We start from the raw sequence: 137,989 nt of genomic DNA on the forward strand, positions 1-137,989 counted from the left end.
CGAACGCGGGCTTGGGCCAGCTCCGGGACCGAACGCGGGTTGGGGCCAGCCCCGGGACCGAACGCGGGTTTGGGGCAGCAATGGGACCGAACGCGGGTTTGGGGCAGCAGTGGGACCGAAGGCGGGTTTGGGGCAGCAATGGGACTGAAGGCGGGTTTGGGGCAGCTCCGGGACCGGAGCCGGGACGGCCCGGGCCCAGCGCAGAACCCCGCAGGCGGTGCTGCCCTCCTGTGGACAAGCTCGGTACTGCAGCCCCAGGGGCCGGGACCCCCGAGGCTCCACGGGGCGATCCCTCGGGATCCCACATGGAATTGTGCTGCTCACGGTGTAGAGGCGGCTGCCCTTTGGATACGTTTTAAAGTAGCATCCTACAGCATTTTGGAGGCTGTTTCCAGAATTCCATTTGCAGCTAGATCTCGCTCCAAGCGCAGCTGTTCAAGTGAGGGTTCTGACCTCTCAACTTGTGCTCACCTTGGTACAGCCTGGGGCTGGCTCAGGTTTCCCAGGAAAGTGGAGATCACCGAGGACTGGTGCTCTGTGCAGCAGGGGCTGGTTTCGCAAAGCTGAGATGAACTTTGTAAGGAACCGGGAGTGGGTTTGGGCCTGCAATGGGACCGAACGCGGGTCACGGCCGGGACCGGAGCCGGGACAGCGCTGAGCGGTGCTGCCCTCCTGTGGACAGGCCCGGTACTGCAGCCCCGGGGGGACCGGGACGCTCGAGACTTTGCCCTGTGATCCCTCGGGATCACACACGGAATTGTGCTGCTCAGGGCTGAGGAACTGCTGCCCTTCGGACACATTTTAAAGTAGTATCCTGTAACATTTTGGAGGCTGTTTCCAGAATTCCATTTGTAGCTGGATCTCACTCCAAGTGCAGCAGTGCAGGTGAGGGTTCTGACCTGTCCATCGCAATGCCTGGCTGAGCTTTCGCTGGCTCAGGTTTTCCAGGGAACTGGATGTCACTGCGGACTGGTGCTCTGTGCAGCAGGGACTGGTTTTCGCAAAGCTGAGATGAACTTTGTAAGGAACCGGGAGGGGGTTTGGGCCAGCACGGGGACCGAAGGCGGTCACAGCCGGGACCGGCTCTCCGCAGGCGGTGCTGCCGTCCTGTGGACATGCCCGGTACTGCAGTCCTGGCGGGGCCGGGACCGCCGAGGCTCTGCCGTGCGATCCCTCGGGATCCCACATGGAATTGTGCTGTTCAGGGGACAGCAGCATTTTGAACACATTTTAAAGTAGCATCCTACAGCATTTTGGAGGCTGTTTCCAGAATTCCATTTGCAGCTGGATCTCACTCCAAGTGCAGCAGTGCAGGTGAGGGTTCTGACCTCTCAGCTTGTGCTCAACAGGCTGTGGCTGGCACAGGTTTTCCAGGGAAGTGCATATCACCGGGGACTGGTGCTCTGTGCAGCAGGGGCTGGTGTTTGCAAAGTCGAGATGAACTTTGTAAGGAACCGGGAGCGGGTTTGGGCCAGCAATGGGACCGAACGCGGTCACAGCCGGGACCGGAGCCGGGACGGCAGCGGGCACAGCGCTGAACACGGCAGGCGGTGCTGCCCTCCCGTGGACACGCGCGGTACTGCAGCTCCGGGGGCCGGGACCCTCGGGCCGATCCCGTCACGGACAGCGTGCTGTGGGGCCAGGCCCGGGGACTCGGGGCTCCTCATTCCTGTCTGCTGGAGTTAACTCCCTGGAAATGCCGTTTCTAGCAGCCTGGCATGCTCCCTTCTGTACTGCTTCTCCCGGCACAGCCTCCCATTATCCCTTAGTGGCACTTGCAGCAAACCACCCCTGTGGGGTCTGATGGCAGCAGGGTCAGGGTTTCCTCCCCGTTTTAGGGCATTCTCTCAGCCCTGGAGTGCCATTGGAAAACATACAGGTTATCTGACCTCTCCCTGTGCTGTCAGGGCTCAGCTTCAGCAGGGACAGATTCTGGGATTGGGAAAATAAAGCTCTGAGGCTGGCGGGCAGGGTCTGGGCCGCGGTGCCTCCCTGCATCCCCCCAAATCCTCCCTTGGCTCCTCAGGGCTGCTGCAGCTGCAGGGTGGGAGCTGGAGAGCAGAGACCACCAATTCAGCTGGACCCGATCCAGACCTCAGGGCTGTTATTTTAGGGTGCTCCTGTGTCTTAGGGTTCCCAGCATTTGGAAGAACTTGTGCACAGTCCCAGTGCTGGCTCCAAAGCCATTTATTGGGGGGATAGGGGAGGGGCAGAGGGGGAGGTCCCTAGGGTTGGAGGACGCTTCTCAGCAGTTTCTTCACCTCGGGGCTGAGCCTCTTGGGGAACAGGATGTCGAAGTAGATGTAGAGGTCGCCCTTGCGCTGCGGGTCCTGCGCCAGCGGCATCCCCTCCCCCGGCACCTTCTTGTAGTACTTGGGGCTGCCGGGCCAAGGGAGGGGCTGAGGGGAGCTGCGGGGTGATCCCGACACACAGCCACGATCCCCAGAGCCCCGGGTGGGTTTCACAGGGTATTTGCTCCTCCGGCTCCACCAGGGCCTGTTCTCTTCAGCATCTACCCTCATCCAGCCCTCCCCTTGCCTCTGCTCCCAGCAGTGTGACCCCAGAGCCACCCACTCTCCCCCTCCTGCAGCCCCAAACCTGCTGGAAAAGGCTTTGGAGCCCCCTGAGCTCCTCCCAGGTGCCCCCTCACCCCCATTTTCCCCAGCACTTACTCCACGATGTCGTTGATGGGGATGTTGAGCAGCCTCCCATCCAGTGTCCACACGTCCAGGGTGCAGCCAGTCAGTGCCTGCCGGGCGTGCAGGGCCACCAGGAGCTGCTGCTGCAGCCCCAGGGCCCAGAGGTGACCCTCTGTCCCCTCTCTGTCCCCCTTACCTTGGCCAGGGAGATGCTGGCCACGTACAGGAGGTTGTTCTCGATCCGTTTGAACCTTGGGTGAATCTTGTCTTGCACAACAAAGGTGATGTCAGCTGGAATGATGTTTGGGCCCTGATTGAGGGGGAAAAGGTCACACAGTCATGGAATGCCAGGATGGGACATGAAAATTCACTCAGTTCCACCCCCTGCCATGGGCAGGGACACCTTCCACTAGCCCAGGCTGCCCCAAGCCACATCCAACCTGTCCTTGGAAACCTCAAAATGATTTTACACAGGGAAAACTGACACAAACTCCTGCTCCTCTTTGGTTGCTGTTTTCAGCTGGCTAGAGAGAAGGGAAAGGAATTTTCTTCCCTTAAGACAAAAAGGAATCTGTAATCGAAGACGACCATCCAGAACTGTGTTTCTGCCAGGAAGAAAACCAGCCCTTTCAATATTTGTTCTTTAACCTGTTCTGAGGAAAATCCAGGCTCCTCAGAGTGCTTCTGTTGGCCATGCTGCCCTCAGCAGTGGGAAACCAGAAGTTCTTCATGGAAGAGCCTTTCCCATGGAGTGGGCATAGCTGCTCAGGATGGGCACGGAGTCTCCTCTCTGGAGAGGTCCCAAACCCCCCTGGATGGGTTCCTGCCTGGGCAGGGGTGTTGGATGAGCTGATCTGCAGGGGTGCCTGGTTATTGTGTGGTTCTGTGCTCACCTGGTCTCCTTCCTTCTCAAAGGTGACCCTGGTGCCACGCTGCCAGCCCGGCTGCACGTCGATGGTCAGGATCTTGTCCCTGATGGTGCTGGTCTGGCCATCCTCGTTCATCACCTGGGCACAGCAGCAAAGGGCAAGCCTGGCTTGAACGGCAGAGCCTGGCAGATCATGAACCAGATCCATGGAATTATCCCATCCATGGAACCGTGGGGTCATTTAGGTCAGAAAAGCCCTCCAAGACCATGGAGTCCGATGTTCCCCCAGCACTAACCCATATCCCCAAGTGCCACAAGCACACAGCTTTATGAGGAATGGGGACTCCACTCCAGCCTATTCCAATGCCTGACCATGCTGTCAATACAGGAATTGTCCCCAATGTCCAACTAAGCCTCCCCTGGCACAGCTTGGGGCTGTTCCCTCATGTCCTAGAGCAGGAGAGGCCCAGGGCTGGGCCCAGGAGGCTGGGCCAGCAAGGAGGGGGACAGCAATCACCAAGGGCACAAAAAGGAGACACGAAGCAGCGTGAAAATGGAGCTGTGGGAGCCCAGCACACCCTGAGCTCCTGCCCCCGTGCTGAATGCCCTTTGCCAAGCCGGGGGGTGACCGCCGGTTCGGCTCCTCCCGGCTTTGGTGCCACCCCCTCGCCGCCACACGCTCCGGGGCAGGCCCACCCCGAGCCCTAGCGCCCCCAGCGCCGGCCGTACCCGGCGGGAGATCTTGATCTTCTTGGTGCAGCCGTGGAACAGGTCCTCCAGGGACACGTAGAGGTCCCGCACGATGGGGGGGTCCCTGCGCAGGGCCCCCCGGCCGCGGGGCCCCCCGAAGGGCAGCAGCACCTCCGAGCCATCCTCGGCAAAGAACTCTGGGGGAGGGAGCGGGGGCACCGCCCTCAGCGGGCTGCGGGCCCTTCACCTCGCACCCGGAGGGTTTTCTGCCCGGGAGTGTTCATGGCAGCCAGGATCCCCCCTCCGAGCACCACGGGGGTCTGAGGGCAGCAGGGCAGGGCAGCAGCCGTGGAAGGGTGGCAGAGCCCCAACGTGTCCCAGCCTACCTGCAAAGGGGTTGTCCCCTCCAAAGAACTCCCTGAAGACTCTCTCGGGGTTGTTGTGGAACACGTAGCCCACGCTCCAGGGGTTGTCACTGGCGTACTCCAAGGGGATGCCGCCTTTGAGCCCTTCTTCCCCAAATTTGTCGTAGATGCCTTTCTTCATAGCTTAGGGGACAAGGAGGTGTTGGGGGAGAGCCCCAGCCTGGGATTCAGGCTTTGTTGGGGGGCAGAACAGAGAGAAGAGGGGTCCCAGCAGGTGTGTGCCGGTTCCCAGCTGGGCTGGGGGTCACAAAGGAGCTGGTCCTGCAGGGAGCAGGACGCCCCAGGAGGGGGGCACAGTCCCACTTACGGTCGCTGAGCACATCGTAGGCCTCTGCCAGCTGGTGGAACCTCTTGGGGCCCCAGGGCTCCTTGCATTTCAGCGGGTGGTACTTCAGAGCCAACGTGCGATAGCTGAGGGGCACAGGAGGGCTTGGGTTTGGGGGATTGTACAGCATCTCATTCCCAGCCCCTGCCATGGGCAGGGACACCTTCCACTAGCCCAGGCTGGAGAGGGCTTGGAGCAACCTCCAGGGATCCAGGGGCAGCCACAGCTGCTACGGGGAACCTGTACCAGGGCCTGCCCACCCCCAGTATCCCATCCATCCCTGCCCTCTGGCAGTGGGAGCCATTCCCTGTCCCCAGTCCCTCTCCAGCTCTCCTGGAGCACCTGCCAGGGCTCTGAGCTCTCCCTGGACCCTTCTCCTCTCCAGGGGAGCTCTCCCAGAGCAGAACAGAGGAGCTCCAGCCCTCGGAGCACCCCACGGCCCCTCCGTTCCCCCATCGGCCCGGGCTGCCCGCACGGCCCCAGACCCTTCCCCGCTGTCCAAGGCCCAGCACGGCCACTCCCGGCTGCCTCCCGGCCCCGGGGGTCGCTCTGGCGCCGAGGGTCCCCTCACGCCTTCTTGATGTCGTCGGCGGTGGCGCCGCGGTCCAGCTCCAGCACAGCGTAGTAGTCCAGCCCCATGGCGTCCCGTTGCTATAGCGACGAGACTTCCGGTCCGCGCCGCGCGGGGCACCACGGGAAATGTAGTGCTCCCGCTCACTTCCGCACTCTGCCGGGCCCACTCAGTCCTCACCCCGCACCTCTTTTCTTAAAAAAAAATCCCCAAGTTCCCATGGAAACACATGTATTAGCATATAACACGTGTATTAACATATAGCACTTGTTATGTATTAAAAGGAATGCTGATAACAGGTGTTATCAAAGCAGTGGTTTATTTCCCTCCATACTGTGACAGTCACTTGCACTGCACCCCCTCTTCTCCCCCTTTATTTATTTGTTTAATCCCCCCCACTACAAACAGTGTATTTTTAGCACTGGAAATGCAACCACAACATCACTGCAACACAAGATCCTCTCTAAATTAAAAACTGATCCCAGTTGTGTAGTAGGAAAAACATATGACCTGTTACAAAAACACTGTGTATGGAGCCTGGTCATGACAACAGCCTCAAAGCTGTACACACACATCCCAGGAAAATCAGCTTGGAAGAGCCTTTCCCACGTGTTTCTCCTTTTTTGGCCCCTCCAAACACCTAAAGGTCAGAAAGTTGGTATCTCCTCACTGTCCCATCCCTGCAGCACGTGTAGATTTCCTTCTCCCAGGAAGCCACCTGAAAAGGGGGGAAAAAAAAGGGAACAAGATGGGTTAGGCAGAACACATTGCTTTTACCCTCAGGATTCTCCCAGCACCCTTTATCCACACTTTTTATAGCAACAGAGCTGCTTCATCAACTCCACCACTCTAGCCAGGTCCTGCACAACAGAGATAAAGCCAGGGAATTCTGCAGAGGATTGCTTTATGCAAAACATCAGGATTATTCAGGTAGCAAGGACAAAGATAAGCTCAGAAGTGAACTGTGTGAAGGAATGTGCTGAGGAGAAAAGCCTGAGGTGAAGGCAGTGCCTCCTGCCTGGCATCAGCTTGCCCTGGCCACCCTCTCCTCAGGGACATTCCCCACCTTGTACACGGGGTCACAGTCAGCCTCAGTGAGATCCAGCACATAATCCAGGTCCTGCTGAACAATGAAGCACGTGCCATCCCCTGCAAGCAAGGCACAGCAATTAGTGAAACGAGCCACACTCAATTACAGACAGAAATTGCAGAGGGAAAAGGCTTCAGGGGGTGAGACATTCCTGGGAGGGGTTTTGGAGGGGTATGAGGGATGTGGAGGGTGGAAATCCCAAAGCAAAGGGGCAAGAGCACAATGCCCAAGAAGCACAAGGCTCCTTGACTTGATTCCAGGATTGCTAGGGGCACAAAAGAGCCCTGGAATTACCTTGGCTGGCAATGAATCCATCTCTGTACGGGAGCAGGGACAGCACTGGTGCTCCTGACCTGTGGATCACCTGGATTGGAGCACTGGGAAAAGGAGCAGAACCAAGGGATGAGGATTGCTGTCCAGAGCAGCTGTGCCTGCCCCTGGATCCCTGGCAGTGCCCAAAGCCAGGCTGGATGGGGCTTGGAGCAGCCTGGCACAGTGGAAGGTGTCCCTGCCCATGGGAAGGGGTGGGAGTGGATGAGCTTTGAGGGCCCTTCCATCCCAAATTATTCCAGGATTCTTTCCTATGGACTGAGCTAGCAGGGAACAGCAATAAAACTCCACAGCTCAGTTCCAGTCCTGTGCTGCAATCAGGATCATGGTAAATATCAGGATAAATACGATATCAGGATCCACATGAGGGAAAAGAAGTGGGCAGTGTGAGACTGGGGAATATTGATGATAAGAAGTTTTCTGCCCAATTCATCTACGTGCATGTGCACACAGATTATATAAATATAAAATCATATCAGTGTTTTCATAAAAATAGAGCACATCAACATAATGCAAGAGGCTCGGGATGCAATGGGAGGCACCCCTTGCAAGTGGCACTGCCTGGCAGCACCCTCTGCCTCACTCACTTTTCGAACCAAACACTGCTTGTTTGCCCCAGGCACTCCCTGACTCACTCACTTGGTGTTTCTCACATCCAGCTGGTAGATGTTCCCATCCTGGGTCCCTGCCAGGATGTAGGTGCTTGACAGGAACGTGCAGCAGTTGAAGGCATCAGATCCCATGAAGAGGAACACCTGAGGATTTGGGAACAAACCAAGTGTCAGGCACGTGGGACACCCACGAGAGGAAAGCAGTCATTTATTTAGACAGTACAGCTGCCACTGTTTAATTTTAAACACTGTTTTCCCTGTTCCCAAGTCAAATCCTGAGCAATTCCTACTCCTCACACAAAAATCTGTCCAGGAGGAAGGAGGGAGAGTATGCTTTATTGCACCAGGCTTTAGCCTCTCCTCCAGTTTGGGTTTAACCTGGCTAAATTCCCCATCCCAGTGCCCTGCCATTCCCAGATCCTTACTGGCTGCCTGCTCTGCAGTCCCACTCCTTGAAGCTTCTTGTCCTCTCGAGCCAGCAGCAGCATTTTCCCTTCTGTGCCCACCTCACGCTCACCTGGCAGAAGGAAGGACAACGGGTAAGAACACAACAAACCCTGGTGGGACCAGGGCACGGAGAGCACTCCCAGCCCTTGGGATGCCTGGGGCCAAGGCCAGGCAGCCTGGGCCAGGGAGATGAGGGGTTCAGGGCCAGGCCTTACTGGGAGGGCTCTCAGGGGAGCCCAGGTTGAGGGAGCTGTCAGCAGCGCCCACGGCGATGCCGTTGACGGGCGAGCCGCAGTCGGCGACGGTGCCCAGGCAGGAGGACTGGCCGCAGTCCCAGAGACGGGCAGTGCCATCCCTGGAGCAGGACAGCACGTTCCTGCCCCGATCCACCACGGCAGTGTCCAGGATACCTGTGGGACAGCAAGCACTCTGCTCACACTGACACAAACACAGCCATTTCCCCAGCCCACCTCCAGGCCGCCGTCCCCAGCGACAGCAGAGTGACAGTGACAAGCTGTGCTCCCAGGAAAGGGTGCCTGCCCCAGGGACAGCAGTCACACACAGACAAGCTGTGCTCCCAGGAAAAGGTGCCTGCCCCAGTGACAGTGACAAGCTGTGCTCCCAGGAAAAGGTGCCTGCCCCAGGGACAGCAGTCACACACAGACAAGCTGTGCTCCCAGGAAAAGGTGCCTGCCCCAGGGACAGCAGAGTGACAGTGACAAGCTGTGCTCCCAGGACAAGGTGCCTGCCCTGTCGCAGACATTTCTCCACAGAAATCCTTTCTTTCGGATTTCTGCGTCTTCTGGAGGCCTCAAAAGACAAGGTAAACAATTATTATCAGATGCTGTGGAATGCAACAGGAACACCTTGATTGGCTCATTTCCTATGTTTATAATTAAGAGCCAATCACCAGTGCAAGATAGGGGACTGAGTCCTTGAACACAACTTTGTTGTAGATTCTTTCGATCTATTCTTAGCCTAGCCTAGCTGCTCTGCAAACCTCTCTCTATATTCTATTTAGTATAGTCATAATGTATTATATATAATATCTTAATAAATCAGCCTTCTGATTCAAGAAACAAGATTCACCGTCTCTCTCTCACCAGCTGCGACCCACTCAGGTGCGGTAATACTGGCCCAGGGACAGCAGTCACACACAGACAAGCTGTGCTCCCAGGAAAGGGTGCCTGCCCCAGGGACAGCAGTCACACACAGACAAGCTGTGCTCCCAGGAAAAGGTGCCTGCCCTAGGGACAGCAGTCACACACAGACAAGCTGTGCTCCCAGGAAAAGGTGCCTGCCCTAGGGACAGCAGTCACACACAGACAAGCTGTGCTCCCAGGAAAAGGTGCCTGTGGAAGGCAGCAGCTCCCAGAAAACCCCACAGAGTGGAGCCACCATCTGGCACAAAGAGATATTACAGATATTACCAATCGCATGATCAGCAACACCTGACCTCAGCCCGAGCTGGTGCTGCATAAAATTAACCTCTAATCTGGGCAGAAAAGAGCCTGGCACTTTGAAACATTCTCATTTCCACCCCTGCTGTCCAGCTACAGCAACATCCAAAGGGCAGTGTCTGCTGGCACTAAGATCCCTTAACCACTTTATTTTGCTGGCACATTTGGAGCTGAAAAATGGCAGTGGTTTCCTCAGCAGAGAACAGACAGGTGGTCAGAAGATTTAACTGGCACTTTCCCTACAGAAGCTCAAGGGACAGGATGAGCCAAGCAAACAGACTGCAGCAGTTTGGGCTGGAGCAATGACAGTGGCTAAACTGACCTCAAGAGTGACTGGCAGTGTCACTGTGACCAAGGTTCTGCCACACCATCTGGTTTGGTTAGGGGACATGGCTGCAAAAGCATTTTTAATGCCCACAAACAGATTATAGAATGGCTTGGGTGTGGAGAGTTTAGTTCAAGCATGGCTTAAAGAAAAAGGCCATGAAGCCACACAATTGAGAGAAAAGTAAAAGGTAGTTGTGAAGCAGTTCCAAAAGCAGTTCGCAGCCTGATTTCTATAAACAATTAGACTCTCTCAGACATCACTTTATAAACAATAAGGTTCTCAGACAGTCTTCCCATAACAAGCAAAACACCCTCTCTGGGAAAAGATGGCACCCTGGGAACAGATATGGAAGTTTTGGGAACCTTTCATATCACAGTGGCAACACTGGTTTTGTTTGGTGTAAACAATCAACGGTATTGTAAAACAAAAGGAGTGGTTAGAGTTTTCTCTGTTAGCCTGCATGAACCTGGATTTTGGAATATGCATGAAGTTCGTTAACACTATTAAAGTGACTGATTGATCAATAAACTCGAGTTCCATGCATGAAAGGATGGTCATTCTCCCCTCACGTCAACACTTGGGAGGGAAGGGACCTTGAACAACAAGTTCCAACCCCCAAATCATGTAAGAACAACGGCAGGTTCAGCACAAGATGGGTTTTTGGGTTAATCAAGTTTAGGGCAGCCAGACACAGGGTTTATAAACCTCTCAATGAAGCTCAGCACCTCATGAGACAGGGAAAACCAGAGCCTGGACACAGCAATTGGCAGCTCAGGAAGAGAGAATTTGGGGTAGAGTTTGGGGCATTTGATGCCACATTCCAGACATGAAACACAGAGTGCAGCAGGCTGCAGACTGGACATCAGCCAAGTACACACACAGCACAGGAAGCATTTCAAGGGCTCTGTACCTCCTTTGTGACCTTTAAATGTTACTACACAGCTGGCATCTTCTGCTGACCAGATCTTTAGCTGGGCATCCATTCCCCCGCTGAGAACCACAAGGCCCGATGGGAAAAACCTGCAACAATTCACATCATACACATGGCCTTCCAGAAGTCTCTGGAAAAACAAAGAACTACATGCTAGTTCCATTGTCATCATCCTTGTGCCCAGCAGTTGCTGAGTTATACCCTGGAAAACTTGGCATTCAGGATTAACCCCAAATCCTCTGGCTCTGCATTGCTGCAAGGGCCTGCTCTGAATTTGGGGCAATCAAAGAGGTGACTTTGGGGCTCCCTCTGCCATTTGAGCAGCTAATTACACAGACAAAGGTACTACATTTGCTTCTAAATACAAGGTTAAATGTCCTTATCCTCTGCCAAAAATCCTCCACAAGAAGGAGCTTTTCCCTGGGAAGGCCACAAGCCAGGATGTGGCTAATCCAGCACCAAAATCCTTCTCCCCAGCACCCAAATCTTTCTTCCCATGCAGGATAGGGGCTGTCAATGACCTGTTTACTCCTGAGTACCTCTCTGAGCAACACCCTCTTGGGAGAAGCCAACTTTTCCAACAGATTTGACTTAAAGCCTCCAAGATTCAATTTCAATTAGCTTTTCATTAAAAAGCCAGATTCTTCACAGGGTGTGCACAGCCTGACCAAAGTCATGGCCTTCAGGAATGTCACAGACAACCCAAAAACATCCAAGCCACATGTTCTTACTCTTATTTCTCCATTTGCAGCCTGCCATATTTTCATGGTCCCATCCGTGCTGGTAGACACTCCGAGTCCTCCACCACTGGAAATATCAAGGCAGGTAATCTGCAGGAAGGGAAAAGCACCAAGAATTAGCTTTACATAATTCTGTATAGAAATACTTCTGCTCAAGAGCCTAGTTCTGTACAGGGGGTGACCTGCTAAGTACATTCTCTGCCTATGGCTCTGCAAAGCAAGGAGAAAAAGGAATGCTGTGGCAGAAGCCTGCACAAGCAGCAGGGAGCATGTCCAGGGAAGGTGAACAGAGAGAGAATTCTCTCCCCCAGGTTTTTTCCTAGAGAAGCCCAGAGAGAAGAAGAGAAAACAATTCTTGGCTCTACTTGCTGCTCCTGTTTGCACAGGTGAAATGCATTAGGAAGATTGGCTAAAGAGAGTTGCTAATTGGATTCAGGTGATAGTTGTTAGCCTGTTGAGTCAAAGCTGTGTCCCAGCTAGCTCAAGACAATCATGGGTTTTTCTTTTGTATTCTTTGTACTATAATATAATATAGTTTTAATAAAACAATTGCTCAGCATTCTAAATCGATAGAATTGATTGGACAGCTTGGACTCTGTGATCTCCAAAGTCTTCTCTGACATTAGGAATTCTGTGGTTCTGTGAGCTGCCCTTGCATTGCTTTTTTAAAATCAAAATTCCAGGCTGTGGGTGGGGACAAAAAACCCACCAGAGCGGTAAAACCCACGGACAGGAGTAAGAACGCAGAGAGGCTCTAGGCAGGACAGGGTTAAGCTCACAGCAGCAGGAGGGGCAGGGCCGGCAGGAGGACGTTCCTGCTCCCACCTCTCGGTGCGGCGGCGGGAAAACGTCCCGCATTTCCCGCTTCGCTTCTCTCCGGCCGGGTCCCCGCGCTCCGTCCCTGCCCCACCGCCGCTCCCGTGAGCCGCTGCCTCCGTGCTCCGCTTCCCCGCTGCAGCCTCCCGCCGAGCCCAGCGAGGGAGCGCTAAATTCGGGAATACCAGCCCCAAAGCGGCCATCGTGCGGCACCAGGGGTGAGAGAAGGACAGCTCTGCCCGCAGCCGGTTGGGAACAAGCTTGAGCTGAGTGTTTGGGGTGTTCGGTACCGTCGCTGGTCACCATGTGGCTTGGTCAGCTCTTCGTGGAGTGGTACCTGTGCAGGTTTATATTTTCCTGTGTGGTCCTGATAATGCACTTTAACAGCTTAGAGAGATGGTTCAAGATTCTTTTGTCCGTGGACTTTGTGCTATTAACCTGTGAGGTTATACACCACCTCCAGGAGACCATTAATAGTGGCTCCCAGTCCGTGGGGGGAGCAGGGGACGAATACTTTCACAACCTTTTCACCTCCTTTAACTCCTTTAAGCCTCTTAAAGCACCTTTTGAGCTGCCTCTGAAAACTGAAGAAAGTACATTGTCATTCTGTCTGCTGTGTCTCCCTCTGGTCTACATCACCCTGATGATCTACTTCATCTTCAGAGTTACAAAAAACATTTCTGGGAAGATCTTTCAGAGACTGGATCATGATGAGTGGCACGGAAGGTGGGAGAAAATTGGCCAGGTTCTGAAGGAGTATTCAGCTCCAGTGGTTTGGAAGTTCACTCCTCAACAAATACGGGACCCTGTTAAAGCGGCAGAACACCTGAAAGAGAAACGCTGCCGTGGTTCCAGGGAGGAGCAACTTACTGCACTCTGCTGGGCCCTGGCGACTCTGTATCGGGCACTGCTGGATACCAGCCAGCCCCCTGGGGAGGAAGAGGGGGAGGAGAATGGACCGACAAGCAGCGAGGCCACTCAAACTGCAGCTGCGCCAGAGGAACAACCCATGCTGGGAGCAGTCGCTCCCGAACAGAACACATCCAACACTGAATTAGTTTCCTTAGCGAGGCACAGAGATGACGAAGAGGAGGCAGAGTCCTCAGAAGAAGAGGCAATGAGCGAATCCGACCGTAAGCTGTGGTCGGTGTGCGAGCGCTTCAGGCGCCGTGCGGAGCAGCCCCTGCTGCTGTGGCTGTACGAGTGCTGGTGCGCAGGGGCCCACGTGCACGTGTGGCTGGACAGCTCTGAGGCCCGGCGGCTGGGCGGCCTGTCCCAGGACGCTGCCATCGACAGGGGGCTCGGCAGCAGGCCGGGCAGGCACAGCCTGTGGACGCGCCTGGCGGGCAGCGTGAGGGCGGCCTACAGCGCCCAGGAGCTGCTGCTGCGGAGGGACAGCTGGAGCAGCAGGCTGGAAGGGGTGGAGTACCTGACAGAGCTGTCCATGGCCGACATACTCTTTGGGAAGGCACGCAACAGTCGGTGCCTGGATGATCCGGACAGCGCCTGCTGCACGTGGGACATGTGGCAGGCGCTGAGGAGGAGCGCGCCGCCGCTCTACGCCGAGGCGCTGTCATCCATCTCCTGGAGCAGGAACCTGAGGGTGCTCAGGCTAAAGGTCTTCATCTGGGACTACAGAGCGAAACCCCGTTCCTACGTGGAAACACAGCCCAGGGAAGAGGCAGCCTGCGGTGATGATCCCTGCTCCATATGCCACGAGGAGCTGGGCAGGAGCGCGTGCGAGCTGGGGTGCGGCCATGAATTCCACAGGGAGTGCATCAGGACGTGGCTCCTGGAACATTCCAGCACCTGCCCCATCTGCCGTCAGCCCGCTGTCCTGCCTGCTGTCCAGCCTTACAAAGCCAGGCCTTGCCAAAGATCAGGCATTTAAAGGAGCTCCCAAGGAAAACGCTGAACACACCAAGGTCTTAAAGGATTGATTTCATAAGGCTCAAAGTACAAGTGAAAAAATGGCAGGAGAAGAAAAATCAGAATAACTTAAAAGTCAGGTAAAAAAGCCCCTGGATACCAATGAGAGAGATTGGAAGTCCACTGGTGACAAGGAAAAGCAGTATAATGGATATAAATACACATCCTGAGACATTTAGGAGGGACAGCCTTTGATGAAGGGAATGATTCCTGTGCTTTTGTGTGTATAGATATGGTTGGGTGGCGTGGGATGTGGGCATGAGTAGATGGGATAGAATGGTGGGCGGGGAATGTCCTAGTTCTGGCCAGGACAGGGTTAATTTTTACACCAGCAGGGAGGAGCACATTTGGGATATTTGGTTGTACATGTTCCTTGTGCTGAGCAGTTCTCTTCCCTGTCCTGTGCATTTGATTAATTAATCCTGTTGCTACTGTTTTTATTCCATTGCTCTTCTCAATAAATTGTTTTATCTCAACCCCTGAACTCTGTCTTTTGTGCCTCCAATCCCCACTTGCTGCAGGGGAAGTGGGGAAGGAGTGAGTGGCTTGTGGTCCAGGGTGTTTCAGTGGGAACACCATCCCTAAACCACAAGTTCCATCTCCACTGCAACCCCTCACACCCAGATGCACACTCCAGGCCACCCGTCACCACAAGGACACCACAGACAGGGATGTGAGAGTTGCCAGCCACACCCACAGATTGCCACCCCACAGAGCTACTCACACTTTTCTGATGGATCCTGCAAAAACTTGTGTATGGAGCCAGGAACTTTGTGGACACATTTTCATGAGGACAAGAAATGAGGATGCTTTTCTAGGGGAGGAAACAAGGAAAAAAGGGAATTAGAAGTGCTGTTAGTCCTGAAACAGAGGTTGCCAAGGCAGAACTGTGGACTGGACCCAGCTGTGGGATTCCAGAGTTTGAAAACTCATGGGAGGGTCAGTGTGGGGCTCATGTCCTCAGGATGCAGGTGGGACGGCAGGGACCAGCTCCAGGGCCCTGCACAGCAGGACAGGACTGTGCAGGGCAGGGTGACAGCTTAGGCTGTCAGAGCAGCCCCTTTAGGTACAGGCAATGTCCCCAACCCCTCTCCCCCCAGCCCTGGCACCTTGGTGACTTCCCCGACCACGAATCCCTCGGAGGCCACGATGTCTGGGACGCCGTCGGAGCTGAGCCCGCGCCGGGTGACGCTGCCGTACAGGGTGGCCTTCCCTGGGGGACAGCAGCCGTCAGCCCCAGCACCCACAGGGACCCCAAACATCCCCTCCCAACTCAGAGGGACCCCAACCTCCTCACCCGCATCCTCATCCGCAAGGAACTCAGACACCCCCATCCCCTTCTAACCCCCTCAAGATCCCTAAATGACCCCGCAACCTTTAAAATCATAGGGATCCCCTAACCAGCACAGTCCCTTTAAACTAAGGGACAGCAGGACACCCCAGCAGCCCCATTCCCTGCTAACACATCCCACCCCTATTCCAAAGGGTCCCCCTATCACCCCCATCCGTTTCTGCTCTTTGAACATCCCTCTCGATCCTCCCCGATCCCGTCTCACCCTCACGCCTCCCTCGAGGCCTCTTCAGGCTACTCACCGGGGCTGCGGCAGCTCAGCCACGCCTCGCCCTCGTCCCTGCTGCAGAGAGAAGAAGGGGCGGTGAGCGGGGCAGGGAGCAGGACAAGGACAGGGACAAAGAAAGGGACCGTTCCCACCTCAGCGCCCGGCTCCAGTCGCTCTGGATCCGCAGCGTCGCCGCCATCTTTGCCGAGGTAACCGCACACACATCCGCCTCCTTGCTTCCCGTCGGCCCCCGCGGGAGCGGAAGGGGGAGACACCAGCCAATCAGCGAGCGCCGCAGCGGCCGTGCCACAGCCCGGAAGCGCCGTGCCGAGCTCCCGCCTTAAAGGGACCGCGCTGAGCTGGTACGGGGGCTAAGGCATGGATGGGGAGGGAGGGGATCGTGGAGGGGGCTGGAAATTCCTGGGAATGGGGACCCTCGGGAGGAGGGGCCGGAGATCCCTGGGAATGGGGACCCCCGGGAGGGGAGGAGGGCGCTGGGCCCCCGAAGGACACGGCCGCCTGTCCCGCCCGCAGCGCCCCATGGCGAGGCCCGGGCACGGCTGGAGCGGCGCGGCGGCGGCAAAGCGGGGCTCGGCGGAGGAAGAGGAGGGCGAGGACCCGCTGGACGCCAGGATCGCGCGGAGCGGCTGCCTGGAGCAGCACCGGCAGCTGCAGGAGTGCATGGCCGAGCGGCGGGACTGGCGGCACTGCCAGGAGCAGGTCCGCGCCTTCGGAGCCTGCATGGCCCGGCGGCAGCAGCAGCGGCAGCGCGGCACGGGCCCGGCCCAGCCCCCGGACTGACACCCCCGGACGGACAGACCCCTCCTCTCCGGCTTGCTTTTTATCCCACTCCTTAGAAAGCCAGGTGGAATTGCTGGGAAATAAACCTGGAGTTCGGCAGCCCTCGGCTTGGTGTGTGCCAGTGGGAGAGGGGGGCTGGTTCGGAGCGTACAGCATCGAGGTGTGCCATGGTACATTCAGGTGGGACATCAGCAGGAATTCCCTCATGGACAGGGTTTTCAACATTTGTAGGGACTGCCCAGAGAGGTTTGGAGTACCCAACAATGACTGGACACAGCACTCGGCCCTCTAGGCTGGTGACAAGGTGGGGACTGGGCATAGCTTGGATTCTATGATTCCAGAGGTCTTTGCCAACCAAAATTATTCTGTGGTTGTGGATTTCCAGCCCAAAATGTCCCAATCCAGGAGCATTCACAGCACTCAGGCTGGAACAGCCTTGCCATGTATTTTTACTCCATGTCCTCTGTGCCATCTTAAGGCTTTTCCCAGCAGTGATAACCTCACATCCCACAGGATGGGGCTTATCTCCTGGGAAGCCACAGAAAAATCAGGAATGGGAGGAATAGGGATGCTCATCTGACCACCACCTGCTGGCCAATAAGCCATGAGAAAGGAAATAAAATTGCTTTTTGCATGGCTTTTGTCAGAAGGAAGGTTCCAGGCCATTTCCTAGGGATGTGGGTGCTGGGAATACCAAGAGCTGGGCATGGAAGCACAAGCAACACCTGGACAGCCCCAATTTGGGGGAAAAGGGTAAAAAAATGAATTACTTTCCCTCTTTTCCACAAGCTGGTCTTTAGAAAGGGATAAAAAAAGCCTCCAAACAAACCAACCAGTTTCTGGAACAGTTTCTCTTGGCATCCATCAAATTTGGCTATAAATTTGTTGCAGCACAGCAATATTCATGCACAGAGATTTCTGCAGAAATTCCCACCTACCAAAAGCAAAATAGCCAGGAAATAAAAAATAAATAAAAAAAGGAAGGAAAGCAAACCCACTTTCCATTGTGCCACATTTTCTCCCAGTACAAACCAGTGAGATACAAACACATTGTTTATTTTTACTGAGACAAGGTGGTTGCCAACAGTGGGAATTCCTCCTGATTCACAGAGTTACCAGGACAGAGCTCATGGAGGCACCCTCTGGAGGCTGGAACAGCCAGGGATGGCAGCACATTGCTCCTCACCTCAGGACATCTCTGCCAGCAGCTCCTCCAGCTCTGGTCGAGCCTTCAGCCGGCTCTTGAAATCGGCTTCCGTGTGCTGTGGAGGGAGGGAAAGGAAAAGAGCACCAATCAGGATCACACCAACCCCTCCCTGCTCCCCAAGGGGAAGCACTGGGAAGTGCAGCCATACCTGTTTCATCAGCAGGTGCACCCCCTCAGGCTGGCTGCTCTGGATGACCTCCAGCAGGATGGGAGCAAACGTGGAGCTCAAACCGCGGATCTGAAAGCAGAAGTGACAGAGCTGCAGGAGAACCATCCCAGGGGACTTTGGCTTGGAACAGACATTAAAGATTACCCAGTGCCATCCCTGCCACGGGCAGGGACCCTTTCCACTGTCCCAGGTTGTTCCAGCCTGCCCTTGAACACCCCCAGGGATGGAGCAGCCCCAGCTTCTCTGGGCACCCCGTGCCAGGGCCTCCCCACCCTTCACATATTCCTTTCCAATATCCCATCCATCCCTGGGAGTTTCTGCCCTCACCCATCTCCAAACATGACTCTTCTACCCCTCATATCAATCATTCAGCAGAAAATAGATAACACATCTTCTGCCTGAAACACAGAGCCAGGAAATCCTCCTGGGCTTCTAGTTTAGGAGCAACACTCAGCAGAAAACATAACCAGACTTCTTGCTTCCATTTCTGCCCCAATCTGAGGGGTTTGTGGAGGCTGTGATGGGATCCCAGCTCCTACCTGGACAACCCTCTGGTGGGTGGTAAGGACTGCATCCAGCTGCATTTTGGATCCCCTCTCCTCCAGGAGCAGCACCTCGTTGGTTCTGGTGGGCATGGCGTAGCTGCAGGAGCAGAGGGCAGGGCTTAGCACAGGCAGGACATTTGCAGGGATCAATCCTGTAAATATCCACCCTCCCCAGCACAGAGTGGGCAAGCAGATTAATTCTGCAGGGGAAATTAATTATGCAAAGGATGTATCTTGCAAACCAGCTGCTGGCAGAGGCTGGGTGTTTTGCTGGGAGGAGATAAGGAGGAAGCTCTGCCAGCAAAAACCTGGATTAGCACAAAAACCAGCCTGAGAACTTTTACCTTCTTCACAGCTCAAGAAAAGAAACAGTTGTGACTTATTTTGTCTTTTGGGACACAGTAAAATCTGCTGCTGCAATGCACCATTTAAAATATGTTTGCACCTCAGATTTGATGGGAATGTGACTGGGAGTGGAGCAGACTCTGCTCAATGCTCAGAGACCTCAGTTTCCCCATCCCCACATCCAAGCTCCATCCTACCACCCACCTTTTCCCCTCAATTCCCTGTCTGAAGGGCAAATCCTTTCTTTCTCTGCACACTGAGGTACCCCAGAGGGTACAAGGGAAAAGCACACACACTTTAGAGAGTCCCCACTGGTTTTATTCCAGAATAAATGAATGCCCTGACATTCCTCAGGCATTACAGCCACAGGGGTGGCTGCTGGACTTCTCCTGCTCATTCCAGTTCCAGGCATGCACAGCCCGGATCACAAACCATGAAGGAAAAGCAGCAGCAAATGGCAGCAAATCCCAGCTCTGCACCCACAGGCTTAAAGCCTTTTCCTCAGAGCAAGGAGATGTGACAGCCATTTTTTCCTTGGAATCTGCTCAAGTCAGTGCCTGAAAAATTCAGTGCTTCTAAATAAAGCACCCAAAATAGTACAGGTACACAAAAGAAGAGCACAGGGCAGGTGAGAGGTTTGGATTGACACCCAGATGGGAATCCCTCAGGGAGACTGGAGTGTGCCCTGATGTGCAGGGCCCTGTTCCAGGGGGACAGGGGGACACATCTCCCCTACCTCTCGTTGACCCGGATGCAGAGGCGGTTGCAGAGCCTGTGCACATACTGAGCAAAGTGCTCCACCAGGCACAGGTCATGGGAAGTCATCTGGATGTTGATGTCTCCATACTGGTACTCAGTGCCAGCACTGATCTCCTTCATCTGCACCTTCTCCTTTCTCCTCTTTGGAACCTGTTTTAAAAAGAAAATACAGCAGGATAAAATCAAGAGTATTTTATTGGTTGGAGCAATGCTGGGAATAAAGGCTCAGCTCTTGGGTGGCCTCACACACACTCGTGCTTTGATTAATTTCTCCCAGGGGAAGAAAGAAAGGAGTAAAACCAGTAGAAATAAACCTGCTGTTAATTTCTGCCTAAAAGGCAGCTGACTTCTTATTGCTTCCTCCTGCCACAGAAATTGATGTCTTTCCAAATCTCAGGGAGTGTGAAAAGGTTCCACACAAGTGAGAACTGCTCACCATATTCAGGTGTGAAACTGAATTATTAACTAACCTTAAATTGAATTAATTAATTAACATCAGGAGGAGGTTCCTCCCTTCCAAAGCTGGAATGTGCTGGACAAAAGGAAGCATTTCTGCAGTGTGCTGAGTGGCTATTTCATAGAATCATGAGTTAGGATTGGAATGAATCTTCAATCTCATCCCATTTCAGCCCCCTTCCATGGGCAGGCACACCTTGCACTATCCCAAATTTCTCCAAACCCCATCCAGCCTGGCCCTCTGAGATGAGGCACCCAAATGCTTCAGGATGACCTTGGGAAGTGCCTCTGCCTACCTCCTTTGGGAGCAGGTACTTAAACCTCCCAATGCCATGGGTGGGTCGGGACCTGTAGGATCTGTGGGGAGCCAGGAGTGCATCACCTGAAAAGGAAAGCAGAGCAAACTGTTTCCAGCTGCAATCAAATAGCTACAGGTGCTCTGAGAGCCCCAAATTATGGTCACTTAACAGCACCTGCTTAGCCACAAACAGGACAAAAAAAAGAGAAAATTTTGGGAAAAAACACATATGGATGTGGCAGATCACCTGCTCTGGTTAATTACCCAATCCAAAATTGGCTAAAAAAAACAACCCCAAAACTCCAATATTTAATATCTATTTGAGGGAAGTGAATTTTGGCCTCAAAACTAGATTGACAACAGACCTTACCTGCAGCACACAGAAGGTTTTCTCTGGCTGTTGCTGCTCTGTAGAAAATAAAATAACAATTAAAAAATCTGTAGGAAACAAGGCAATAATTGATAACTCTGACTTCCCTCACTTATAGGAAACATGTGGCCAAATGTCCTTTTGCAAAGGCACAGCCTGATCCTATTAGCAGATTCCCCCTTTTCCCCATCCCTTTCAGCTCCCAGCTCAAAGTCTTACCTCCACTATTAGAAGATATGGCAACAAAAAAAAAAAAAAAAAAAAAAATTAAAAAAAAAAAAAAAAAAAAAAAGGAAAAAACTGCAATTTTCTGGTCATGTATGTTTTCTCACCTGCTGAGGGCCAACACCTGCCTGAGCAACACTCCCTTCTCCAAGCACAGCACCTGCAGAAGTTAAAACACGTCAGGGTGGCAGATCTGCCGGGAATTTTACCCAGGTTACTGCACCTCTAGGACAGGACCCAGGCAAGGGCTGGAGCTGTGTCTGGAGGGATTTAGGTGGAAACTACCAACACAGATCCCGGGCACGATCTCAAGGTCTGGACCCCCTCAGGATTACCCCCACACTTCCCTCCGAAACCAAACCAGGGTCGGATCAGGGCCTCCAGCAGCAGTCCTAGGGCCTCCTCAGCTGTCCCAGAGAGGCTACTCCTCCGTTCCCGTTCCTGCCCTCTCCTCTGTCCCCGCGTCCTTCCCCGTTCCCGCTCCCATTCCGCGTGCCCATCCCCGGTACCTTCGGCACCGCCGCCATCTTTCGGCGCCGCGGTCCGTCGGTTAAAGCGTTCCCCCTCAGTGCCTCGGTACACCCCCATTCAGCTCCCCCAGTCCAGTGGCTCGCTCCCCGCGTTCCGCCCACCGAGGCCTCCCGGGAATTTTCATTTTCGGACAGTTCCCCGCTCCGCCCATCGAGAATTCCCGTAGGCAACAGGCAACAACTTTTGGACAATCCGCGGTACTGGCGGGGCCCTGGTGTCCTGAAGGACGCCGTGGGAAGGACGCGGGGGAGCGGGCAGTAATGGCGGACACCTCGTTCCTGTCTGCCAAAAGGCGGTGGGCAGCGCCGCCACGTGGCAGCGGCTGCACAGTGCACCCTGCCCTGCGCCTATCACCGAGCGTCTCGCCCGTCACGGCCCGCCCCCCACCCGTCCTCGCACACTGATTGGTTCTCAGCCACGTCCATCAGGGCGCAGCGGCCATGTTGAGTGTGGCATGGCCACGTTGCAGGGCTGAGGGCGGTGGCCGGCCCCGCCCCAGTGTGGTGCGGCGGCCATCTTGAGTGTGGCGGCCCGGCGGCCATTAGGCTTTTGGTATCGCTTAAAAAAATAAAATTTTTATAATCACGAAATTCTAAGCGTAGGAAGACTGGGCTGGCAGGGACCTCCACTCTGATTTCCCAGTGGGAGAGCAGGTGGGCAGGGGATCTGCCTGGGAGGAGATGGGCTTGTAGTTTTCTGCCCACCGGGCCTGACCATCTGGAGTTGGCTCAGGGAAACACATCCTGTGTCTCACTGCCTCTTCCACACAAACTTTAATTTCCCACAGGTTCTTTCCCCTCCTCCTGGCTCCCTTGTCTCCAGTGTGGCTCCAGTTCCCCCTTCTTCCATAGCAGGTGCTCACTCTGGAGCCCACACCCCTGAGCCCCCTTCTTGGAGCTGTTCCCTGCCTGCAAGCCGGATTTTGAGTCAGGATTTCCCTCCCTGCTGACTGCTCCAACTGCTCTCAGAGCTGCTCGTGGACTTTTCCCCTCGGCTCATCCACGTGGCAGGTTCACGTCCTGTTCTGTGACCCAGCCCTGTCCTGCATTTCTCAGTGCCTGGAGCTCCGAACACACACTGGACACCCCTGAGGTCCATCTCCTCTGTGCTAGAGGGGACAGAAGGAACGTGAAGGGACAAGCTTTGTGTCTGCACCTGCCCAGCAAATGGAAAGCGCAGAGGACTCCGTGGCACCTTTGCTCTTTGCTCCACAGTGCAAGGACATGTGTTCCCAGCTCCGAGCTGCGTTTTCCTGGCGCTCCCAGGACGTGACAGAACTGCCCACGTGGAAGCTTCCCTGCCCTTTGATCCCACCTGGCCTTAAGCACCACAATTAATGAAAGTGACTCCCAATGCCCTGCCCTCCAGTCCTGTGTGCCCCTGGAGTGGGACTGCACCCCTTAATTCCCTCTGCCCCTCCTGGGGACTCACCTTTGTTCCACCCCCAAAACGTGGCTGAGTGTAGGGCAGGGCAGGAACAGATTGCAGGGATTGCTGCTGTCCTCTGTGTCTCCATGAGAAACAAGTCCACCTCTCCTGCAGGGAGGAATGTCTCTGCCATCCATCATAGGTGGATACATTTTAAGGCTAAAAGGGACTGTTAAATCAGGGAATTCACTCTCCTGCAAGTCATACTCGATGGGTTTCCAGTGACTTATGGCTCTATGGAATGGATCACTCCTCTCCCTGTGAAAGCATCTTTCTCACAAGGGCTCCTCTCCATTTTCCCTGGACACAAAGATAGTGCTGCCCTTGGCAGCTTGTTCTGGTGGCTGAGCATCCTCTCTGTTAGGACACAGTCCTTATTTCCAACTGCAATGTGCCTTTCTTTGCCTTTTGCATCATTTCACATCCCTGTTGCAGGAGCACAACTTCCAAACCTGTTGTTATCAAAATCCTAGAGACCTTTACCTTCTGCCTCCACAGCTCTCAGGCTGCATATGTCCATCACATCAGGGGCACAGACTTCTGCTTGTTGCTGCCTCTCAACCAGGGCTCCTTCCAGGCTGTCCCTGCCTGGCCAAGCCCACCCCCTTTTATCCCAGTTACCTTCACTGGCCACAGCTGCAGCCCAGTGAAGGACATCACAGCTGCAGCCCATCAGGAACAACTGGGGCTTATCAGGGCAAGGCCTATATACAGATATTATACAGATATTCAAATACAATACAGATATTTTACTGGGACTCCTACTATGCAAACCTTTTTGTGACACTTACATGGAGAAGTTGAGGGGACTCGATGACTTCCTTTTCCTGCACCACACTAAATACTCCAGGAAGCTCTTTCTCCTTTCTAAGGCTTCTCATGCCTTGCCTCCACTTCTTTTCAGACTCATCCAATGATGAAAACAATCAAGAAGTGTTCAAACAGACCTCAGAAGAAAACCTGTGTTTCACGTGTCTCCTCCTCTGCCTTCAGCTGTTGTTTTCCCTGGGACTCATGGGAAAGATCCTGGAATGAACCCTGACACAAAAACAAGGACAATGTCTGTATTTAAAATTTGACATCATGTCAGGCCAGGCTGGATTCCCTTTTTCAGCCACACAACCAGCGTGGAAGCACTCCCAGGTGCCAAGTGCAGAGCTGGATGGGAGATTCTGCTCATATCTATTAAAACTTGCTTAAATTTAATCACCTGATTAAAGACACATCTTCCTCTTTTAGTTCTCTGGTACTCCAAGGCCTGGGTGAAAAAAGCCCAGCCCTTGGTGAAGCAGTTCATGACATTGAGGGAATATAAATTAAATGATCAAAAATAGAAAGGCTTTCAAAACTAAACACGTAGCAGATGCCTTTTCCCTGGCTATCAGAGCAGAGATGCTCTGGAACAATCTCCCAGCCAAGGTTTAAACAGGAGGGGTGAGGATGCGCCTGGAAACCTCCTAAAACATCGAACTTTGAGGGCAGAGTGGAGGAAAATGGGCAAAAACTAGTGAAAGGCAAAGCGGGCGCTTCCAGCAAAAGGTGGAGGGCCCGGAGCCACTGTCAGAGGATGACAGTGGGGATCACTGGGAAATATCGCCTTGCTCTGAGGGACCTGCTCCCCAGAGATCTCCTCTGAAAGGAGAATCTGTGCCAGGGTAGGATTTTAAGCCTTTGCTTTTAAGGACTTTGCTGGTTGTCCCCTCACGCCCGCGCGGGCCGGGTACACCCTGCAGCCCTTACCCGGGCGCTGAGGACGTGAGGGCGGCGAGGCCCTGGCACTGCCCAGAGCAGCCCCTGGACCCCGGGCAGTGCCCCAGCACAGGGCTTGCAGCAGCCTGTGCCGGAGGAAAGTGTCCCTGCCCCCGGCAGGGGTGGCACCGGCTGATTCTCCCCGTCCCTCCCAGCCCGAACCATTCCCGGCCCGTAGCCGAGGGAAGCGCCCACAGCGCCTGCGCGGGGCGGGCGGAGCGCCGGCTCCGGGAGCGCGGGGGGGCGAGCGGCGGCACCGACACCGGCACCGACACCGATCACCGGCACCTCACCGGGGCTCGCAGCCTCCGCCGGGCAGGAGCAGGACGAGGAGAAGCGGCAGGAGGAGGCGGAGGCGGAGAGAAGCGGTCGCGGTCGCGGGTGCCGCCGCGGGGAGCGGAGCGAGCGCGGGGCGGCGGCGGCGGCTCCTCCATCATGTCGTCGGGCGGGGACTTCGGGAACCCGCTGCGGAAATTCAAGCTGGTGTTCCTGGGCGAGCAGAGCGGTGAGTCACCGCCCGCCGAGGGCCGGGACCCCAGAACGACACTGGCTGCCCTCGGGGGGGCACGAAGGGACCCCCTCCTCATCCTCCCCGACATCCTCAGGAGCGGCTCTGACACCCGCCCTCCCTCATGGGGTCTGGTGGGATCCCCGTCCTCACCCTTCCTGACACCCAGCCTCCCTCATGGGGTCCGGTGGGATCCCCTTCCTCACCCTTCCTGACACCCGCCCTCCCTCATGGGGTCTGGTGGGATCCCCCTCCTCACCCTTCCTGACACCCAGCCTCCCTCATGGGGTCTGGTGGGATCCCCCTCCTCACCCTTCCTGACACCCAGCCTCCCTCATGGGGTCTGGTGGGATCCCCCTCCTCACCCTTCCTGACACCCGCCCTCCCTCATGGGGTCCGGTGGGATCCCCTTCCTCACCCTTCCTGACACCCAGCCTCCCTCATGGGGTGTGATGGGACCCCCTCCTCACCCTTCCTGACACCCAGCCTCCCTCATGGGGTGTGATGGGACCCCCTCCTCCTTGTCGCCTACACCCATCCACCCTCGTGGGGTCTGATGGGATCCCGTTCCTCACCCTTATGGGGTGTGATGGGATCCCCCTCCTCATTCTCCCTGACACCCACCCACCCACCTTCATGGGGTTTGATGGGATCCCCCTCGTCACCCTTCCCGACACCCACCCAGCCTTTTGGGGTCTGACGGGATCCCCCTGTTCAGGACACCCATCCCCTGTCATGAGATCCCTGACACCCACCCACCCTGGTGGGGCTCCGTGGGGTTCAGCTCCGCTGTAACCCCCCCAGCCAGCAAAGCCCGTCTGCAGGAGCAGTTGCTGATTCATCGGGTCCCGCTCCTCTGGTTTTTGGGGGGCAGGAGTCTCAATCCGCAGCGTTTGCTGTGGAAATCCAGCGTTTTTCCATAATGGAGTTATGTCTTGGCAGAGCGACGCTCTGAATATTTAATTCAGTCAATGAGGTTTTCTTCCCTCTCTTTGGAACGAAAAAAAAAAAAAAAAAAAAAGCCCAACCTAAACAATGTCTCCTCCTTCCTCAGCGGAAGGCCTCAATACTGCATTCCAAATTTTTCCCTTGGAAGAGTTTTGTGAAAAAAAAAAGCAAAAAAATAGCTCCTTTATGAGATGCTTTGTGCAATTCTGGGTAGATACTGTGAGATCTATGACATAATGAATAGGTGCAAAATATTTTCTGTCTTGGGGTGGGGTATTTGCTCCCTCAGCCACCTTTGGTCTGTGTGGTAGGAGATGATGAAATACTGGTTGGTTTAATTTTTTGGCTAAATTAGTTGTATCTTGGTGTTTCCTCACTCAGACGGTGATAAGGCTGCGGTTGAAATTATTTACCTGTGTGTTGGCAATTTCCTTTAGTCTGTTCCTTGAATCATTCCCTTTTTATTTTGTGTTTTTGGGGTTGAAACAGCTCTTCTCATATCGGGATTTGGGGAGCACGAGTGCAACTTGATTATTTATTATTTTTTGGGTAAGTCACCTGATCTGCTTGGTAAGGTGTTATTTGGCCAGCCATTTTATGAGGATTTTGGATGAGGGTCATGTGTAGAAAATGCTGGTTTTTTTTTTTTTTTTTTTTTTTGGTATTTTTCCCAGGTATTTGATAACAGGAATCTGAAATATTTACAAAGGGCTGTGATGATTTCTGAGCTTCAGTATCACGAGGCTTTTCAAATCCATCCTTGGAAGGTTGTGGCACCCGGTGCAGACCTTAAACCTCAGCAGCTCTTCCTTCACACGTGGATTTCTTGTCTGCTCTAGCAGACATAATGTCAGATACCTGCTTCCTCTAGGAATTTTTTCTTTTCCCTCTCAGCTAATCGTGTGTTTTTATACTGGAAGGTTTTAAATAATTCCCAGTCACAGCACCAAGTGCAGGGAGGAGAGGAGGGATTCTGTGGGTACAGCCCAGCGCAATCCTCCTGGCCGAGCGCTGCCAGCCCTGCCTGTGCTGCCGGGGCTGGGGGCTGCCTGGGAGCTGCCTGGGGTGCAGGCAGGGCTGGCAGCTGCGGGGTGGGCTCCAGCCCTGCCCCTGCCTTTGTCTGGGCTGACTCGGTGCCAGCTCGCTCCGTGGCCGCGCATCCCGCGGGTGCTGCAGCGTGGGCATGCTCCAGCACGGCTCCCTGAGCCTGCCTCCCTGAGACACGGCCCTTCCTCCCGGAGTGGAGCTCTTCACATGTCTCTGTCATGATGTCATTCCCTGTCATTTTTTATTTTTTTATTCCTTTAACTGCCCGGAGGATGCGGAGCTGTCCTGGAGGAACAGACGCCCTCGTGATGTTTGGAGAAAGCTGCGGGGGAATCTGGTGTTGCAGGAAGGGAGCTGGGGTGGGCTGTGCTCACACCTTGCTGTTCTTTGTCTGGAGGGCTAAGGGGGATGCAGAAATAAAAGTTTTTTAGCATAGCAGCTTTGCTAACCCAGGAGATCTTTGTACGGCTGTTGCGCTGGATTGCACCATTTGCTTCCTGTTCAGATGAAAGGTTCTGTGCCCTGTTGGAAGGCCATAATTAGAGATATGCTCTGGCTGCTGGTGGCAGGCTGAGTGCTCTGCCTCCACTTACATGCAGGGCCTTCAGGATGACAAATGAAATGGTACAAAGGGCTGTGATGGCCATTAGCTGCCTCAGCATCCAGAGCTGTGCTGGCTGTACACGGCCTTGCCAATAGACGTGTGTCTCGTGGCTGAGGAAATCTGAGCTGCAGCTCCTTGCTGGGCAGCCTCTGCAGCCCTTCCATGGCAGATCTAGAAGCATCCCTGGGTGTTTTATTTCCGTGTGAGGGTGGGATTGCCCGTGGATGCGGTGTGAGGTTTGCTCTGCTCTCCTCAGCCATGTTGTGGGAGTTCGGTGCCGTATCCTCAGCGTTCGCACGGACTGCAGTGCCTCTGCCTCGTGCCCTTCAGCACCACTGCAGATGCTCTTTCCCCTGCTAAGATGCTGATTTTCCCTGCTCCTCAGTCCCCCAGATCTCCTCGTCCCTGGGGCTTGTGTCCCCCACGCCCCTCCCAGGCCCAGCTGGGGACGTGCTGCGTGTGCTGGGGGTGCATCACGAGCCTGCAGCATCATCCCTGCCCAGCCAGAAGAATCCTCTCCTCCCTTCCCATCCCTGTTTTTATTAACTTCCACAGGGACACGGCATTGGCTGGCTAGGAGAAGGCAACTTCACCAGTACTCTCCTTAATTGAATTACTTTTCTCAATGATTGAAGATTATACAGAGTTTAGCAGTTTTAAATATGCTAATCTTTGCTAAAAAGGCAGGGAGAGCTCTCAGTGCTGAGGGATTAGATAGAGCTATTGTGTGTGAGGAAGTATGTTTCTTACTGCCTTTGATCTGGTTTTATCAGGTGGTTTTCATCAGTCCTAATACCTCAAGTTTAAGGAATTCTGATTTCTGGGTCACGTCAGGGAGTGGACGCTTCACCTACATTGGGGTGGCTCGCAATAAATATGACACATATTCAAATATTAATAACCTCTTTGGTTCTGCTCTGCATAGGAACACCTCTACTTGTTAATAAATGGATTTTTTTTTGATTGAGTGGGCAGAAGTGAATGCTGGGGCACTGCAACAGAAATATTTGTTTGTCACGTGAGTTTCTGCTGCAGCTTTCATTGGCAAGCAGGTCTGAAGGGCACCAACGTGTGCAGAAAGCACAAGAACTCCCAGCTGTCTCTCTGTGCCAGCATTTCTGCAGAAGATCTTGAAGGAAATTAGAACCAGTTGCATTTGGGTTTTTTTTTAATCAGGAGCTGAGATTTTCAATATTGAAACCCAGTGATAAGAGCAGTGTAATAACTTTGGAGATATAACAGTTTGGAAAGCACTAATGAGCTGTTCTGTTGCATAACGCTGTTGGTACAGGCCCTGCTGAGCAGTGTGATGTGGCTCATTAGGTAACTGGGGAGCTGCAGGTGCTCTGTGTGTGACACGGGGCTGCTGTGGCACTGCTCACAGCAGGCACACGCTCCTCCCTGTGCTGCCTAAAACTCCCTTGTTTTGAGGGATTCTCAGTTTCAGGAGCTCCAGAGGGCTGTTACCTTGTTGCACTGGTGGTTTAAGGGCTTTTCCCCTCCCCTCCCGGTAATTTCCCAACCCTGTGGTTTTCCTGTGGCTGGGCCTTCAGATATTTGGGGTTCTCTTTGAACTGTCTGAATTTTCCATGAGTGTCTAAACTTGGGCTTCACGTCTGGAAGTGGAACATCAGCAGTGCATCCCGAGAAAGGGGGAGTCGGGCAGGAACACCAGGAGGGCTGCATGGATGAACAAGGAACTCCTGGACAAGCTCACACCCAGAATGGAAGCCTGGGAGGGTGGAAATGGGGGCAGGTTGCACAGAAATTGTCTGAGCAGCCAGAGATCAGGTTAGGAAACCCAAAGCCCTGATAGAACTAAACCTGGCCAGTCATCAGGGGCAGCAAGAAAAGCTTCTGTGGCAATAAAGGAAAAGTGTGGGGTCTCTCCAGAAGGGAACAGGAGACCTGGTTACCCCAGGAGAAGGCTGAGGCGCTCAGTGACTTCCTTGGCCTCAATTTTCACCTGTGTTCCTCAGGGCTCAGCTATGGGATCAGCCCTGTTGAACATCTGCACTGGTGACAGGTCCCTTCCCACCCAAACTGTTCTGGGATTCTTTCACAGTGCAGTGTGCTTGGTGTCTGATCCTTCAAGATCTTGAGCTCCACCATTTCTCTTCTTCTCCATCACTGAAAATTCCCTCCCTGCAGCAACGTGGGGAAGGAGCACAGAGAAAAAGACATCAGTGTTTTGTGGTGCCTGTTCTCACGGTGCCTTTTGATCCCTGGCTATTTGTGGAAGCCTCTGAAGGAGCTGTGTCTGTTCTTGAAAGGAGGAGTAGCTGTGCCTTGCTGAACTCTGCTGTGCTTTTCTCTCTCTGCATCTCAGAAATAATCTGTGAGCTGGAAGGAAAATGATCATCTTTTCCCTTGATGTGCCATAATGGATTTTCTATCTGCAGCTCTTGGGGTGCTGCTGGTACCTGGCACGGGACCCAGGCTCTGCAGAGCACATGCCTCAAAGCTTTTGCTGGAGCTGGAAGTGGGACTAATGGAGAAACAAAGGCAGGGAAGCTCATCTGAGCCCACCTTAGCAGATGATGTGGCATTTGGGAATTACCAGAGCCCACAGCCGTTTTTCTCAGCTTCAGTGATGGTTAAAAACCTGTCTTCTGCAATCAGTCTGTGAGGAAAGAGCTGCCTTTTAGTTACCTGCTAATTTAGTCCAGATGTTTAAAGGCATTTCATTGTGCTCATGCGTGCACAAGTACCTGTTGTGCACACTAATGCTTATAAAACCCCAAGCCAAACAAGCCAGCTAAACCCTTCAGTGCTTTGAAACGTGGCTCAGGAAAACCCACACATTGCTGCCTCAACATGAACACCATCAGACTTTTCAAGTCAGCCTCCAGAATTTACCTGTGAGGCCTGTAAGCACAGTAACCTTGTGATACACGGGTGTTTCTGAACAGGTGTGGAAATGCTGATCCATCTCTGCCAGTTTGGAGCAGGGAAAAGACCTCTGAGATCATGGGGTGATCAAGGACTTGATGATCTTGGAGGTCTTTTCCAACCTACATGCACTGCTTTGAAAATTAACAGATGTCATCAAAATGGTGATGGCTTTGACACGTTCATATAAATTATTTATGGAAGCAGTTTAAATGAAAAATGTGCGTCTTGGCAAACAAACAGCAGCAAAATGTGGACTTGCAGTGAAAGTCAAATTTTTCAGGTCTCTTTGCTTGATTTATTTACTGAGCTCACAGAAGTTGACGAGCTAAATGAATGCTTTGCTTTCCCCTCAGCATAAACCGAACTCTTCTGGCTCTTAATATTATGAAAGGCCCAGGGACAGTGAACAATTCCATCAATTATTTTATGTCAGACATTTTCCTCTTATGTTCAAAGCATGTTCTGGAATATTTGAGTGATATTAACCAGAAAAAAGACTTTTTTGTGTGTTTCAGTACAATTTAACTCTTACCCAAATGAAGCCTAGTGCATCACAAAAAAAGACAATCTGGGAAGCAAATATTGTGTGAAACTGAATGTAAATAAATTCGGGGTGAGCTCTGAGTTGTCAAGCCCCTTGCTTGCTTCTGGCTGCCTCCTGTTGGGTCTGGCAAAGAGGAGTTTTGGGAAGGAAATTCTTATTCAGCTGTCCAGCACAATGCTGCATTTCATTCATTTGACTTCTTAGAGTCAGGGTGTGACTTGCCTGGTTTTTATCCTGGTTTGCATTTCCATTCTGCTGGACCTCTACACCAGGATGGACATGTGCTGATGTCACCATGGCAGCTGCTGCTGTTGGAACAAGGAGCAGGGATTTTGGGGTACCCTTGGAGCACTATCCCTGCCTGTCCCCCATGGAGCAGGGATTTTGGGGTACCCTTGGAGCAGTGTCTGTGCCTGTCCCCCATGGAGCAGGGATTTTGGGGCTCACTTGGAGCAGTCTCTGTGCCTGTCCCCCATGGAGCAGGGATTTTGGGGCTCATTGGAGCAGTCTCTGTGCCTGTCCCCCATGGAGCAGGGATTTTGGGGTACCCTTGGAGCAGTGTCCGTGCCTGTCCCCCATGGAGCAGGGATTTTGGGGTACCCTTGGAGCAGTCTCTGTGCCTGTCCCCCATGGAGCAGGGATTTTGGGGCTCATTGGAGCAGTCTCTGTGCCTGTCCCCCATGGAGCAGGGATTTTGGGGTACCCTTGGAGCAGTGTCTGTGCCTGTCCCCCATGGAGCAGGGATTTTGGGGTACCCTTGGAGCAGTCTCTGTGCCTGTCCCCCATGGAGCAGGGATTTTGGGGCTCATTGGAGCAGTCTCTGTGCCTGTCCCCCATGGAGCAGGGATTTTGGGGTACCCTTGGAGCAGTGTCTGTGTCTGTCCCCCATGGAGCAGGGATTTTGGGGTACCCTTGGGAGGGTCTCTGTGCCTGTCCCCCATGGAGCAGGGATTTTGGGGCTCCCTTGGAGCAGTGTCCCTGCCTGTCCCCCATGGAGCAGGGATTTTGGGGTACCCTTGGAGCAGTGTCTGTGTCTGTCCCCCATGGAGCAGGGATTTTGGGGTACCCTTGGAGCAGTCTCTGTGCCTGTCCCCCATGGAGCAGGGATTTTGGGGTACCCTTGGAGCAGTGTCTGTGTCTGTCCCCCATGGAGCAGGGATTTTGGGGTACCCTTGGGAGGGTCTCTGTGCCTGTCCCCCATGGAGCAGGGATTTTGGGGTACCCTTGGAGCACTGTCCCTGCCTGTCCCCCATGGAGCAGGGATTTTGGGGTACCCTTGGAGCAGTGTCTGTGCCTGTCCCCCATGGAGCAGGGATTTTCGGGCTCCCTTGGAGCAGTCTCTGTGCCTGTCCCCCATGGAGCAGGGATTTTGGGGCTCCCTTGGAGCAGTCTCTGTGCCTGTCCCCCATGGAGCAGGGATTTTGGGGCTCCCTTGGAGCACTGTCCCTGCCTGTCCCCCATGGAGCAGGGATTTTGGGGCTCACTTGGAGCAGTCTCTGTGCCTGTCCCCCATGGAGCAGGGATTTTGGGGCTCACTTGGAGCAGTCTCTGTGCCTGTCCCCCATGCAGCAGGGATTTTGGGGTACCCTTGGAGCAGTCTCTGTGCCTGTCCCCCATGGAGCAGGGATTTTGGGGCTCCCTTGGAGCAGTGTCTGTGTCTGTCCCCCATGGAGCAGGGATTTTGGGGTACCCTTGGAGCAGTCTCTGTGCCTGTCCCCCATGCAGCAGGGATTTTGGGGTACCCTTGGAGCAGTGTCTGTGCCTGTCCCCCATGGAGCAGGGATTTGGGGGCTCACTTGGGAGAGTCTCTGTGCCTGTCCCCCATGGAGCAGGGATTTTGGGGCTCACTTGGAGCAGTGTCCGTGCCTGTCCCCCAGGGAGCAGGGATTTTGGGGTACCCTTGGAGCAGTGTCTGTGCCTCTCCCCCATGGAGCAGGGATTTTGGGGTACCCTTGGAGCAGTGTCTGTGCCTGTCCCCCATGGAGCAGGGATTTTGGGGTACCCTTGGAGCAGTGTCTGTGCCTGTCCCCCATGGAGCAGGGATTTTGGGGTACCCTTGGAGCAGTCTCTGTGTCTGTCCCCCATGGAGCAGGGATTTTGGGGTACCTTGGAGCAGTCTCTGTGCCTGTCCCCCATGGAGCAGGGATTTTGGGGTACCCTTGGAGCACTGTCCGTGCCTGTCCCCCATGGAGCAGGGATTTTGGGGCTCCCTTGGAGCAGTCTCTGTGCCTGTCCCCCATGGAGCAGGGATTTTGGGGTACCCTTGGAGCAGTCTCTGTGCCTGTCCCCCATGCAGCAGGGATTTTGGGGCTCACTTGGAGCAGTCCCTGTGCCTGTCCCCCATGGAGCAGGGATTTTGGGGCTCACTTGGGAGGGTCTCTGTGCCTGTCCCCCTTGCAGCAGGGATTTTGGGGTACCCTTGGGAGAGTCTCCATGCCCTGAGCAGCTGTCAGTATCCCCTGGAGATGGCAGCCAGCTATTCTGAGATTCTCAGGCTCGTGGTGTTCTCTCATCCAGACATGTGTAGGTGTTACCAACACACAGAATTAAGGCTTTGCCTTAACTCTGAAGCATATTTGCCCAGAATTGAAAGAGTTATGGAGCAATATTGATGAGCAGTATTTTGTCTTCAGGCAGAAGCAGGAAGGGGCAGCTAAACCTGCTAATGAGAAAATGTCTTAACTTTGAGTTGGTCTTTTCTCTGTCTTGAATTGTGACCCTTTAAACCTCTGTACTATTAACATTTGCACCATACAGAGGAGTGCCATTTATCCTGCTAAGTGACTTTCCTTTAATGGTTTGCTTCTTCAGGAGCAATCAGCAATTGCTGCAGAAAAAACTGACCCACTCCAGCATTTCTGTAATTAATGCAGGGGCCAGTTTATTCCATTCCACTAAATGCTTCCTGCTGTGCTTCCTGCCCATGCCCCTGTCTAGGTTTGAGTTACAGCAAGTTCATTTTCATCATGTTCTTGATATCTGCAACACAAAGAGAAGGGGGATTAAAACTGGACAGGAGAGGGGCCCATGGAGGGTGCAGCATCCCTGGCAAAGCTCCAAGCAGTGCCTGATGCAGGATTGGTGAGATCCCTGTCAGTGTGGGCTTTAGGTAGCTGCTGCTGGAGTTGGGAAAAGAGAGTTCCTGTTAACAGCTTGGGACTCTATAGTAGGAGTCCCAGTAAAATATCTGTATTGTGTTTGAATATCTGTATTGTATTTGAATATCTGTATTGTGTTTGAATATCTGTGCTGTATTTGAATATCTGTATTGTGTTTGAATATCTGTATAATATCTGTGTCTAGGCCTTGCCCTGATGAGCCCCGGTTGCTCTTGATGGGCTGCAGCTGTGATGTCCTTCACTGGGCTGCAGCTGTGGCCAGTGAAGGTAACTGGGATAAAAGGGGCTGGGCTGGGCCAGGCAGGGACAGCCTGGGAGGGGCATTCACTGAGAAGCAGCAACAGGCAGAGGAAGAAGGAGTCTGTGCTGTGGGGAACTGCCCCCAAGAAATATCACTGACAAGGGATGGGACTCTAGAAATATGATTGTGACAGTATGGGATGCTAGAAATATGAAATACAACAAGGTAACAACTGGGCTCCAGTGCTGCAGAGGCTCTGGAGCCCCACAGGAGTGGGCAGGCAGCATTGGGTTAATGGGAGTGCAGCAGTGTTTCTCTGTAGCTTCCTTTTTTTAATGGAGATGTTGCCTTTTCTGGAAGTTGAAAATACTCATTCCTGTCCTCCTCTGCTGGTACAGCATTGGCTGTGAGAAGCCCTGGTGTCAGTGACTGGAGGGTTTTTTTGAATGGCCTGATGGAAGGAAGGCTTGGTAGAGAAATCTGAACTGGCTGGGTGATGGAGTCATGCAGTGGGTGTCTGAGTGGTGGAGGAGATGGAGAAGGAAGTTCTGGCTCCTTTCTGACTTTCCTCACAACAGTAGGCAAGTATTCCTGCAAGAGACTTGCTCCCTTCTTTGTCTTGTCTCTAGCACCTCATTATGTTTTTCCCCTTCCCCTTACTTGATTCTGGAGCAGCTTTTGGGTGTTTTGTCCTTGGCTCACTCAAAATGGCTGCCAAGTCACTTGTGTCCCCATCAAACCCAGGATGGCTGTCCTCAAGCTGAGCTGGTACCACTGACTGGGGTAAAGCCAGAGGTGAATCCTTCAGCAGCAGCTGGACACAGCTGGAAGAGGGGCTGGTGGCTGAAGACAGCTGGAGTGTCATCACAAGGAAATCCCAACCTTTTTTGTTTGTTTCCTTTTTTTCCCTGACCTTGGAATGCTTTACCAAGAGGTTTTCACAGGGTTGTGTATTCCAGTCTCTCACTGCTGGGCTTACTCACCACTTCTTGTAATTTCTTCTCAGCTTTTCCAGCTGCCCCTTAATATTAAATATTTATGTATTCAAATCATAATTATGTTCCTACTCTTTCTGTTCTTCCAGCTTCCCATTTGTCTGCCCTAGCTGAATTATCTTTGCTCTTTTTTTCACTGGGCAGTCATCAGTTTTCTCCACCACTGTACAATCATGACCATAATTCTCTTCCACTTTTTTTGTTTTTATTTCTGGTTGCTCTTAAACCACAATGTGACTTGAAGAAGAGGATGGTGTTTATTTTTTTTCCCCCTGACACTGCATAAACAGTAGGCAGATCAAACACTTGTGTCCCATAAAATTGACCTCTTTATTTGGATGCTGTTGTGCAACAGCAGACTTGAAAAGAGCTTTTCCCAGTGAAGAAAGCTTTTCCAATCTTGATGTTAAAATATTTCCCCCTCTCTGGTGAAATGCAAAGGGTCCATAGGTTGCCTCTGTTTCTAGGCTTGGTGGACTCTGTACTGCCACAGTGAGTAATTCACAGTTACAAATAAATTCCTTGGGTTTAGGAATTCTACGTTTTTGCTTAAAAATGCAAGAGAGATTTAGGAAACTCAAAAGGAGCCTTGTGTGAATGACTACACTTTGCCTCCAGTAAATCCTGCCATCTAGAGAAAAATGTCCCTGGGGGATTGTGTGGCTGATAGTTTAAATTTGGTTGTTTGGTCTGTGCAAGCCTTGCATGGCAGAGGCAGAGATGTGAGATCTGGGTTTGCCTGCCTGCTTCCAGATCCCAGGAAGAGCAAAGGCTTTTTTAGCTTTGCCTCTTGCAAGCTGGAGGGGGGCAAGAAGTGTCCTACATGAGATGTTTTTAAGAGCAGCTCTGTGCTTTTCCCTGGATTTGGTGCTTCTCAGCTGCTTGCCTAAGGACTTGAGTTTAGAGCTAACCCTTAAAAGCTGGTTTTGGGTAGCCTGAAGACCCCAAAGTATTTTCTGTGCACCTTTATACAAGGAATTGCTCAAGTCAGAAACAATTCTTAGAGAATCAATATTACAATTAAATAGGAACTCAACTATTATGTGTCCTTAATATGAAGGAATTGTTCTTCTGGAAAATACTGCTGGAGGAGAGTATTTATTTCAAGATACTGTATCCCAGGTGGAGTGTAGATAATTCTTGTCTGAAGGATCTTCTGCTCCAAACCCAGTTTCTCATATAAACACTTCCTTTTTTTCTGTAGTTGAATCCTACAATTCCTTCTGGAATATCCATTCATCTAGAAGAGATCAGAATAAAACACAAGCAGAACTTGTTCCCTTTACTACTTGCGACCAAATTTCTGCCTTTTGAAGACTAGCTATTTTTAATTTTAGATGGATATAGTACTTGAATATCTGTAAGTAAAAGAAAAGGGGGAAATATTGTGCTTGAATATCTGTGTCTAGGCCTTGCCCTGATGAGCCCCGGTTGTCCTTGATGGGCTGCAGCTGTGATGTCCTTCACTGGGCTGCAGCTGTGGCCAGTGAAGGTAACTGGGATAAAAGGGGCTGGGCTGGGCCAGGCAGGGACAGCCTGCAAGGAGCCCTGACCAACAAGCCGAGGAAGAAGAAGGAGTCTGTGCTGTGAAGAACTGCCCCCAAGAAATATCCCTGGGAAGGTACGGGACTTTGGAAATATGATAACAACAGATGAATATCAGACATTGGGTTTGCAGAGCCTTCAGGCTCTGGGGCTCTTCCCAAGGCATTTGTGAAGCACAGCTGGGAAGGAACAAGTTCAGTGTCAGCTCCATATGGAGAGGTCTCAGTTTGGAGTAAGTTAGAGGAAGAGGGGAAGATTTTGGAGGAAGAGTTTCCCATTGGAGAGTTGGGAGTTGATGTAATGGTTTAACATCCTTGAACTTGGAGTTGTTAACTTGCAGTGCAGGCAGCAGGAGCATGGAATGCCTGCTGGCCTCCCTCCTGCCCCAGTTCCCAGGAGAGGAGCTGGGGCAGCTCAGGATCAGGAGGTGTGAAGGAGAAAGGGACAGTGTGGTGTCAGGATATCCTTCCCTGAACCCTTAATGCCAGGGATTGTAGGATTGTGCTGCTGGCCCCATACAGGTGTCTGAGCAGCCCAGAGCCCACAGCTCACTCCTTCAGCTGTGCTGCTCTCAGTTCTACACCCTTTGGGTTTCTGTTGCTAAAACCAAATTGTGGTTGGGGTGTTTTTGGTCCCAAAGCCCGGGGTTCTGTGCTGCCCTGCCCACTCTGTGGTGTCCCTGAGCTGTGTTTGACCCCAGCTGTTTTCCCTCTGCCTGCCAGGGCAGTTCCATCACATGCACAGACCCGTGTGTGTCCCTGGTTATTGTCACAGCAGTCCCCAGGTGTTCTCCACAGCCATCCCTGTCAGCTCACATCAGCAGATGCCTGCAGGAGAGCTGTGCTTACTGAGGCTGCTCCAGGCACTCCTTTCCTTGCCAGCTGCCTCTTCATAAGCCAGCTGCATTCACCTTAGATCAGGACTATTTTAGCATCTTGTCCAAAGTCGCTGCTGAAGAAACCCTTGCCTGTGTGTCTGCCTGAGGAATGAGTTTGAGGAGCTCCTGTGGAAGCTGTTCTGCACCTCCTGTGTGGAAAGAGCAGAGAGCAGCTCCTAATCCTTGGGTGGTTGGTTGTGGGAATCAGGTGGAATCACTCAGGAGATTGCTGTATGCAGCTCTCATCCCCTTCTGTTCTTTTCCTTCTTCTTTTCTCCTTCCCCCAGCAGGAAAATTGTCACACAGCGTGAGAGCAGAAATTTCTTTGTGGCAGTGTAGGGAGTCAGCAGAGGAAGCATTTGCTTGTTTTGCCACTGGGATAATGGTGCTGGGGAAACATTAGGCAAAATTTAACTGAGTTAAAGGATGGAGGGAAGGGAAGGGGATGGTAATCCCTTGCATTTTAATAGGTCTCCTGAAACTTCTCTAATTCCTCGCTGGAAATGGCTGACTTAGCAGTGCTTGTGGTGCTTTCAAGGGCAAAAGATCTTTGGGGAGGGAGCTGGAGCTTGTTCCAAGGGCTCCATTTGGCCAGGGAAGCAGTGCCTGGATTTCCTCAGCTGGATGCTGGCACCTGCTGGTGTAGCCTGCATGGGGATGATGCTCAGAGCAGGGAATGCTTCCCTTCAGAAATGCATCCTCAGGTGGCTGCTCCCTGCTGCCTCAGGAATAGAACTCTGAGGAATCAGGAGTGTTTCCATATTGGATGAAGCATTAGCCTATCATTTGCAGTTTATTTAACAGAAGTTACTTTTGGGAAGTGTTCTGTTTGAGGATTTTTATGCAGATTTCTGTCTAAACTGCCTGTGAATATTGTTTGTTATGGGAACAAATTCTGTGTTAAAGGTATCTAAACCAGAATTTCGTAATTGTTTTCACTGTCTGCTGCTGCTTTCAAAAATGGCTTGGTAGCATTTAGTCTCTGACTTAAATTGAGGACTTAAAGTGGCTGTAAATTTGGAAATCAGTTCAAGGGACCCATCCTGCTTCAGGTGATGGAAGAGCTCTTGGCTCCTTCCCCTTTTGCCCATGTGATTTGTGCTTTCCAGAGCCACTCCCCACCCCTCCAAGGTAATGTCTGTCCAGAGTGCCTTAATTACTTTTGTTGCTTCTCCATATGTAGCATTTTATTTCGTTCAGGCCTTTTACGAGCAGATAATTAGGTATTTAAAAATAAAATACGGGGATGTAAAAATTGGATCTTACAAATGTTTAATTACAGAAAGTCTCCTGGTGGGTTTTTGCTCAGTCCTGCACTGGTTTTTAATGGAAAGTTGGAATGATAGAACCTGGATGCAGCTTCAAAAAGTGATTTCATCCCCATGGGCTTTAACTGCCATCATATATCAAGAGTATTGAGCAGTCTTTGCATGACAGTAATAAACTTGATAGGTGAAATTTTTGTGTGAGAAGTGAATGGAATAGAACAGAATTTTTGGATGTGTCTCTAAAATAATTTAATTTGTCTCATTGCGCTCCAAGCAAAACTTGAATGACCTGGGATAAAGTTGAGTTGTTCTGAAATTTCAACCCAAACACTGCAATCCAGCATCCATGCCTTGTCCAGAAATTGAGTTGCTGAGCTGGTGCTGAGTTTATCTGGAGTGGTGCTGTTGGGATTATTGGAGCAATAATGAGCAGGCTGTTTTGGGAAGAAGGAAACGTCACCTGCCAGGGTGTCACTAGCCAGGATCTGTCACTGTTCCTCCTTCCTTTCCCCAGTCATCCCCCAAGTCCTCTGCCTCACAAATATGCTATTAAATGTGCTTCTTTTCTCACAGAAATGTACTTAGAAATATCATCTGACTAAATGCTGGGGATAGGATCCAGTCCAGGTTTGTAATTTGTCTTCCCAGGGTGAAACCCATGTTTACAACCAGAGTGAGGAGTCCAAAAGAGGTGACTTAGCAAGAACTGCTGCTGTTCATCATCTTTGGAAAAATAATTTCTGAGGTGCAGGAGTAGCTTCCCAGTGACATCTCCTGCATGGAATGTCCTCCTCTTTGCAGTTTGTGCTGCACTTGCCAGCTGAGCTGTTGGTCAGGTCCCCCTGGAATCCCTCCACTCACTGTGCCTTGCTCCTGAACAATTCTGGGTAGGCTGTGGTCACATGGACTTGTGGGCTACTCAATCTTCCATCTTCCTCAGCTCCACAGTCATCCTCACCTGGTCAGAAGATCCCTGGCATGTGCTTTACAATATTTCCAAGTGCTGCCTTGTGTTACCAAGCTGAGGGTCCTGAGGCTTTTTGTGAGCAGCAAAGATAAAATCCTTTGGAGACTATTTGAAGCCTCATTGGAAGCTATTTTAAAAACCTTAGCTATGTAAGATAAGAAGGAAAGCCGAGTCCTCAGGCTGTGGTGAAAAAAAAAATCCTTGTGAGTCTGTAAATTTTGAAGTTTTTGTGCATTCCTGGCAAATGAGAGACTGCAGAGAAGTCTTTGAAATGTAAAGGTGGCCTGTGAGTACCCTTTAGTTAATGAGCCAAGTGATATCCATGAGAACATGAGTGTATCCCCCACAATTCCTGTTCTCTGCTTGGTGTCAAACTCGTCCCCATGGAAGTGAGAGGCATCCTAGTGTGGATTTCCCTCCCAGCCACTGTAGTGTAAATTTTATCCATCCACTCCAAGGGGCCAAGATTTGTGCCCTGATGCTGTGACATAGCATGGGACACAGCTGGAGATGTCTCTTGCCTTTTCCATGCTTTTGTCACACTTGTCCTGCACCCCTTAGGAGTGAGAATTGTTGGGACCTTTCCTTTAGGTGCTTTGTCTCATCCTCTACAGCTTGGGCAAAATTCTGGTGTCTCCCTGTTCTTTTGTTTTCCTTATCAGCACCGCTTCTCCAAATCTTGATCTTGTGGTTGCTTTATCTTGGGCTGTTCTCTCTAATTTGAATGAAGCCACGTTTACCACACAGTGCAGCAATTGGCACTGTGGGATTCCATTCCTGCTTTTCCTTGTGGTTCCAGGTGTTCATGTTTCATTTCCCCCATGGCAGCATTTGGCTTTCAGCTCTTCCAGGATTCCAAGGCTCCTCCTCCCAGCCAAAACTCTTGCTTTACCTGGCCATTGGAAGTTGAAGATGGTTTCTGGTTTCCACACCAGTTTAACCTAAACTAAATGTAGAAAACCCACCAAGCATTTCAGAAATGGGCAGGACTTGACTTCAGCCATATTTAATCAGAATATTTGCCCCTTCTGTGTGAAACGATGGGAGGCTCAGCACTCAGAACTTGAGAGATGGCAGCTGTTCCTGCAGCAGCAAACTGGGAGTCTGGCTCCTCCCTGGCATTGTGTCGCTTATCCTGGGGGAGGAGAGCTGGGATTGCCTGGAGCTCTTCCACTTATGCCACTCCTTTTGGCTGGGTTGCTTTCAGAAACCTTTCAGACTGTGAAAATAGCACTGGTTATGTTACAGGCCTGGCTTGGAGTTCCTCTGCAGCAAAGCAAACAAGAGGTTTCATCTCTAGAACATAAGGTGTAGGTTTTAAAATGAATTTTTGTAGCTGTGCTTAGGAGGTAGCGTTTCCATATTTTACTCTACTGACAGAGTAATTGAATTGTTATATTTAATACAGCTATTCCAACCCTGTTCAGGGTTGACTCTTGTTTATCCTTTTCTACAGTGGGATGGTAAAAAACACCCCCACTTTTATATGAAAACTTTTCATTGTTTAAAAGAACTCCAGGGTGTGATTTTGAGTCAGAACCAGAGGCTGACCCCTTTTTACTGTTTCATTTCTTTGTGGCTGTGACTGAGCAAACAGAACAAGATTTGTTTGCATTGTGCTCTTTCATTTATTTCCCATTTTGGGAGGAAGAGTCAAGCTAATTACTGACAAAACCCACAAGAATTAATGAAGCTATTTATCACTGGGTATTTTTGTCCCTGTCACAAGGCTTGGTGCAGATCCCAAAGGAAATCTTGCCTGTGCATTAATAATCAGGGATATTGTTCTACTTTTATCAACTCTGCCAGTGCTGATTAGGATTTGCTTAGCGGGAAGGAGTTCTCAGTTTGTCATTAAACTTGTAATGAGTCTCCACACATTTTTATTGATCTGTGTGATCCTTTCACATCCCAAAATGCAAAGAGGAACCTTTCCCAGTTTTATGTGTCCAGGCTGTGCCTTCTGCCTTGGGACAGTGATGATCAGTCTTAACTTGTGCCTCAGTTTATTTCTGAGAAATACAGATACCAGCTAAAACTGACTGGCATCTCCCTCAAGGAAAAAGTGTACTGCTAAATAAAATAGGATTCTAAATTGCCTACACACAGCTAACAGGCTGGTGTTGCCTCAGAAAAAGATGGATAATACAAAATACTCTCTTCTGCCTCTTCCTTTTCCCTTTAGCTACTGCTGAGCTTTAAACACAAGTGACAATTCTTTGCCTCTCTGGCTGGTTTTAAAATGCCTGAGGACTGCATAAAATGCATCCATATGGCACTGAATGCTTGGATCAGGGGCAGGGCAGGCTTTTTTCTGCTTGTCCTTCAATGGGGAGCTGCCAGCTGTAAAACCCTCCTGGGTTTTTACATGGTGGGAATGGCTGTGTAACAGGAAGGATCCTGCTCACATCTCTTGCAGTGGCAGAGGTGCTCTTGGGGTTCCCTTGAGGAAGGGAAGTTCCACCTGAGCTGGTTGGAATGAAGATGCCACCAGGGAGCTTGGACAGGATGACCTTTAAAGGTCTTTTCCAACCCATCCCATTCTGTGGGAACTCTTTGGCCAAATCTTTAAAGCAAACTGCAGCAGTGTACAGCAGGAATTATGCGTGTATGCTGCAGGATTAGGAATAAAATGAAAGTGTTCTCATTTAAGGGAAAAGAGAGCTGGTTTTTAGTAACTTTAACTAGCTCTGCAGTTATTAGTTACAGAGAGATGTTCAGCTAGATTTAATCCCAAGTGTTTGTCTCTATCCAGATGTATATCTAATCTAAAGCAAGGCTGAGGGCTTCAAATGTGAGACATAAACCAGCCTTGAACTGGTAGATTCTGAAAAGCATCTCTTGGGAAGAAAGAAAATAAATAAATCCTTGATTTCTGCCTTGGATTGAATTTGACTGAAAAGTTGGGGAGTGGGGTTACAGGTCCTGCTGGGCACTGCTGTCAGCAACACCCTGGGAAAAAAACACTTTCTAGGGCAGAGAAGTGCATCAGCCTCCATTTCCTTCTGTCTGTGATGAATTGTTGTGGACAAGAACCCAGTGAGTGTGCTCTGAGGTGCCCAAAGAGAAGAATGAATGAGAATTAATGAGCTTTTCAGGCTAACACATATTTTCATAGGCATCTTTTTTATAAGGCAGTTACTGAAGTGTTAATCATTTGATTACTGGTTGTTGTAGATCAGGGAGTAATTGGTCCCTTTTTGTACATGATGGAAATGCCTGACAGGCAGGGGCAGGCATGAAAACTCTTGTTTCCATGGATTATTGCCCAGAGAGATTGACTGGAACTGAAACCCCTTTGCTCTGATGGCAACTGGGTGGCAACAAAATTCTGTGTCATATTTCCTTCTCAGCAGCAAGGGCAGGTCTTTAAACACGATCCCAAATGTGTGTGACACTTCATTTTTGGCATGGCTTGAAATGAGTATTATGAATTTCTTGTAGAGGTCATTGCAAATGAGCCTTTGGTGGTGGCCAGGGACAAGGGCTGGGTCAGTGTCCCTGTGCTGGGTGACAAACAGGGCTGGGTCTGTGTGTCCCTGTGCTGGGTGACAAACAGGGCTGGGTGTCAGTGTCCCTGTCCTGGGTGACAAACAGGGCTGGGTGTCAGTGTCCCTGTCCTGGGTGACAAACAGGGCTGGGTCTGTGTGTCCCTGTCCTGGGTGACAAACAGGGCTGGGTCTGTGTGTCCCTGTCCTGGGTGACAAACAGGGCTGGGTGTCAGTGTCCCTGTGCTGGGTGACAAACAGGGCTGGGTCTGTGTGTCCCTGTGCTGGGTGACAAACAGGGCTGGGTCTCACTGTCCCTCTCCTGGGTCACAGACAGCGCTGGGTCTCAGTGTCCCTGTCCTGGGTCTCACTGTCCCTCTCCTGGGTGACAAACAGCTCTGCTGCTGTTTGAGGACGTTGCCCTGAGCCTTGAGGAGCTGCCCTTCCCTGTTTTCCTGGGGCTGTAATGAAAACAGCAGATGATTTTGCTGAGAGTTACTCCAAAAGCTAAGTTCTACCCTCTGCCTGGGAATGAGAAATAAGAGAAATGCAGGATGAGGCAGCTTTTTTCACACGCCCAGAGTTTCAAATGGCAATGCTCCTGTGCAAAGGACCTGGCTCCTTCCTTTGTATCCAGTCCTGCAGCACGTGGGGCCGAGCTGCAGGTGATCCCAGCCGTGCCCAGAGCAGCTCTGTGTGTTCATCTGCCGGGTAGGTGCCATTCCTTGTTATTCCCTGTTACATCCAGCCCGTTCACTCCCCTGCGTGCTTCCCTTCCCGCTGCTCTGCACCAGACACTCATGAATATTCATCAGCGCCTCCCACCATCCATTTAGGCTCCTCTCCCTGGCTCGGGGTCTGTTCCAGTTTGCTAAGTGCAGCTTTTTTTACCCGTGCTGGGGAAGGCTGATGTCACACATCCTCCTTTAGGAACTTGCTGGGATGTTGAGCCTTTAAAAGGTTGAGCTCAGAAATTCTCCCCTCACAAAGAGCAGACTGAAGTTCAAGGCACCTGATTGTCACAGGGTGAAAGGAAAATGGAAGTTTCCTCAGCAACAGCAAAATTCTGGCTGTGGGTTTTTGGTTTTTTTTTTTTACTTCATTAAATGAGTAAAACCCATCTCTCCACCTTCAGCTGTGATAAAGCTGTCTCATCTTGCCTTGAAAAGTCCAGTCCAGATAGAATCTTTGTAAGGACCAGGGGAATTGAATTTACAATGAGCAAATAATCAACTTTTTGTTCAGGATCTCTCAATACTTAAAAATACTCAGGGCTATGTACAGAGGGCAGAGGAAAGAGGCCACTTTATTATGTATTATATTTATGAAATACTATATAATATTATCTATTATAACTAGTGCTATTCCACTGGTTCATTGAGCACATGTTGGATCTCATTAAATCCATCCCCATTTTGTGTGGAGCACTGGGACAGGGCTATTAGTGATCATCTGGAAAGGGGTTAAAATCTAGGTTTTAAAAAACCAATTTAATTTTAAGAGGCTCAGCACTCTCCCATGAATCACAGAATCCTGGAATGGTTTGGGTTGATAGAGACCTTAAAGATGATCCAGTGCCATGTCGGGGACACCTTCCAGTATCCCAGGTTGCTCCAAGCCCTGTCCAGCCTGGCCTTGGACACTTCCAGGGCATCCAAATGCTTCAGGATTACCTGGAGCTTCTAGAAGCCTCCCTTGTTCTCTGGTTGGTTTCTATAGAGCTTTTAATTGTGATTGTTTCTTCTGTAAATAGTCTTTGAATAACTGTGGTGATGGCTGACAGGAGTCACTTCTTATGGCTCTGTCAAGTGCTGGCTAAGAGATAGAAATGGAAAACAGGGCAAGGCCAAGTGCAGCTTTCCCTGGAGCTCAGCAGGGCTGAACAGGCTGCCCTGGGAATGGAACTGGGTGTGGGAATGCTCCACTGCCAGTCCCTGTGTTTCTGTGTGTGTTCTCCTCTGCTCTGTGGGTACAGGCCAGCCATGCTCAAATTGAGAGCTCCAGGCTGCCAGCAATGCCTGAAGCCAAAGTTATTGATCCAGGACTGTATCAAACAGTTTTCAATGGTGCTTTTAATTAAAAGGCAAAATAAAGGCCTTGTTGTGGTGGTGACCTGAAAAGAGATGGACTGGCAGGGATTCATTGGTCTGAAAAGGCCAGCTGCAGTTGTTTGACATTGTTATTGATTGTGTCTGCCTTTCTAGAGTTCCTTTCCGAGGTAGGATGCCATAAAACCTCCAGAAGTAAAGTGCCAAAACCCCTTTGGAGGTGGCTGCTCTGCTGCTGCCTGTCCTCCTTTCCCCTGCAGGCACGGACAAGCTGCTGCCAGCAGCATCCTTGGGGCTGTTTGTCATTGCAGGAGGCTCAGAGCAGGTTCTGCAGCCTGTGTGTAAGTTCTTGACTTATTTTGGGGCTGAGGTTTGCCATGTGGGTGTTGTTTGTAGCCCTGTGAGAGCTGCTGGATCCCCATTGCTGGAGGGATTTAAAGCCCTGGGGATGCAGCACTTGGGGCCATGGGTTAGTGATGTTCTTGGCAGTGCTGGAGGAATGGTTGGCCTCCATAATCTTGGAGGGCTTTCCCAACCAAAATGGTTCTGTGATTTATTTCCTTGCACTTTGGAAGTGTCCTTGTGGGTACTACAAAACATGTCCTGAGCTGCCAAAGAAACACCTGAACACCAATATTTGGCACCAGCACGTTGTGTGCAGGCTCCTCACTGCTTCTGTGGGAGGCAATGCAGCTGCAGATGTCCTTTGGCAGACAATAAATATTGCTGCTGGTAAAAGAGAAGGGCTGGAGCTGCTGGAGTTTGAGGGGCTTTGTGCTCAGGGGTGCTCCCTGTCCCTGCTTTCATTTCCCTTCCTCATCTCCCTGTTTGATCTGTGCCACCAGCTCCAGGCCATTGTTTGTTCCTCTTGCAGTGAGTACCAAACCCAGAATCAGCCAGAATCAAGGTGAGTTGTTCTCTGGGAGGAATGAAATGAAATATATTTAAGGTAGAAAGTGATGGAGCATCTCTCAAATTCAAAAAGCAATATACAGCAAACCTAAGTTGTCCCTGTTTTTCTGGGTCTTGTTTCCCTGTAACTCTCTGGATATTCTACATTAATTTCCTGAACAGAATTTTAAATAATGAAGCACATCTCCACAGTATAATTTATAACCTAGATCTTTACTAGGCTGGGAATAAATTATTTTAAAAGGAGCTGTTTGAACCATTTTCTTTATACTACTTAGAGGGGTCCATGCATGGATTTAAAGAAGGTTTGTATTTTGCAGGCTTTCTGCTAATTTTAGTTTTTCTTGATCTTTCAAAAAAATATTGAGGCCTTAAATCTGTAAGGAATTGGCTCAGGTGGTCCTTTGGTCTGATCTCATCTCCCATCAGGAAAGAAATGGCAGAATAAAATAGGTTTGACAATAGAGCAGGAGTGAAATCAATAGGGAAAAAAATCAGGGTAAAAAAACCTTTAATTAGAGCGAGGAGATGAGACCTCCCCACCTGTGGCTGTTGCCTCTGCTCCCTGGGACCAGGCTGGGTTCCACCCTCCAGGTTCCTCATGGCGCTGAGACACATTTCACCTGCCTGAGAATCCCTTGGGTGAGTGCAGTCTGCTGGCTCTGCCAGTGCCTTGGGGAGTGAATGAGTTTGGTGTCTTGCTTTCAGGGAACCAGGTGAAATTTCCATGGCTTGACAGCAAACAGCAGGGGAGGATGGGGGGTGTTTTTAAATTTTTTTAAAGAAGCTGCTTTAATCCCTTTAATACAGCATTTCTGTTTGCAGTGCTGGGAATGACGTACCTAAAAATATTTTTACTGGCTCACACAGATCAGTAAAAGTCAACTCTGTGCATCTTCCTTTTGGGGCTGCCTTTTAAACACAAATCTAAAAATGGTTTTGAGGCATTCATAATTCAGTATATTGTTTTTAGCAATGCTTTTCCTTTTGGTGCCTTGGGTGTTTTTTTTTTCCACAGCAAAATAATTCCAGTGAAGATTTTGAGGTGAGCTTAGGTATGAAAGTTGTAGTGTCACTGGGGTTTATCCTTCAATTAGATCTGAAAGGAGTCATGCAAAGGGCAAGTGACATTTGGGGATTACACAGTGAGGAGAAGGCTTTGCTCTTCTTCCTCCCTTTAGCTCTGGCTTTCAGCAGGTTGGATCTCTTGGCCAAGGCTGCTCCTGAGAGCTGGGAGAGGCCAGGGACAGCTTTCCACTTGAACAGTCTGGACGTGTTGATTACTTTTAAGGTTATTTTGCTTTCAAGGTAATTCTTGGGGTTTTTTCCTGATTGCTGATGCTTTGAAAGTTCTAAACAACCACTAGGGTGAAGTCAGTGATTTAAGTGTGGCTTCTCCAGAAGAATCCTTGGCGAGGTTGTGAGTATGATGTGCCTAAAATGAGGGGGGGATGTCAGTCTGCTCCTTGTGCATCACCCAGTCCAAGTGGCACAGTCCCAATTACTTTTCCTTGCAGGTCACTCCTGGCTGGTGCCTGAGCCCTTTGCAGGTTCTGCCAACAAAGGACTTTGTAATGCCGTGCTGGTGCTGGCAGGGAGGGGATTTGTGCTACCTCAGGGCTCTGGGCCCTCCTCCCCAGAGCCACCGTGGGTCTGTGGCACTCTGGGGCTGCTGCTGGGCACACAGATGTCCCCAGGAGCAGGACAGAGGCAGCCTGCAGCAATCAGATGCAGTGACCTTGGAGTGTCTCCAGGGCTGCTGTGGGATCAGAGGGGCTGGAAGCACGAGATCAGCATATTGATTCCATCCTGCAGCTGAGCTCTCTGTGAAATCCCTGCCAGGCAGTGGCTGCAGGCTCCCAGACAGAGGGCATCGATCAGGGGCCCTCCAGGAGCTGGAGCCTTGGAATTCAGCCCCTCCTGCTTCAGCTTCATGGCAGTGCCACTGATGGGATCTTCACTGCTTCCCCTCAGTCGTCTTTGGGCACTTGGCTCTTTGCTGCCACAGTTCAGGTGCTGATTCAGGAGGGTGTTGGTGTTGGGGCATCTGCTGGTTTCTGTGCTGAACCAATGATCAAACCTTTCCTTTTAGCAGTTTCCTAATTTTATGTATCAGAACAGCCAGCTTCTTCTTGTCCCAGAACACAGGGGAACACTGCAGCCTTGCAGAATTCATGGCCATGGGGTGAGCAGCCAGTTCATGATGGGAGCCACCAGGTCCAGATTGTTCCAGAGCTGATCCAGCTGAAGAAAACCATCTCAGCAAGTCAGATCTGAGCTTAAAACTTCCTGTTGGAACTGGATCCCTTCAGAAGTGAACATTGGTAGATGAGAGCAGGTGCTCTGGGGACTGGAGCCAGGATGGGAGACCTGGTTGTTCACTTGGAGAAGTCTCCAGGGAGAGCTGAAAGCTCCCTAAAGGGGCTCCAGAAGAGTTGGAGACGCTCTTGGGACAAGGGATGGAGGGACAGGACACAGGGAATGGCTTTCCACTGCCAGAGGGCAGGGCTGGATGGGATATTGGGAATTAGAAATTGTTTTCTGGGAGGGTGCTGAGGCCCTGGCACTGCCCAGAGAAGCTGTGGCTGCCCCTGGATCCCTGGAAATGTCCAAGGCCTGCATGGATGGAGCTTGGAGCACCCTGGGACAGAGGAAGGTGTCCCTGTTGGGGACAAGGAGTTGGGATGAGCTGGTGTTCAAGGTCCCTTCCAACCCAAAACCTTCTAAGAATTTATCACAGCAATCACTCAAGCAATGGTGTGGGAGGCACAAGTGTGTGATCAGGAGCTGTTTGATGTGGATTTTGTTGGATGGAAAGCTGGAAGGAGTCAAGAGCTCATCTGGTGAAGCCATTGTTCAGCCTCTTAATGACAGAAAAATGTCCAGAATGTCAGGCTTGGTGTTGAACCAACGGTTTCTGTGGTTAATTACTTAGGGATGTAAATTCCTAGAGTGGAATGGCATTGACAACTCTGCATGCCAGGGGAGGGAGGAGAATCCAGTGCCCAGCTGAATAAGTGATGTTGAAGTTCAGTTGCCTCAGTTTCCCAGTTCTGTGCCCTTCATGCTTGGGTTGTGGCTGGACTCAGTTTTTGGCTGTTAGAGCTTAATCTGCAGAGGGAAAAGTGGCTGCAGACAGCTTTCCCTGAGCAGCAGGTCACTCCTGCCCCTGCCCTCTCAGCTGCTTGCTGCGAGCTCTGCAGGCTGCCTGGATTTTGGCCACAAAGTTCCTTCTCAGCTCCTGAGTTGTTTGAGATTTCCCCTCGCTTCCTGTAGCTGTCAGTGTGTCCAGTCAAAGCAATTCCCATTCCCAGCATTTCCTCCCCACCTCTGTCCCTCAAGGATGTCATATTGACCTTTTCCTTGGGTTTGTTCCAGCAGCATACCAGGAATATTTTGCCCTACAGGATATTTATTGCGTTTCTGACTAATGCTGCCCTGGACGTGCTTGTGTGTGGAAATTTTTCCAAGAGATTAAATTAACTCACTAGGTTAAAAACAACCCCAAACCAACATCTTAATGAAACAGAGCTGAAGTCTTGAGTGTCTTATCTGTTCCTTGGGCTGTGACCCCTGGATTACTTATCCAGTTGTTTCCCATCTGGATTTTAAGCAGCTGCTTGTTCTTGTCTCTGTGTATTCCCGTGTTCTGCTTCTCCCTGCTGGGCTTCACTGCCTCCTGAGGCTGTTTTGGCATTTTCCAAGATGAATTTGAGTTCTGAATCTGTCCCCTCCCTTGCTTGCAGTCACTCCCAAATTATTGCCTTCTGGGAATTTGAGGAACATACAGCCAGCAAGGCAGAGCAGAAATTAGGGGTACAGTGGGAACTGTGGGCTTTCATTCCTGCCCGCATTTCTAAAAGGAGTCACTGTGGGTTTTTTAAAAGGAGGAATGGCAATGCCTCAGTGTTCATGGAATTAAAACTGTGAGCAGTTGGTGTTAATGCCATCTTGATCTGCTGCCTGTCAACATAAACCTGGGTCTGTTCAGAGAAGAGATGTCTTGGAACTCAGTCCATTAGGATGCTCTCTCCAAATGTTGGTTGAAGCAGATACTGAAATATAAACAAGCCAAGCAGTACATTATTTCTCCCCTCTTTTTGTGAAATGAGTGAAGATAGTGTAGGGAGGCTCCAGGAATAAACAGAATGTTTTTATATTTCATGATTTGTGGACAGATCCCCTCCAAGATATGTCACTCAGAAGGGAAGAATTTTCTGGAACACTTGATTGTCCTTCAGGGGTTGTGAGTTAGCAGAGCTAATTTCCTGGGTGAGACTGGGCCTGTGAGGGGTTAAATGTGGCTCTTTGCATCAGTGGCCACGTGAGGAAAACCAGCAGCTTGTTTGTGATGCTGCAGATCAATTCCTGGGATTCGGCCTGTGCTGCAGCAGGAGGGGATTGCCTTTGCTTGCCTGTGTCTCCTGAGGGCCTGGAATGAATCCCTCCTCCCTCACAGCACATCCATGGGACAAATCTGAGTGAGGGATTCAGGAATCGTTCCCATCTGGGATGTGCTGCTTCTGAAAACCTACTCAGTGCAGGGAGTGTTTGCTCTGCCTTTGTGAAGGAGCTTTTTAACTTGCTGGGAAACAGGATTGTGCCTCCAGAGCAGAATATGTTAGAAATTCATGTGGGAATTCAGATTTTGGCTTGGGAGAATCTCATCTCTCTGAGACTGTCTGCTGGGTTCCTGTTTGTTTAGCCCTTTTTCAGAGTTAACTGAAAATGAAAATGCTGCTTAATTTGGGTGCTGGAGATTTTGGTGACATACCTATGGTAATATCTAAAACAAACAAACAAAACCCTCCAAAACTCACCCAGAAATCACAGAATGGTTTGGGTTGGAAGGGACCTTAATCTTGCCTTCAATCCCCGTGTTCACTGGATGTCCACCCTGGCAAAGAACTGAAATCCTTGGGATATTGCTTGGAGAGCTCTGCCTTGAGCACTCCTTTTTATCTTTTATTTGCACATGCAGTGTTTGTGTCCAACTCAAGGCACACAGCTCCTCTCCTCTGCCTATGGGAGATGGCAAATTCCAGCTGCAAGGAGGGTGGGAAAAACTCTGGGATGCACCCCTGAGTTGCTTCCTGAATAACTGGCCTACAATTAAGAGGATTTCTGCACATTATAATGAGGCAGCTGGGGATGTTCCAGTTCCTGGGGATCTTGCTGATCCCTCCAGGTGAAGATGCAGGAGGAGGAAAAAGCCTTTAAAGTATGAGTTAGGCTGTGGTGTTTGTCTTAGAGGAGTAGAAAATAAGTGTTGTGAGGATGATGGGGTCTGAAAGGGAGTAAATCCCATGTTTTATGAGTGAGAAGAGCTTTTTGTTGCTCATAATTTGTCACGGGGGCTGTTAAGGTCATTCAGTGCAACCAAAATTACACAGAGCACTGAAACTAGTTTTCATCTCAAATCACAAATATTTAAGAGCAAATCTGATGGTTGGGAATGATACAGGGGGAAAGAAAAGTGACTTTACAGTTGTAAAGTCAATAACTGCTCTTGTTCTTGCAGGAAGTTTAAGTGCACACAATGCATCTGTTGGACACAGTAAACCATTTTTAAATCACTTGCTTAAACCTTGCTCTGAAATTGGTCTTTGAATCCATGGTTTTTTCTCTTCTTTTAGTGGGGAAGACTTCCTTGATCACCAGGTTCATGTATGACAGCTTTGACAACACCTACCAGGTAAGTGAATCCATATTTTTGTCATGTATAAGACTCCTCTGCTGCCGTGTCTTCCATTGCAGGAAAAGTCATTCCAGACAAGTTGGGGCACCGACCATGGAATTGCCAACTGTAAATTCTTAATTTCAATCACCAGCTAGAGTGACACTTCTGGGTTGGATTCTGCTCCAGGAGTTTACAGGATGAGCTGTGGAATGTTCTAAAGGAATATCCAAGGCACATCCAGGGAACAGCAGTTGTTAAATCTGCCAGGGTTTGTTTTTTCTCCCCACCATTTTCTATCAGACAATCACAAATCTAATCCCTGTGTGTGAATAACATAACAGGTACCCAGGTCTTTTAAACAAGTTGACACAAGCTAGAAAACAGTATATTTTTTAAAAAATTAAGATGCTTAGAAAACAATTTTACAAATGAGCACAGTGCAGCCCAGGAGAACAGTCAGCGTTGCCCACTCCCAGAATTCAGCATGAGCTGAAAATGTGGTGAGATACAAAAGTATTTGTTTCCTGAAGTGTCTCCTCCAAGCAGAACATGTTTCATGACTTGGTTGCAGTTGGTGATGTTCTGGATACACGAAACTGAGAAACATCTGTTCCCTGGTGCCTGGGAAGGTTTTTTAGGGGGTTGGGAGGAGGAGGTAACAGGAAAAAAAAAAAAAGGAAAACGTGATTCTCCTGTTCCTCAGTGTCTAGCCAAGGATCTCATTGAACTGAGAGATTCCCCTGCTGCCTCCTTCAGTTATTCCTCCTTGCTGCTGCTAGGAAAAATGGGGTGGGGAGTTGTCCCTGAGCTGTGGGAAGAGCCACGTTTCCATAGTGTGGGAGGGCTGGAGCACACATCACTGCTTCCTCCCATGTTCCTCCCACTGTAATTACATGGACATTGAAGGCAGTTCTTTTATTTAAGCTGGGATTTCATCCCTTCCCCAGTATTTTTGTTTTAGGAGAGCTCCTTTTCCTTACTGAGTTTGTGTCCCAGTTCTTCTTGAGGGGGTTTCACCCTGTGTGCTTTAGGGTGCCACCATGGAAAGGTGGTCTGATGTAATACATGAAGTGATTGTAAAACCAGTGAGTGGCATTTACAACAGTGAGAAATCCTAAGGGCTTCCAAGACAACTTGGATTTAGGCATCAGTGCTGCCTGCCCAGAGTGGGTGTTATGGACTTGGGTCAGAGCCATTCATCCAAACCCCTAGGTTTTCCTGGAGTTGTGCCTGAGGTGGGGCCATACCTCCTAGTGGGTGCTGTGGCTGGAAGAAGGAACCAGTCACAAAAGCTCCAGGAATTTGGCCAAAATCACACTGCCTGTTGGTGTCAACCCAAACCAGACATTTTTGTATTCCTGGGATTGGCTAGAGACCCTGAGACCTCAGTATTAATGCACCTGATCATGGGTAGCTGGAGCAGGAGGTGAGTTCAGGGATGATCTGCTTGTTCTGGATGTTTCTGGCACATTTTGAATGCCTGTTTTTCTGAAACCTATCATTTGAACATGGGCTCTTTATGTTCAGCTGTTAAAAATAGAAAGCTGCCATTTAGAAAAATCCGTGCTGTGCATTGGATTCCTTCTGCTCGCTGCTGGATGAGAGCACTTCAGCTGTGTCCCTCTGTCTTGTCAGTAAGAACTTGCTGTGCTGTGCCAGAAACCCAGACACCTGGAATAAAACCATGTGATTGGAGGGGTTTCTTTTACCAGGAGTCATTCCCCTCCTCCATGGACGTGCTGGGAATGGTTTCCTTTGTGCTGGCCCCACATCTCTTTTAGTAAAAGTCTGGTGTATTGGGCATGCTAGGATCAACTCCTTGATAATGCTGCTTCCCTGTTGTGGTAGGACAGGCTGGGAGAGGAGAAGGCTCCAGGGAGAGCTCAGGGCCTGAAGGGGCTCGAGGAGAGCTGGAGAGGGACTGGGGACAAGGGATGGAGGGACAGGACACTGGGAATGGCTCCCACTGCCATTTAGATGTTCTCCACTGGTGTTGGGAAGTTTGGGTGCAGCTTTGCTGCTTTACGATGAACCAAGCTTTAGTTAGGGATCATGTAGGTGTCTGCCTTGATCTGCTTGGAAGAGTGAAGATCCATGGAAATACGTGGCACTTGGGTAGAAGGCAGTGTGCCCACCAATCTTGGTTTAGCTGGGGGACACCAGTTTGTCACATGCATTGAAATCCCTGCTGCTACCCAAATAAATGTGTGATTAAACTGTCAATATGCCCCAAGTCAAGCTTAAAACCTTTTGTGCTTTAAGGAATTGTTCTGGTGGTGAATATATTAAACAAATTGCTTATTGAATTAAGCTATATCTTAAAAACAAGAAACCAAACCTGTTTTCTTGCAGCTTCTGCTGCTCTCCTGAAAATCACTGCAGGTGTTCTGACATTTTTTTACAAGCTCTTGGTTTTGTCATCTCTTTCCAGGCAACAATTGGCATTGACTTCTTATCGAAAACCATGTACTTGGAGGATCGAACAGTGAGTAAGATTTTGTTGCTTTTCTCTATGAACAGTAGAAATGAGGACCAGCATCTGGTTTTGTGCAGCCCACACTTGTGAGATCACTGGGAAGCACAGGCTGAGCCTTCATCTCCCAGCTGCTTCCAGGCTGACAAGTGCTGTGGAGACACAGCAGTGGGGATGGGAAATGTGGTGTCATCCTCTGTGAAGAAAGAGATAATTTGAGGGGTGAATGATGGTGGGAGTCTGGAGAAAGGGGAACCATGCTTAACCCCTTCAGCTTTTGATGCCACAAGACAGAAAGGTAAAATGCAGATTGTCAAATGTGGCCAGTTAATAGCTGGTTCCACACTCTTAATACTCCTTGTTTAAAAAGAAGGTGGCTTCTGATGAGTGCACTAATGAGACTTGTTTCCTTGCTTGGTGCAGTTTTAACTCATCAAGTGAAATCACTCCTCTGTGCAAACAAAGCTGTGGTTTAAAATGAGCTCAGATTCTTAATTAAGAAATTCAGCCTCAGTTGAGCTATTTGCAGAAACAAAACTGCAGTGCTGCAGAAGCTTGTGATGAACACCCAATAAATGGGATTGGATAAACCCCCAGTAAATGGAATTGCATGGAGAGGGCTTGAGGGATGAGATGTGCTTTCCTTGGCCCAACTGGCTCTTGCACACCTTGCCATACACCTTGCTTGTAGTGTGCCTTGCCTTTTCTTCCAGAGCCTTGCTGGTAAGAGCCATTGAGCCTGTCTGTGAGTGTTATTTTGCAGTTTAGAGTTACAACAAGCATTTTATCCCCAAAAACCAGACATGAGGAGCTTTTCCACCAGCAACCGTCCTTCATGCTGCTGGAGGTTGCCTGTGTGAGTCCTGAGCAAGGAGAGCAGAGCATGAATTTCTCCTGTAGGGAGAAGGGCAGGTGAACATTTCACAGAAGCACTGAGGCTGGGAAAGTCCTCCGAGATCAAGTCCCGGCATCCCCAGCACTGCTAAGGCCACCACTAACCCACGTCCCCAAGTGCCACATCCACACCCTTCTGAGCACTTCTAGGGATGGTGATTCCACCACTTCAGCTGTAGCTTGCTTGTTGGCGCTCTGTTTGGAAGCTGAGCCATTCCACTCCCCCATTTTGGAAGGGAAGCGTTTTTTGGGAAGCTGCACCCCCCAGTTTGGCTGCTCTTACCCCTTGGGAGAGATTGCTGTAGGGAGACAGTGTCCTGCTGCTCCCAGTCCCCAGGCAGCTCCTGCATGAGTTTCTCCTTTTTATTTAGATATTTTTTGGAAGAAAAAAAAAAAAAAAGTGCAACATTTCTTGACTCTTTTACTTTTAGTGGCAGTTTGGCTTTTTTAATTTTCTCCCGCCCACAGATCAGGTTGCAGCTGTGGGATACTGCGGGTCAGGAACGTTTCCGTAGCCTCATTCCCAGTTACATCCGTGACTCTGCTGCTGCTGTAGTAGTGTACGATATCACAAGTAGGTATTTGCACTGCCTTTGACCTTTGTCTCATTTCTCTTGCTTGTTTGACTGATTTTGTTAGGTACGGTTGCAATTATGGGACACAGCAGGTCAAGAGCGGTTCAGGAGCTTGATTCCTAGCTACATTCGTGACTCCACTGTTGCAGTTGTTGTTTATGATATCACAAGTGAGTGGGGGGAATTCTGCATTTCTAATACTCTGCCCTTTTCATCCTCTAGCTTAGCTTTGCATGTCCTCTCACGTCATCTGCTTGGGCTTCGTGCTGGCATGACAAACCGTGGTTTCTCTGCTTGTTTCACACAAGCCCCGTGGTTGCTGCTGTTGCAATGTATGAAGTGTCTCACAGAGGCCATTTTAACCCTTCCCCACCCCATTTTCTTCAGTCCCCCAGTCCTGCCTGCTCTCATTGCACTCCTCCATCTGCCTTTGGTCATAACATCACCTGTGCCTTTTGGTCTTTGTGTCCATGGGTATCTGAATTCTCAAACTGGAGACTTCTGTAGCTTGCTCCACCTCATTCACCCTCCCCCTCAAACGAACTCTGGGCACGGGCTGGCGGGGAGAAGGCATTAACATCACATTTTCCTTGGAATCAGCCACTCTCACATGCTGCAAGATGCAAAACTTACTACTAAGCTCTTACCCTTTAACAATTGATCTTTCATTCCTTACTAAGGTATGTACATTTTTGTCAACTAAAATAGTAGTGCTTCTTCAGCCCTGCTCCTTCTGTCCCTCCCCTCAGTCCAGACACCCCTTAACTTACCAGTTCCTCACTGACAAAGAGCAGAAATTCTGTTGTAGGGGAGCTAAACCTTCAGACAGTATCAGTTTTAAACCAGAATTGACTGAGAACAATGGCCTAATTCTGCACAAATGCATAAGTTCTTGTCCTTTGATTTATAAATACTAGAAGATTACAGCCAGGAATAGGGGCTTTACCTAGAAAAGGTCTAATTGTTAAAAATGGCACTTTCCTTTGAGCTAAAATTACAGGTTAGCTGTGAACTCTGAATTTTTTCCTGACCCAGCAAATTCAATATTGCAGTAAAGGGAATTAAGACACTGGCAAGTGATCAAGTCTTGGCTGTCTAGCATGCAATATATTACTTTGCAGTAGAAGCCATTAAAAAAAAATCAATACTTTTCAAGAACTGCTGCAGAGCCCCCCCCCTTTCCTAAGCACTGAAACTACTTTGGCTGCTCACATGCTCTTTGTGTCACTAACTGGCGAATGCTGAGCTCTGTGGCAGCTTCCCTCCAACTCCCTTTTCCCTGTGGGATGCAGCCATTCAAGCACCACAGAGTCTGGAATTCTTACCTTGCAGCTTTAAGGGTTGTACATGACGTGCCTGTGAAGAGGTTAAATTTCTGCTTTTGGTTTTATGCAAAGATTGAGGAGTTTTTGTTTTGAAGGCAAGCGTTCAGTGCACGGGAGTTGCTGCTGTGTTATATAACCCTGGGATTCCCTAAGGAAAATAAAAATTTATTCAAGTGTACAAGATGCAAGGCTGGAATTGAGGATTTTTGGAAAGCAGGGGAACTGTAGGAACCTCTGTAGGTGCACCAGCTATGAGTAGCAGAGTGCAAAAACTAATCCCAGCTCCCAACAGAGAATACTTCATGTAAAAATGAACTGAAACACAGTGATAAGACTTTTCATTTTAGGTGCTGTCAAAACCAAATTATAGATGGACTCAGCTCCCTCTGGGGCTTTGAGCACACCTGTCAAGAGGCACTTTTCCATCTGAAACCAATGCCAGAGCTCTGTGTCCTTTAGTGGGGAGACTCAGGGTTCCACTCGCTGATTCTCCATCACCCTCCTCCGTGACTGCACAGAAATTGAAGCTTTTCTTTCCAAGTGCAGATGTGTGTCCTGGTGAGCTGTGAGGGACAGCTGCAGTGCTAACCCTCTCCACTGTTCTCTGATAGATGTAAACTCCTTCCAGCAAACCACAAAGTGGATCGACGACGTGAGAACGGAACGGGGCAGCGATGTCATCATCATGCTGGTGGGGAATAAAACAGATCTAGCAGATAAGAGGTATGGGCCAATCACCCAGCTTTCAAATCCTGCTTTTCTTACTCTGCTGTTTGCTCCTGTTTTAAGGAGTGTGTTGTAATGTATTTGTTTTTTCTGGAGATGGCTGTGACTAGAGAAATCTCAATTTTAAATCCTCTTTCTTTTGACTAAGCCAAATTTCCATCACAGGGCTGAAAAACCATCACCAGCTTGTACAGATGTCAGGGGAGAAGGGATTGGTAACTAGAGCCCACACCAGTGAATGAATAAACTGGTTACAAATACTTGTTCTTAATAATGTTCTGCTTAATGGGTGGAACACATATCCAGGGAAGAACAGGACAAAATGCCTCCCAAATGAGGTGGTTACACTTGGACTTTTGTGGAAATACTTTGGTTTTGATTATTATTTTGGGACTGTGATTGCTAATTGTTCAGACATAAAAGCAGAGCTTTCTGGGCAGGGAGTTGTGGGTGAGCACTTGGCTTTTCTGCTGGAATGCTGAGTTCTGCTTGGGTGTGCCATGGAAGTGAAGTGGTGGTACCTGTCAGCAGCTGTGCATTCCATGCAGGCAAAAAAAAAACAAACCCTTTAGGTGCTTTCAGATAAAGCACTTAAAGGTTTTTTTAAAGTGTAATAAATCTTAATTATTGAGGCATTTGTCCAGGTTTGGGGTTTATGAGGTTTTATTCCCCTAACTCTGTGTTTTCTTCCCCAGACAAGTGTCCATTGAGGAAGGAGAAAGGAAAGCCAAAGAGTTGAATGTAATGTTCATTGAAACTAGTGCAAAAGCAGGATACAATGTAAAACAGGTGAGTGGCTGCAGGTAGCACACCCTCGTTGTGGGAGCAGCACTTCCCTGGATCTTGGGAAGCCTTGGCACAGGGGGCAGTGGGAATTGTTGCCCACACACAGCAAGCAACACCTCAGAGCTCAATTGTTGGCTGAGGTTCTGAAGGACCTCTGGCCTTGCTTCACATGATTTGGGACTTCCTTCCCCTTAAATAACAGGGGAGTTATGGAAGAAGCTTTGTGAGTACAGAATCACACCTTGCTGGGCTTTGGATAATCCAGATTTGCTGTTTGGACTGAGAGTGAGACACAAAGCTGGGGAAGCACAGGTCTGAGGACTGTTTGTGTTGTGTTTCAGTGAATGAAACAAACCAGGGAAGGAGGAGCATGATGGCTTAAAATGCTCCCAGTGCCCAGGGAGACAGAGCAACTGCTGTTCCCACTCTACTGGAAGGCACTGCAAGTGCCAGCAAATGTTTCTGGACAGCCAGAGCTATTTATTTCCAGAAGATGATGAATTGCTTTTGAATTGGGGAAAGCAGTGAAAGGTCTTTTGAACTGATGGGAGTGCAGAAAAACGAGGGTTTATGTTTATTTCAAATTGACAGAGTAGGTTTAGATTTGGTATTGGAAAGGAACTCCTCCCTGTGAGGGTGGGCAGGCCCTGGCACACAGAAGCTGTGGCTGCCCCTGGATCCCTGGCAGTGCCCAAGGCCAGGCTGGACAGGGCTTGGAGCAGCCTGGGACAGTGGGAAGTGTCCCTGCCATGGCAGGGGTGGCACTGGGTGATCTTTAGGTCCCTTTCCACCCAAACCATCAGGGATTCTGTGTGTATGGGTCACATTCCACATATATCTTGTATATGTAGTTACACAAATGGTTTCTGTGCAGAAGGGTACCAGGAGTAATAAAATGGGATTATAAACTGCTTCATGTTCTAGACAGGACTAAAGAGTCTGTTATTAAAATGTCCCTTGACTTTGCCTCTAAGTAGCAAAATGATTCCCTGTCTAATGGGATAATTATAGCAGTGTTAACTCAGAGCTGTTTCACTGCATCACCCACCATGGATGTGTTGGCTTCCAGGGTCCCCCAATTATCCTGCCACAACAGATAATTAGGGTTTGGATCCTGTGCTGCAATCCTTAATGAGTGCTTAGGCCTGGGGGTGTGTCCTGAGAGCAGTTGCCTCACTGAGAGGAGTGATGATGATGATGATGAAGGAGCTCTACCCTCCCTCTTTCCTTCAGGGAGTTTCTGTGCCCTGCCACATTTCCACAGGTTCTGTAGCTGAGCCTGTGAGGGAGTTGTGGCTTTCAGGGCCAGCTGGAACCCTGGGGATGTGATAGTGTGCACACACATGAGTAGATATTCAAAAAGAATTAAAAATGGATTTTTCTTACGAGTGTTGATCCGTGTGTTGCAGGTATGGACTGGGATTCTCAAGGATTTCAAAACTGCTCTATATTCTAGAGTATTTGTAACTCATTTTTTATTAGTTTAATAAGCAGTTGTTTAAGCAGTTATCAAAGGATAAGACCTTCAATACCACCACTTAGACAGCTCCCTGTTTCCTTGCAGCTTCTCTGCTAAATGGTGTGAATTTATTTCGGAACTTAGCAATAAATTCTCTCCCAGTGAAATGGGAAAGTACAAGTGCAGAATGGGTCCCCTTCCCATAACCTATGTGAGATCCTTAATAAGCTGAATGCAAATTTGACCTTCCCATAACTGATAACTTCTCTCCACAATATATTCTGATCCTGCAGAACAATCACGGTCTCAGTTCATCTTCACACAGAATTTTCATCCAGAAACAGCTGAATTTCTTGTCCTGCTCGGGGAGGGAATGGCTGTGACTCCACAGTGGGAATGCAGGGGCCTTTTGTCCTTTGGTGCTGCTTTTAGCTTCTGGTTCGTGCTTTTCTGGAAGAGATAAGAGGGAAGGGCACTGCCTGCAGCTCCCTGCAGCTGTGCTGCAGATGCACAGGGCCTGCCTTTGTGCTAGGTGAGATGCTCTGTACTTCCAGCAGCAGCTATTCCAGTGCCAGGGTTTTCTGGAGCTATTCCAGTGCCAGCATCTTCTCCCAGCAGAGGCAGAGGGGATGGTGCTGCTGCCAGGCTTTTCCTGCCATTCCCTGAGTCGGGAAAGGGGAGAGCTCTGAGGATGGCACCTCACTGCTGCCTGCTGTTGCACCTGTGACTGCAGAGCTGTTTGCAGTCCTCAAAGCTGTTCACACTTACTGTTCCTCCTCACCTTTGGGCAGGGGGTGCTGAAGGAAAAATGAGTGCATATTAGGGAATAAAAGCATTGGTGGTGTTATTGTAGGGTTAAAGCAGTGCAGCAGAGGGGAAAAGACTGGCTTTGGGATCCTGCAAAGCCTGATTGCCAGGGGAGCCTTAAGCTGGGAAGAGAAGCAGATAAGTTGCTCCTTTTAATGCAGAGAGCTGTAGTCTGTGGTTCATTCTGTCAGCCCTGACTGAGCTTTCAGAGACTTTGCGATTCTGCTCTGTCTCGGCGCTCTGTAGTTCAGGGAATCTTATTGTTAGTCCCTGGATTTCATGCCCAGAATATGTCAGGGTTCATTTTGCTGTCTTGTAGAAAGAGAGGGGAGGGAGGGCCCTGGAATTGCTGCCTCCAGCAGTACCTGGCACGCTCCACGCTGGCCCTGCAAGAGCCAGGGATGAATGTGGGCCTTGGCAGAAGAACTTTCTCACGGCAGCAGCTCTCTGAGCACAGCCCCTCTGTGACCCTGTTCTCACAGAGCTGGCCTTTCTCCTGTCTTCTGATTCTTACCCATCTGATGGGCAGGAATTACCCTCAGAGTTGCAGAGAATGAGAATTAGGGAGAGATTTTTGTTTGCCTTGCGTTGGGGAGCAGGGTTCTTGCCCAGCTTTTCCATCTGGACAGCGATCCTCCTGTCCTTTCCATATTGCTGAAAACTGGTTTGTGCCTGCAGTCCTTTGTGACCCTGATCTGTTGGGATTTATTGGCTGGAGTAGCAGGCAAGGCACAGTTTGGCAAATGACTTGAAACTGATGGTGAGAGATGAGGCTTCTTTCCAGAGTTTATATCAGCAAGCAGATTGCAGAGTTGAGCGCTGAAAGAGAGTTTGTGTGGCTTTTAGTCTTTCAGCTGCTGCATTTAACTCCTGCCTTGGAAAAAAAGTCCTGGATGCTCATCAATACTTGTGTTTTTATACCCACACAAACATTGAAACATGTACATGTGTGTACAGACACACACTGGCTCGGGGCTGACAGTACCAGGAAGCTCAGAGGGCCCTGTGGGAAGGCTGCTTTCCAACCATCAGGAAGTTTCCCTAATTGGATTTATTCACATATGCTGGGGCTGATAAGCAGAAGGTTAATAAGAAATAAAGTTGATTTTTCTTAGTTGCCAAATTCCTATTTTTAGTCTGATAATTTAGGGGAGAAATGCTGCTAAAAGCATCATTTTATTCCTGGTCTTAATGTAAAGAAAGGATTACTGCATTTTAAATAGCCTTTCTGTCAGCACTGTTGTTTAAATGCAGGAATTCCAGTCGGTTCCATCAGCTGAGGATTTTTTAAAGACTCCTCACCCTTCCTGCATGTGGGCATTCCTGCTGTTGCTTTAGGTAGAGTTTAACATCTGGAGTTTTGTTGCTTCCTGGTTGGCCTGTGAGGATTTCCCTGAGGTTTCCAGGGAGGCTGGAAGGTCCAGGTTAATGGCAGAGGTCCACAGAAATACAGAGGGAGGCGTACTGGGCTTTTTTACTTCGGAACTGTTGGCTGAAATGAGGGAATTACATAGAGTCCCGACTTCTCAGACCCATCCTTGGCTCAGATTGCAGTGTGTGCCAGATTGCTGCCAAGAAGGATCCCAGACAGACCTGGGGGCTTGCTTGTGGTGAGCTTGGAAGGGGCTGTAAAGCCAACAGAGTGACCTCAGGAGGGTGGGAGCATCACTGGGACACTGGGAGAGCCCAAATGGGGAAAGCCCTCGGGCAGGGACCCCCAGGGCTGCTCGGGTACCCACAGCCCTGATGTAAACAGGCTGGCAGTGCCCTGGCTGGGTTTTCTGTGCAAAGTGGGTCACTGGGAATAAGTGGTTTAGCTTTGTGTCATTTGAGGAGAGGCAGGACAGCAGAGGAACACGCCAGGCCTGACGTCAGAGCCGCAGGATCCAGGGATGCACAGGGAACACGTGATGGAGGGACAGTATCCTGGGCAGGGGGACAGGCAGCTGGACCCAGGGCACTTCTCCTGCATTGTCCACAGGGTCCTCACCCAGAGGGCCCAGGAGAAGCTGTGTGGTGGCAATTACCAGCCTGAACCTCAGGGGCAGAGGTAGGAAATGCAGGAGAGGGAATTGGTCCTGTTCCATTTCGCCTCCTTCAAGTGGAATAAAACCTTGAGGAGAGATTGGAACTCAGACCTTGCTGGGAAACTGGAGGTGGTGTCCAAGTGAGAGGCTTTGGATGCCTTTGTTCTGTGCTTTTTGCCCTGAATGTGGGCATAGGAAATCCATGGAGTGGGCACCAAATGATGAGGATTAGGTTTGGCTGCGTTCCTTTTTCTGTTCCATAGGAACGTGAGCCACAGATAGGTGAGGCTTGGGAGAAATCCTTTCCATACATCCCATTTTAGACACTCTTCCATGTGTGTCAGCAGGGCTGATGTGGTGACAGCCTCCTGGATGGTGTGTTTGCCTTCATCAGCTTGTCCATGCTCCTGTGAAATCCTCTGGGGAAGTGTGGAAATCTAATTCCCACCTGCCCTGGGGAGGCTGTTGGGTCTGTGGACATGCATGGCTGCATGGCAGGTGTGGGGTGAAATGCTGGATCCCTCCCATCTTGTTTGCAGGGAAGGTGCAGGAGGTTTGCTGCACACAGCTCCCTGATCTCCACTGACAAGAGCTGTGCTCTGCCCTTTTCTGGGAGGAAAGGTGATATTTGGTGTTGGGATTTTGGGGCTGAGCAGTGCAAATAATGCTGGGGATGTGTTGGATCATTGTTTGAGCTGCCTCAGCTGGGGGGAGCCGTTGTTTTCATCTGTTCCCTCTGTGGTTCTTTGCAGCTTTTCCGACGTGTGGCAGCTGCCTTGCCCGGGATGGAAAGCACACAAGACAAAAGTAGAGAAGACAGTATCCTTTCTGTGCCTGTGCCAGGCATTACCCTGCACCAGGAGAATCCTCTGCAGCCCTCACTCAGCTCCTGGACATCCCAGAGAGAGGGGGAACGGGGGCAAGTAACCTGCGAGCTGAGCAAGGAGGATGGGTGGGTTGGAAGGCTGAGGGTGGAGAGGGAAGCAAGGGAGGAATGGTGATCCAAAAGGATTCTTTGCTTGGTGTTTGAGTGTGTGAAAGGTGGGAGGAAACAGCTGCCAAGAGGTCTGAACAAAAACCCCTGTGGTTCTTGCAGACCTGACTGACCGAATCCAAACCAAGCTGTCCTGGAAGGGACCTCTGAAGGCCCCTTCTCTGATCCTCCTGCTCAAAGCGAGGCTGACTCCCAAACTGAGCCAGTTTCTCCAGGTCACATTCAGGGAAACTTGGGAAATCTCCAAGGATGGGGATCCCATAAACTCCCAGGGCAGCCTGGGACCCCAGGCAGCATCTCAGACTCAACTGATGGGGTCTGTCTCAGCCAGGGGAAAGCAGGGGTGGAAAAGGCTTGAAAAGCAGTATGGCTACACTGGAATCACCAAGCTGGCCAGGTGGGTGTGCTTGGAATAGCAGCTTTACCAGGATTGCTGGTTTTATTTGCAGCGGGGATCGGGGAGCTGGTAAATAGAGGAGAAATTGTGCCTTGGCTGAAGGAGGTCTCAGGAACTGTGGGACCTAGCATTGAAATTCCATCAGAGCATCTGATTCATGGGGAAAAGGAGGTTTGGGAAGCTGGGGATTGCAGCTGCACAAGCTTTGTGTGGTAAGGACTTGAGTGATCAGAAATATTTTGTTATGCAGGTCCCCAAAAGGTTAATGAGCAACAATCTTTATTAATGAGGGGGTAGAGTGTACAGACAGGGAGTTTGATCAGCAGTCCCTAATGGGAGTGCATTTAGGGCTCTGGGAATTGGGCTGCCTGCAGATGGCAGGGATGGATGGAATCCTCTCTCCCAGGCTGCTGCATTAGGATTAACAGGGGCACTTCTGCAAAACATGGGGGGTTCAAGGATCTTGACCCATTCGTGCTCTGAGACGAAGCTGGCAAGGCTCATGTCAAGATCTCCAACTTAAACACACTTTAAGCTTTAAATCAGCCAAGTGGACCAAACACAGGAGATGAATTGCCTGTCTTCTGTTCCAATTTCCATGTTTATTTTCTCCAAACCTCTTTAAAAAGCAGCTTCAACCCCCTGAAGAAATCAGTTGGAAGCACCAGCTGTGTGATCTCCGTGCCTCTGTGTTCTGTGATAAGGGCAAGGCTGGAGCCTTGTGGTGAGCAGCTCTGAGCTGGGGATTAGCATTCAAAGCTCCTCCTGGGGAGGGCTCTGGGAGGCTGTAGCTGCAGGGCATCCGCTGGGAATTGAGCCCTGCTGCAGAGGGAGTCACTTGTCACAGGCAGGCTGTGAGCAGCCAGCTCTGCAGTGACCTTGTGGGACATCAGCTGTCCCTGCAGGGGGGAGTGCAGGCTGGTGGCAGGGCTGTGCTGCCTGCTGGGGAGCAGAGAGGTTTGGTGAGGAGGTTGGGGTGGCACGGTGTGCAGTGGTGCCCAGGGAGCCATGGAGCCCCATTCCCAGAGGGATCTGAAGCCCTGTGCATGTGGCACTGGGGGACATGAGATGCTGGTGGCCTTGGCAGTGCTGGGGGAGCAGGTGGACTTGGAGATGTCAGCAGGCTCTTCCAGCCTGAGTGATTCTGTGGTTCTGCAGAAGCAGTGATTGGACCTTTCAGTGGATCCATGCATCTTGAATTCCCACAGCAAGAGAGCAGACTGGTTATACACAAACATTGGGGTCTGACATTGTTTCTGCTGCAAGTTTCATGTGCCAGTGCCAGGGCAGGAGGGGCAGGTGAGAAACCTTTGCTTTGGAGCTGGTCTTTGCCAGTGTTTCAGCAGGAAGCACTGAGAATGCCATTCCAAATCCCGCTCTTGGTAGGGAAACAGAGTTGGAGATCTGTTTGCCTTAACTTCCTCCTTCCAGTGATTGACATAAAACTGGAAAAGCCTCAAGAGCAGCCTGTCAGTGAAGGAGGCTGTTCCTGCTAATACCATGTGGCTTCCACCTTTCTCCAGAACATCACTGCTTTCCCTCCCTGTCCTCTTCATTGACTGCAGTGTGAATATTGGCTTGAACCTTCCCCTTTCCGTAATAACGTATCGCAGTTCATCATCGCTGGCTGTCTCGTGGAGATGATCTTTAGCTTCACAAGCACACCCCACACACACACCAAAAAAATGTCAGTGTCTTCATTATTTATAAGAAAAGAAAAAAAAAAAGCCAAAATATTCCACCGTATTCTAGGTATAACTTTAAAAAAAAACAAAAGCAAAAAAAAAAAAAAAAAAAGAAGAAGAAGAAAATCCAAACAAAAAAATAGGTACAATTTCTTAATATTTGTTCCTTTTTTAATATGTTATGATATTGCACTTTGAAATGATGGCAACTGAGTAAGTTTGGAATTGGACCTAGATGAGATGTATGTGCAGAAGAAGGCTTGCAAATCTGACCCATTGGAATTTCTCTCAGAAACTGGGAATGTGTAGACAGCAGGCGCAATCACGGGGGGAGGCAGCAGATGCCGAGGGTTGAAGGCTTATAATAATTAAACACAAATTAACCCCAAGCTCTTAATTGCAAGTCTGCCTGGTGTCCAGAGCCAGCCTGGCCTTAGCAGGGGTTGGACACTGCTGGCTCTGGAGCTGGGAATTGTCGCCGAGGCAGCGGGGACACGTTTCCAAGGAAGCATTACTGGGAATACGGACGGGCTCTTTGGGATGAGTGGCTTCTGGAGGATTTGGGGGGGAAGGAAAGGGTGGATGTGCATTAGCAAAACACTTGCAGGAAACAGGGAAATAATGTTTCGAGTGCAAAATGAGTTTTCAGAGCATTTTTTTTTTTTTAGTCCTTTTTAAGTAGAACACCAATGAAGTGAATTATTACTGCCCAAGAGATGGGAACATAACAGTTCAGCTGTTTGGAAGAGAAAGCATTTTGCTTCTTTGCTTTTTTAGGGGAAGTATTGAAATCAGGACTGGCACTAAAACCTGCCAGAGCCGACTGAAACCTTGGAAATTTGGGAGAAAGAGGGAAGAGCAGCTGGCTGCCCCAGCAGAGGGGGAATGGCACCCGCTCTTCCAGAGCGTGGCCATAGGTCCGTGGGGAAGGGGTGTTTACTTTGAGCCTGCAGAATCCTAGTTGAGGCATCTTAGATGGAAAGGGAGGGACTTGAGTAGGATGGAAACCAACTCCTGATTATGCAGATTTATGCCTTTATTTTTTAGCTCTTTTCTTTTTTTTATTATGTTCAGTCTTCCAAGTTGGTTTAGTTGGGTTCTCTAGAGCTGTATAGTTTGGTGAAATAGTTAGTAATTTAGTTTTCTATGGAATTAGGCTCACAATTAACCCTTTTTATTTTCTTTGGTATTTATTTCTCGGCTTTAATTTTTTTTTTACTCTTTCCAATGCTGATTTTGTTGTTTTTCCTTTGGCTGAGGAATCTGTGTAGAGCTTTGCTGATGTTGCGAGATGTAGCTACCCGAGAAACACGGAATGAAACACACTAGAAGTGCACCCTTTTAATCTTTACTAGTCATTGTGAAGTTGCTGTGTAAGTTAATAAACACAATTGTAAATACATTGTTTGCTGGGCGACTCTGGCCGAGTTACAGTGCAGGAAGGAATTCTCGAGTCTGTGTTGCGATTGTGGATTAAATGGACAATTGCAAGGGAATATTCAGGCTCCTCCTTGGTTCTCTTCTGCCCCTCTCTCTACCATCTAAAATAACCACCTGGGGGAGAGGAAGGGAATCGTCCTCACCACCACTTTCCCCAGGAAGCGGGCATAAAAGAGTTGGAGTTGTTCATTCCTGAGGTGAATGCCAGGCTCATGCCCTGCCCTGGGTTTCTAGCAACTCTGCACAACAATAACTTAAAGGCAGAACGAGATGTAAAAGTGCTTTTCTAATGCAATATTAAAGGCGAATTTTTTTGACGTGGCATGTCTTGAAATAAACATCAATGATATGTGACAAAGGATCATTCTTTATTTAAAAGAAACTCTCTGGGGGAAGGAAACCTGGCTGCTTTTCCTTTGTTGTACCGTTCTTAACCGTGCTGAAATGCTTCATCCTGCTGCTTCTTCCTTTGCTTTGGTTTGCTTTTTTCTCCTTTGGTTCTCCGTGCAGCTTCTGTTGGTCCTCATTTGGCTGTTGCCCACGAGCACATTCTTTTTTTTTTCCTTGCTTCTGATAGCCCCCTCTGCTTCCCACAGTCCCAAGCTTTAAGCCCTGGATTTAAGGAGCTGGCTTAGCCCATTGGGGCTGTGATGGACCAGCAGCCTGGACGCTTTTCCTGGGAGACCTGAGAGCAGGTTTGTGCAGAACTCGCTGGAAACAAAGGTGTGGAGAGCAGCATTGCCACAGCTCCGTGTTCAGCACGGCCAGGGGGCTGCAGGAGCACGGCCAGGTACGTTCAGTGCACGTCCTTGCTGGTACCTGTGCTGCCTAACAGGGCTCACCCCAGCTCTCCAGAGCAAGCACACTGCCAAGGTGAGCACAGCAGCAGCATGGCCTTTAGATTCATTGTTTGGTTTGGGTTTTTTTGCACCATCCGTCTGTCAGGTTTTAGGTTTTGGTTTTCTTTCACTCTGTGGGTGTGGCCAGCGGAGCCATGGGAACAGATGTTCTTAATGCTGATTTTTGTGCCATTTTCTGAGCGAAGGTCTCGGCTCTGTTTCTTTTCTCCTCCCTGCTCTGGCTTGCTCGTTGTACAGTCCATCATGCAGCTATTCCATGCCTCACGTTTTGTCTTGGTAAAAGTAGTTGAAGAAATTGTGTAAGGGGGGAAAAAAAAAGGTTGCTTTTCTTCATGTTGGAATGTCACTGGTACCTCAGCTCTGTTTGATAATATGAACCAACAACGACAAGAGAACAAATCCTTAGTGCTTGAACTAAATAAATACCTGTCTCATTGGAAAGCTCTGCCTCTCTTCTCTCAGCATGTGCAGCGCAGCGCGGGCAGGAGGAGCAGCTCCTCAGGGGAGCTCTTGTGGGGCAGGAGCAGTTTTGGGGGGCTCTGTGGCAGGCAAGGCGTGCGGGGGTGCTGCAGGAGGAGTTTTGGGGGGCTCTGTGGCAGGGAAGGCGTGCGGGGGTGCTGCAGGGCTGTGTTTTGGGGGGCTCTGTGGCAGGGGTGCTGCAGGGCTGTGTTTTGGGGGGCTCTGTAGCACAGGAAGGCGTGCAGGGGTGCTGCAGGAGGAGTTTTGGGGGGCTCTGTGGCAGGGGTGCTGCAGGAGGAGTTTTGGGGGGCTCTGTGGCAGGCAGGGCGTGCAGGGGTGCTGCAGGGCTGTGTTTTGGGGGGCTCTGTAGCACAGGAAGGCGTGCAGGGGTGCTGCAGGGCTGTGTTTTGGGGGGCTCTGTGGCAGGGGTGCTGCAGGGCTGTGTTTTGGGGGGCTCTGTGGCAGGCAAGGCGTGCAGGGGTGCTGCAGGGCTGTGTTTTGGGGGGCTCTGTAGCACAGGAAGGCATGCAGGGGTGCTGCAGGGCTGTGTTTTGGGGGCTCTGTAGCACAGGAAGGCATGCAGGGGTGCTGCAGGGCTGTGTTTGCTGTTGCTGCGCTGTCTCTGCCATTGTTTGCAGCGCCCCAGGGACGGAGCCCGGCCCGTGCCGGCTGAGCTGTGCCTTCCTGCTCCCCTCCTGCTCCGTGCATCCAGCCGCTGCCTCCGCTCCCCTTGTGCGGCCCCAGCCCCGCCTCGGCTCCCTGGCACACGGTGCAGCCAGCCCAGCTTCCCTGGGGAGGATCCTCCTCCTGCTGGAGATGCAGCCGGCTCTGTGGGGCCGGGAGGTGAGTGACACACGGGTGAGTTACCCTCTGCTTTCCTGAGGGACAGAGAGCATCCTGCAATACAGCTTGGGTGGGTGGAAGGGACCTTAAAGAGCATCCAAGGGCGGGGACACCTTCCCCTAGCCCAGGCTGCTCCAAGCCCCATCCGGTAGGGAAGGGGAATTACCTGGGTTCGATGTGTGCCCAAACCTCGGTCTCTTGGTCAAGTTCTTCACTGTTAAAAGGACCATGAATAAATGGGTTGTGAAACTGGAAGGTAGTGCTGGAATTAGGGATATGGGAACAGTTGTGTTGTGGAGATGAGTTCCTGGAAGTTTTTGTCACTGGGGGAACTTCTGTTCCCTGTAGCCAGCACCTCCAGCTGCTGCCCTGGCTGGGAGCCTCTGCAAACACCACCTTCACCTCCTCAATTCCCGTGGCTGCTGCTGTGGGTAGCCCTGGGACTCTCACCTCACACTGGTGTCCCGATTCCCAGCTTCCCTCTGGTGGAGGGCTCTGGATTGAGCTGCTGTGGAGCGGGGAACGGGTGGGGAGCACCCACCAGCTCTGAGGGCGCTCCTGGCCGCTCGCTCATGGCTGCGCTGGGTCAAGCTCCCTCTCCAGCCCGGCTCCAAAATCCAGGAGGGATTGTCTGATTTAGATTGGAAGGCGCTGCTGGCTCCTTTGCTGGCTGGTGGGATCAGCCCTGATTTTCCCAGGCCGGAGGAGCCTCAGCACCCACCCGGCAGCGTCTGCAGAGCTGCTGCAGCAGCCGAGCCGAGCATCCCCTGGCTGCGGTTGTGCTTCCAGCTCCCCAGTCCCGGCAGTCCAAAGTGCGAGGGCTCTCCCTGGCTGCTGCGGCCGCCCCTTTGCCATGCTGGGCATGTCCCAGCCCCGAGGAGGATGAATGGGGCGGGCGGGCTGCCGGCAGTCACGGAGGCAGCTGCACACAGCCTCTCCTCCCATCTGCGCTGCCTCCTCCTCTGCTGCTCTCCCTCTGCCTTTCCAGGCCTGCTGGGCTTGGGCTTTCACCAGTGCAATTGTTGTTTCATCAGTTTAAGGGATTTTTTCTTTTAAGGGGTTTTTTCATCAATTGGCAAAAATACTGATTTTATTTCCCCCCCCCCCCTTCTTTAACCATTTTCCCCTTCCCCACCCTGGTCTGAGTGTGTGGTGAAGTCAAACGTGGATTTTTATAAAATATTCAGGATCCTCTTATAGGAGCAGGATGGAGCTGACTGCCCAGATGGACGCTGGAGAGCCTGGGCTGCCATTGATGTTGGGAATGGAACTCCTGTGGAATTGCAGCTCTGCCCTTCCCGAGAGGATGAGGGGTAGGGAAGGGCTGCAGGTGATGATGCTCCTGCTGCCCCACAGCCCTGCCCTGCTGCTGCTGTTTCCAAATGGAATTTTCCAGACTTGCCACCTGTTTCTGAGGGTTTGGGTATAAATTAGAGCCATTGTGAGTGCTGGCTGTGGGCCACCCGGAGAGCACGTCTGCTATGAGGATGTTATTAAAGGCTTGATTAAAGGTACTGCTAATTAAAGCGCTGAAGTGTCTCTCCCACAGCCAGTGGCTCCTCGGGTACAGGCAGGGAAGGGAGGAAATGGGATTTATCCATGCTCCCAGCACTGGTGGTTTGGCACTGTGTTTATCCCAGTTTGGGAAGGGGGGCTGTGTGGAAACTGGAGGTTTGATCCTGACATTTCCTGAGCTGCTCCATTTCCAGACAAGTGGGTTTGGAGCCCGGTGCGGCCCCCAGCTGACTCCTGTGCCATGGGAAATTGTGGGATTCATTTTCCAGGCACTTTGTGGCCATGCTGGGCTCTAAAGGCTCGTGCCTGCTCCTTGCTGCGGGTCCCGTGTCTCCGAGGGGCTCTGGAGCTTCAGCAGCTCTCCCTGCTGGGAGAGAGGAGTGCTGCGAGCTGGGCATGGAGCAGGTCAGCCCTGATCCCTGTCCCTCGGCACTCCTGGTCCCTCTGCTCCTACCCAGTGCCACTCTCGGGCACCACGAGCTCCTGGGAAGCCCCTGCTGAGGCTTTTGTGGGCTGTGGATCAATTGTTTGTGCTTCCAAAATTATTTGTATTTAATTGCTGCTTCATTTAGCTCCCTAGTGCAGGGCCTGCATGAAGACCCCGGGAATTGCTGCTGGAGGCTGCTCCAGCCTGAATTGCTCCATGTCCCTGGATCTCTGGGAGAGCAGCACAGCAGGAGAGAAGCAGGAACACTGTCCAGGATGTCCAGGTACTGCAGGGATGAGGAGCTTGGGGTCTGAGCTTAAAGGTCTCTTCCAACCTAGAAATTCTGTGAGCTTGGGAAAAGGAGCTTTACAGGTCAGCAGCTGGACATGGCATGGGAAGGACAGACAGTTTCTAGGTTGTGTTGTTATTGGTAACAAGTTTCCAGATCTTTCCATCTCCCAGTGTGTCTCTCCTTGGCCCATGAACCATAAAATGGATATTGGATTGGTAAATAGAGTAAAATTCTTCTCTGTGAGGGTGGTGAGGCCGTGGCACAGGTTGACCAGAAAAGCTTCCCAATCTCCCATCCATCCCTGCCCTCTGGCAGTGGGAGCCATTCCCCGTGTTCTGTCCCTCCATCCTTGTCCCCAGTCCCTCTGCAGCTCTCCTGGAGCCCCTTCAGGCCCTGCCAGGGCTCTGAGCTCTCCCTGGAGCTTCTCCTCTCCAGGTGAGCACCCCCAGCTCTGCCAGCCTGGCTCCAGCCCTGCAGCAGCTCTGGGGCCTCCTCTGGGCTCTCTGCTGTTCCTGCTGTGTCCCCTGCTGCAGGTGGGCTCAGGGACAGAATCCCCCTGTCCTGCTGGAAAGGCAGGGAGGACAAGAGGAGCTGGTGACAGCCCTGGGCAGCGCTGCAGGGGGACACAATCCTTCCCACCCCCAGAGCGTTCCCTCCTCATCCTCACTCACCCTCAGGCCAGGGCTGGTTTTTCAGTGCCTTTATTAGAATTCAAAGAGGTTTTTTTGTATTTTTCCCCTTTCCGGGAGCGGGTGCGCAGCAGCAGGGAGGCAGGGAATGCAGGAGAGGATGAGGATGGTGTGTGGGATATCCCAGTCCCCTGATGGGCACAGGAACTGACCTAAAGGCAGGAGCAGGCTGGGGTGCTGGTGTCACTGGTGGTTTCCCATCCAGCTGTGGGGCTGTAATTCCTAAACTCAATGTCAGTTGTGGTTCCAGGGTCCCATCCTGGCTCTAGGAGTGACACTGGGCAGCTGTTCCTCACCTCTTCCATTGCCCAACCAAAACCCTGAGTGCTGCTTGTCCCCTGGCCTGACCAGGTCCCTGCTGTGTCCCCTCAATCCCAAATCCCTGCTGTGAAGATCCTGGCTTGGCTGCCAGAAAGGCTCCCTGGTCCCCATGGAGAGCTGCCCTTCTGCCCATCCCGAAAATCAGGGTGAAACTGAGGATGCTGGGTGTCCCTCCCACTTGGCTGGAGAGGTTGGGATATTCCCTGGGCTCTTCTCAGCCTCATTCCCAAGGTTTAAACTCCAGTTCCTGAGGGTTTTGCACCATTTCTCCAACTTGGCCAGGCCCAGGGGACCGGTGCACGTTGGAAAGGGGTAGAAATCCTGCAAAGGGTTTCATCCTCCTTAATCTTTCATCCACCTCTTGAGCATCCCTGTGGTGCCCTCTGCTGCCAAAAATTCCCTTAAAAGCCTCTGCATTGTGGGGTTCACCCAGCCAAAAAAGATCCAGCCACTTCCCCCCAAATTAAATTAAAAGAATTAAACTTTCCCCTTCTCCCAAACCCGGAATTTCTGCAGCCGGCTCCCTGTGGAGATTTGGGATGGGGAAGCTCTTCTAACGGCCCAGGGAACCTTTGCTGATGGGAATTGGGTGCTGTGGGGTTCTGGAGAGGGTTTTGGGAGGCTCTGAAGCACGTGGGGGATGTTTAATGCAGAAGCTGGGGCCGGGAGCAGGGCACGTGTGGGAGTCTGTCCCTGTGGGGAGGCTGAGGGCGCTCAGGGCAGGGTCCAGGACAGGGCTGGGGAGCGAAGGGAGGCCGTGGCTCAGTCGGGCAGCCACTAAAACCAGCAGGGCATCCACATGAAGGAGCCCAGGGCGGCGCCAGTGGCGGCCCCGGCCAGCAGCCCCAGCGCCATCTGGTCCCCGGAGACGCGGTAGGGATCCTCGCGCACGATGACGTGGGTCACCCCGGGAGCTGCGGGCAAAGGGGTGTCAGCAGGGGAACATGGCCTCAGCCACCCCTCCCCAGGGCCAGCGGGGCACCCACCTCCGTACTGGGGGCCGTAGTGGCCGGAGCTGATGTAGGCGGCCTGGTGCGAGTCCAGGGGCACCGTCTGGTAGTAGTCGTCGTCGTAGGGGTCGTACACGTGCACCTGCGGCAGCGGGTGGGCACTGTGGGCTCAGCTCCCGGGGGGACGGGGTGCTGGGGCTCAGGGGTGGGGAATGCCAGCGGCCCCAAGGGTGGGCACAGCCTGTGCTCGGGCCGCCCTGACTCTGCCCCGTCCTTGTCACCTTAACAGTGTCCCTGTCACCTTAACAGTGTCCCCGTCGCCTTAACGGTGTCCCCGTCACCTTAACAGTGTCAGTGTCACCTTAACAGTGTCCCCGTCACCTTAATGGTGTCCCCGTCACCTTAACAGTGTCAGTGTCACCTTAACGGTGTCCATGCCACCTTAACGGTGTCCATGCCACCTTAACGGTGTCCCCGTCACCTTAACGGTGTCCCCATCACCTTAACGGTGTCCATGCCACCTTAATGGTGTCCCCGTCGCCTTAACAGTGTCTGTGTCACCTTAACGGTGGCCCTGTCACCTTAACGGTGTCCCCATCACCTTAACGGTGTCCCTGTCACCTTAACGGTGTCCCTGTCACCTTAATGGTGTCCCCGTCGCCTTAACAGTGTCCCCGTTGCCTTAATAGTGTCCCTGACACCTTAACTCTGCTCCCATCCCCTTCACCTGTCCCTGTCACCTTAACCATGCCCATGTCACCTTAACAGTGTCCCCATTCCCCTTAACTGTGTCCTTATAACCATAACGTCGTCCCTGTCATCTTAGCTGTGTCCCTGTCACCTCAACTCTGCTCCTGTTGCCTCTAACTGTCCCCGTCACCTTAACTGTGTGCCCTTGTCACCTTGCCTGTGTTCCACCACATCAACTCTGCCCCTTAATGGTGTCCCTGTCACCTTAACAATGTCCTGACCTGTGTCCCCATAACCCTGTGTCCCTGTCACCCTAACCCTCCTCCCGTCACGCTCCACAAGTGCACAGGGTCACCATGGCTCTGTCACCTGCCATCAGTGGTGGCATCCAACCCCTCCCCTCCTTCTTCCCTGTGCCCTGAGGCTGCACTGTGGGTGCTGGGGAGCCCCCCAAGCTCAGGGTTGGGGTAACCTCTTCCTGCCCAAATGCAGAATCCCAAATCCCGTGCCAGGACGGTGTCCCTGCTCAGGGGACAAAGCCTCACCGGGGTGGATTTAGCCTCCAGCACAGCCATCTTCCAAGCACTGCAAATAAAACAGAGTTACTGATTTTTGGTGGGTGCTGGAGGGGTGGGAATTGTCCCCTTCCTCCCCACAGGGACCTGAATGTGGCACTGTTCTTTAATTCCCTGTTAAATGAGTGCTGGGCCAACAGCTGGGATTGGGAATGTGCCGGGAGTACCTGACACCGCAGGGATGGGCACAGGGTGCCACCACAGGGTGGCCCTGGCTAAAATAAGGGCAGGCAGGAAAATGACACCTAAATTTGGGGGGAAGAACACATAATGGATGAATTTCCACTCAGCTGAGATAAAGCTTAGTTGATGAAGTTCTGTTGGGCATGTATCCCTCCATCCAAGTTCAGCTGAATGTTTGCCACTGCTAACTTTTAAAATTCTTTTTTTAAAAAAAACTCAAATCTTATAATTTATTTTAAATTTAATTTATAATTTTTTAAAGAAATAAATAGAAGTGGAACAGTGCTAAAAAGAGCAATTTGCCTCTAGCCAGTGAGGGCTTCACATTCAGACTTTTTATTTCCAAATAATGATGAAACCCTTCTCCTCAGTCAGCCCAAGAGGGGATTTCTCATCCACGAGGAGACTCCCCGATCAGGAGATGGACTGCTCAAAACCAGCTGCTTTTGGCTGTGGGTTATTCAGCGAGAGCCCCAAATCTCCTCCTGCACCTTCTGCCCTGCAAGTGTGTTTGAGAACAGGGGCTGGGGGCCGGTTTAGCCAAGGGGAGCGGGCCAGGGCTCTCCTGCAGCCCGGGTCCCTTCCAGGCTGGGATAATGGGGCTGGCAAAGTCGCTTACACGGCGTCGTCCTCGCTCTCGGCGCACAGCGTGGTCTTGGAGCCGTCCCGCAGCACCACGGTCAGCAGGCACTCGCGGCTCCTCCCCTCGGGCGGCTGCACGTCTGCAGGGGAAGGGATGAAGGGATGGGTGGCATCCACCTGGGCCGGGAGGTGTCCCACAGAGCTTCCCGGGCTCCACATCCCTCCTGGCGCAAGAGCAATGTGCCATTCCCTGCCTGGATGGAAATTAGCCCTGGGATTCGTTTTGGCTCCGTCGCCTGGTGGAGGATGCAGTCAGGCTCTCACAGGGTGAAAGCCAGCACAAGGAATGAGCTGATGGGCAGAAACCTCCGCCCCCGTGGCAGAAGGGACATGGAAGGGCAGCAAAATGCCAAAATTCTGCTCGGGGCCACGAGGCTGAGCTGCCTTTGCTTTGAACTTGGCGGAGCGCTCCCAAATTTTGTAGGAATGGGAGATGCTCATTGCTGGAGCGGGATCATGAGCTCCAGCAAGGGCAGAATCTTCAGTCCCTGAGGTTTGTGTGTGTTCCCCCTCTGAGGCTCGGCAGGAGCATGTGGAGAGCACGGAGCTGTGGGATTGTGCTCCCACGGCCGCTCCCAGCCCCTGAAAGGCGCTTTGTGCGGCGGCGTGGGCTGCGGGGCCCGCCGAGCTGCTGCTTTGTTCCCTTGTTTGTGCGAGACACGAGCGATGAGTCAGGGCCGTGGGATCCTGTTTGTTACAAGCACTACCCAGGAGGAGAGTTCCTCCTCCCTTCCTTCCTTCCTTCCTTGCTCCTTCCTTCCCTCCTTCCCCCAGGAAAAGCAATGGCAGAGACCATCCAGGGTCTCCCAGCTGGGAGCAAGGAGGGGCGCACGGGGCAGCCTGGGGTGATTAATGGGTTATTTTGGGGGTCTGCTGGAGGTGCAGAGCCGGAGCCTTGTTTAAGAGGGGGGCAGCCACACACGGGATGGGGTTGGGAAGGCAGGGGCTCGGCTCACCTTTGCACTCGCGGCCGATCCGCACGTCCCGGCAGCTGTACTTGATGTGGATCCGGCCGTCCATGTCCCGCTGTGTCTCATCGTGGTAGTAAACCAGGCTGCCATCCAGGTAGAGCACGAACCAGTTCCTCTTCCAGCGGCGCAGGATGGAGCCTGGTGGGACAGGGAGCAGCTGCAGGAGCCCAGCGGGGCCAGTGGGATGCAGCCAGCACGCTCACAAGACCCCATCTCATTCCCCAAACTTGGATCCCTCCTGGGACACCTGTGCCTGGCACGAGCAGCCAGGGCAGCGTGAGCAGGTGGCTGTAAGTGGAAGGGCTGCCAAAAAAGCCATCAGGGCGCTGGGTGCTGCCCTGCCGAGGCACGGGAGCGGATCCAGCCCCGGGCACGGAGCCGTGTGTGCCCTCGTGGCAGGCAGCCCCTCTCTCTCCGCGCTGACGCAAATCCGCGAGCGGCCGCGCCACAATCTCCCTGTGGATTACCCGCCCGGCTCGGGGCTCCTGGTGTCCCCCACACCCCACCTCTTCCCAGCAAGCCTCCCCAGGTGTTTCTGGGGAGCTCCCAACCCGGAAAGCTCGAGGGTGGCACTTACTCTGGCGCCAAAGCCAACCGCTCTTCACCAGCGCCATGGCTGCCGCGGGCTTCGCTGGATCTGCTGGGATGGGAACAACAACGGGGGTGAAACAGCAGCTCCTGCCTCGCCCCCGCCTCTGGCCATGGCTCCCACCTCCCCACAGCCTCCGGGGCTGGGATTCACCCTTGCTGCTCCCGGTGTTTCTGGGGGATGAGCTCAGCGCCCGGGTTAATCGGGGTCGGGCAGACGCGGGGTTTCGTCATGTGGGAACGTGGTAGGGAAGCGCTGCGGCCACCTTGCCTCCTGCCTTAATCTCATTGGGATTTAGGGATTAGCGGCCTGGAGGTAAGGGCAGAAATCTGGGCTGGCCGTGAAAGCAGGCAGTGCCTCCCCACAGCCCCAGTAACTTTCCATGCTGAACGACACCTCCACTTGTTTATTTTCCCTGCCTGGATGGAAATTGGTCCTTAATAAGGCCATGAAGTCATCGCTCCCCAGGTCCCTGAGCAGGGCCAACACCCCAGGGGCAGGCAGGAGCAATTCCCTGGCCATGGCTCCTGTATCCCCCGTATCCACTGGGAATCCCAGCTCCCGGTGATGCGAGCTTGGCACCCTGGCATGGTCTCCGGGACCTCCCACCAGCTCCGGAGGCACGGCAAGGCACAAACACCCCCCAGCAATCTGTGCCTGCCTTACAGAGTGCCTGAACCCCTGAGCATCCAGCTCCCCGTGGAGTTTGCAGCCCTGCTGCCATCACCCGTACCGCCACGTCCCCGGGAAATCCCAGCCCACGGATGCCCCCATCCCTTGGCACACCCCTCTGCACTCACCCTCATCCCACTGTGCTCACAGCCCTCGGTACCCGCATCTGCTGCCCTCATCCCGCATCCCTGACATCTTCCCCCCTCCATACCCAAATTTCGTGGCCAAATTTCGTGGCACCGTTCCTCCCCCCTCAGCACCCTGAGCTCCGAGCCCCGTCCCCGCGGCCGCGTCCCCTCCCCGCTCCCCGTGCCGGTGCCCCCGCGCATCCCTCACCGGGCGGAGGCGGCGGTGCCGCTGCGGGATGCGCTGCGCTCCGCTCCCGCCGCCGGGCTCCGGCTCTGCCCGCCCGCCCGCGCGGCTCGCCGGGAGCTGTAGTCCGGCACGGCCGTCCCCGGCGCTGCCCGCCGCCGAAAACCCGCCTGGCACAGGTTTAGCCCCGCTTGGCACACATCTAGCCCCGCTTTGCACACATCTAGCCCCGCTTTGCGCACATCTAGCCCCGCTTGGCACAGATCTAGCCCCGCTTGGCACACATCTAGCCCCTCTTTCCCCAGATTTAGCCCCAAAAAGCCGCTGCCCGCCGGGGATGTCCATGCCTCATCCAGCCGCTCCCATCCATCGCTCTGTCTCCCCTCAAATCCCCCCTTTTCCCCCTTTCCATCCAGCAGTGCGGGTGCCCAGCCCGAATTTGGGAATCCGTGGCGGAGCTGTTGCCCCGCACCGAGCTGGGCACAGGGAGCGATGCCCAAAATTCTCAGTTTTTTCCTGAGAATGGCTCTGAGGAGGTGTTTCATGGCGAAATAAACCAGGAAAAGTTTCAAGCATCGAAGTGCTCATCTGAAATAAATTTCCGAGTGGAGTGAGGAATCCTCTGGGTCAAAATCAAAGCTTGTCCTGTCTCCTGCTGGAATTAGAACTCTCCTGGGCTGTGGGACATGAGGTTGGATTATTTGGGGAAGTCAAGACACAAATCAGGTGGCAGCTGTAAATAAAAGATGTTTATTGAGCACACTGAACACTTTATTCATTTATATATATGTATATATAAATGTTTTCTATTCCAGCATGTTTTTCAGTGTGAAGCCCTTTCCCCTCCTCTCCCTCCATTGCTGGCTTTACTTCCTTTTTTAGAAGGAATTAAATTAATCCAGCAGCCTGCTGGATGATCCCAAAGCAGTTAAAAGGGAATCACCTCCTCAGCCAGCCCACACTCACAGCCTTGTGCGTGGCTGTGGGGCTGCCAAACATCCTGGTGCTGCAGAATATTCCCAGAATCAGGGAAATTGTTTGAAAATCCTGCTGTGACAGAGATTTTGTCCTGCCACAAGTCCAGAAAAAAGTTCCCTGAGGATTTGGGCTGAAATCTGCATTTATCCACTGGCTTGGGCTGCCTCTCTATACAGACATTAATTGTAATTAATTGTTGCCAAAACTTTCCCATTGTGGTTTTCCTCTTGGGAAGGAAACAGTGCTGTTTTGAGATTTTGAGGGGGACTTTGTCTATTATTTTTTGCCAACTAGGGTGTGATTTTTTTTTAAATGTTAAGTAGGATAAAGTATTTGGGTGGAAATGGTGACCCAAAGAGCCAGGAAATGTTTTCCAGCCAGCGAAAGGAGAGGATTCCACGTGGGAATACACTCTCAGAAGAGCCAGATCCTGGATTTCCCCCCATTTTCCATAGCAACTGGGGGTTGTTTAATAAAATCAATGGACTTCGGTGCCTCTGGTTTGTTTTTCCTCCAGCTCTGCCTGCTGGGGATCTCCTCCGTTTTAGGAATTTCCCAAACTCTTCCCACATCTCAGGAATCCCTGTCTTCCACAGGGGGTCTCCCCAGGTTCCAGGGAGCTGTGCAGACGGGAGCTCAGGGGGTTCAGAGCTGAACGTGGCGACAGAATTTGCTGTTCCTGTCATCCCCACCATGGGGACAGGTGGGCACCTGGTCAAACACCCCAAAATCCCTGCGGAGGCTCCTTTTCCTGTAGCTGAGCGTGTCCCTTTGGAATGCTGCAGGAGAAAGGCACAAGGACAGACGTTCCCTCCGGCATGTTCCTCCCGACCCAGGGCAGGGATCGGACCCTGGGTATCCCGGTCCCCATTCCCCGGTTCCCGGGGGCGGCGTTCCACACCCACAGCTCACGTCGCCCCCAAAACTAGCAGCGAAACACACGGAACCGCTGTTGTGAGGGATCTGGGGAGTGGCAGTCCCTGAGTGAGACCCACGGGGTTCTCCATCCCTTCCCAAACACTCCTGTCCTGCCCTGAGCAGCGTGAGGGGCGGCTGCGGCTGTGAGGGCAGGGGGGCAGCGCTCCGTGAGGGCGGCGGGCACGGCCGGGCCCCGCCGCTCCGCGCTCCCCTCCCGCTCCCGGCCCGAGGCCCTGCGCTCTCCAGGCGACCCGGGAAGGGTGTCCCGGAGCCGGGATAAGCTCGCGGATGGCCGTGGAGCCCCGCCCGGCGCATCCCGGTGGGATTCCCGTCGCGGCCTTCTGCCTCCCATCAGCCTTCGCGCACTACAGCTCCCGTCATGCATCGCTGAACTACAACTCCCGCCATGCCCGGTGGCTCTACCCCTGTCGTACTACACCTCCCAGCACGCCCCGCGCCCGTCCGGGCCCTGTCGCCTTATGTCCTTCCCCCGCCGGCCGCATGGACTACACTACCCGTGACCCCTCGCGCGGAGCGGCCAGCGGCAGGCCGCGGCGGCGGGGCGCGGAGCATGCCGGGAGCTGTAGTCCCCGCAGCGCCGGCGGCTGTAACGGTCCCGCTGGTGGTACTGCCCCCCCTACCCCCCCCATTCCCGGCTGGCGGCTGCGGGAGCAGCGGGAAGAGGAGGAGGAGGAGAGGGAGAGGGAGAGCTGCTGCACCGGCACAGGGGCCGCCGCCGCCCGAGCAGCCGCAGGTAAGGCGAGGGGAAGGCGAGGGGGGACAGCGGCGGGTGACAGCGGCGGGAACGGGGTGGCGGCGTGCGGGCACGGCGGGGATGGAGGGGGCTGCGCAGGGAGGGGGCGGCGGGGCGGCATCCCGCAGCCGCGGGCGGGGGCAGCGCGGAGCGGAGCCCGGGCCGGGGGGAGCCCCTGATCCCCGAGTCCCCCGGGGCTGCCGCTGCCGCCGTGTCCCTGCGGAGCCCCATCTCCCCGGGGCTCTGCCGGGCGTCCCCAGTCCTATCCCCGGACCGCGCCGTGTGCCCCCGTCCATGCCCCAGCGGCGGTGCCCCCAGCGCAGCCTGTTGCCCCCGCACCCGCTGTGCCCGATCCCCGTCCCCCGTTCCGGGGCTGTGCCCCTCTCCAGGCTCGGCCCGTCCCCCGGAGCCCCGGACGGGGTGCCCGCGCTGGGGGTGCCCCCGGGACGGGCGAGCCCCCCGGAACGTGCCCGGGGCACGTGGGGCCGGGAGCTGCGGGGACATCGCCGGCAACTCCGGGCCGAGCCCGTCCCGCAGCCCCGCCGGGGGAACGGGGACAAAACGGGGATAAAACGGGATAAAAGCGGATGAAACGGGGATAAAATGGTTAAAGGCTGCGCGGAGCGGGGGGATGCCGGCGCAGCATCCACAGGAATGAAAGCAGGGACGTCCAGGTTGGGAAATGCAAGGCGGCGGTGAGATTCTCTGCCTGGATAAAATGCCTGTTCCGGTCGGTTTTTTATGTGAAAATGTGGATTGTTCCCCCCCTTCCCCTTTATTTAATAACGATTGCTCGCACGCTCTGTTGTTGGCATTGTGGCGTTCAGGGCAGCGAAGTCCGTCGCTATATTGTGGGGGAATAACGCCAAAAAGGAGCTCGGTTCCTGTCCTTTATAGAAAGCAGGGGAGCCTGGAAGTATGGAAATGAAATAAATATTCATTAGCGGAAAGAGGTTTGCACCGGGTTGGGTTTTTGGGGGCGTTTTTACCCCCTCACTGCACACGGTGATGGGATTTTGGGTTATGGTTTGTATTTCCATAGGCTGGATTTTATTTATTTGGTGCTCATTATTGTCAAGTGCAGAAAAATGAGCAGGTTGAGGGTATTTTTTTCCCCCTCTCCTGGACAAAGACATGTTGTGCTAAGCAGAAAGAAACCCCAGAAAGATTCTATTTCTGTTTTAATCAGAATATGATTTAAGATGCAGTGGTGTGTTTATTTTTGCTGCTAAATAGTGATGGAGGAAGTCAGAGCCTTTTTTTTGTGTGTGTGTGTGTTTTTTTTTAAAGGAATGTGAATGATGGAAACATCTTTAGGGAAACATTTTGCTGGACTTGATTGCATCAACTGCATTATTTCATAAAATGTGAGCTGTGAAGTGGTTGTTGATTAGAACTCAAATTGAGGAGCGATGTTGAGCAATGTAAAGAAAAAGGAAATTAGTATGAAGAGGCCAAATGCTTATTTTCTTTTTTTTTCCTCCAGTTCTTTCTGGTTCTGAATTTTAACTGTTTCGTGGATTCTCCTGACCCTTATGGTTGAGTCTGTTTGAAAAAAAACAACCCAAACAACAACTATGATGTGTATATTTATTCTTGTTATACATACATAGTTATTAAAAGGACTGATATCGGCCAGCATTGTGTATTTTGCATTAAATTTGTGTTAAATCTGATTAACTTTTGTCCTCTAAGTTGCAAATACCAACTTGCCCTGCTGTGTATCCCAACTTTTTATTTACCAAAGCAAATGTTGACGGTTTTTAGAAGGATTTTTTCCATCCCAAACCCTGTGCTTTACTTTAGGGAAGGTGGGATAAGTATTACAGATGTTATTGTCCAGTTCTGGGGGGTTTGGGGTATATTCTTCAGCTGATTAAAATTCCTGTCTGTCACAAAGGGAATACACTCTCAGGTATTAGGATAGGTGGATTTATATGCTCTGGAACAAAAGGACCGGGAGCAAAATGTGTTTGGAGTTTGTTCAGAAAATATTCCTTGGAGCGATAAACCTGAATTGCAGAAAAATGTACACGGAATAACCTGGATACAGTGGTTTAGGGAGAAATCTGTGGAGCTGCTTTGGTTGGTGCTCACCTGTCAAACTCCGTGCTGAGCCCGCACTGCAGCAGGGAACAGCCCAGGGGGTGAAAATGTGCTGGATCGAGTGAAGTTTCCCCGGTCCCCATGATCCAGGGGATAAGGGAACAGGGCAGAGAGGTGCTGAAAGCATTTCTGAGCACAGTGAGGATGCTCTGGAGCAGCAGCCCAGTGGAAGGGCTGCAGTACCTGCACTGGAGGCACAATTGGGATGATAACTGAGCTGGGTGAATTGGATCCTGTGCTGTGCCCAGCCCGGAGGTGCGTGTGGCATCCAGGGCACTGCCTGCCCGTGGGAGCTTGGCAGGGAAGTGGGACACCGGGGTGCCACCTGCCATGCCCAGAGTCCCCTCTGGCTCTGGCTCCAGGTGTGCTGGCACTGCACACCCCGCTCCTCAGGTGCTCCTCAGGAACACCGAGCGCATTCCCAGCTCTGCAGGGCGCCTGTTGGGCTGCCAGGAGGGCAGCACAGCTTTGGTTCCTCCCTCTGAGGGCCCTCTGCTCCCTCAGCAGGGTCAGGAGCTCCGTCTGTGCCCCAGCCCTGCCTTTGGGGCTGATGGCATCTGCAGAGGCCCCGCTTTCCCTTTCCGCTCCGTGAACTTTGTGTTTCCTCTGCGCTTCCAGAGCCTCTCCCCGTGCTCTGCCTGCTCCTGCTCCCTCCTCCCTCATCCTCCTCATCTGCTGGGCTCAGTCCTGCTGCTCAAAACCCACCTCTGCTCACCTGCAGTCCCTAGGAATATTCAGCCAAAATTCAGTCCACAGGAATATTTGCTGCTCAAAACCCACCTCTGCTCACCTGCAGTCCCTAGGAATATTCAGTGTGGAATGACTGACTGGGAAACAGCTCCTGGCATGCTCTGTGGTATTTTCTTCCTGCTGCTTCCAAATTCCAACCCCTTGGTCCTTCTGGGTGCTGCTGGATTCTCGTGCCGTGCAGATGAAGATTTCTGTTTCAGTGACCACAAATAAAATCCACCTGTCTGCTTTTTTACCTGTTGGTGGTCTTTTAAATCTCTGAATTAAAAAAAAAAAAATACTGATTCTTGATCTGTCACTGTTTAAAAGTGGGGATGAATTTTTAGGAATTATTTCCATGGGACTCAAATGCCAGCTGGACAGGCAGAGTTCTCCAGAGCTGTTTATATTGTGTCACTTTCTTTTTCCTTCCACTCAGCTGAATCACTTTGTTCCTGCTTTTGTGTCACAAACACTGAAATCCCTAAATGTCAGTGGCAGGGCTGTGTTTATTTATGGAAATTCACGGAATCCCAGGAGGATTTGGGTTGGGAGGGACCTTAAAGCCCATTCAGCATCACCCTTACAATGGCAGGGACACCTTCCACTGCCCCAGGCTGCTCCCAGCCCCATCCAAGCTGCCCTTGGACATGCCAGGGATCCAGGGGCAGCCACAGCTGCTCTGGGCACCTGTGCCAGCTCCTTCCCACCCTCACATGGGGAACTTTTTAATGGTAAAATTTGTGTAAACCTGATTTTAGGAGAAAGTCAGGATGTGATTGCACTTGCTACCTGCCCACCTGGGCAGAGAGACAGTAAAATCAGTGTAAAATCAATGTACAAACATGCCTATGGTCTATATTCCATGTTATGCTCTGCTTTAACAGTGCGTTGTTGGGTGGGTAATCTTGAGGTGGGGTTTTCTGTTTGTTTTGGGAAGCAACAGTTGGGAATTTCTGGGATTTTCTTTTGCTGAGGACAGGTGTGCCATGGGCGTGTGAGGCAGCAGTCCCAGACCTGCAATTGGCATCCCAGGCAGCAAAGATGCAGCTTTTGCATCTTTTTGGCAATTCCATGAAGGCAGATCTGAAATTTGTGGGAGCTCTTTATTTTTAAGACCCACGTAGGGAAGGAGCTTCTGTTGATGATGACGGAGACTCACAGATTTTTTGCAGCGTGAGTGGGACTCGGATTCGTTTTCCAGAGCTCCTCTGGGTTTTGTTTACTATGGATGTGCAGAAAACCCTGAGCACTGCACAGGAATTTCAAGTGACTGTGCTTTCTGGGAGGAAAGAGTAATAAAATGTGGGCCTGCTGACGCTCCCCAGCAAACCATTCAGGAGATTACAGTCATAGGATTTATAAAAGCTGAATAAAACACACCCCATTCCCCTCTTCTAGTTTGTATTTGTGCTTCACCCTGTCTCCTCTTCCTTTCCTTGTCCTGTGGAAAACTGGAGAGTGGAAAAATGAGGATTTAGAGCAGGAAACTGGGGTTGGTGCAATAATTTCTCAATAGGAAGGCAGAAGCTGAAGTGTGTTTGTAGGCTGATGGGTTTTGCCTTCCTTGTCTCAGCAAGGGTTAGAGATTTGGGAGGATTATTGGAGACAAGCTTAGAGTATTTTATGAGAGGAAAAGTACTAAACTGGCAAAAAAAAAAAAAAAGAAAAAAAAAAGAATAGATGGCATCATGCCTGCTAGGCATGTCTAATTCTTTGATAGAATGGATAAAGATTGCAGACTGCAGCAGAAGTTAAAATAGACCATAACATCTCGGGGTCCGCAGGGTTTTTCCTTCTAATTTGCTGTAGAGCTTAATAAAAAAGATTTGCCTCTTTTATGGCATCAGGCTCTTTATCTGCCACAAATTAAAGCCCAGTGCTCGAGCTGCTGCTTTCTCTGCCCTTAGACAGCAGCTCCCTAAATTTGATAACGAGTGGGTTTTACCATCCTGAGTTTGCAAAACACATCCTGAGGACTGGGGACAAGTTTTGAGCATGGCCTTCTTTTTCTTAATTTTCCTTTCAGTTCTGTATACCTGGATTTCTAGCCAATAATAACTCGCTTTTTAATGGACAAGGGGATTTTTGGGGTTATTTTAAACAAGGTTCTAAGAGTCCTCGGACAGACAGGTTCTAGAGGCTTTTCCCTGCTGAAAAGCATTTTGTGTGAAGCTCACGAGCATTTAAAATGCAATTACTTTGGAATAGGTCCCTGTGTAAACATTTGGATCTGTAGCAGTTTATTCTACAAATCATTTTCTTCAGCTTTCTGTGTATGGTGTCACTTAATGAGACTTTTAATGGCTTTTACAAAATTATGGCTTTCCACATATTTTCCAGTTTGCTCTTGTATTGCCTTGCATTCGCAGCACAAGTTTTCAAGCCTTACAATGCAGTGCCATAAATTGGAGAGCTGGGTTCTTTTTCTCTACCAAATCCCAGCTGTTGAACTTTCTGGGATAGCTGAGTCTTTTAGTATGGATCTGGGAGCTCAAGGAAATATTCCTTTGTATAAGAAGTGTTTAAAATTGGATCCCTTGGCAAAGCAAACACGATGGAGCAGCATCCAGCCCGCGTGGTTCTGCTTTCCAGGGAAGCTGTGCTGCTGCTGCTGCTGCTGGAGCAGGTGCCAGGGACAGGGTGGGTTCCTGGGGGGTTCCTGAAGGGTGGCACACCTGCAGCAAGCGTGGCAGAACTGGGCATGGGGAGAAGGACAAAACAAGGGAAAGTTTATGGGTGTAAATGCTGGCACGGCCGATTGCCCAGGGAGGTGGTGGCTGCCTCATCCCTCACCCTGCCCATGGTGGCACTTCAATTAATGTCTAACTATTGCTTCCAAAGGCCAGTTGTTGTCTAAATGCAGGTCCTTTGGTAGCAAATAACCTTTCCCTTTTGGGGGAACTCTTAATTCCACTGTCGAGTGCTCTTTGGTTGTGGTGCACTCAAACTGGGGGCGCTGCCTGGGAGCGCTGGGCAGGTTCTGTCTGAGGGGCTCTGGCCTTCCCACCTTGTTCCCTGCATTCCAGGGGATCTGGGATGGTTCTGGGCTCCGAGGGGCCCAGCAGAGCCCCGCTGCAGCTCCCTTGGCCGGGGATTTTCCACCAGTGCTGCTGTTGCTCCTCTGTCCCTGGGCCAGCCCTGAGCCTGCTCACTGCTGTGCTGACACACACAGTGGTCATTTTTTAGCGGGGATGTCGTCTCAAAAGATTGCCTGTCACCCTGCAGCACTCACCTTTAGCACCACGGATCTCCTCAGCTTTGCTTGACAATCCCTATTTTCCATAACATTGGCTTGGCTCTCGCTGATTTCACTCCTGTTCTTTAAAGCCCAGACCCAGCCTGATTCAGTTTGCCCTTGTTTTTGTTTTGTCCAGAGCTCGTGTCTGGCAAACAGGGTGGTGTTTACTTGAGTCATTTTGCCCTCTCCTGATGCAGTTGTGTTAGAAATGTTTGACTTCCAGATTTTCTCCTGTGTTCAGAAAAATACTGCAAGTGAGCCCGTGTGGTCTCTGGAATAGTGGAGGACTCCATGGTTGAACATCCTGGGCTTTGGGGCATCATTCCACAGTGGAAAGCAGAGCTGGTGGAGACCTCGGGATACCTTCCAGTCCATTCACTCCTCCAGGCAAGCTCAAGTGTCCCTAGAGCATCCTTAACAAATGCATTTCTAATTTTCCCTTAAAGTCTCCCAGTCTCAGAGGTGCCAGCCGGCTCGGGAAGCTGGCAGCGAACCCTTAACAATTTGGTTAAAAGCTTTCCCAGTATCCTAGATCTTTTAGGAAGCAATTCTTGGCTGCCAGGGTGGGCAGCCCTGGCACAGGTGCCCAGAGCAGCTGTGGCTGTCCCTGCACCCCTGGAATTTTTCCAGGCCAGGCTGGACAGGGCTTGGAGCAGCCTGGGATGGTGGAAGGTGTCCCTGCCCATGGCAGGTGTGGAATTGGGTGATCTTTCAGGTCCCTTCCAGCCCAAGCCATCCTGGGATGCTGAGATCTCTGGGAAATGAAGATGCTTTGCTTTTTATTCATTTATTTGCTATTTAATTTATTTATTTATAAGCCATCCCCTTGTTTCTGCTGTCCCTGATGGGAGCGTGTCACATCCTCCTCCAGTTTGTGTTCCTGGGCTGGCACAGCCCTTTACTGTGTTCTTATGGATCAGTTTGTATCCAAATCCCTTCATTATTCCCTCAGCTTTCCTCTGTACTCTGGTGTGTTTACTTCTCTCTCTCCTCAGACTTGGCACTGCGTGGCCTTGTCAGCATTGTATAAAACAAAATAATGCTGCTTTCCACATGGCACTCTTAAAACAATCTGAACTGCCTTTTTTTTTAATTTTTCTTTTTTTTTTTGGCAATTCCACTGTATTGTTAACATTTTCCTTGTGATCCAATATCCCCTCAGGGTTGTTTTCTCCTGTCCATCAGCCCAGTTGGGACCTCTCCACTTGCACAATGTACCCTGCCCTTACATTTGTCATTATTGGGTTTCACCAGGCTCTTTTGGTTTGGCACAGTTTGGTCCTGACTCACGCATGTGGTTTCATTTTGGCTGTGTCCTGTAATTACTTTTATGTAAATTGTTAAATCATCTTTCTGGTGTCCTCCCATTGATGGTGAGGGGAGTTCAATCTCTGATTTGCCCCAGAAGCTTTTCCAAACTTCACTCTGGAGCTGTTTCCTTTCTGATCCCAAAAGCACTTTGAAACTCAGTGAGTGGATCATCTATATGCAAATTCCCTCATTTTCCCTCTGCTGTGTTGCATTTGTGGAAAATCAGGTGATGCCAGTTTTCATTGCAGTTGGACTCACAATATCTTAAAGGTCTTTTCCAACCCAGATGATTCTGTGAGCCTGTGATTATGTTGATATTTTGTTAAGATGATAACTGAAAAGCACAAATGTCATACAGGTTGAAATCAATTATTGAAATCAAGAACATTTTGCAATCCTGATTGAATTACTAAACTGAGACACATTTAAATACAAGTCTGTTCTTTTCCTGCTCTGTCAAGGCTTCCAGTCCGGTGATTCCTGCAGCTTTATTGCTTGTAACAAGGCCCAAATCAGTTACTTGGTGTTACAAATTGTCACCCATCATTTAGGGAAGCTAATCTCTTGTAATTACTTGCTGCATGAGAGTTTCTGTATCCCTCCTGCCCCCTCCCAAACGCCGCATGGGTTTTTTCCCCAGTATGAACTCACCTGTCTTGGTGGTTCCCAGAGCTTCACCCATTGAAACACAGCAAGTTTCTGCCCTGGAAATGCAGTTTTCCTGCAGTGTTGATAGCTGTCAGAGAGGTGAGCCTTCCCACCTTTTTCCAGGGATGCATTGCAGCCATCTCTTCCTTTCACATCTGAACAGGCACTAATCATTTTCAAGTCCAGTCACATGCTCATTTTTTTCTTTCCTGCTGGCCAGGATTTCATTTGTTCCTGCTTGTTATCCAGACTCCCTACATCCATATATAGCAACAGAAATTTCAGAAAATTCTTTTTTTTTTTTTTTTTTTTTTTTTTTTGTCTGACCTTGTGCCTCATTTCCTCCTCTAAGTGTCCTTCTCCTGTGTTCAGCTGTGCCTTTCCTGGATGCATCAGCAGTTTCATCTGGGAAGGTGTCTTATTAGTTGGGAAGGTGCTGGCTCTGCAATTTGTGCTCTCTCCCTTCCCTCCAGTATTGTTCCATCACTCCAACCCAAGCATTCTCTCATCCCTCGTGCATCCCTGTTCAGTTCCAGGATTTTTTGGGGCTTTCCCTTGCGTCCTTTAGCTCGGGGATCCAGGTGCAAGGAGCCCGTGGGTGCAGCATGGGGCAGGCAGCATTGCATCTGGAGGCGCTGGCCTGCAAGAGGAACTTGCAGCTGGCAGTTCCTGCCTCTCCCTGAGCTCCAGGCTCGGCACCAGCCTCTGTCCTGCTTGGGAGCAGGTTCCTGCTGCTCTGGGAGGCAGCTCCTGGCATGGCACAGTGTGGAGATTGCCAAACCTTGGCTTGGGCTTTCCCTGGAGCTCTCTGCTCACCTGCCTGGCTCCTTCTCCTGGCCACAGTGATCAGCCAGCGTTGAAGAGGAAACCCATGGCAGGCAGAATTCCTTGGAGGCCACGGTGCTGATCCACAAAGCAGGTTTGCAGAGGCTGGATTTCTGAGCACAGCCTGGAGAAAGCAGCAGGAAACCATTTTTCTCCCTAATCCAAGCTCGTTTTTCCCTGCCAGCACTGAATCCACACGTGGAGTTTGGTGTGACTTTCACCATGGGTGTTTCCCTGGATGTCCTTGACTTTCTCCTGTTTCCCTGATGCTCTTCACTGACGTTCCTGGCACTTGACTCAAGTGTTCCATCCTGTTCCCTGCAGCTTGTGTATTTTCCCCTTCTCCCGACACAAAGCCCCATGTTTGTCTTTTTCCCCTCTGTTTGTGGCCAGAGTTTCAGGCTCTAACCAAATTCCACATAACAGAATTGTCTTCAGTGAGGATTTTTTTGGGATGAAATTTCAGCCCCAGGCTCGACTTCTTAATTCAGGGGAGATCTCCCTGCCAGAAAACCCAAATTTCCAACTTTTTGTATTGTGGCTCATAATTTGCTGGGGATGAACAATGCTCTTGTGATCCAATGTTGGAAGACTGGCACCTGCTTCTTTCCATGCCCCAAATTTCCCTCCAGGTTCCAAACTGCATAGGCAGCGCCTCAGTTTCCCATTTGGAATGGGGCAAAAAGGGTTGGCAATGTCTGTACTTGCAGAGAGAGATAAATTAAATATTGGAGGGTGCTGCAGTGACAAATTCCCCCCTTTCTCTGCCACGTGCAGGAATGGGAAGGTTGTGCTTGGGCTCCTTTATTTAAGGTCTTAGACAGGTTTCAGAGCCAGTTGATCCCTGCCACATGGAAACGTGTCTGTGTGACATCAGGGCTGTGGGGACAGCTCTGGTGTCACCCTTGCTCAGGTTTGCACTTGAGGCCTTTGATCTGTGCAAATAATCTCGATTTGAATCTTCTCTGCGTGTGAGACCTCTCTCTCCAGGACTGTGCTGGCAGCCAGGATTAGCTGGGCTTTGCTTCCTTGACAATCTTGTTTTTAAATCTGAAAGGACCTCAGCAGAGTTCTCTCCTGGGGCAGGGAGGGAGCTCATTCTGGAATATGTTTCTCTTGGTGTTATCAGGATTTTCTGGCTATCAGGATAAGCCATGGGGCTTGTGGGTCATGGAGTTTTCTTCCTGCAGGAAGTTGTGCCTTCACTTTAGGTTAGCTTTTACCTGACCTTTCTATGATTTTTATCTTCTTATGATTTTTTTTCATATTTCTTGCTTTCTGTGGGTGTTTATATTTACCCAAACATAGTGGGAAGAGCATTGGGTAAAACAATCTCTTATTTTTTGCCTTTTGGTTTCCTCCTGCCCTCTGGAGATACCAGATTCCAGGAACATGGAGGGAGGAGAAAACAGGGCAGTGTTCCTTTTCTTGCCTCAAGGTAGACACCAGGAGCTGCTGTACTTTTAGGGATATTGCCATTAGGTAAAGAGAGAGCAGAAAAAACCCCAGATATTAAATTTACTTGAGCTGTGTTCTCATGAAGATGCTTCGCTGGGTATCAGTGCTGTCTGCAAATCTTTTTACATTGAAATAACCGAATGGGAGTTTCCATTTCAGAGTTACTGGGGAGTATCCAGAGTCTATTCCTGGTGCTGGGAGCGGAAATCTGCTTTAATTGGAGCGCTTTGCTGGGAGTTGTGTTTCCTGCCAGAGCCCTAACAGTGGGAAGGATCAGCAGCATGAGGGGTTATAAAACCCCCAGGCATTTCACATTCATTTCAAGTAGCTGGATGGAGTAAAAAAAAAAAAACCCAAATTGGGCAAACAGAGACTCTGCACAGAGGATTCAGAGACTGCTTTTAAAACCTTCCCGAAAAGCACCTGAATCCGTGGGGACACAGTTCCTGAGCTCCCTTCTGTGTTTGTTTTACTGAGTGGCTCCTACTCGGAGAGCAGATAAAAATCCACTGCTGCCACAAATAGCACTCGAGATTTCGGTGCTGATTATAATTAACCCTGATGCCTTCTGCCTGATTTGGTTCGTTTTTGTGTTTGTAGGCAGCACACAGGAGTGCAGGAACAAACCCAATTAACGCTGGGAAGCGAAGGCAGGGTGTTATCAGATAACCCAGGGAATGAAGAGAGCTGGAAGCCTTTAAAAATAGTTTTGTTTCAAGATAACTGTGTCACTCTAATTTCAGAAGAAAAATGTGTGTAGGTGCATTATTTTTAAAGCCAGTTTTGTTTCCCAAAATGCCTTGAAAAATCGAGCTGATCCATTAAAATTGCTTTTCCTTCAGTGTTTCATCTTAGAGGGATTCTTCCACACAGGGATAATTTATTCCTGCTTGGCACTGTGTCCATAATGCACATTATTAGCAAACTCTCACAATTCTGTTCTCACATGCTAAAATAAAGAGGAAAATTAAAAGATTTTGTTTCATGTCCATCATCCCAGATTATCTGGGCTTTATTTCTGAATACAGTCTGAATACAGAATGGGTGAGAAGCCATCACTGGAGGTTAAAGACACCATTGTGTTCTCATGTGGATTTTCACTTTGGGTTATTCAGTATCTCAAAACTTGTGTCTCTATAAATCCATAAATCAGGAATGTTGTGGAAATCCATTTTCCAAAGGTTACTGATTTCAATTTACCCACTCAGGATTCTGTCTACAATAAACATCTCTTAAAAATGAAAGAACACCCAGAGACAGCCAGACCCCAATGAGTAAAGGGGTGCTTAAAGGTTTGAACTCAGTCCTGCTAGAGCAGATCTGCCTCCTACTTAGAGCCAAGTTAATTTCAACTTGATTTGAAGTTAATAATGCCTAAATAGGTAGCTAGTTTTTGTCATCACTAGGAAATTAAATCAAATTGAGTTGCCTGTGCTTAAATTACTGTTTCCAATTAAGTGGCTCAGAGGAGAGCAGCAGCACTGAGAACTCACCCTGGTCCTGCTGGAACCTCTGGGATGGATCCAGGGAAGCTCTTGTTTAAATTCTGACCTGGGAGGCATTTTAGAACCAAGTGATACTCTGGTGGAGAGAATTGGCAGGATGTTGGCAAATAAATATTATATTAATCACATTAAAAATGGGTTCTTGTTGTCAAGTGGGTGGGTTTTAGAAGGGTTCCAATGATCCAGCAATGGATGCAACAGGATTTTGGGAGGCTGGAGAGGAGAAGGCTCCAGGGAGACCTTAGAGCACCTTCCAGTGCCTAAAGGGGCTCTGAGAAAGTTGTTTTATGGGCAGTGGTGCTCAAAGGGATTGCAGAGCAGGTGGTGTAAACACCAGCAGCAATGCTGCAACAAAAAAGGCAATTTTAAATTTAATATTTTAAATTTTTTTTTAGTTTCTAGGTGTATGAACAAGAAAATATTTAGAAGAGAACAGAATTTCATTTCTGTATTTGGTGCTTGTGACTTTCCTGGGTATGATTTCCATTTCAGCATCCTGAAATAGCTCCTGGATAAGTTGTAGGGGAACGGAAGAAACACAGAAATAGTCTGAGGACTAGAAAAACACACACAGAGAAGCACAGAGCTGGGTCTGCTTGGCTTGTCAGAGGCAGAGTCTGACTGCAGGAGCATCCCAGAGAAAATTCCAGGCACTGAGTGCCCTCCCATGCATCCTGGGAAGTTTTAAAGGGAGAACCCTTTAAAGGTGAACTGCCTTTTGGGGTGAAAGATCCAAGGAAAAGAGCACTTCCCATCTCTAAAATTGATCATTTTTTGTTTAAAGCTGTACAGACCAGTGCAGGGCATGTTCTTGTCACGATTAGGTTGGTTGCTGGTGACATTTAAATGATGAAACTGTGCCCAGGGTTTACTTCCCAGGCAGAAAGGATTGCAGGAGGGCACCAGGCTGTGGCACAGGGGTGATGGAGTTTGCTGATTGGAACATCAGTTTTTATTTCATGGGCCAAACTTCATTAAAATCATTAGACATTAAAATCACCACCTCCTTCTAGTCCAGCATTTCTGTGGAGGATGGCACAGGGGGAAGGGTGGGTTTGGGATACAGCCCAAATTAACTGGAGCTGGAGACAAGCCCAAAAATGTTGTGGAGCACATGGGGAACATGGGAATGCAACTGGTTTGCTGGGAGTGAAGGTTAAAAAGATTTCTATTTATATTATAAATGTATTCCCCTATATAGAATCACAGATTTGTTGAGGTTGGAAAAACCCTCCAAGCCCATCGAATCCAACCGTTCCTCAGCACTGCCAGGGCCACCACTGCCCCATGTCCCCAAGGGCCACATCCACACAGCTTCAAATTCCTCCAGGGATGGGGCCTCACTGCCCTGGGCAGCTGTGCCAGGGCTGGGCCTTTTTCCAGAGTGGAATATTCACAATATCCCATCTAAACCTCCCACTGAACCTCCTTTGCTCCCCAGCTGCCTCATTATATGGGAGGATGTCTCAAAGTTGTAAAATACCTGTGGGAGCCTGGGCTGGCTGGCAGTGTGGTCATTGTCTGGTGGGTCTCACACAGGAGCAGTTAAGGGAGGGACTGATGCACTGCACTACCCCTATAATTACTCTGCAATTATTATTTATTATTAATTGATTCTCCCCAAATCAATCACCTCTGGCCACTGCATCCTAATTTAGGGAACTGTATAAAATGGAGTTTCAGTGGGTGCCAGCACCAGGTGAAACAGTGCAGCAAGAATGCTCTGAGCAGCAAGACAAAGCCTCTGCTGGAATGCTGTGGCTCCAGGTGGTATCTGTGGTGCCTGGACATGTCCAGGTGATCCCTGTGCTCCCTGGGCACTGTCCCTGGCATTTCCAGCAGTGCCACGTGCACTGCTCAGCCTTTGTCTGCATCTCACACTCATCCCTGCCAGCTGTGCCTCGCCATCCTGGCCTGGCTGATGTTTGAAGAGATCTAAGAATACCTCAGATGTATTGTCAGGGGGCTCAGTGCTAAATAAATGATAGGAGAGATGAGATCCTAGCAAGCGTTTGGGTAACATAAGCAAGATTAATGGTTTGGAGCCTGTTTTCTGAACAGTGGGACGTGATTGATCAAAGGGAAGAAATTGTCTCTGTGCCTCCTTTGTACCAAAACTTTCAAGAGCTGAAAATGAGCGGCTGAAGGAAGAAATGCAGAGCTTAGGGAAGAACCTTGTGATGAAAAACTAGGGTGGGAGGTTATGAAAGTACAGGTTGACAGCTCTGTCCTCTTTATCAACCTTTCCCCATAGGGATCTGCTGTAGAAGATTTTGGACAGGCTGCTGTAGCCTGGATAGGTACTTTGAAATTTTTTTACAGTATTTTTTAAAAATCAAAGGCTTTCATTGTGCTGTGAATAAGATTTGAGTTTCTAGAAAGCTGGTTCCTTCTGCTATCCAGGGAGGAAAGAGCTGAAGAGGAGGAAGGCTGCTCTCCCAGGGAAGGTGTGCCTGAGGATCTGGGGAGAAAGGCAAGGACAGATTTTCATGTGCCTCACTCCCTGCAAATAATGCTCCTTGCAATTCCTGCTCCTCAAGTCAGAATTTAGGACTTTAACACTTAGAATGATATTCTGCCTTTTTCCAGTATCTTTCTTTTAAAAATGTTGCCCTGACTAAACTAACAGTGGGGATGGGCTTTCATTTAGCTCAACCCAAATGGCAGAGCTGGTATAGGAATAAACATGAATTCCATATCAATAGAGGAGATTGATTTTGTAAAAACACTGCGAGGAGAAAGGTGGTTTAAACCCAGAATAACCGTGTGTAAATTGTGATCACTCCTGCACTCCAAGTGTCAGTTTTAATTTGAGTCTTTTATAAACCACTTGGTTGTTGAATATTGGAAAGAAATTTGACCCCCTTAGAAGAAATCAGGAAGATTCCTGCCATTGAGGTAATTAGATACAAATTTGAGTGGGGATTTTTTTAATAAAGATTAAATGATCTGTTCAACTGTTTCAGGCCCTGCTTGAGATACACACACACCTGTGTCTAGCTTGTAGAGCATTTTCCTCATTAATTAAGAGCACTTTCCTTGTGTTATTACTTAATTGGGTATCACAGGGAACCTGATGAGACAATGAAATGGTCTTAATTGCAGACGAGCTGAAAGCGTGACGCTGCACGCGCTGGAGCGCTCCACGCCGTGACCCCAGCGTGTCACCGTGTGCTGACAGCCTCGGTGCCCCCTCAGGGGACAGGAGCCCCCATGGCATTCATTCAGCGTGAGCCACACAGGATTCGGGGTGCTGAGGGGTGAAAAGCTGGGCAAGCACTGCCCATGGGTACCGGCACCTGGAAACCTGCCTGCCCTGGGCTGAGGGGATTGTGTCCCTGAGCCCTGGTGAGAGCCCACCTGCAGCCCTGGGGACACTGCAGCAGCACCTGGAGCTGCTGGAGAGAGCCCAGAGGAGGCCATGGGGATGCTCTGAGGGCTGGGGGTGCTCACCTGGAGAGGAGAAGCTCCAGGGAGAGCTCAGAGCCCTGGCAGGGCCTGAAGGGGCTCCAGGAGAGCTGCAGAGGGACTGGGGACAAGGATGGAGGGACAGGACAAGGGAATGGCTCCCAGTGCCAGAGGGCAGGGATGGATGGGAGATTGGGAATTGGGAATTGTTCCCTGTGAGAGTGCCCAGAGCAGCTGTGGCTGCCCTGGATCCCTGGCAGTGCCCAAGGCCAGGCTGGGCAGGGACTGGGACAACCTGACCTGGTGGAAGGTGTCCCTGCCATGGCAGGGCTTGGAGCTGGGTGATCTTTAAGGTCCCTTCCCACCCAAGCCATTCTGGGACTGTATAAATTAAACACTTTCCCATTTCAATTCCCCCCACTTAGCAGATTTACGAAATTTTCCACCTTTGACAACATTCAGTTTGGAACCACCTAAACATCTTGGCTGTTTACATTTCCCAGGGATGTCTGTCCATTTCCCAGGGATGTCTGTCCCATTTCCCAGGGATGTCTGTCCATTTCCCAGGGATGTCTGTCCATTTCCCAGAGATGTCTGTCCCATTTCCCAGGGATGTCTGTCCATTTCCCAGGGATGTCTGTCCATTTCCCAGGGGTCTATCCCATTTCCCAGGGATGTCTGTCCATTTCCCAGGGATGTCTGTCCATTTCCCAGGGGTCTATCCCATTTCCCAGGGGTCTGTCCCATTTCCCAGGGATGTCTCTTTCCCTGCAGTTTCAAACTGATAATTACAAAGGTAAACGACCATGTTGAACTTTAGAAAATAATATGTAAGACTTGCTTTCTGTGAGTGTACACATGTGCTCCTGGACAGCCAGGGGCTTGTGTGGAAGCAATAAATTTATTCTTCTGGGATTAATCCCTACTCTGCTTCTTCAGCCTATTCCTTTTTTTTTTATTTTATTTTTTTTTTCTGTTGGGAGAGTGAAAGAAGGAAAAAGCTCTGCCCATGTCATGTTTGTGTGTGCTCATCTTTCCCAAGCAGCAGGTAGATGTGTCAAAACCATGAATTATGAATGGAGCTGCTGGAATGCTGCAGATCCACAGTGGAACTGACCTGTTTTATTCATCCCTCAGCAGCACTCACTGTGGGACTGGGAAAACCCAAAACCTTCCCATTTTCTGGGCTTGGGAAGTTAGTCCTGGAGTACACTGATTAAAACTTGGCAAGGGAAAGCTGGAGAGCTTTCACACCTTTCCAGGATGGGAAATTCTCTTGTTCAGGAGGATATTTCAGTCTGAAAAACAGTTGTCAAAGGCAAAGTTATGTTTTGCTCTCTTGGAAATGAACTCTTTTGCAGCGTGCCAAGGTATTTTTTTTAGATTTAAGGGGAAGAGATGGCAAGAGATGCTTTGCCATCAAGGCCGGGGACTGTGCATGACACAGGAGCTGAGTTCTTGTGTGACTTGGAGCAAGATCTGTGCTTTGTCTGGATTTTTGTTTTCCCAGTCCCTGGAAAGGAATTATTGATATTTCCCTTGCAAGGCTGTTTCTAGGCTTCTTGGATCGAAATTTTGCAGGGGTTGATTATATGGCACAGAATCCCTTGCAGCTCTGGGGTTTGGCATTGGTGCCACTCAAAATAATGGTGAGAGCTGAAAAAAAAGCTGGTTTTTATCATGCTCTGAACTCCTCAAGTGCCTCACACAGCCCTACAAAGGCAGAGTGGCAATGAACCAACACCTTTTATCTTCTGCATGTTTGCATTTTGAATTTATGCCTCTTCAACAGTCATCATGCAAGGAATGTGATAGTGGGAGGGAGGATCTGAATGGATTCCATTTCCATTCTGTTTGTTGTTGTTACACCCAGTTCAATTTTTCCTGTTGTATTCCTGTGTTTAGCCCCAGCCTGTGTGTGACTGCATTGCTGGTGGGGAAGGGTGGGAGAGCTGGATTTTACCATTTACCATCCTATTTAAGGTAGCTTTTGCCTTCCTTTTATTGCTTTCCTTAAACAATATTTTGGATTATTATTGTATTTTGTATGAGGAAGGGCTGCAATAGGTATAATTTATTTTAAATACTCAATTTCTCTAAAAATTTCCTATTTTTTGCTAAAGAGGATCCTGGAGCTTTGTCTGCCAGGAGAAGAAATGGTAATTTCATGTAGCTACTTCTGGTTTTAAATCTATTTTTTAAATCTATTGCTGATTTTATTTGTATTTAAGTCAAGAATCCCAGCTTGCTGATTTAAAACATTTGATTATAAAGTTTTGGGGTTTTTTTTAAGTAATGCTTTTGTTCTCCTGAAAGAAATTTCTGCACCCTGCTTGGTCAAATATCAGTTGTACACTGCTGTCTTTTCATTAAAATTAGACCTCCTTTATTTTGGCCACTGCTTCTGTGCACACTTATTTAAGTAATGGCATCTAATGAGTAATTTGAGAGTCTGTTTAATTTTTTATTGTGTAACAAACAAAGAATGATACATTTCAGCGGCGATGTGTACGAGGAACTAATGTCAAGCTCCCCTTGGAAACTGGAATTCAGATTAACACAGAGTGGGGTGCACAAGTGTTTGTGTCCATAGAACAGCTTCCCACCTGATGAATTCCTGAGAAAAGCACCAGATTTCTCCCGGAGCAGGCTGGGATGTCGGCAGCAGGGTGGATCTGACAGGTGTTCCCACAGAACCCAGAATGGTTTGGGTTGGAAGGGACCTTAAAGCTCATCCAGTTCCAATCCTCTGCCATGGCAGGGACCTTTCACTGTCCCAGGCTGCTCCAACCCTATCCAGCCTGGCTGGCACACTGCAGGGATCCAGGGACAGCCAGAGCTGCTCTGTGCCAGGGCTTTTCCACCCTCGGAGGGAACAATTCCTGTTCAATATCCCATCCAGCCCTGCCCTCTGGCCCTAGGAAGCCATTCCCCGTGTCCTGTCCCTCCTTCCCTAGTCCCTCTTTCAGACTGTTTCAGAAAGTAAAAGGCGTCAATCTTAAGGTGTGTCTCAGCTTGTTTGCTGGAAGATAAACATCAAATCACTCGCATGAACAATGTTGCTTTTCCCCCCTTTTCCGCCCAGATACTGAAGTGCTCTCTTGGTGCTTGGGTTTTGTCACAACCACTCTGCATCCCCAAATCCTGTGTGCCCACCTGAAGGGGTTTTTCTCGGGCTGTGTGAGCGGGGCAGGACAGGGCAGGGCTGAGGCCAGGGGTACCAGGCCCTGTAAAACCATTTCAGCCTCTCTTTGTAGGGATCTGTTTGTCTTGTGATCCATCAAAAGCCAGCTGGGGAATTTGTCCTGGCTGATGGCTCGTTTCCTCCTTGGAGAGACCTTCAAAGGCTGCCATACAAGGAGCTGGCATTCTTCTGCACAGACACATGGTTGTTCCAGGAGGTTCATTAATGCAACGCTGCCTTCAAGCTCTTTGGAAATTTAAGGGTCTCATTCTCTCGTTTACACCAGCGTGGAACCGGCTAGGAATTGTAATGACTCGAGCTTTTGTAGTGTGTGTACAAAAAAGGGAGATTGAATTTGATGGGTTTGCTGGGAATTAAGATCAGAGAGGAATATTAGATCATCTATGCTAATGGTGAGTAAATGAGATGGTGCAAATTCCGAGCAGAAAACGAAAGGCAGGCTGTGATTCCTTGCAGGATGAACTCTGTCCCAGGGAGCTGAGGGGTGAGAAGAGGGTGTTAATTGCTGAGGCTGCTCCCATGGGGCATGGCTGATGCTCACTCGGGCACAGTCCATGCTCCACACGAGGAGGGAGTGCCATCCCTTCCTCCCTGGCATTAAGCTGATGCCTGGGCAGGATGCTCAGGGCTCCTGAGAGAGGCTCCTGCAGGGCTCACAGGCTCTGACTGGCACCTCTGTAGCTGCTGCTTAGGGAGCTGCAGGCTGGGCTTGGATTGGCTCTGGTCTCCTGCTTGCCAGACCAAAGTCCAGCTTCCTCACCTGGTTTTCCCAAGTCCTGTGCTGTGTGCAGTTTGGGGCATTAATGACTTCCCTTGGCTGGCCAGCCAGAGCCTTCCACTGCCCAAAGGGGCTCCAGGAGAGCTGGAGAAGGACTTGGGACCAGGGATGGAGGGACAGGACACAGGGAATGGCTTCCCAGAGGGCAGGGTTAGGGTTAGGTGGGATATTGGGAAGGAATTCCTGGCTGAGAGGGTGGGCAGGCCCTGGCACAGGTGCCCAGAGCAGCTGTGGCTGCCCCTGGATCCCTGGCAGTGCCCAAGGCCAGGCTAGAGTTCTGACAGTCTTTAGGGTCCCTTCCAACCCAAACCATCCTGTGATTTCCTCTTAACATCAGCCTGTGCTGCTGCTCAAGTAATCCATGGTGGTTTTGGACAAGACAAACCCAAGTACCAGCCCTGTTTTCCTTGTTTGTGGCTGCCAGCTGGATGTGGAGTCATTGATTGCTGTCCTTTGAGCACAGTGCTCCATATTGCTTTAAACCCACTGAGACATGTTTGCCTGATTGTAATTATTATTGTAACTGCAAGGTTTTGATAACTTGTTCAGAGCCTCCAAAAAGGAAAGTAGTGTAAAATGGATTTATATGTTCCAAGATCAGGAGGGACTGACATAATCCTCTGTTTGGATGAAAGATCCTCCTGCAGCTTGGGACTGAGCATTTTTTTTCCTTTTGGTCTTTTGGAAACAAAAGTAAAGATATCGAGTCCAAGATTTATTAAATCCTGATGGATCCTTCTGATGTGCACTTGGAAAGCTCTTCTGTGTTGGCCTGGCCTTTTATCTGCTCAGTCTTCAGATGCTTCTATTTTATCTATTTCTGAACTTCCAGAGCTCCAGAAGGCCTTTCAGCCCAATTTAATATGGAATAAAGCAAAAAGCATGGTTTGATTCCAGACCAAGTTGGTCAGGCAGCAGTCAGATAAGTATAATTAGACTTGTAATTGGAATGCGTTGTAGACAATTAGTTTTTGTAAATGTGTGTAATTTAATCCCAAGTAAAGGGTCAGGAGGACCTTGCTGTGAGCGAGGTTAAGGAGTGACATGTATAATTTCCAGGCCTTGTGATGCTCATGTCTGACACAGCTGGAGAGGAGCATGTCCATCTTTGCAATGGCAGCACAAACCCACCCTCCACGAGGTGAGTCAGGGCTTCTGTTCTGCCTCTGTCTCCCAGTGCCCCTTCCAAGAGCAGCATCATAAATCCATGGGGGATGCATGCTGCAGCAGCAGTGATTTATGGAATCCCCCATAAAAACCCAAAGTCTGTGATGGAACAAGGCCCACTCTGTCCTTTCAGAAGATCCTGAGCAATGGGATCTGCTCTCATCCCAAACCCTGGACTCGTGCTCTCTGTGGCACAGGATCTCACCCTCGTGGTTACACAGCAGCACTTGGGACGTTTTTCTTCCTGCAATCCTTTTGTCAGGAAAGGGGCAGCCCTTCAGCTCCAGGGTCAGCCCAGGAATAGGGCCTGCTTCCCAGACATGTGGTACTCATTTGCTTGGAATTTTTGACACCACTTATTGCAATCCGGCGTGGCTGCAAGTTCCCAGGCTCTCGGGTTTGGGGTAGGATTGAGTGCTAAGGGAGGAATGCCCCAGCTTCTGCCTGGAATCTTACAACACAGTGCATTCCCAGGACGGAACAGGCCCTGCACCATTCTGGCTGGCCTTTACAGCTTCAGGAAAACAGCCTCAGTGTGCTGGAGTCCCCGAGCAGGGGCCGGTGCTGCTGGTGAGCGGCTGCACCTGGGATTTGCCAGAGGTCTCCGTGTTATTTATGGCTCACAGGCTGCACTGAGCGTGACCCAGGTTCTGTCAGCACAGATGCTGGGGCTGGGGGTGGCTTCCACAGCTCAGTGTTAGCTCCACAAATGCAAAGCCTGGAGGAGCAGGTTCTGGTTTCTTGCCTTCTGCTGTAATAGCGGGAGCGGTGCGAGCGTGTGATTAACGGCGAGAGTCCGAGTAGCAGGATAATAAATACTGGGAATTCAAAGGAAACCTCAGCTCCTGGCAATTACAGAGTTTGTGCAGCAGGGAGATGGAGCTTCTGACTCCAGTGTTATTTGTGACCTACTTGGAACTGAAATGTTGCAAGAGGCTGTTTGTTTAATACTCGATTGCTGTTTTTTAAAAGTTATACCGTATTGGGGTTAAATACAATCCTTTGAACGTGGACTCAGAGATAAACATTCTCCTCAGAAAATTCCACCAGTTCTTGTTGTCTTGATTTTTACTGCCAGCAAGTGCTCAATGTGTTCCTTCTTTTTCCATTGCAAAAACCCCCGCCCCAAACCTCCATAACCTTTCCTATCATGTATCCAATATTTTATAGAGCAATCACAAAGGGTAGTAAATTGAGTAAAACATACTATCCTTGGCAGGATTTCCCTCATGACTAAATCCAATATGAACAAAGAGGACAAGGGCAAATAACTTCACTTATTCAGGTCATTTTTCATAAGAATCATAAAAATTAGATAGAAAAGGCCTATTAGATTATCTCTCCTCTCTTCCATTTTGCCAGTTCTTGGTTGTTCTGTACAGTAACCTTGTGAAATTTTACTTGTCCAAATGGAAGAAAGATAATTTTTCCTGCTGGTTATTATTTCTTTTTAGTGGAAAAGGATGGATGGTTTTTCCATCTGGGCTAGAAGCACTTCTTGTGCTTCTACAAGGCTCATTTTTAATTTCCACAAGTGTCTCCTCTTCAACAGTTTTGTGTTCCTCTTTTTGGGCACTGTGATCTTATCGTGAGGCGTTTCCTAAGCTTGGGCCCATGTTTTTAATTCCACCCCATTATTCCAGTTGTTCAAGTATTGGAATAACCCTGAGGCCATCTGTAATAATTTCACCCCATTGTGTTTCTGCCCTTCAAGTGCTCGCCAGGATTAATGTACCACCAACAACAGATTGTTCTTGCTGTATACTGGGAAATGTTTATAAATGCTCTTCAGATTAAAATAATTTAAAATCCTCTTAAAAAATCGTTTCCCTCTCCCCAAGAGAACTGCCAAGGAAGTATATATAAGATGACTTAAACCACCCAAAACAAAAAAAGCAAAGCCTCTTGCAATGGTAAAGAACCATGAAGAGCTGGAGAGAGGCTGTCAGTGCAGCAGCTCTAGAGCTTGTGTTTAACTCCACAGGTGTGGTTTAATTGCTGAGCTGAGCTTCTCACAGGCTGAAGAAAGCAATGGAATGTTCTTGACATTTATTGCTCTAAATTGAAGTTGTGTGAGTGTCCAAAAAATGCTGAAATGAATATGGGTTTGGAAGGAGTTAATGTTTAAGGAGTGTCTGTGCTTATCTGCTGCTGAAAGGTCACTGAGTAAATTCTTCAATGATCCCAGTGTTGTGGGGGTGCTGCTGAAATGACAGCTCTTGTTCTGTTTACAAAAAAAAAAAAAATCTGGGTAGGGACTCTGGAGCAAGTGGGGATGTGTCTCATGTTGCTGGGAAATAGGAAATAATTGAATCATGTCACAGAATCCCAGAATGGTTTGGTTTGAGAGGGATCTTAAAAACCATCCAGTGCCACCCCTGCCAGGATCAGGGACACCTTCCACTATCCCAGGTTGGTCTAAGCCTTGTCCAGCCTGGCCTGGGACACTGCCAGGGATCCACACACGTGTGTCATCCTCACTTCCTCAGCACCTCCAGGGTGAATGGCTGGCAGTGGAATTTTGGAGGGAAATTAAGGGAAAGGAATGTGCTCAGCTCAGTCAGGGGGGAATGACGTGTTGTACTCTGTTCTCATCCTGAAGGAGTCTCAGCATCCAGGACTTGGTGTCTGCTGGGTTCCTGAATTACTGTAGACTCCTGGGTGACGTTAGGGAAATCAGGCAAGTCTATAATTCATGAACTGGAGATATATTGAATGTGACAGGGGAAACAAAGAGAAATTAGGATCCACAGAATGAACATTTGTGACAGCAGCAGAAGATTCTTGGAAGCTGCCTCTGGATCTTATGGGGACTGATGTGCTGCTATAATAAAGAGAAATAAACCTTTAATATATAATAAGGTGTCTTGTTTTGAGAACTGGTTTTTGACACGTGTATTTGGTTATATTTCAGTCTAAAAAATAGGGTCTCCTGGTCAGGCTGATAAGAAAATAAGGTTTTATGTTTAACAGCATCCATAATTGCCCTTCTTCTGTCTCTGTGGCCACATCTCATGTGTTGATGCCACTCCTGGGCATCCTGCATCCTGATCCCTGTGTGGGAACACAGATCTGAGGGATGCTGTCCCTGTTCTCTGTGGCTCTTGTGTTGGGAAGTTTGCCTGCCTTTTAAAATGGAAAGGGGGACTACAGTCTGTGGTACCACACAGGGATTTTACTTAAAAATACTCCTAATTTGGGAGAGTGGTTTCACAGTGAAATAAAACTGGCATCCTTTTGCTCTGTTCTCCATAAAATCCATGGATGGGAGGGTGGCCATGTACAGACTTGCTGTACATTAATTTTGTTTGTAAAAGCTCTGTAATTATACAGCTCTCCTGCCAATTTGGCACAGGAAGACAAGGAAAATCCCAAGCGGAATGCTTTCCCCATGAAAAGTCTTTCTGTAGGGTTTTTTTCCTCCCTTCGCTTGAACATAATAACCTGATTGGCAAAGCATTTAAAAAATGAATTGCAGGGCTTCCAGCATGAAATGATTGGCTCCATAGGAGTTATGGCTTTTGCATACGTGGGGGAAAAATCCAACTGTGCTGCCGAGATCCGCTGGGATGTCCTCGTGGAGAGCCTGCCAGGCTGCAGTGACCTGGAATGCATCCAGCTGGTGCGTCACCTCTGCTACCAGCGCTGCATTTCTTCAGCTTTTAACTCACTTCTGCTCTCCGTGGCAGCTGGTTCATTCTTCTGCCAGAGATAGCTTCAGGAGGGGGAGGAAAAAAAGAACTGCAAATAGAGGAATTGTTTGGAATATTGGGTCTAAACATAGATGAGGGTGATGGCTGGTTCCATTTTTAGCTTCCTAAAGAAACGAGGCTTATCCAGCAGTGACATCTGCTCGTCGGCTGCTTCCTCACAGGTTGTGAGTGCAGAGGTCAACTTCAGCCAAATTCTGATTAAAAACCCAGTTTTGCTCCAGCTTTTGACGTTTGATGAATGGGGACATTTTGAGCTCGGTGGTGATTTCTTTTTCACCACGTGGCTGCAGGGCAGGGGAGGAGGGAGAGTGGGTCATACGAAGCACAGGAGCAAGAGAGGAGGAGAAGTGCTGGTGTGTGAGCTCCGATATGAGGGCAGAGAATAAAATCATGGCCAAACCACGTTCCAGTAGCTCCCTTCTCCAAGAACAGCCTATCCTGTGTCCCTAGACAGGCTCCCACCAGGGAATGTCTTCTCCTGCTCTGTTCCCCCCTCTCTGGTGCTGCCATGACCGTTTGTGGATCACTGGGGCTCAGGGAACGCTTTTGGCCGTGTTCTCTGAGCTCAGATGAGCTTAAGGCGGCCGGGAGAGTGAGGGCTGGCCTGTCTGAGGCGCCATGGCTCCCGCCGGCCCACAAAGCTGCTTTGCCTCAAGGATTATCCGGCTGCCTGGGACAGTGCCATGCTTCCAAGTGGGCATGGAAGTGTCTCTGGGAGGAGGATCAGCACCTCAGTGTGCCCCTCAGTGCCTGAGCAAAGGTTAGATGTTGAACTTTTTAGTTTGAGTCCTCAATGTTTCTCTCCTGCGTTAGAATCCGACAGACTCGCTCGGTTGAAGGGGCCCTGAGGGATCACCCACAGCCCTGGCTGACCAAATTCACAAAGCATGCTCTTTAAGGGGGCTGCTGACAGGCTTGAGGCATTGTCCACCTCTGCAGGAAGCCATTTCCAACATTTGACCACCCTGTTGGTAAAGAAATGCTTCCAAATGTCCAGCCTGTGTGGGCCGGGCCAGAGGGACAGGCCTCCCTTGGCCGGTCCTTGGGTGCATCCCAGGCCGTGGTTTGTCCTCCCTGACCTGCACCTCCAATTCCTGCCTGCAGGGCTCTCCAGCCACTCCTCTCTAGGGATTTGGGTGGATTTGTCCCAACATCTGCTGGACCATGGCTGGTGAAGGCCAGGTTCTGCTGGGCAGGCTTTGAGACCTTGCGTTCCCTTTAGGAAAGCAGCAAGGCCATGTCTTTGGGAATTGTACCAGCCTGGAGAGTAAAAGCTGCAGCTTTCCTTTTGGACAGGACTTTTCCCCCTTTTAGAAATGTTTTAGGGTTTAGTGATGGGGAAATGCTGTGGCTGCAGAGCTCTTTAAGGCGCCCTCCCAGAGTCTGTGGGGAGCTCTCGGCTGAGGGAAGTAAACTGGTGACCTGGAAAAAGAAAATGAAGGAAACAAGATTAGTCTGCTCGACAGGGAATGCCATCCTGGGATTTATTTTGATTCCTGTCAAAGTAGCAGGCTGAAAGACTTTATGCAGAGAAGATTTGTGGTTTGTAATTGGAGAGGAAAAAAAATATATACTTTTGAGACATACATATATATATGTAAAAAATATAGAGCTTGGTTCCCGGCTGGAGGCTCTGGGAGTGCTTTGGAGAGGCTACTCTGCATGATATCCTTTATTTAGCAACTGTCATGCCCATTTGTAGGATCTGTGGTGATAGAACCTGTCCTGGGAAACGTCTGAAATCCAGAATCATGAAATATTTAGTGGACCGTTCACTGCTAATGGGCTCCAGCCCTGCGCCAGCACCACAGGATCAGTAACAAAAGGCTCTGTGTACCAGTGCCAAGCTGCCTGGGACTGCTCTGAGTTTGTTCAAGTCTTATTTCAGGTTTTATCAAAAGCAAAATCTGAGTCCAGCAAGGCAGGGTTTGGTTGGTTGAAACCAGCAAAAGCTTGTTTTATTTTCCTTGCTCAGAGGAAACCTGGGATATGTCATGTGTGGCATACACAGAAGTGAGTTATTTTTTTTCAGCAGTAGATAAATTGATGTGAGAAAAAATACACAGTATTGATTTTCCTTTTCCTGTGGCTTTTGAGAGGTTGTTAATGCAGCAAGTACACAAGAGCACTCATATGTCTGTCTGCACAGTAATCGCTAATAAATTGACTTTCTTAAAAACAATTTTTAGTCTGTAGTTTCAGTGACTTGATTTGTGGAGTAGATGATATCTCCTGGCACATAATTACTCATTTTTGGGCCGTGTATAAGGGGGGAGGATAAATTTTCCTGCATTATCTGTAGCACTGAACATCTCTCCTATTACTCACACAAGTTTTTTCTCTGTGTCTTCTTCCTTACTGTAGCTGAGCAAAGAGGTTTTTAAGGATCTGAGGCTTTTCTCAGTGTTAAAATTTACAGCACAGACACTTTCTAGAGGTAATTCTTGTGCATTCTGACACAGCAGTGGTCACGATCGTGACAAGGACAATGATTTATACTCAGGGGACCAACAATCTGTTTCTCTCAGTGTCTCCAGAGTGACTGCAAAGAACTTGTTTTCCTTTAGGGAAAAAAACCCCAAACCTGCAGTAGGACTCATGGTGATAATCACATTAACAGCCCAGTGAGAGCAATTTGGTGACGTGTGACAGAATGTGACATGCCAGGCCCTGTCAGTGTGCTGGTGGTGATGATCCGGGGATGCTGAGGAAGGCAGGAGCTGACCCATGCAGTGGGATGAGGTGTTGGTCCATGCCTGGGGAATTGTGGTGGGTGTCCTGGTCCTGATGCAGAGATGGGCACATGGGGATGCTTTGGAATCACTGGTGTGATGGACACTTCTGTGATGCTCTTTGTTCTTCTGTTCTGGGCTTGCAGTCTACATTTGGTGGTTGTTGATATTTCCCTCCCATTATCCAGTGCAGGATTGCATTGTGTCCAGTTTCTCCTGGACATGGTCTGCACAGTCAGTGTTATCTGGAATTTGTTGTCCCAGAGGTTTGGTTCTGAGGCCTTGTTGGTTGCCGTGGTGGCACAGGGACCATGTTGTCACTATTGTAAGGAGACAGACATTGATTATGCGGCTCTGAGGTGATTTATTCCCAATAAGTCCTTGTCTTGGCAGTCATCTGGTGATCTCAGCTCTCACGACAGTGATCCTTCTTCAGTATCATTCCTGAGAGATTTTCCTGATTATTCCTTTGGTCTTTGCTGTTGTTCTAATGTCCCACTTGTTTTTAGCCACTTTTCTGGTTTTTGGTTTCTTCTCCCATGGTGGTTCTCAAGGTCCTGCCAAATCACAGATCTCCACTCAGGTACCTTTCTGTGGAGCAACAGAGACTGCACTGTGAGGTACACAGTGAAATTTAGGACTTGTAGTTCTTGCACATTCCCAGCACTGCTTTCCCCCCCACTTTATGTCCTGTTTACAGTGCAAATGGTTTCTGCAGGAGGGCCCTGGACATCTGTGTGTTTGGCTGTTTATTGCAGAAGGCTTTTCGTGGGTCGAGGAAGCACACAGAGGGGAGCTTCTGGAGTGGCCCGTGAAATGGTTTTGCTTAGCTTTGTTTTAGCACTCCTCTGCTCACACACAAACCTCTGCTCCTTCCCCTTGGGTCACAGATTTCCAAGCTGTGCCAGCAAAAGCAGAGTCAGGCTCTGCTAAACTCAAATATAATTTGCATTTGTGCAGAGGTGCTTAATTACAAACACCTCTCCTCCTGCCACAGTACTCCTGGTAGTTCCCTGCTTGCTCCCAGCAGGGAGCTGAGCAGCTCTGAAGGGTGGATGTCATTCCCTTGGCTTTAGGAAGGTTTTCCACGTCCCCAGGAGTGCTGTGCTGTGAGATGGATGAGTAAAGGTCAGTGGTTTGATGTTCCCAGAGGGCTGCTTATTACAGGATGTAATCATGGAATCACAGATTTTCCTGAGCTGGAAAGGACCCACGAGGATCATTGTGTCCAAATCCTGGCTGTGCTCGGGACAACCCCAAGGATGCCAGCATGAATCCCACCCCAAGGATGTGTGTGAAACCCTCCCTGAGGGTTCACAGCATGACCAACACTTCTAAACTCTTTCTCTCAAGGATTTGTAGGTGGGGTAGCATGCACCCTCTATAAACCCACGGATGAATTGGAAGGCAAGCTTGTGGTGAGACAGGAAAAAACCCCCAAACCTGAGCTATTGCCTGAGGAAACGTGGGAATCCCCATTAGAAATATTTAGATTAGAAAACACATCTGCCAGGAGTTTGGCTCTTGGAATTCCTTCAGGGAAGTCCCACCTTATTTTTTTTCTAGAGATTAAAAAACAAACAAATCCTCCAAAACCCATCCTGAAAATACAATGCCTGTCTGCTGTATTATTTATATGCCTAGGACTGGACATCCTCTTGCAGTGCACCCAAATCCTCTCAAGAGATGGTCCCAGGATATTGCAGGTCCTACTTTGGACATGCAAGCCTCAGATCCAATTTGGAAATTGTCAGGGAAGTATTTTCCACTGAAACACAAATATCCCCTTCTCACCCCCTCAAGAAACATTAAAGCCTGTTTGGAGGAGTGAAAGTGCAGTACAACATTTAGTTCTAAACTGAAGATTTCCCAGCTATGTTGACTTAGAGCATCTGTTAGTGAAACATGTCTGCTCTGCAGACAGTTTTTGTACTTGTGCTGTGCAAGCACATTTCAAACAAGCACAGCAAATGTGCTGCTGAGAACAATCCAGCAGTGCTGCTTGGGTCATTTAGATGACTTAATAGGTCTTTTCTTTTTCCTTGCTATCTGTATTAAATCAATGATTCATATAAATTATGCCAAAGGGAGTTAATTGTTATTGCATGGTATAAAAAGCTGCCAAACTAAGGGCAAAACTCTGATTGCAGTGCATGAAAGAAAATGGAGCTGTGTTCTGATTGCTGAAAGCATAAAATGGCTGAACCTGTCACCCCTACCAGAACAGCCTGGACTGGAATTCCTGTGGAAACAGCAGCAGCAAAGGAATTGTAGAAGCAAATATTTGGTGGCTGTGGCAGGTTTGGAGGTTTTGGAACATTTGGATGTCTTCAGAACACACAACAAACATTAAATGTGAAATAGCCAGCTGAAAGAACTGTGCTTCTCTGGTGCCCGGATCTGCAGAGGAATTTTGGAATTTAACTTTGTTGGTTCAGGGGGAGCTGAGCTCCTCAGTATCTCTATGAGATTGGACTGTGGACTGTAGAATTTGGTTTATTTCTTATCTCTGCAAGAGGGGCACTGCTACCATTCTCTCTTGTGGTTCCTCCAGCACATTTTCAGGGCTGTTTGAAGAGGAATTGGTGCTTCTCAGGCTTTTCTAGCTTTTCAAGGTTGGACTTGATGATCTTGGCTGTCTTTTCCAGCCTGAAGGATTCCACGGCTCTCAGAGGAATGGTACAGCAAGGGCACTTGAAGACAAGCTCAGGTGCTACACTTTGCTGTGGAATATTTCTCAGTGTAGCCAGTGGAGAGGCAAAGGGAGGATCTGTCATGTGTTACTTAATTTTGATGTGCATTCTGCACTGAATCTTATAGTAGGAGTCCCAGTAAAATATCTGTATTGTATTTGAATATCTGTATTGTGTTTGAATATCTGTATTGTGTTTGAATATCTGTATTGTATTTGAATATCTGTGTCTAGGCCTTGCCCTGATGAGCCCCGGTTGTTCTTGATGGGCTGCAGCTGTGATGTCCTTCCTTGGGCTGCAGCTGTGGCCAGTGAAGGTAACTGGGATAAAAGGGGCTGGGCTTGGCCAGGCAGGGACAGCCTGGAAGGGGCATTCACTGAGAAGCTGCAACAGGCAGAGGAAGAAGGAGTCTGTGCTGTGAAGAACTGCCCCCAAGGAATATCACTGACAAGGTACGGGACTTTAAAAATATGATAACAACAACAAGATAACAACAAATTCTGATATGGTGCTTTCCTAGGGAAGCTGCATTTTACATGGAAGAAGCTAAAACAGTGAGAGGTTCATGGAATCATGGAATGCCTTGGGTTGAGAGGGACCTTAAAGCCCATTCAGTACCATGGCAGGGACACCTTCCACTGTCCCAGGTTGCTCCAGCCTGGCCTTGGACACTTCCAGGGATCCAGGGGCAGCCACAGCTGCTCTGGAAAATCTGTGCCAGGCCTCCCCACCCTCCCAGGGAAGAATTTGTTCCCCATATCCCATCTGACCCTGCTCTCTGTCAGTTAAAAACTATTCCCCCTTGTTGTATAATGTGAGAGTTGAAACGCTGCCTGTTTTATGAAGGAGCGTGGAAAAATACACACTTTTAGGAGTTGTTTGGAGCTAAATTCTGGGGTTTTGTGCAAATAAAAGTAGTTTTCAAGTAACACTAAGAAATAAAATAGAGGAGCGTGTGGAATATATAGGTCTGGGGTGGGATGGAGGAAGACAGCATTAGGGAGATGCTGCCACAGAAAAGTGTTTGGAATGAGAAGGTGGGTTTGTTGGAGCCAGTGGGAAAGGTCAGGAGCACCACAACACACCAGAAACTTGGGAAATGAGGAAATCCACATTCTGCAGTGGCTAAATAATTAATAAGGGACCATTTCTGGCCTGCTCTGTGACCTGACCCGACTGCAGGAACAAAGTGTGTGGGGTGAGGATTAATGTGCCTTAGGCAAGGTCTGTGCTGGGATTGGAACAGGAAATGATTAAAGTCCTTTGCAAAAGCTGGAGGAAAGCTTGTTATTTTGCTCTAATATTATCAGGAATTTTCATAATCCACGTGCAGTGTTCAGGAAGGTGAAGTAGTTGAGTGTTGGGGGCTCCCCATTATGATCTCTTTAAAAACTGAGGAATATTACTCTGAGTTTTGGTGAGTTTTCCACCAGCACTGTAATACCTGTCCCTGTGTGGCCTAGGGAATTAAGTGAACAAAAATTAAGTCTGCAGTGACAGAAATTGCTGATGACTTCTAGAGGAAGGAGAGACTGGGACTGCTTCAAACAAGTGCTTAATAAACCCCAGTGAAAGAGATGTTGACTTAACTCATTTTTAATTGCTTTTAAGCTCTTAAGTGAGTTTGGTATTGGAAGTAATTAAAGGCCTTGAAAGATGGTGGGGAACTTTGGGAACACCTCTATGGAAAGGCAGTTACTCACCTTAAAATAATTTTTACTGCTTCCTAATCTGTCTGAATCACTCAATTAATTACTTAATGAAGTGTGGTTCAGCCCAGGGATGCTGCTCAGGTATGGCAGAATGTGTTTTCTTTGGGTATAATGGAAAGCAAAACACCTGATAAACAATCAATTGTTGTTTTGAGAAACTTTATAGATAAATACAAAAATACCAGTCAGTTTTGTGAAGCCCGTTTTTGACCAGGACTCCTTTTCCCATAAGAACTGGAATGGATGAATTTTCTAGAGCTGCAAGGTTTCCTTGCAGAATCACAGTTTAAACAATGTTTTCATCAGTGTGGCTCGGTTGGTTTTTCAGATGGAAATAACTCCAGCAGGAAGTGTCTCTGTCAATACAACAATCTCCAAATTGATTTTGTTGTCATGTTTCCATTGAGGACGGTGCAGAAAAGATTTCAACGCTGCCTTCTGCAGCTGCAGTGGAAAAAACATCCTGAAGGGGTGAAGGGCTGTGCTTGACTGGAATTGAGGTTGGGAGAGAGGATATGCCCCTGAGCCCAGGTGAGACCCCACCTGCAGGGCTGCCCCAGCCCTGGGGACCCAGCAGGAGAATGTGGAGCTGCTGGAGAGAGCCCACGGGAGGCACCAGAGCTGCAGCCAGGCTGGGAAACCTGGGGGTGCTCACCTGGAGAGGAGAAGGACCCAGGGAGCCCCTTTAGGTACTGGAAGGGGCTCTCAGGGCTTATTTTCTGTGCTCTGTTAGCAGTAGGATCTGTCTCCCCACACTCTAGCTGAATGATTCTGATATTCCAGTTATTCTGAGTTTGGAGATTGAAGAAAAGCCCTCCCCAAAAGATGGCCCATCTAAATTGAAGTGGATTATTAAACCAGGCTAGAATTTACTGCCCTTTGCTTTTCTAAACACAATGAAGTGAAAATCAAGAATGAGGGCATTTATCTTCAGTGTGTATTTTTCTGGATTACAAACTTTGGCAGATGTGGTGCAGATATTTCTTGGCAAACTGGCATGTTTGAAAGACTCGCCTTAGAGAAATGAGTCTCTTTTAAATAGAGCTAAATATAAAAGCAAACCAGCTCTCACTCTGTTTAAGTCTCTCTTATCTGCTGGTAGGAGTTCAGATTAGAGTGTCTGACTTAAATATCTTGAACCCACCCATCCTGCTGCTGCATGGACTCCCAGCTCAGCACCTGAAATGCAGGGCTTGACAGGAGCAGGAGCCCGCTGGTGATATTTCAGTAGCAGTTGTCCTTTTCCTGCTCTTTGGCTCCAAAAGCAACCTCTCCAGTTTTCCAGGGGATTAGACTCTTTTTTTTTTGTTTTTGTTTTAATCAGTAACTGTGAGTAAGTAAAAATGCGGATGGGATTTGCTGCTTTTCCTGAGCTCGCTCTGCCCTTCTGGCCTGCTGCTGGCATCCTCCAAGTGGGAAAGTCACTCTAAGGATCCAGTGGAAGTGATGTCAACGGGACATTGGCAATCCTGATGTGTGTCACTTGCCCTTCTTGGGGGCTGAGCCAACAGGATGTTCCTGGAGCAAGGAAAATGCCCAACTTTGCCAGTTTAGTGCTTTCCTCACTTTTCTTGCCTCTTGAGTTCTCACTTTGATCCTGCATGTAAAAAATGAAGGAGGATCCTGGGGTGTTTAATACTCTGGAGTCTCAAGAACCATCTAATTTTAGAAGCTCATTGCACGCCTGGAGTTGTTGAGTCATTTTGTGTTGTTCCATGGAGTTTTCCTGGAGGGATGTGTTCCCATGGTGGATGTGTGCAAGGTGCTGCCGAACCACAGGCCCTTTTCACCCTCTTCCCTACAAACTCCTTCCCCTCCTGCCTGGCCAAAGCCATTGCTGGTGATGCCCAGTAATTCCAGCTGAGTGCTGGAGAGGGGGCTTTGGCAGGAGGGAGCTCAGGGGGCAGAGGCAGCCCTGGGAGCCTCTCCCTCCTGAGCATCGTCAGTGTTTGGGGAATCCAGGGGTGAGTTGCTGCTGGCGCTGCCCCTCTTGCTCCATCCCAGTTCCATGGCTGTGTCCTGCATTTCCTGACGCCAGGGTGAAGCTGTGCCTGTTGCCAGTGCTGGGCTCCCTGGCTCACATCAGGTTATTTTTAACTGCTCCCTTCCCTGATCCAGGTCCCTGTACAGCTCTGGGTGGCTCCAAGGCCACTGCCAGTTTTTAAGGAGAGCAAAGACAGGAAGGTGCTTCCAGCCAGGAACGACCCTGTGGTTTCCTGCAATGTTCTCTGCCTTCCAAAATGATTTCTTTCCATGCCTTTATTTCCTGCTAGGTATTTGCACAGATGTTTTCCCTTCCAGTTGCTCCAGGTGGCTCTTTAATTTCTTTTTGTTTTAAATGTGCCCTGAGCAGAATGGAATTCAGATCCATTCTGGATAATTTGTGTACATTCATTAACATTTTGCCCTATCCTTCCAGAATTTGGGTCCTAAGTGCATTAGGCTCCATGACAAGTGTCTCTGGTCTCCTCTGTGGTGTCTCCTTGCTCATGGCTTACCATTATTGCCTTTAAATTCTGTTTCTTTAATTCCGTTCCCTGTGTGAGTAGAGGTGTCTGAATTAACCTTCACAATGAACCTGCCAGGGCTTTTCCCAGTGTCCAAATGGATTCTCATTAATCCCTCTTTTGTAATGCAGGGAAGGCTTGTGTTGGAGTGTTTTGCTTTGATTTTATTAGTTTTATTTTTAAATAGAGGGAAAGGCCACACTGAGGCTGCTCTCACTGAAAGGTTTATTTTTATTTTAAGACAATGGCTGCATATAATTTTTAATGCTGCACTTTCTGGAGGTTGACTGCTGTCAGTAGCACAGTCAATATTTCCTTCAATTAACAATAATCTCAGATAATGAAATTGTTTTCTTTTCATTGCAAACTCATTTGTGACTTAGAAACCCTGAGGTGCCTTATAATATGTAACTTGCACAAGTGAAAATAATTATTCCAGAGTCAATTCTAGAAGAAGTTTGGGGAAATTGTTGAAAACAGGCAGTAAAGTGCATGTTGACATTTGGGGAAATTTTCCCCTTCCCCATCCTGTGGGGTTTGTTTACTCAGAAGGCAAAACCCTAAATGTTGTGGAATAGGATTTAACCCTGCAGAATGTCAGACATTTGCTGAATGTTTTTTCTTCATTTGATAAGCAGTTGTGGAGTGTGTTTGTATGCTACCACTATTTTATCAGAACTCTCTGCAATCCACCAAAGCAGGTGTTTTAGTCACCACATCCTAATTAACTCAATCTCTTTTATAATCCATCCACCCAGCTCCCACCACTGGAGTCCAGTTTTGTAGAAAGAAGAAGGAAAAGAATGGATTCAAAGAGAAATATAGAAGAATAATTGTAATAGGATCGTGATTTAACTGTAGCTAATAAAACAAAAGAAGAAAACTAAATTTGGGACATAGGAGGGAGGATAAAATTAAAAATCTTGTTTTGCTGCACAGCAGCACATGGAGTTGAGGGAGATGTTAGGGAATGATCTTCCCTACTTAGTAGCTGCAGTAATCTTGGGAAATATTAAGGGATTTAATCTCTTTCTTAGCAAGAAGAAAGTGGGAAGGGAAGGAGGAATTCTGGGCTGCAGGAACCTGCTTTGGTGTCTTTGCTCGACTTGATAAGAGGGAGGGAGAGGGACTTTTATGGGTGTTTGTAGTGCCAGGAGACAGGGGATGGTGTCCCACTGCCAGAGGGCAGGGTTAGCTGGGATATTGGGAATTCTTGGCTGTCTGAGTGCTGAACCCTGGCACAGGGTGCCCCACAGGCAGGCACTGAAAAACCACTGATTTTTTTTCAATGTTCTTGAAGTTTTCCCTGACTAAATCCCAGATCACACTCTTGCTGAATCAGGCTGTGCCAACAGGACCTCTCAGCACTGTGCTATGTCCCTAGATTTTCCAAAGGCTTACCTTCTCACAAATTCATCTTGTTTTCCTCCTCCTTTAATGGATGTCTTTGCACTTCCACTCAAAGACACTGATTGGGACTGATGGTTTTTCTGCAAATACATCCAAATTTGGTCAATCCTGCCTGTTGCCTGCTGGTTTTTGAGCAGTGGCAGAGGGCAGGGATGTGTGCTGGCAGTTCCTTCTCTGCAGCTTTTCACAGCTTCTCTCTGCAGCAGCATCCACTCCCTCTGAACTGAATAATTTTGACTTCTGGTCAGGAAAAGACAGAAAAAGAGCCAAAAAAAACCATCCAAAAAAGGGTAGATCTGCTGAGTGGCAGCACAATGCAAGCAGGTATTGATGGTCAAAGATGCAGCACCAAGGTTAATGAGAGGTGGGCACTGTTCTTCTCCCTCTCTGCAGCAGCCAGAGCTGAACAAAAGGGGGGATGTTTGGAGAATCCCTCAGCATTAAAGGCTGTGGCAGTGCTGTCCTCCTGCCAGATCCTGGAAGCCCTCTGGATGTTCAGCACCACTGCACACTCACCTTTAGTGCTTGTCAGCAAGAGCTGAGGACTTCCTTGCTTTATACACACATGAGGATGTGAAAATAGCCCAAAATGGGGACTTGGAGCAAACTGAGGTGTCAGAACAGCTCTGCAATGAAATAATGATGGTAGAGGTGTGGGGATTGAGGTGTGAAAGCCGCAAAGGAGTGCTTGGTGATCCTGTGGCTGATGCTGAGCCTGGTGCAGCAGGCAAGGCTTGCTTTCCCAAAATCCAAGGGGGGAGGAAGATGTGAGGGAGGTGGTTTTCTCCCCCATTTGCTTGAGCACTTATTTTCAGCTTCTTTCTTGCCACAAAAGGAGTCATTTGTTTAATTCTACAAAATGTTACTGAAGCTGTTGGAAGTGGAGCTGCAGCCCACGTCTTTAATAAATGTGTGTGTATTCCTGGAAGGAAGTTAAAATGGGGCTGTGTTATATTTGGTACCTCCTGAAGTACTGAGGCTACTTTGAGTACAGAATGTGCTCTGAGAAAGACTAATTTGCCACTGCAGAGCTTGATGGGATGAGATTTGTCAAGTCCTTGTCTCTGCTGAAATTCACTTGTGCTTTCCTCTCTCTCCTGGAGATATTTTAGGGCTCTGTCTCTGAATTGAAGTGCCATAAAAACAAGTCAAAAAGCCTGAAACCAGAATTAAATTCCAAGCAATGAATATGCTTCTTATAATGCAGAAATGCTGAAGCCAAGCACTCGTGGAAGCAACAGGTGGAGATGTTCCTGACCTGTTTTCCTCAGTGTGCTCATGCTCCTGCTGGCACCAGGGTTGGGATTATTGGGCCATTGGAGCATCAGCAGGGTGGGTTTTGAGTTCTTTCCAAGGATGCCATCTCTGATGGCAGGTGGTGGCTTCCTGCCGGAGGCAGGAAGAGGAAAGGTTCAGTAAAAATGAAGATTTTACTGTTTTCTGTTCACTTACGAATTCATGCTGTTTCATGAGCTGGCTGGAAGGGTCTGATGGTGTAATTCTACAGGGAAAAGTGGGATGTACCAGCACTCCCTAAAAAACCCTCAGTTGTTTTACTGGATTCAGTGTTTTCTGCCTCCTGCTTTCTCCCCCAGAGTGTTTTTTGAGTGAATGTAAACTAATACAGGATCAGTGGTTAGAAACCATGAAAAAATATTTAATGTAAACCTTTCGGTGCTGGGTTGATTAAAATAAACAACTGTTCCAAGGAGCTGGTCCTGCTTTGGGAACAGTAGGGTTTCTGTTCCTCCCTATAATTCATAAAGCATGTGGAGTGCCTCGAGAGGTTTTTTTGGGTGCTGCACTTCATTTTGAGGGATTGCATTTTCAGTTCTCGGAGCTTTTGTGTCAGCTGGGAAGGGAGGATGTAGGAGTAACATGTAAAACTCAAGCTGAAACCTGTTTAGTCCCAAATCCTGACAAATAGCTGGTAAACAAGTATTTAAATGAAAGCCTGGACTTTGTTTTCTCCCTCTGGGAAGCTGGGAAGGCCTTGCTCTTATTGCCAGCTCTGGTGTCCCTTCCCTCTCCTCGTGCCCTGCGGCTCCTGCGCTCCTCCTTTTTTCCCCTGCATTTCTTACATGTCCCATTTCTCCTTCTGCTCCAGTGGAGGTGAAGGCCACTCTGAGCTGGGAAGGGCTGTGTTTTCTTCCAGCAGGTTTTCCACAGAGCCTCACGCGTGTTTCTCTCTCTCTCTCTCTCTTGCTGCTGCAGAGCTCTGGAATGCTGTGAAGACTCCCAGCCCAGGCACACTCCTCTCCGGATTATCTCCATCCCAAGGAAGCTCGTATCCAAGAGGTACCAATTCTTCCTGTCTTTGTGCCCTTCAGTTTTAGCTGCTCCTCCCAAAGCCCCTTCCCTGCTCCCTCCAGACAGGAAAGCCTTGGATGCTCTGGAGAATTTCTGGGTCAAGAAATGCATAAGCTGAAGCTCCAGCAACACTTTGTGCCTGGTGTGTTTTATTGTGTTGATTTAGAAAGTTAATAAACATCAGGTCCTCAGCAGCTTGAGTAAAACACACAGTACTTATGTCCTGCTCCTATAAAGAATTGTGAGAGGGGTTCTTTTTTTAGTGTTTATTAGTCTTAATATCTTCCTAGTAAGTAATACATTTTTGTTCTATATTAAAAAGGAGACTTGTGTTCATTAGCTGGGTCAAAATCCCCAGGTTGGCACAGACACCATTTCTGATATAAACTTCTGTCATTTGCCTGGAGACAGGCAAACTGTTGTCTGATAGCTTCTATTTCTTGGGAGAAGAAAGCTGGAAACAGTGTTTTCCAATAGAAACTTTGCGGTGTCATTTGGTTGGAGCAGTTTATATCTTAACTCCTTATTTTGGTTTATAGAGTCCAGCGTGATGAGGCCTGAGCCGGTCAAGCCTTTTGAGCATGTACATATATTTTTATGTATATGTGTGTATTTTTTTATATATATGTGTAAGAGAATTTATTATAACAGTGGACAGCATGATCTACAGGAGCTGTGAAACAGGAACATATCCCCTCAGGAAATCCCTCTGGAAAGTGTACTGGGAAAATATTCCTGTGTGCCTGCCCTTCTGTTTTCCCTTAGGGATTCACATTTCCCTGTTGGGCAGAGAAGACACGGGGGTGGCTGAAGTGCCTGTCTGACCCCATCCAGCTGTTCTTGTACAAGAATATGGAAAAACCAGGCTTGACTCTGGTTTTTTCCATTTTATATGTTTTGCTGCTCACTTAATGACATGAACTTTAAATGTCAGCTGCTCTTGGGTCTGCTGCACTGCATTGGGATCAAACCTTTGGGCATGCTCTGACCCTTATCCTCACAATAATTTAGCACTGCAGCCCTGCTTTGGGAAAAGCTGCCCTAAATCAATGCCTCCTTTATAGATCTAGACAAAATCTGGGTATTTCTTCCTCTCCTGCCACCCCAGCTTAGGTGGGATGGGACAGAAAATGCCAAGGATTTCAGGAAAGCTTTTCCTTGTTTGAGGCAACAACAGTGATGCCCTGTCCATCTCCCGCTTCCCCTTTTTGCCCTCTTCATGCTAGAAAAAAGGATAAATGAAAAAACAGAAGAAATGCAGAGCTGTGGAAGGGGAGAGGCGAAGCCAAGGGTGGGTGGTGAGATGGGAGAAGGGAAACAGAGTAAGGCTGGAAGTGATGGGTGGGAAATCCAGAGAACCAGATTGTGTTTCAAGTGGGAATATGTGGAGTGTTGGCTTTGCATAAGAAAGCTCCTGCTCCAAGGGCTCCTGATCCAGTCCAGCTTCAGATTAAGAAATGTGAAGCTCAAGAGTGGAATTGGTGGAGCCTGTGGAGATTTGGCTGTCCAAGCAGATCGAGGTTGCTCTCCAGGCTGTGATTGTCCTGCTGGGGATCTTCAGCAAATATTTATCTTGAGTTGAACCCCTCCCTGTTAGGCATTCAGAAATCTAAAGGTGGAGGAAATTGAGTTAAACTTGAGGTAGGTGTGAGTGCTCCATGCCTTAGCTTACTTAGGTTGTTTCCTGCTTGGGAAATACCCCACTCCCTCACATCTTAATTGAAATTCCAGCAATTAAGTAGTTAAACACGGTGTGTCTGTAAAATCCATGTGTTTCTATAAATACCTCTCTTATCTCTGTAATGGTTTGGTTTGATGTAAATATTTTTAAATGTGCTTTTACATTAGGCTGGTTTTTATCCAGTGTGTGTGAGTGGAATTTGGAACTGGGCCTGGACTTTATACTTTTGCTCCTCACCGTTTCTGAACTCATGTGGAAAATTTCTGGACTTTGTCTCCTGAGCATTTCTGCCACTTTGGTGGGGTCTTCACTGGGCTGGGAATGCACTGAATCCAGAGCTGAAGTGGAGCACTTCGCCAGCAGCTCTTGGACACTTTGATGCTGTTGGGAGCATCATTTAGTGAATTTTTTTAGTGCAGGAGCTAATCCTTTTGTTCACAGATCTGAAGTTTTCCTGCATTGCCAGCTCTGTTTTGGAGAACAAAATTCCTTTCAGAGAACATGTGATATGGAAAATGATTTCTGTCAAGCCAAGTTGTGTGCTGCATCCAGCTCTGGGGCCCCCAACATCAGCAGGACCTGGAGGTGCTGGAGTGGGTCCAGAGGAGGCCCCAGGGCTGGCAGAGCTGGGGGTGCTCACCTGGAGAGGAGAAGCTCCAGGGAGAGCTCAGAGCCCTGGCAGGGCCTGAAGGGGCTCCAGGAGAGCTGCAGAGGGACTGGGGACAAGGGGAAATGGCTCCCACTGCCAGAGGGCAGGAATGGGTGGGAGATTGGGAAGAAACTGTGGTAAAAACATTTTAAAAGGGGGTTTTTTAGAGGAGTGGATCTGACTCAGGGAAGTATTTTGCAAGAGCGTTACCTAGGATGAAATGCTGGGCCATTAATCTTTATAAATTCATTGAATTTGATGTATTCACTGTATGTGACCTATTACAGCATATTTAGGTAGATCATAGAATCCCCAAATGGTTTGGGCTGGAATGGACCTTAAAGCTCATCCAGTGCCACCAGGACACCTTCCACTATCCCAGGTTGCTCCATCCTGATCTGGAATGTCCCCAGGGATTAGGACAACTTCTCAGGGCTTCCCCATCCTCACAGGGAAGGATTTCTTCCTAAGATCCAGTCTAAGCCTCTCTGTCAGTTAGTGAAGTGTCTGTCTCCATCGTTCCTGTAGGTTCCCTTAGGTCACCCCAAAGCTTCTCTTTTCCAGGCTGAGCACTCCCAATTCTCCCAGCAGAGCTGCTCCATCCCTCTGATCCCCTCGGTGCCTTGTGTGGCTGTGCTCCAGCAGCTCAGCAGCAGCACTGTGCTCTGTTCAAGGGCTCTGTGGCTGAGGTGAGCTGATGGGAAACACCCTCCCTGTCCCCCCCAGCTTTCCACAGCCTTCCTGCAGTGTTCTCCACATTCCTGCCCTCACAAAGGCTGTGCTGGAAGCAGGGCCCTTTCTCTCAGATGTGTCATTCAGCCCCTCCTGCCAGCGTGCCAGCCTTGTTTGTGTTGATGAATGAATGTTCCCTGTGTACAGCCTGCAGATTGCTCTGCCCCTGGACTGCAGTCCTGCTCAATGTACCTGGTTCTGATTAAGTGCATTTGAGTTTGGGAGTGTGCTTAATGAGCTACACCTTTCACAGATTCTTTTGTTAATTCAGAAAAGCTGCCTGCTCTGATTTATGGCGCCAAAAGGGGTAAACTGCCATTAAAAGCATTAATTAGTCTTGGTTGACTGCACAAAGAATAGACTTGGTGTGAGCCAGTTTTTGATTTAGCCCTTTGATTTTTGCCTAAGCTTGTTAGAGGGTCTGTATCTCTGGCTGTCTCATGCTGGATTGTATAATTGGAATTTTGTGTGAAATTCTTGGGCTGAAGGAGGAAGAGCCAATTATAATCAATAAAGTTGTAAGGCAATTGGGCAGAACTTTGCAGATAGTTCAATACAGAAATGTTCCTTTTTAACATGTGGAAGTGATGACTTGGGATTGTCAGACTTGTAGGAAGGAAGGATCACCAGGAGCAGGTAACCCAGGATTGTGTCCACCATCCTTGGGATTGTGGCTTTTGACTGTCCCCAGGGAAGGAGACTCCACACCCCTCTGTGGTCACCTCACAGGAAAGTTCTTCCTCTCCTTCAGGAGGAACTTCATCACTCCAGTTTCTTCCCATTGCCTCTCGTCCTGTTGTACCACCCAGCAGAGCCAGGTGGTAGCACTGGTGGTTTTTTCTTTCCCTCTACATCATTTTCCATTTTCTACAGGCTAATTGGAAAAAAACCAAAAAGCCGTAAATGCTGGAACGTTGTCTGAGTTGTATCCTTGGAAATCCTGTATAAGTGTATTTCAGTGTCTGGTAGTTCCTGTACTTCTCAACTCTGGCCATCAATTCTACATACAAAACTTTGAAAATTAATTGAAATGCAAATGATAGCCTAAGCTTTCTTTGCAATAGACTTTCCATAATTATGCTTGACTGCAAGAAAACAATTCCTTTGCTATAATTTTGGTAATTGCCTCTGGTCTGTTTGAGAATTAAGATTTCCCTCTGTCTGTATAAAGTTTCCTTCTCTCTTGGATATTATCACATTAACTGCTCCATAAAAAGAAGGTTGGATTGGGCTTCCATCCCAACTTGTCCTTAAGGAGCCAGCAGTTGGATCCTCCAGCTCTGCCTTAATTTCCTGGCAGAACTAGAAGGTTCCTTCTCCCCTCCTTCTCCCTGCATGCCTGGAGAGATGATGGTGGTACTGTAGGACTTTGGAGTATTGAACTGGAAATATCCTCTGGATATTCAGGGAGATGGGAACTGCCTTTAAAACTCATTTTTAGCAAAAACTGGTTCCTAACAGCAGCACAGATCTGAAATGACAAATGTCCTTAGAGGCATGGGGGTATTTAAGAGCTGTATTCCCTTCCCTGAACCATCAGAGTCCTTGGGGCAGCGAGTTTCCAGTGTCTGCCATGTTTGGCAGGAGGATTTTTGGGTAAGAGTGAAAGCCTTTGAGCTGCTCTTTAGTTTGACACTCTCAGCCAGCACATCCTTGAGAGAAATCCATCATGTTGGAAGCACTGGAACAGCCAGGGAGGCGTGAGCTCCCCATCTCTTCACAGCCACAGCCTGGGCTTGGTTATTCCCAGCTCCCACAAATGTTCCCAGCTTTGTCTCTCCATTATTTGTTTTCCTTTCCCATTGAAGGAAGTGGTTCTTTCCATTATAAGAAGCATTAAATTGACTTAAATGCTTTGTTTGCCAAAGTAGCTCTTTGAAGTGGATCTTTCAAGTTTCTTATGTGATCTGGGGTTTGATGAGACACATTTTAACCCAGCAATCTCACAGTGAGGAAGGGAGGGTGGAAGGAAGAGAAGGAACCTTCTAGCTCTGCCAGTTTTGATCCTAACTCACATTTTCCACATTCCCTTTTAACACTTGACTTGTGCTGGAGCGTCCAGACATTGCAGGGCGATCCATGGGATCAGCGGGATCTCACTGGTCAGCTTTTCCAAGCTTGTCTGCAGCATTAAGTCTCAAACTGGAAAGGTAATCCCCTCAGGAGGCTTGACCTACTCTTCAAATTACTTTCTCCTGTTCTTTTGAGGTGTTGGCTTTTATTCAGATATTTTTTCCCTCCTCATCAAGGCATCTCGTTTAATTGCTGTGACTGCCAGGCAGAAACCTCTCTCTCACTCTTACAGACCTCCTTTTCTTCAGCTCCTTCATAATAAAGTGGTTTTTGGAGCAGGGCCAGGCCTTGAGCCCAAAGTGTCCTCTGGTTTCATATCAAACAAGGGACAGCACAGCCAGATTGCTTCCCTAATCCCTCTGCCCAAAGACAAAAGGTGTCAGCACTGTCTAGACACTGGTGTTCCATGTGCTCATTCAAGGCTGAGGGTTCCCCTCTCTCCTTTTCATCCCACACAATTGTCCTCAAAGCCTCCTAATCTGCCATTGCTCAGTGGGTGAAATCCCCCATACAATTTGGGAGTAGGTGGTCTGTGCCCCTTTGGAGCAGTCAGTAAAACAGGATGTGTGAGTTCTTGCTGCTGTACAGACCAAGCATTTAAAATCTCTTCTTTCCCCATATTCATGCTCTATCCAGCCAGGAGATATTACATAGCAGCTCTTCTTAAACTTTTATATTTCTTTTATGGTTATTTAATGTCTTTGGGTCAACATTTTGCAGCTTTTCCATGGAGGAGTGGGTCCTTGCAAGCTACAGATTTGGAGTAGGAAAAGTAACAATTCAGCTGGTTTCCTGGTCCTTTGAAATTTTCCTTCTAGTGATGGCAGGCTTTGACCTCTCCTTCCTTTGGAAGTGTTCTGCTGGGAAGTTTAGCTAATGGGAGATCATTAGGATCCTGTTTAGCCTTGGATGTGGTCTGGGTGTGTAATGGAGAGGTTAGGTACAAAAAAATTAGAATTGAAGACAAACTGATAGCAGGGAAAACTCACAAATTCTTTCTGCCCAAAGTTCTTTCTCATTTTGGAGCTCCTTACAACCCTTTAGGAGGAGGAAATTTTCCCTGGGAGCAGGGCCTGACTCCCCCAGCTGTCCCCCCCTGTCAGGACACTGTGCCTGAAAATTCCTTGGCACTTCCTTGTGCCTGTCTGTCAGTCCTTCTGCCTGTCACAGCTGGGAACAAGGAGAATGGTTGTGTTTTGTGTGTTCTATACAGCTGAGTGTGTCGTTTCAAGTTAAAAATAAGACGTATTTAATGTCAAGATTGCAAAGTTCAAAAAGCAGAACGGGGCTGGGAGTCAGTAGCTGCAATTTCAGTTTGTTCTCTATTTATGTGAGGCCTTATCAGCAGGATTTCTGTCCAGGGTTCTCTCCCTAAAAGTCATTCGTCCACAGAAGGTGTCTTGGGCTGAGGGCTATGGCAACTGGGGGATAATTAATCACTTATAACTTGTGAGGCCACCTAAAAATGAAGTTCCTTGTTTCTTCTCTAGGCATTTAAAATCTCTTTAAAAAGTCTTTCAGCCTGGTCTAGTAGAAGGTGTCCCTGTTCATGGAAGGGGATGGCAATGAGATGGGCTTTAAACCCCCTTCCAACCCAAACCACTGTGGGATTCTATGGAAACAAGCAGCACTCTACATTTGTGGAGCTGCTGTTGCCTTGTCTTTGGGTAGGTCAGGTTTGAAAGGTGTTTCTTCAGCAAAAGTGTCTGGAAAAGAGCTGATTATTCATCAGAAGTCACCAGTCAAGGGGTTTGCTCTTGCTCCCAGGTACTGCTCAAGGATTATTTTGCCAGTTCATTAAAGCTTGGATAGGGATTTACAAGCTGATAGCTTTGGTTCCCCTGGTGGACTTGGGCTGGAGCCCCCAAACATTTTGCATTTAATGTTGAAATAAAGTGGGATTTTGGAATGAGAAGCCAATTCTCCTGTTAGTTCAGGAAGGATTACAGGCAGAGAGTTTGCAGGCTGGGGACAGTGATTGGTGTGGCTGTGCTGTATGGGAAGACCACAGCAGTTTATTCACATTACTGCTCCCATGCATTTCTGCTCTTCTTGGGGTGGAACAGTGACCCCAGAATGCCACGGCACACCCTCAGGCTGCCTTCCCCAGCTGCCAGAGTGCAGGAATGGCAGCTTCCCATGCCCAGGGTGCTCCTGGCCTGCCCGAGCATCTCCCTGCAGCTCCGTTTGTCAGTGCAGCCCCAGCCTGGCTGCAGAGCCTTCCGTGGAGTCCACGGCGCTCTGCCGAGGCGCTGCATTGTTGTCAGAGCCCCTGGGCTGATGAAACACATCCTGACTGCACAGCATTGCATCCCTGGCGCTGCATTCCTGCATGGGAGCTCACAACTAGCCCGGGAATTCGTTGGGTTTAGCCCTGGGGATTACAGAGTGGGTGTGGGTGCTCTAAGCTGTTAATCCATATATTTTATTGTTTGAAAAATGCATTTTCCTGAGGGTTATTTGGCACTGCAAGTGTGTCAGCAGGATCTCTGTAATGCAATCAGAATATCTTCTACACAAGAGGAAACGTGTCTTCTTTTTCCTCAAACAAAAAGACAACTTGCTTTACGAGGAAAAACTTCCTTTTACGACCTTAAAATAATTCATTGGGGAAAAAGAAAGCTTTTTGTTTTATGAGGGTTTTGTCTGCAGGATCCCAGCTGAATGCCATGTAGGAATTAAGTAGTGCTAGTGTTGATTTAAAAAAAAAATTGAATTCCTTGGACATGGGAGGTTATCAGTCAAATCCTGCTTAGAGAAATTGTTGTAACGTGCTGCCTTCAACACCTCACTGAGGCATGGGATGGGCAATAATGTGAGCAGAGTGGGCAGTGTAAGATCATCACTCTTCTCCTGATAATTTAACTACATTATCAGTCGTAGCAGGAGTAGCTGTTGGTAAAATGAGAGGAGAAAATCATCCTTACTCTTAGGTTGTCCTTGTCCTCATCCCCTGCTTCAGGGCTTGCTGCCAGTGCAGGGAGAGCCCTGCAGGATTCCCTGTGGCTCTGCCTTGCCCTGTGTGTGTGTTTTTATAGAGTTGCTCCTCTTGTCTGCTCCTTTGATTCTGCTGTTTCCTCAGAAGGCCGCACACAGAGCTGAGCCTTCAGTTCTCCTCACCATTGGCATCTTTTGTGCCATTTTCTTTATCCCTTTCCAGTCCCACCTGTGAAATAGGTGTGGTTTCATGCCAGGTTTATGATCCCATTTTTGTGTTGCTCACAAATGAGGGTCGGCCTCAGAACAGACACAAATGAGTTTTACTGGCTCTTGAATGTTTTTGCAGGCTGATGAATTTAAAGCAGAGGGAATTAAAATGTCAAGGTGCATCTGGGAAAGGGTATCCCACATCTGCTCCATGGGGCCCAGCAATGGCAGTGGGGAGGCATTTCCCCTGGTCCTGTCCTTCCATCCCTTGTCCCAAGTCCCTCTCCAGCTGTCTTGGAGCCTCTTTAGGCACTGGAATTAAAAAAAAAAATAAAAAAATGCAGCATTTAATGCATTTTTTAATCATTTGGCAATTTCATTTTCATTGCATGGATAGAAATATTGCAGCATTCAATCAAGCATTTCAGAAGCTCCATTGTAAGTGATTTTTGGATAGCCAAAAATTGCCTCTAGGGGATCCTTCTAAAGCATCAGCCACTGCAATAGGAGCGGCATTTATTGTTTTATTCAGCACACACACGTTACCTTGCATGTCTCAGCAGATGATTTCACTCTCTGCACTTCTCTCAGGGCTCTCTGAATCTCCCAACTTAATTATGACTATTATGAATAATTTACTCTCCACAAACATGGCTTTGTCTCTTCTGTCTCTTTCCCAGTTTCCACTGCTGGTCCCTGTAAAGGCTCTGGGAGCACCTTGCTGTCATCCTTTTGGAAGTCTGAAGTCCCATGTTTAATACAGGCTGTTTCCTATTGCTTAAGTGCTCCCCAATCCATAACATTCCCTTTTCCTATTGTCCTATGACTTTAATTTTTTAATAGTGTCTCGCTGGGGCTTTTGTAAGCAGCTTTTGGAGGTGGTTTATTCCCCCGTCCTGGACTCTTTAGCCACAATTGAAGGATTTGGGCTGAGTTATTTTGCTTCCCATGCTGTGTCTGTTTATCTGAGTGAGGGCACTGCAGCATTGCAGCCACTTTGCTTCATGGGAGAGGAGACATTGGCTAATTCCATGATAATCCTTAGGACACTTGTTAAAGATAAGGACAAGTCTTGTGCTGTTACCTAGTGAGAGATTTGAATGTGATAAAGGATTTTCAAACACATCATGGACAGGGCATTCTGAGTTTCCCCTGACTTTTCAAGTAAACAATATTTGCTTTTGTTGACTTTAGCCTATATTTGCTTTCTCTTCCCTCATGGAGTTGTCTGGAAATTCCCAATCCTTCCATACTTGGAATAAACGTGGAACAGATCTGTATGTGCTATTTTTACTTTCTAGCTTGTTGAAGGTGTTCTCTAGTTTTGTTTAAGCTTTTCTTGGTTTGGATTTTGACTCATTTGCTTCCCATGACTCTGTTTTTCACTGAGCATCCTCCTCCCTGCTGTCCTGTTCCTTCCCCCATTTTTTGGAGGTTCTCTCACATTCTTCAATCAGACCACAGGCAGAGTCTGATGCCTTTCATTTCCCCACCTTTGGACTCTTCTTACATGAAATGATCCATGTTTTAAACCCTCCTGTGAACAGATGCAAATTTCTGTGTCACTCTACTCACTTTGGAGAGCACTGGCTTTTTCCCTGGCCCAAATAAGATTTTATTCTTGGCAGGGAAGAGCTGAAGTGCTGTTTGTTTGCAGAATTTCCGGATGACTGACAGCATGCTCAGCCCTCGGAGTCCTCACGGTAAACACAGCTCTTGCTATTGCAAAAACACATCAGAAACCCTAAAATAAAGCAGGGAATGTACAGAATTCCCAAGTTAGGAGCACCACGTGGGGCTCTTGGTGGCAGTTTGTTTGATTCTGAGATGCAGGAGAAGTGAAATCTTTCAGATGTGTTCCAGGGAGAGCCAGAACACATTTTTTTTCTTTTTCCTACTCATCCGGAAACACTTAGGAATGAGCAATTCCACCTCTTTGTCTTGTTGATGGCTGTTTTCTCCTGGTATAAGGAAATACTTTCCACTCGTATTAGATCATTATCTCACAGGGATGTGGAGCAGATTTCCATTTGCTGTTCTTGGCTGGGAAGGGCAAAATGAGAGAAATCTGCAGCAAGTTGGGGAAAAAACCTGAGAATATGAAGTGCCTTAAGCTGCTCGACTCTGTGTTCTGGCCTAGCCTGAAAATTCCTCTTTTTTTTGGGGTGCCTGTGGTGAGAATAAGTGGGGAAGATGTTGTGCCACTGATGGGGGTGCTGCTATATTGTTATTTCAATTTGGGGCTGGCAAAGCCTCTTGGTGCCACTTGGATGCTGAACCCCAGGATGTTGGGATGCCTTTTGTAACTGTACCAGTGCTAAATCCCTGTCCCACAATAATTCCCAGCTCTTCCACCTGTGTTTCAGGAAGCCTTTGAAAAGGGAGTTGTCAGGTCAGATGGTCTTTCTTTAATAACTAGAAATCCCCTGGAATTTCTTGGTAAATACCCTGTAGGATATGCTCCTGGTGTAGGTACCCAGCCAACTCTGGCCTTGGAATAGCTCAAAAGCCATAAGTAAATATGTTCTTGGAATTACATTTTAAAATTGGTTTTCATATTTAACTGGTTTTGAAGTTAAAACCTAATTATGAATATTAAATTCAGGTTAAAGAATCCAATTTTCTTCTAGTTCTGCATTAACTGAGCTGCCAAAACTCACCTGGTGGTGACAGGTTGGGAAGGAACATTCTCTGAGCTGGCATCACTAAACTGCAGATTCCAGCCTAAAACTGTATTTTAAACATTAATTTGCATAGAATGGAGGTCCTGTCTTTCAGAAAAAAAAAAAAATTACCTCTCCCCCAGCTGGCCCTTTCTGTGATGAGCCTGCAGTGGAAAAGTAGGATTCATGCTTTGGAAAAAGGGGTGTTTGCCAGATTCTCATATGAGTTCTAAAGAGCAGCTCTGGCTTTGAAACGAGCCGTGAGTTCAGGGTGCCCTTCTATGGATGAGTGAATGAAGGATGGGTTTGGGCAGTGCTGTCTGTTTGTCTGCTCCTCTGTGTGACGTGGGCAGGGCTGGCCATGAAGCCCAGCGGAAAATTCCCCCATGTGTTTTGTGTTGCTGCGAGTTCAGGTTGTGCTGCTCGGTTCAGAAGGGGACGCTGAAACGCGTGTTGGCAGCAGTTAGAAGGGACAGTGTTTACTGGCCATCCCAGGAAACATCAGCTGCTGATGCTGCTGCAAGCACTGGAGCACTTCTGGAACAGGGGAGCTCTTGCAGCTGTCCCAGAGTGGCTCCTCAGTGAGGCCCAAAGCAACTTCACCCTGTCCAGGGTGCCTTGGGTATTCTGTAGAAATCTGAGGGGCCAGGCCAAGTGAATTCCAACAAAGCCATGACAGCCACGAGCCCCTTCTCAAATTGTAGCTGATTTCTGGGCCGGGGAGCTCCCAAGTGGTGGAGCTGGCTGGTTGAGTATGTTCTCTCCTGGAGCCCCTTCAGGCCTTGCCAGGCCTCTGAGCTCTCCCTGGAGCCTTCTCCTCTCCAGGGGAGCACCCCCAGCTCTGCCAGCCTGGCTCCAGCCCTCAGAGCATCTCCATGGCCTCTTCCTATCATTTAGGAGTAGCCAAATTTCTTTCATTTTCAAGGCAGATCACTGTAATTTCCCTTGAGTTTTGCTTTATGGATATTTTTAATGAGGTTCCAATGCGGTGAACAGAAACTTTTGACTTGCTTATCTGTGAATTTGCACTGATTATTGACAGAGGTGTGAAAAGGAAAGTAAATGACACGTATCCTGATAGAGTGTGGATTTATCTGACCGTATACTGGGAACAAATTGTTCCCTGTGAGGGTGGGCAGGCCCTGGCACAGGTGCCCAGAGCAGCTGTGGCTGCCCCTGGATCCCTGGAAGTGTCCAAAGCCAGGTTGGACAGGGTTTGGAGCAACCTGGGATAGTGGAAGGTGTCCCTGCCATGGCAGGGGTGGCACTGGATGAACTCTGAGGCCCTCCCAACCCAAATTCTGGGATTCTGTATCTTTCCTTGTCCTCTTGCTGTGTCCAAACCTGGCAATGTGTTCGTAGCATCCTTGGGTGAAATAGCTGCTGTTGGCATGGTGCTGCTGATCCAGCCAGCCCAAAGTTATGGAAGGCTGGAGCTGGAAAAATGGTGCCTTGTTCTGCAAGTTGAGGGATCCACAGCGATTCATCTTCAGGCTGTTTGCAGCTGAGGGAGCAGAGCAAGGCCCAGCAGCTGCTGACGGTGAGAGCAGGGGAGCTGCCACGGCACAGGCAGTGGCATTCCCTGCTTTCCCTGGCTGGAAGGCTTTCCTCAGCCTCCCTGCTGAAGAGAGAATAAGTTTTTAGATGCTTGAAGAGCCTGGTTAGTGCATCTCTCCTGACTTCCTCTCAAGCAGATGTGGGACTTTATGTATAATGTCACCTGTAGGTCTGTAGCTTCCAGTTAAACCAGTGCTTGTGCTTCACAGAGATCCATATTCCATATTGCATGGGTTTTCCCCAATAAAGGAGTCATGGAATAGTTTAGAAATCTGGCCAAGTTTAAATCTGTGGAGCAGCTTTGGATTAATTTGAAGCCTCTGTTAGTTGCTGTTTGGATTGATTGGTGATGGCTCTGTCAGGAGATACACAGACCCATATCAAGTCTCCAGCTCGTGTCAGGAACATGTAGGATATGTGGGATATGGATCAGCAGGTCACCTCATTAACCCAGTCACCCCAAAATCCTGGCCAGGAGGGAGCCAAACCCAGCCCAGCTGCAGCTTCAGCCCTCTCTGGGACATGGATGTGGGCACAGACATCAGGTCACACCGAAGCAGAGCAGGGGGAGATGTGGGATTGCCCCAAGGCTGATGCTGAGAAAGAAGTGATGTGCAGCCCTAATTAACAGCCACTTAATTGAGTGGTTGGCCCAGGCTGTGTGGGATACAGAGCAGGATGTGTGAACACCCAGCCAAGGGGGTTTGAGCTTTGCAGGAAATGATCCGCAGCCGTGGGCAGAAGCTGCTGGAGCAGCTGGTGAGCCTCTTTTTTTGGGAATGTTGAGAGTTCCCAAACCTTTCCAGGGCTGCACATTCTCACTGTTATCATCACCCCTGGGAAAGTAAACCCAGAGTTCCTGCTGCTCATCTGAAGCCCTACTTTGTTTTTTGAGCAAACACTGCACAGCCTTAGAAAGCCCAACAGAACAGGATGCTTTTTCTTTGCTGGTGAAAGCAAGTGTTAAGGACTGGATTACAAGATGGGAAATGGAGCTGTATTTTTATGGGGCTCTTTTGTAATTGCAGGATTATGTCTAACAAAGATCCTCTTCAGCTACACCAGTATTTCATTCCCTTTGGATGCTGGTGACCCCAGGGCTTTCCTTACCACGTTAAACTCTCTGAGATGGAGTTTTTCATTCTATATTCAAGATGGAATTTCCCTTTTCTGCTTCTTAGTATTTTGTTAACCTATTTTAGGAATGATTTCTCTGGATTTATACCAAATATAGCAGCCATGACTCAGCCTCTGTTCCTGGTTTGGACTCAGGGATGCACTTGCTGCTTTTGCATTCCCTCTGCCTCTGTAATTTCCCCCTCTAAGTTTCTAGTCTGGTCCCCCTGCACTCCTCCAGGAGCTTCCTTCAGTTTACATGGCTTTCCTATTGATCTCAGGATTGTCACAAGATTTTATAAAAGGGCAGCAGCACAAGAATTCAGCATAGGGGATAGGACAAGGTAGAATGCTTTTAAACTGAAGGAGGATGAGTTTAGATTAGATCTTGGGAAGGAATTCCTGTCTGTGAGGGTGGGCAGGCCCTGGCACAGAAGCTGTGGCTGTTCCTGGATCCCTGGCAGTGCCCAAGGCCAGGCTGGATGGGGCTGGGAGCAGCTGGGACAGGGGAAGGGGTCCCTGCCCATGGCAGGGGTGGCACTGGATGGTTTTCAGGGTCCGTTCCAACCCAAAGCCTGGGATTCCATAATGCACCATGTCCAGGCTGTCAGACTGTCACAAAGCCCTCAGCTGGCATTTTCATGTGCAGGTGACAGATCTGGAGCTGCAGGGTTCTTCTGCAGCTCTGGGGAGATCCTGTTCCTCCCCATGGAGCCAAGCTCCTTGGAAGATTGCTCCCCAGCACGGGCTGTGCTCTGCTGGGGCCGTGCTGGGGCTGTGGCCTGGCTGGATCAGTCACCCATGCACACATTGTCCAGGATTGGGCTCTCACAGAGGGGAGCAGAAGCCTGGAGAGGCACAGGAAGCTTGACAGTGATTCCAGCTCCGACTTGCAAGGTGGTTCAGGGGCTGATGAGGATTTTTTTGAGTGCCCTCTTAATTGCTGGTAATTGGCAGCACAGCCTGAGCAGTTCTGTCTGGCGTTCAGTTCTCTGTTTGCCTGCTCTGATGTCTGCAGAAGATTTGCAGGATCAGATGGCAGCAGTGAATTGCAAATCAGGAGGATTAGCATTTGTAGCAAATATGCTCCAGCAGAAGGAGATTACAAGTCCTGGGTCAGCAAGAGCTCAGGAGTGCAGCTGTGGAGCTGCTGCTGTGGTGGGGATGGGAATTGTGCTCTGCTCCTTCCACAAGGCTGCCTTGACAGATCATAGAATCATGGAATGTCCTGAGCATCAAAACCCAACTGCTGGTCCTGCACAGACACCCCAACAATCCCACCCTGTGCCTCAGAGCAGTGTCCAAACATTCCTGGAGCTCTCCCAGCCCATCCCAGTGCTCCATCTGGGTACAGAACCTTTTGCTAATAATAACATTTAGCTTCTGCCAACATGTTGTGTTCTCCTGTGAAAATGCAGAATAAAATCCTTCCAAAATGGTGCTCCTGTCCTTCAGTATCAGACCTCCCTTTCTCTTTCCAGCCAGTGGACAGGTATTTTACATCAGATAAAAGATCAGGAGAGGAGCAGGCACGCATTTTGTGGTTTTAGAGCTGCTTTTAGTGTTGGCTGAGCTGAACAAAGGAGGGATGTGAGAACATCAATGGCAGCTAATCCACACTGAGCTGGAAATACCCGTGGGCTCGTGTTCATTTACAAGCTAAAAGTGGGAGCAGGGGAAACCTGGGCTTCCTCTGCCAAGGGCTCAAACACCCACAGCACACACAGATGAGCTGCTGCCCGTGGCAAACAGGCTGCCTGAGGGGGAAATGACAAGTGCCACCCTAAAAGCCTTTGTAATTACATTTCCATAGCCCTCAGCCACACTGGGAGCACAAATCTGACACTGTTGTGCCGATGCTGAAATCTGGGCACAGCTGGGTTTTATTTTCCGGAGAAAACAAGAGGCGTGTGAAGTGCATCTTCCTCTCCTTGTTTTGTGTGCCTTCCATCTTCCTCTGGCATTGCACTAGGGGTGCTCTGCACATTGAGGGGTGCTGGTGGGATGGCACAGCCCCAGTAATGCCAGTGGGGGACACCTGTGCCCTGGGAAATTTGTGTGGAAATTCTTTATGGAGTGTCATTCACTGTGCTCTGATTCGAAATGCGGGCACCATTGTGTTTAAATTCACGTAGGTAAAGAAGTGAAAATATAAAATATGTATTACAAATGTGATTAAAGGCATATTATTAATTGAAAAGGAATAACCAGATCATTCTATAGTTATTGAAGAAGTCAATTTGGGAAAATATAGAGAAAAGGAGGACCTTGGGAAGTGTCTTGCTGTGCAACATTTGTTCTTTCTGAAGTGTGTATTCCCAGGCTCTCCAGATCGTTGAGGTCGTGGCTACTCTCATCATTTGCCCTCCTTTTCTTCCCCTCAAGGACATTTTTTTCCCTGCTGTTGCCTGGCAATTCCTGTGAAGATTGCCCAGGCCCTGCCCTGTGCTTTGCCTGTGTTCCCTGTGCTGGTCACATTGTCCAATATCTTAGGGCTGCACTTCCAGGGGATGCACATCCAGCCCGGTTTCTCTCCTGCCCATAGTGTGTGCTGCCTCCTGGGCTGCTTATTATATATTTAATTCCTTCTAGATCCCCTGTTAGCTCTTCCTTGCTGTTGGATTCATCTCTTAAAGCTGAATTAATCATTGAACAGAAACCAGGGACTCAGTTGCTGTTGTTTATTAAGGAAATGAAAAACATGCCGCCAGTATTTCACAAAACATCTTCTGGGAATGCTGAGTTTATTTTCCAGGCATGGCAAAAAAACTCGTGAGTTCATTAGAAAATAGAGAGAATCTTACCAAAATTAGTCCCTTCCCAGACTGGGGGTTTTATCACAGTTATTATCAATTTAGGCATTGTCAGAGGACAGAGAAATCTGGAGGAAGGAAATCTGTCTCTTGAGTAGGTGATGTGCACCTGTTGTATGATTGATAGAGTTCATTTAAGATGAAAATTGAATTGTTAGGGAGAAATGATGGCAGAAAAAAGCCTTATTATGTGCAGAGATGAGGCTTATCAGCATGAAAAGAAATGTGTCACAAATTGGTTGCAAATCAAAGGCCTGATTTTTTTCCTTCTTTTTCAAAAAGGCACAAATAAGGGTGTGCACTGTAAATCATGGAATTGCTATGTAATGTGTGCTGGGATCTTTTGTGCAATATAAAAAGGCTTTTTTCTCTGTGGAGTTTATAATATGAAGCTGTGAGGCTACAGACAGCTCTGTGTGCTTAAACCAGGTGGGTTTATTCTGGCTACACCTGAGTGTGTTGTGAAACCAACACTGAATTCTAAGAATAATTAAATTATCAGTCATAGGTACAGATATGGAATTGTTAAACTTGGAAGCAGCCTCTGAGGACATTGAGTCCAAATGTTCCCCTGGCACTGCATCAAGAGGGCTGGAGAGGGGATGGAGGGACAGGACCCAGGGAATGGCTCCCAGTGCCAGAGGGCAGGGTTAGGTGGGATATTGGGCAGGAATTGTTCCCTGTGAGGGTGGGCAGGCCCTGGCACAGGGTGCCCAGAGCAGCTGTGGCTGCCCCTGGATCCCTGGAAATGCCCAAGGCCAGGCTGGATGGGGCTTGGAGCCACCTGGACAGTGGAAGGTGTCCCTGCCCATGGAATTGGTGGCACTGGAGGATCTTCAAGGTGGCTCCCAACCCAAACCATTCTGAGATTTTGTGATTGTTTAACCTACACGGATGCTGAAGCCCTGTGGCACCTCAGCTCCTTGACCTTGCAGCCAGGAGGGATCAGAGATGAGTACAGATGTTCACATGGGAAGGCAGAAATTTGCTTGGCTGCTTCACACTAATCTTGTCCTTTTTAATATTTCCAAGACACTTCCAGGACTTTAACTTTTTGGTTTTTCTCTCTCAGCACTCACTATTATTTTAAGGAAGAAGGGAATGGCTAATATGTAATTTCTGCCATGCCATTCATTCCCCAAACCAGTCTTATCCCCCTGATGGGAAACAAGAAAGCAAAGCTGGGTTTTCCAGCCATCACAGGCTGGGGATTTAGTAGTTCTTTTTTTCCTGATATAAACTGCAAGCTGTGAGCTCCTTCAAACTTATTTTCCCACTCTTTAGTTCGGGAAGGTATGTCCAGAAATCTGTGAAAAGTGTTAATTGTTGACTTGCCGTGGCCTTTCAGCCCTTTCCTTTGTGCTGCTGCAAAAGCATTCCTGGTTTTGGCCTCCTGGGCTGGGTGTATTCACTGGGAACCTGAACAAGTGTTTAGGTGAATAAAAGCACTTCCAAATCTTCTGTAATGGCAGGCTGGAAAATTCTTGGCTTTTCCAGTGGTTGTGAAAGATGGATATGCTAATTGAGTGCATACTGCATGTGTTAGGGATCATGCTGTACATGCACTGATTATTGGCTGCTGTCCCCCATACAGTGTCTGCCACTAACCTCTGCTAATTCCTGTATGGAATGTGTGACTTGTGTTTGAGGCCTGGGGCAGCTTTACAGACACCTGTAGCTTTCATTTAAAGGTTTCCAATGTGGTCATCTGTGTAAGCTTGCTTTCTGTTGTGCTGGTTATGTGTTGTTCGGCTGTGCTCTGCCTATGATTGTTGTGATTTTCTTCATTTCTTAATTTGAGTTCTGTTTGTTCATCCCTTGGCAGCTTTCCCCCAGAACATCACCAACTCCTTTTGCTTATTTTTCAAGTGGTACTGAGTTGCCCTGTGTATTTTCTGGGGTTTGGTGGGGCACATCAAGCCCAGCATAAATCTGGATTCTGTTTTTCTCCTTCCATGTAGCTTGCTTTCCAAATGCGGTGAGGGAATGCCACTGTCTGCCTGTCCTATGGATGGGAAAGACTTTCAGGCTCCTGGGCTTGTTAACACAGAGCCTCTTGCCAACACGAAATTACAAAAAGACGATGATAAACAAACTTAGTGCCAAAGCTCCCTTCCTGCTGACAGATTTAGCCTGGGCCCTCCTTCGTCTTCCCTGGTACTGCTTTGTTTCAGAACCAAGATTCCAAAATATTTAAGGAAGAAGGGACTGTTAGGGAGGATTGATCCCCTCTGTTTGCACTGCTCATCCTCCTGTTTCTCTAAGCCCATCTGGGTCCATCCATCAGTGTGAGCAGAGAAAGAGGAGAGGACAGGGAGAGATTTGCTTTGCTGCCTGATGGCGAAGTGGGGCTGGAGCTGCTCCTCCACCCTGCCCTGGGTTTCCAGTCTTGACCAGAGAACAAATCCCAGAAGTGACCAGAAAACAGGACCTGGGTGAAGATTGTTAGAGAGCAATGAGGAACAACCTGGCTGGAAGTGACAAATTACAGCCAAAACCTGCAGCACAGTGGATTTGACCAAATGAAGCCCAGAGAACCCTGAC

The 137,989-nt window shown here is 49.5% G+C and overlaps 7 protein-coding genes across 11 annotated transcripts in view; 3 read left to right on the forward strand and 4 right to left on the reverse strand.

Annotated features, from left to right (window-relative positions):
• Positions 1 to 2,208: 2,208 nt before the first annotated feature.
• On the reverse strand, positions 2,209 to 5,589 carry DNAJB13 (DnaJ heat shock protein family (Hsp40) member B13). Its single transcript, XM_058045741.1, has 8 exons — positions 5,519 to 5,589; positions 4,930 to 5,033; positions 4,584 to 4,745; positions 4,237 to 4,394; positions 3,533 to 3,646; positions 2,836 to 2,949; positions 2,673 to 2,749; positions 2,209 to 2,379 (listed from the first exon to the last, which is right to left on the reverse strand). The coding sequence occupies exons 1-8, from the start codon at positions 5,584 to 5,586 to the stop codon at positions 2,226 to 2,228; spliced, it is 951 nt and encodes a 316-aa protein (XP_057901724.1). The 5' UTR covers positions 5,587 to 5,589; the 3' UTR covers positions 2,209 to 2,225.
• A 229-nt stretch (positions 5,590 to 5,818) lies between these two features.
• On the reverse strand, positions 5,819 to 15,989 carry PAAF1 (proteasomal ATPase associated factor 1). Its single transcript, XM_058045301.1, has 12 exons — positions 15,912 to 15,989; positions 15,794 to 15,834; positions 15,310 to 15,413; positions 14,925 to 15,014; positions 11,447 to 11,545; positions 10,695 to 10,845; positions 8,212 to 8,406; positions 7,975 to 8,066; positions 7,578 to 7,693; positions 6,903 to 6,985; positions 6,585 to 6,667; positions 5,819 to 6,236 (listed from the first exon to the last, which is right to left on the reverse strand). The coding sequence occupies exons 1-12, from the start codon at positions 15,956 to 15,958 to the stop codon at positions 6,159 to 6,161; spliced, it is 1,179 nt and encodes a 392-aa protein (XP_057901284.1). The 5' UTR covers positions 15,959 to 15,989; the 3' UTR covers positions 5,819 to 6,158.
• A 51-nt stretch (positions 15,990 to 16,040) lies between these two features.
• LOC131096738 (cytochrome c oxidase assembly factor 4 homolog, mitochondrial) lies at positions 16,041 to 16,824 on the forward strand. The gene is made up of 2 exons (XM_058045303.1): positions 16,041 to 16,121; positions 16,294 to 16,824. Exon 2 carries the CDS (start codon positions 16,300 to 16,302, stop codon positions 16,558 to 16,560), a length of 261 nt encoding a protein of 86 aa, XP_057901286.1. The 5' UTR covers positions 16,041 to 16,121; positions 16,294 to 16,299; the 3' UTR covers positions 16,561 to 16,824.
• Positions 16,825 to 17,396: 572 nt separating this feature from the next.
• MRPL48 (mitochondrial ribosomal protein L48) lies at positions 17,397 to 21,746 on the reverse strand. Of its 2 annotated transcripts, XM_058045399.1 has the most exons (9): positions 21,444 to 21,746; positions 21,042 to 21,094; positions 20,710 to 20,747; positions 20,338 to 20,423; positions 19,563 to 19,735; positions 18,476 to 18,578; positions 17,916 to 18,005; positions 17,747 to 17,822; positions 17,397 to 17,494 (listed from the first exon to the last, which is right to left on the reverse strand). In XM_058045399.1, the coding sequence occupies exons 1-8, from the start codon at positions 21,459 to 21,461 to the stop codon at positions 17,748 to 17,750; spliced, it is 636 nt and encodes a 211-aa protein (XP_057901382.1). In that variant the 5' UTR covers positions 21,462 to 21,746; the 3' UTR covers positions 17,397 to 17,494; position 17,747. The 2 variants fall into 2 exon arrangements, with proteins under 2 accessions (XP_057901382.1, XP_057901381.1); XM_058045398.1 differs by lacking the exon at positions 17,397 to 17,494 and having other exon boundaries at positions 17,596 to 17,822.
• A 3,120-nt stretch (positions 21,747 to 24,866) lies between these two features.
• RAB6A (RAB6A, member RAS oncogene family) lies at positions 24,867 to 69,217 on the forward strand. Of its 2 annotated transcripts, none has more exons than XM_058045034.1 (8): positions 24,867 to 25,147; positions 52,285 to 52,343; positions 54,760 to 54,813; positions 56,164 to 56,269; positions 58,207 to 58,318; positions 59,017 to 59,110; positions 64,153 to 64,219; positions 66,223 to 69,217. In XM_058045034.1, exons 1-8 carry the CDS (start codon positions 25,078 to 25,080, stop codon positions 66,285 to 66,287), a joined length of 627 nt encoding a protein of 208 aa, XP_057901017.1. In that variant the 5' UTR covers positions 24,867 to 25,077; the 3' UTR covers positions 66,288 to 69,217. The 2 variants fall into 2 exon arrangements, with proteins under 2 accessions (XP_057901017.1, XP_057901016.1); XM_058045033.1 differs by lacking the exon at positions 56,164 to 56,269 and adding an exon at positions 56,335 to 56,440 and having other exon boundaries at positions 24,870 to 25,147.
• A 3,780-nt stretch (positions 69,218 to 72,997) lies between these two features.
• Positions 72,998 to 79,005, reverse strand: PLEKHB1 (pleckstrin homology domain containing B1). Of its 3 annotated transcripts, none has more exons than XM_058045196.1 (7): positions 78,931 to 79,005; positions 77,911 to 77,973; positions 77,319 to 77,471; positions 76,340 to 76,442; positions 75,508 to 75,547; positions 74,309 to 74,414; positions 72,998 to 74,236 (listed from the first exon to the last, which is right to left on the reverse strand). In XM_058045196.1, the coding sequence occupies exons 2-7, from the start codon at positions 77,945 to 77,947 to the stop codon at positions 74,100 to 74,102; spliced, it is 576 nt and encodes a 191-aa protein (XP_057901179.1). In that variant the 5' UTR covers positions 77,948 to 77,973; positions 78,931 to 79,005; the 3' UTR covers positions 72,998 to 74,099. The 3 variants fall into 3 exon arrangements, with proteins under 3 accessions (XP_057901179.1, XP_057901180.1, XP_057901181.1); XM_058045197.1 differs by having other exon boundaries at positions 77,911 to 77,970; positions 78,931 to 78,996; XM_058045198.1 differs by lacking the exon at positions 78,931 to 79,005 and adding an exon at positions 78,806 to 78,811.
• Positions 79,006 to 82,208: 3,203 nt separating this feature from the next.
• Positions 82,209 to 137,989, forward strand: part of FAM168A (family with sequence similarity 168 member A) — a 123,521-nt gene continuing 67,740 nt past the window's right edge. Inside the window, exons 1-2 of the mRNA XM_058045148.1 lie at positions 82,209 to 82,286; positions 118,919 to 119,002. The gene's annotated coding sequence lies outside the window, so the exon portion shown is untranslated. The remainder of the gene's footprint in view (positions 82,287 to 118,918; positions 119,003 to 137,989) is intronic.

Source organism: Melospiza georgiana, chromosome 2 (genome assembly GCF_028018845.1).
Source record: "Melospiza georgiana isolate bMelGeo1 chromosome 2, bMelGeo1.pri, whole genome shotgun sequence".
NCBI lineage: Eukaryota > Metazoa > Chordata > Aves > Passeriformes > Passerellidae > Melospiza > Melospiza georgiana.

Excerpts from the sequence above, each read along its gene's own strand:
- PAAF1 (XM_058045301.1), bottom strand. The coding sequence starts at position 15,958 with ATGGCGGCGACGCTGCGGATCCAGAGCGACTGGAGCCGGGCGCTGAG. Across the intron at positions 11,546-14,924 it reads GCAGGATCCATCAGAAAAGT|ATTACCTGCCTTGATATTTC; the intron begins GTGAGTAGCTCT and ends CCCTTCCTGCAG. Across the intron at positions 8,407-10,694 it reads ATTTAAAGGTCACAAAGGAG|GTATCCTGGACACTGCCGTG; the intron begins GTACAGAGCCCT and ends GCTGTCCCACAG.
- LOC131096738 (XM_058045303.1), top strand. The coding sequence starts at position 16,300 with ATGGCGAGGCCCGGGCACGGCTGGAGCGGCGCGGCGGCGGCAAAGCGG.
- RAB6A (XM_058045034.1), top strand. The coding sequence starts at position 25,078 with ATGTCGTCGGGCGGGGACTTCGGGAACCCGCTGCGGAAATTCAAGCTG. Across the intron at positions 52,344-54,759 it reads GCTTTGACAACACCTACCAG|GCAACAATTGGCATTGACTT; the intron begins GTAAGTGAATCC and ends ATCTCTTTCCAG. Across the intron at positions 59,111-64,152 it reads CAGGATACAATGTAAAACAG|CTTTTCCGACGTGTGGCAGC; the intron begins GTGAGTGGCTGC and ends GGTTCTTTGCAG.
- MRPL48 (XM_058045399.1), bottom strand. Across the intron at positions 20,424-20,709 it reads AAACCTTCTGTGTGCTGCAG|GTGATGCACTCCTGGCTCCC; the intron begins GTAAGGTCTGTT and ends TTTCCTTTTCAG. Across the intron at positions 19,736-20,337 it reads AGTACCTGCTCCCAAAGGAG|GTTCCAAAGAGGAGAAAGGA; the intron begins GTAGGCAGAGGC and ends TTTTTAAAACAG.
- DNAJB13 (XM_058045741.1), bottom strand. The coding sequence starts at position 5,586 with ATGGGGCTGGACTACTACGCTGTGCTGGAGCTGGACCGCGGCGCCACC. Across the intron at positions 2,750-2,835 it reads CCAGCATCTCCCTGGCCAAG|GCACTGACTGGCTGCACCCT; the intron begins GTAAGGGGGACA and ends CACGCCCGGCAG. Across the intron at positions 2,380-2,672 it reads CCCATCAACGACATCGTGGA|CCCCAAGTACTACAAGAAGG; the intron begins GTAAGTGCTGGG and ends TTGGCCCGGCAG.
- PLEKHB1 (XM_058045196.1), bottom strand. The coding sequence starts at position 77,947 with ATGGCGCTGGTGAAGAGCGGTTGGCTTTGGCGCCAGA. Across the intron at positions 77,472-77,910 it reads CGGTTGGCTTTGGCGCCAGA|GCTCCATCCTGCGCCGCTGG; the intron begins GTAAGTGCCACC and ends CTGTCCCACCAG. Across the intron at positions 74,237-74,308 it reads CTACGGCCCCCAGTACGGAG|CTCCCGGGGTGACCCACGTC; the intron begins GTGGGTGCCCCG and ends CTTTGCCCGCAG.